A 135215-nucleotide genomic window follows, 5' to 3' on the forward strand; every position below is an offset into this window, starting at 1 on the left:
GTGCCTTAATTTTCCTCTCAGACCAATTTTTTCCTGGTCTATAGTGCGGGAAAAATGCCGACAAAATACACATAAATGTAGAGGATAACGGGGAAACGTTAGGCCACGCCCACTCGCACCAAAGATAGACGGAGGTGTCGGGATAGTCGGAAACGTCTGTTCTTTCTGGCGCAAACTCATTATAAATGATCCGCAACAGTTCTGCGCCAAAAAAATATTAAAAAACCAGCATTTGTTTGGTGCAGATGCGATAATACATGTGCCCCTATATGTTGCATGGTCCAACTATGCACCGGAACGCCCATTTCAATGACAAAATTTGTGTCGCGTGAAGAATAGTGCAGCCGCGCTACAAAAGGGTCGCGTGCAACACATTTATGGCACGCTTATTAAATACACCTGCAAGCAGTTCGCACTGAAAAGAACATGCAAAGTCCGACTGGCGCAAGAACCTTAGTAAATGTGGGCCTTAGGCTCTGTTCACACATAGAGGCACATTTACTAAGAATAGTGCAAACTGCACTAAATTCAGTTTGCCTGTGCATAGTGCAGAAGGTGCTAGATTCAGGATTTCTGGTGCCCCCTGCACTGCCCTGACAGAGTGCTCCACTTATTGCCCCTTAGAGAAGCAGGGACTCCTTGTATCATACATAACTATGATGCTTGGAGTCCCCGAAGCAGTGTTCGCTACACAAGATGACTTGTGGCCACCTTTTAGTTTCGCAGACTAAACTTGCTTGTGTGAATGGTCGGTAACCTGCAGTAATTTACAGCAGTAGCAGGTGAGTGGATGGGATTTATTATACCGCGACGTAAAATAGTTTACACTGAACCAATGGTGAGTATTATCAGACTATCATTAGGTAGATATTACCTGTGCTATGGCCTTGGTCAATGTGTAGAAGGAGAGTTACGTTTACGGGCAGAGGTTGTGCACTTACTATTAGTTTTTTGCCCCCTAACCCCACTCAGGTACCTTAATCGTGGGTCATTGTTGATTTATAACCCTGAATGTCCTGGGCCTCACTTGGTGCAACCCAGTTTCCATGACACATTAATTTACCTGAATAAGTAATTTTCCTGAACTGTGTAACATTTATGGGGACGGCCTGATTTCCTCTATGTCATTGGTTGGAAGATTATGGATAATTCAGTTTGACCCTTGACAAGGGGCCCTAAAATAAAACTACTACCCTGTTTCCCCGAAAATAAGACGGTGTCTTATATTAATTTTTGCCCCTAAAGAGGCACTAGGTCTTATTTTCAGGGGATGTCTTATTTTCCATGAACAAGAATTTACATTTATTGTTAAACAAAAAATCAACTTCTCTAACCTCCTTATGACTCTCCAAACTCTGAATTTCCAGCTGTGTTTTTTGTGACTCCATTTCTATTAGAATCATTGGCCCTAATCTCTCATGTTTAGTGAAAGCCCTTTCCATAAGTGGCCCCTTCTTATCCCGGTAGCTGCTGGTGTCACATTTGCAGCACAGCAGCCGGGATTTACTTCCATGAATTCTTCCCCATGTCACAACCTTCTGCAGCATCTAAAAGATTTCCTAATACTAATGTATGACATGGGGGGAGCCGCTGCAATGGCTGCTGCTAGGTCTTATTTTCAGGGGAGGCCTTATAGTTCTAAGCCTGAACAAAATTGTACTAGGTCTTATTTTCGGGGGATGTCTTATTTTAGGGGAAACAGGGTATATAAGCAGTCACAGTCAGTAAGAGGCTCCTTTATCCCTGCACAGTAAGAACACTTTGTAGTGACACCCAGTAGTAGGTAAGTATCTGTTAAATGGGACTGTAGGAGAATTATAGGAGAGACAGATGATAGGAGATAAATATGAAAGATGATAGAGATTTATAGATGCACAAATATAAAGTAGATTTTATATAGATAGGAGATAGATAGATATGAGATAGATGTGAGATAGATATGAGATAGATAGATAGATAGATAGATAGGAGATAGATAGATATGAGATAGATAGATAGATAGATAGATAGATAGATAGATAGGAGATAGATAGATATGAGGTAGTTAGATATGAGATAGATATGAGATAGATAGATAGATAGATAGATAGATAGATAGATATGAGATAGATACATAGATAGATAGATATGAGATAGATAGATAGATAGATAGATAGATAGATATGAGATAGATAGATAGATATGAGATAGATAGATAGATAGATATGAGATAGATAGATAGATAGATAGATATGAGATAGATAGATAGATATGAGATAGATAGATAGATATGAGATAGATAGATAGATAGATAGTAGATAGGAGATAGGAGATAGATAGATAGGAGATAGGTAGATAGATAGGAGATAGATAGATAGATATGAGATAGATAGATATGAGTTAGATAGATAGGAGATAGATAGATAGATAGATATGAGATAGATAGATAGATAGATAGATAGATAGATAGATAGATAGATAGATAGATATAGATAGATAGGAGATAGATAGATAGATAGATAGATAGATATGAGATAGATGTGAGATAGATATGAGATAGATAGATAGATAGATAGATAGATAGATAGATAGGAGATAGATAGATATGAGATAGATAGATAGATAGATAGATAGGAGATAGATAGATATGAGGTAGTTAGATATGAGATAGATAGATATGAGATAGATAGATAGATAGATAGATATGAGATAGATACATAGATAGATAGATATGAGATAGATAGATAGATAGATAGATAGATAGATAGATAGATATGAGATAGATAGATAGATAGATAGATAGATAGATATGAGATAGATAGATAGATATGAGATAGATAGATAGATAGATATGAGATAGATAGATAGATATGAGATAGATAGATAGATAGATAGATAGATAGATAGATAGATAGATAGATAGATAGTAGATAGGAGATAGGAGATAGATAGATAGGAGATAGGTAGATAGATAGGAGATAGATAGATAGATATGAGATAGATAGATATGAGTTAGATAGATAGGAGATAGATAGATAGATAGATATGAGATAGATAGATAGATAGATAGATATAGATAGATAGGAGATAGATAGATATAGATAGATATGAGATAGATAGATAGATATGAGATAGATGGATAGAAGATAGATAGATAGATAGATAGATAGATAGATAGATAGATAGATAGGATATAGATAATAGATAGGTAGATAGAAGATAGATACTGTAGATAAATAGACAAAAGCTGGACAGATAAATTGTTAGACAGATATATAGATAGGAAAAAGACAAATTATAGGAGATAGATAACTAGATAGTTAGATGATAGCTATATAGACATGAGATAGATGATCTGGACCCGGCCATTGAACTAAGGGGTATTAAAGGAGCAATACATCCTCTGCCCACAAAAGTCCACATGCAGGGGGCCCCTTTAGGACAGGGGGCACTGGGGAAATGCCCAGTTTGCCACCCCCTAACGCTGACCCTGACTTTCCTGTACACTGGTGGACCCCAACCTTTTTTTCCCCTTGGACCATTGGAGCACCTGTTATTTTCCCAGGACTAAATGATCTTCCCACCACCCCCGATATTGGGCCATGGGTCAGTGGAGGGGGAACACTGATGTCCTCAAATGATGATGTATATTAATTACAATACGTCTTTCATATCAGCGGCATATCAAGGGCTGCTTGTATCATACATGACTATGATGCTCGGAGAGGTTTCCTCTGCACTGGGTTTGGTTAGTGAAATGTGCGCACCACGCAACCCAAGATTCACGGACAGACCATGGTAGTCTGAATGAGCCCTTATCATGTTTTCACTACAGGACCCTAGACCCTCCAGGGGGATGTCTTACAGCATCGCAGATGAGGATAATGTTTTGTGCGCTGCTTTTAGAGCGATGGTTCCTTTATTTTACAGGTGAGAAATATTTATAAAAGGACGTCTCTTCTGTGAAATCAAAAACTAAATGTGGAATCTCCTAACTGCACAGTGTGAACGCACCTCTGGCTGGCATTGGACATGATTTTACAACTCTTTACAACTTTATATAGGTAGAGTGTGATCCAAACGAAAGCATGGAATAATACAAAAATAAATGCATGTTCAATAAAGTTTATTTTAATAAGACAATTCACTGGTTAAAAAGTTTGGCCCCACGACAGGGGGAGCACAAGGCAAAAAACAGTTTGAAAACCAGGCAAACAGATCAGGTAATTTGGACAATGTAAGTTAGTGATGTTGCGCAGCAGCCGAAACGCGCGTCGGGGCGTTTGACTTCCAGGCAGCGATCAGGTTTGTTATGGGTAAGCCGCTCTCATACTGTTGACAATCACATTTGTTACTTTTTGCTTACATGTTATTTCCTTGTGCTTCCCATTTCCTTACTATGTATGTACTTCTATGGCTATTATAGCAACATCACTAACTTACATTGTCCAAATTACCTGATCTGTTTGCCTGGTTTTCAAACTGTTTTTTGCCTTGTGCTCCCCCTGTCGTGGGGCCAAACTTTTTAACCAGTGAATTGTCTTATTAAAATAAACTTTATTGAACATGCATTTATTTTTGTATTATTCCATGCTTTCGTTTGGATCACACTCTTCCTAGATGTTAGGAGGTACAATTGGCTGCTAGTATCAATTACCAACATAGCTACATGGTGCCTATTTATATAGGGTTATAACATTTAACACAGAACAGCTATATGCTACAATACAATATATTGCACAATATATTACATTTTACTTTACCCTATATTTCTGGCTTGTTCTAAACTCTTTTGTCAACTTTATATAGGTGAAACATTTATTTGACAGTTTTACCTGGAAAACCCCACATCCAGACAGCAGTTTATTACATTATAAACATTCAAGGACCAAAAATAAGGTGAGGGTGGAAAGTGATTCAGAACATGTATAGAATATAAAAAAGTGATTCAGAACATGTATAGAATATAAAAAAGTGATTCAGAACATGTATAGAATATAAAAAAGTGATTCAGAACATGTATCAGATATATGAAAGTGATCTAGAACATGTATCAGATATATGTAAGTGATCTAGAACATGTATCAGATATATGAAAGTGATCTAGAACATGTATCAGATATATGAAAGTGATCTAGAACATGTATCGAACATATGACAGTGATTCAGAACATGTATCGGATATATGAAAGTGATCTAGAACATGTATCAGATATATGAAAGTGATCTAGAACATGTATCAGATATATGAAAGTGATCTAGAACATGTATCGAACATATGAAAGTGATTCAGAACATGTATCGGATATATGAAAGTGATTCAGAACATGTATCAGATATATGAAAGTGATCTAGAACATGTATCGGATATATGAAAGTAATCTAGAACATGTATCAGATATATGAAAGTGATTCAGAACATGTATCAGATATATGAAAGTGATCTAGAACATGTATCAGATATATGAAAGTGATTTAGAACATGTATAGAATATATGAAAGTGATTCAGAACATGTATCAGATATATGAAAGTGATTTAGAACATGTATCAGATATATGAAAGTGATTTAGAACATGTATCAGATATCTGAAAGTGATTTAGAATATGTATCAGATATATGAAAGTGATCTAGAACATGTATCAGATATATGAAAGTGATCTAGAACATGTATCAGATATCTGAAAGTGATCTAGAACATGTATCAGATATATGAAAGTGATTCAGAACATGTAGCAGATATATGAAAGTGATTTAGAACATGTATAGAATGGGGGATATTTATCATACGCTGGTGCTCGTGCGCCAGCGTATGATAGCCCCGCTGCTGCAAATTCGCAGCCCGATACTTGAAGAGGCTTCTGCCTCTTGATGTATCGGGCTGCCAGCTGCGCAGCGTTTATCCTACACTGCCTGGCGTAGAAAAAAAACGCAACCGGCGAGTGCGCAGGCACGGGGACAGTAACGCCCCGTACCGGCCCACTCCCGTCCGTCCGCGCCCCCCGCTCGGCCGTCCGCGCCCCCCCTTCACGCCCCTTCACGCCCCACTGGCGTGAAGGTGGCGGATTGGGGAAAATAATCGCAAAAGCTAGCATTTGCGATTATTTCAGGGCCTCTGCGCCACTGGCGGTGCGCAGAGGTCCTGATAAATATCCCCCAATATCTGAAAGTGATTTAGAACATGTATCGGATAAATGAAAGTGATTTAGAACATGTATCAGATATCTGACAGTGATTTAGAACATGTATCGGATAAATGAAAGTGATATAGAACATGTATCAGAATGTAACAGAGGTGGGGGGGGGGTGTTATAATTTTGCAGGGGGGATGTTGTGCTGGTAGTCGTACAAGGCAAGACTTCTCGCACAATCTTAGAAGCTGCCAGTTCTTACAGTGGTTGTTGGTTCCCGGTTGGGGGGGGGGGAGAGGTTGTGCTATTATTGTGCAGTGTGTGTATCACTCATGTGGCCTCTTCTTCTTACAAGGAGCTGCTCACACCCAGCGCAGGGGCCTCAGCGCCAACTAGGGAAAAGGTCGTCCGCTGCTGTTTACTGCCAGACACAATGAGAAGAGAACAGCGTGTGAACACAAAACACTGTATCATCATCAGTCATGAGCCCCATCCACAAGCGTCTTCCCAAAACCCTGCGCTCAATCAGACGTAAGAGATGTTCCCGGCTCCACTTAAGTGTTTACTTCTAAACTTTCCATTATGATGGGGGCCAGGGGCAGAGGGACACCTAATAAACAGATGGGGTCACTGAAGTGGAAAGAACGACTTCAGAGGTGACCAGGACAGGACACCGTGCGGACATAGCGAGTGCGCAGCTAAGGTTATGAATGACACAGTGGGAAGTGAAAAAACTTATTTGTTTCCAATACAATTGTGATTTTTTTTCACATATTTTCATAGCATTTTTTAATTACCCAAAAAAAACCCAATTTTTTCCCCAGTGTGGTTTCTGAGAGTTACAATCCGTGCTGACTGCACCCTGGGGGTGGTGTCACATGTGTCGTTTTGAACTTGTTTTAGGCCGTTTTTAAGCAATCCGTTAAAAAACGCATACATTTTTTACTGATATTGTCTGTTTTTCCCGAAAATAATTCTTTATATAGCGCACACAGATTACGCTGCGCTGCACAAAGCATGACAAATTGGTCCCTGTCCCCAATGGGGCTCACAATCTAATCAACCTACCAGTATGTTTTGGAGTGTGGGAGGAAACCGGGGGATATGGGGGAAACCCACGCAATTACAGAGAGAACATACAAACTCTTTGTTGACCTGGGTGGGACTTGAACCCAGGTCCCCAGCGCTGCAAGGCAGAAGTGCTACTCACTCAGCCACTGTTCTGCCCCACATTATCTGAATTGGGAAAAACTGTCAAAAATGGATGCGTTTTTTTAACGGACTGCTTAAAAGCGGCCTAAAAATGGGTTCAAAATGTCACGTGTGACACCACCCAAAACTAAAAGTGGGGCCCAAAAATAAAACTATTTTATGAGCAGTCATAGTCAGTAAGAGGCTCCTATATCCCTGCACAATAATAACACACAGTAGTAGGTAAGTATCTGTGATATGGGGCTATAGGAGAATTACAGATAGATATAGATAGATAGACAGATAAGAGGGAGATGGATGATAGAAGATAAATATGAAAGATGATATACTGTATATACCGGGGTAAGTCGACCCTAGTATAAGTCGAGGTCCCTAATTTTGCCACAAATAACTATTGACTCAAGTATAAGCCTAGGGTGGGAAATGCAGTGGTGACAACCTCCTCCAGTAATGAAATGCCTCCTGCAGCTCCTCAGCGTATAAATAAACTTACATACTCACCTTCTGATGCTCCCGTCCCTGAGGCTCCTCTTCTTTCTTCTCTCTGCTGTAATCAGCGGCATCATAGTGTGCGTCGCCTGGCAGAGCCGTGGGTTCACACATGGCATTTAGGATGCGACAAAACGCGTGCGTCGAAATGTTTTTAAATGTTACAATGCGTTTTGCTACTCTGGAAGCGTTTTTCTTCATTCACTTCAAGTGTAAGCAGCTGTGACAATGTTCACACAGCTGCTTACACTTACAGCAATGAATAAAAATGCATTGTAACGTTTAAAAAACGTACGCGTTCTGACGCACCCGAAAGCGCCGCTTATGGAACCACCCAGATGTAGATTTTGATGTCCAAACCAGGAGTGGTGTAAAAAATTAGGAGGATCAGCAGCTCTCAGTGATATGTTCTCACCCATTATCATCCACACCTGCTTTTGGCTTTAAAAACTACATCTGAAAAACTAAACGCATGACCGCGTCCTGAGGGTGGCGTCACACGTGGCGTTTTGAACCCGTTTTTAGTCACGCGTTTACAGTCCGTTAAAAAAAGAGCATATGGTTTTTTGAAAACGCATCAGTTTTTGTCCGTTTTTAATTAAGACAATTTGGAAAAACGGACAAAAGTAGATGCTTTTTCAAAAACGCATGCGTTTCTTAACGGACTGAAAGTGCTTGGCTCAAAAAGGACTAAAAACGGGTTCAAAGCGCCATGGGGAGGGGCTTGGGCCAATCGTAGGTGTGTCTCTACTGAAAAACAAGCACCATGTGTTTTGCATGTAAAAAATACAAAACACTGAGGGTGATGCCACGCGTGGCGTTTTGAATGCGTTTTTAAGCAGTCCGTCCGTTTTTCAGTAGAAACACACCTAACGTTGGCCCAAGCCCCTCCCCCCAGTCTTTAAATTGGGTCTCAAAATGCAGTTCAAATGCAACTTGTGAACGCGGACTTAAGACGTGTCACATGTTGCGTTTTGGGTGCGTTTTTGAAGGCATCCGAAAGGCAAGTGGGAGGGGCTTGACCCAAATGAACATGTGTTTCCACTGAAACGCATGAGCTTTGGAATAGGCAGCACATATTTTGCATTACTGACATGTTCACTTAGGGTCAAGCCCCTCCCACTTGCGTTTCGGATGCGTTCAAAAACGCATCTGAAACGCATCCAAAACGCAACGTGTGTGAACGCAGCCTTACACACAAGCCTAGAGTTGATGCAGAACACAGACGAGGGGGGTAGAGGCGCGGCTGCATTTGGTGTGGGCAGGTTGGGGCACATACAGCGTCAGCTGTTGTTTTCCTCTGTGTGTGTCACGTCTGCAGTCTGCAGATCTCGGCTCCCGCGCTCACTACTCTGTTACATGTTATTGTAGGAGGCCGGCAGCTCGGGACAAGTTCATTGTCACTAGAGGACAAAAAGCAATCCTGTGTACGGCTATATTCACACGCTACACTCCATGACATAATGACCACTGTACATTTCTGTCACTTTATTATCCACCTTTAGCATTGACTTGTTTACTAAATAACTTTACCAATAGATACATTCCGGCCGCATTCACACCTTGCATTTCAATGCCAATCAAACGCAATAGGGAGGGGCTTGTCCCAATCGCAGATGGGTTTCCACTGAAACAATCGGCGAGCACATTGCTTTGTGTACATGCAAAACATGTGGTACTCATTCCCGTTTGTCTGCGTTTCACTAGGAACAAACATGGTGCAAGCTCCTCCCCAGTGTCGGACTGGCCCACCAGAGTCCCAGAGGATCCTCCGGTGGGCACTGGCTCAACCCAATAGTGAACCCCAGAGGTCCATCAGAAAACACCACAATTTGGAGGCTGCTCCAGGATATTTCCTGGGGGATAATGAAGAGTGGGCCCCCAGATTGATTTTCTCGGGTCGACCAAAGGAAACCCAGTCTGACACTGCCCCTCCCTATGCATTTGGTTTGTGTTTCCAAATGCAATAAAAATGCAATGTGTGAATGCAGCCTCTATCCAACTCAAAGACACCAGCCATGATAGGGATTGGACTTCAGAAAATCTCATTACCCAATAGTGGGTTGGACTCCAAATGATTTGCTACTATGGGGGGTCAGCCCCAGGGGTGCGCCAGCCATGAGGGTATAGTTGAGCCTCTTGCCTCAGGCAGCATCACCTGCAGTAAGATGGGGGGCAGCACCAGGAACACAAACACTGACCTGACACCTAAAATGAGTGTCTCTTCATACTCACTGTCAGCATTCTGAGTTGCTAAAAAATAACCTGATATATTACTACTGGGGTGACAGGGGGGATGTAGAGCTCCCCCATGATCTGACAATTATCCTGTGTATAGGGGATCAATGTCATTAGTGGGAAAGCCCCTGTACACGTTCTGTTTATCCTGAGCGGAGGAGCGCTCATGACTGGAGGCTGTTTCTGTGTGCGGAGGGGAATGTGTTTTCTGTACTTTGGAAAGACACCGGAGCCCTGGACCGTGAACTTCAAGGTCAAGGCTTCCACTTGTACACACACACGTATCTATCTTCTGCTACTAGAGGTACAAAGAGCAGGTTACCCCTCATAATATTGATTTAAAGGGGAACTCCATCCCTTATTCCATGCATCTAATGTTATTTTTGTTACTTTTTGTTGTTACTGTTACTTTTCTGCATGAGGTTATTATATTCTATCTCTGCGCTGACCCTTCCCTGACCTGCACAGGAAGTCCTTGTTTATTTCCTTCTCCATGTCTATTATCTAGGACCCTTGGCCCAATTCCCAACCTCAGTGATCTGTACAGCTGACACCCCCTGCTGCTGACTTGTGTTATATTACGGCATCTTATTTGTAGCCAGATGTTGCTATGAATATTGCTGATGAGGCCGGTGACTCCGCGCCTTAGTTCCTACACACAATATCTGAGCTGGAAATGGATGTGAACTTGTTTATGGGGCCGCACGTTATTGGGATCCATGCACAGGAACTCGTGGTTACCCTACAGAAGTAGGTGAGAGGTCACAAGGCTTTACTGCATGGATCCGAAATTCCACCATGGAGCCCCCTACTGGAGACAGACAGTAGTGTCCCCAGCTAACACTCACATGCTATATACCTGCTACATAGGGAGATGCTCCCCGGCCATATGCTCATTGTCTGCCTTCATTAGCATCTCAAAGGTCAGGAGAAAAAAAACCATAAAGCAGGTGGGGGAAACAGTTGCGGGGGAAGGGCTAGGTCCAATTGTGGAGTCTATGGCTGCGTTCACACAGCGACACATTGGGGTCATTTATGACAAGACCAACTCCTTGTGACGGTTCTAGATCTATGGAGCTCTGGTGCCGTCACATTCATTTACAGGGTTCTGACCCTATTCATAATAATCTATATTTATATATATCGCCATCATATTCCGTGGCGCATTACAGATCATAGGGGACATATACAAATATAATATGACATTACAGAGTGCAAGAGGGGGGAGACCCAAGAGCTTACAGTCTATGAGGATGAGGGGGTGACACAAGAGCTTGCAGTCTATGAGGATGAGGGGTGACACAAGAGCTTACAGTCTATGAGGATGAGGGGGTGACACAAGAGCTTACAGTCTATGAGGATGAGGAGGTGACACAAGAGCTTACAGTCTATGAGGAGGAGGGGGTGACACAAGAGCTTACAGTCTATGAGGATGAGGAGGTGACACAAGAGCTTACAGTCTATGAGGATGAGGGGGTGACACAAGAGCTTACAGTCTATGAGGATGAGGGGGTGACACAAGAGCTTACAGTCTATGAGGATGAGGGGGTGACACAAGAGCTTACAGTCTATGTGAGGATGAAGGGGGTGACACAAGAGCTTACAGTCTATGAGGATGAGGGGTGACACAAGAGCTTACAGTCTATGAGGATGAGGGGGTGACACAAGAGCTTACAGTCTATGAGGATGAGGGAGTGACACAAGAGCTTACAGTCTATGAGGATGAGGAGGTGACACAAGAGCTTACAGTCTATGAGGAGGAGGGGGTGACACAAGAGCTTACAATCTATGAGGATGAGGGGGTGACACAAGAGCTTACAGTCTATGAGGATGAGGAGGTGACACAAGAGCTTACAGTCTATGAGGATGAGGGGTGACACAAGAGCTTACAGCCTATGAGGATGAGGGGGACACAAGAGCTTACAGTCTATGAGGATGAGGGGGTGACACAAGAGCTTACAGTCTATGAGGATGAGGAGGTGACACAAGAGCTTACAGTCTATGAGGATGAGGGGGTGACACAAGAGCTTACAGTCTATGAGGATGAGGGGGTGACACAAGAGCTTGCAGTCTATGAGGATGAGGGGTGACACAAGAGCTTACAGTCTATGAGGATGAGAAGGTGACACAAGAGCTTACAGTCTATGAGGATGAGGGGTGACACGAGAGCTTACAGTCTATGAGGATGAGGGGGGACACAAGAGCTTACAGTCTATGAGGATGAGGGGGTGACACAAGAGCTTACAGTCTATGAGGATGAGGAGGTGACACAAGAGCTTACAGTCTATGAGGATGAGGGGTGACACAAGAGCTTACAGTCTATGAGGATGAGGGGTAACACAAGAGCTTACAGTCTATGAGGATGAGGAGGTGACACAAGAGCTTACAGTCTATGAGGATGAGGAGGTGACACAAGAGCTTACAGACTATGAGGATGAGGGGTGACACAAGAGCTTACAGTCTATGAGGGGGTGACACAAGAGCTTACAGTCTATGAGGATGAGGGGGTGACACAAGAGCTTAAAGTCTATGAGGATGAGGAGGTGACTCAAGAGCTTACAGTCTATGAGGATGAGGGGGGACACAAGAGCTTACAGCCTATGAGGATGAAGGGGTGACACAAGAGCTTACAGTCCATGAGGATGAGGGGTGACACTAGAGCTTACAGTCTATGAGGATGGGGGGGGGGGATACAAGAGCTTACAGTCTATGAGGATGAGGGGGTGACACAAGAGCTTACAGTCTATGAGGATGAGGAGGTGACACAAGAGCTTACAGTCTATGAGGATGAGGGGGGACACAAGAGCTTACAGCCTATGAGGATGAAGGGGTGACACAAGAGCTTACAGTCCATGAGCATGAGGGGTGACACTAGAGCTTACAGTCTATGACCCATGATTAATTTGGCGCAATGGAAAACCGCAAAGCAGCATTCATATCACAACTGCGCCAAAACAATACCAATTTTAGACAAAAAAAACCACTATGTAATTAGGCAAATTTCTGCTGCCTCATGGCTCACTCAACCTCGAGGCCCGATCGTGGCTACAAGGTCAGACCGTGTTTATTAGACCCAGTATGCCAGTCTGAAAGGGGTCTAACCTGTAAACATTGCAAATATACAATTACATTTTATATATATTATATTACAATATAATTGTGTGTTATAACATACTTTGCACCCTGATAGAATCCTCTGTGTAGTCCCAGGGGTTGGGCTTTGGTTTGGATGCATTTCAAAAAGCAACATGTGACTTGTCTGTGCTGCAGACTCCTCAGCTCTCAGCCCCCACCTTTGTATTCTTGTACAGCTGCTCCCTCCTGCCCCCTCACAGAGCTCACAGCCTGGTGAGCTGCCATCAGTGGGGGAACCCTAAAATAGTTATCCCACCGCAGACAATTCAACCCCAAAAGAAAGAGGTTCAGAAGCCACAACCAGGGACAACTCACTGCATTCATATTTATACAGCCACAATATTATTCATTAATATGATACAATGTGAGCTCCACCTAGTGGTGGCTTCTCAAACTTTAAATCATGGCACATGATAATGCACATGAGCCTCAGGTGAACCCATGAATCTTCCTGTGCACCCCTTGATCACCTACTCTGAGTAGCATACTACACACTGCCTCCATAGGATCTGCCCCCACTGTGGGCACTTTTCTTTCCATATTTATAGCTGTTGAACCACCACTCACTCACTAAAGTCCCATTGTTCAATAGCCATGGTCTGTAACTCCCTATCACCTGGGGCAGGCAGTGTTCTTCTGATGGAGGACCCATTCAGTATGCACTATAACTCCCAGCATGTCCTGACAAGTGCAGGTCTCGTGGACCTATGGAGCTTTCCATTTGGAAATTTCCTGAAGAAACAGTCCAGCTATTTGTTTCTCTGCACCATTATAGAGGCGGAGAGTGTGATAGTCATTCCCTCTTCTCTGCTTTGATTAGACACCATCTTGGCTGTAAGATATCTCTTCCTTTGTGGTGTTTATTATCGATGCCATGATGCTTTGGCACAGCATCACATGGGCAGTTTGACACTTCACCAACGTTACCTGCTGGGAGGACAGTGTGATTATCTTTCTAATAATCTAAGACTCCATAAGTAAACAGTCAGGGAGGCTGCACTGCAATCTCCATGCTTGTTACAGGGACTTGTCTAATCATCAGCAATGACTGTAATAGGAGTTTGTGCTCCCCCCTGTGGCGAGTCTGTGTGGTACAGTCCATTAGCATCATCCATGGAACTTGTTCCCCTGATTTGTTACTTTCACATCCTCCATTATTGAAACATTCTTACACGTGTATACAGCCATCATTCTATTAAGCACCATAGCGGGTGTGACAGCTCGAGTTTCCAGAACAGGGGGCCAGGTTACATTTGCAGGTGGTTGGACCCCTACAATTTATTTTACTGGTGGGGCCATGGAACAAGACATTCTATAATCTCTACACTATAAACACACAAGACAATAAAGGACAATAACAATAGAAAAAGTTATTGTTCTCTTAGAACTCATTTTACAGAAGAAATGGTGTCACATCAACAACGCTGACATATTATGAAGGGAACGGGGCAAAGCGAGTGTTACATGTCTATAGGACACAAAGTACAAGAGACACAGAGATACAAGGAACAAACAATCGCACATCTCACAATAGAGGAGGTCAGGCCGCGCCCGTCACGTACTGTAGGAGCTTTGTATTGGAGAACTCATGAGGCCACAGCTGCTCAATAAAAGTGCTCAATGGCCGGGCTGCAGGACAGAATGGGGGTCATTTACTAAGGGCCCGATTTGCGTTTTCCCGACATGTTACCAGAATACTTCTGATTTGCGCCGATTTTCCCTGAATGGCCCCGGGATTTTGGCGCACGTGATCGGATTGTGGCGCATCGGCGCTGGCATGCATGTGACGGAAATCGGGGGGCGTGGCCGAACGAAAACCCGACGGATTCGGAAAAACCGCCGCATATAAAAATAAAAAGTGTCGTGAGACTTGCACTTACCTTCACCAGGAATAGGCCGATGTACTGCCTTAATGAATCCCGGCCAGACACGAATCCACCGCTGGATCGCGAATGGACCGTGTAAGTAAATCTGCCCCAATGTGTGGAAAAAAGACTTAAAGGGGTTGTCCGCCATTTGCAACAATAAGTTTGTAAAACAAAGTAAAATTGATAATAATAATTCCTTTATATAGTGCACACAGATTACGCAGCACTGAAAATTACCTAATCAGTCCCTGTCCCCATGGGGCTCACAATCTAATCAACCTACCAGTATGTTTTAGAGTGTGAGAGGAAACCCAGGCAAACACGGAGAGAACATACACACTCTTTGCAGATGTTGACCCCAGGTCCCCAGCACTGCAAGGCTCTAGTACTAACCACTGAGCCACCGTGCCGCCCTACTCACTTTCTGAAATTTCTCCATTCCTGTGCTGCAGGTCTCTGGTCCTTTAGGTAATGACTTTATGCGCTCAGTTCACCTGGCTGGTAATCAGTGGTCACTTGTATATAGATGACCTTTGACCGCTGAGGTCAACGGCGAAAAATGAGAAGCATCAGTGATGAGAAGTGCAGCACTGGAATAGAGTTATGGAATAGAGTCAATGAATGGGAAGACTGTTACGGTACTTACATCTAGATGATGAGAATATTGTTATGCATCAAACATACAAAGTGTATAAGATATGACAAGATGCTTCTATGTGTAAAATATAAATTACAACCAGTTACCGTTTTCCTCCTTGGAGAGGTCACTGTAATCAGGAAAATTAGCTCCTTGGATTTTATCTGTACAGTGGAAAGTGATTGTGCGAATACAATACAGGACAGCACACAGCAACATTGAAAGGCAATGAGCGCCACCTGGTGGTCACACAAAGAAATGCTGTATCTTAGTGAGGTCAGTCATGTACACTCACCGGCCACTTTATTAGGTCCACCTGTCCAACTGCTCGTTAACACTTAATTTCTAATCAGCCAATCACATGGTGGCAACTCAGTGCATGTAGGCATGTAGACATGGTCAAGACAATCTCCTGCAGTTCTCTCGAGCATCAGTATGGGGAAGAAAGGTGATTTGTGGCCTTTGAACGTGGCATGGTTGTTGGTGCCAGAAGGGCTGGTCTGAGTATTTCAGAAACTGCTGATCTACTGGGATTTTCACACACAACCATCTCTAGGGTTTACAGAGAATGGTCCAAAAAAGGAAAAACATCGAGTGAGCGGCAGTTCTGTGGGCGGAAATGCATTGTTGATGCCAGAGGTCAGAGGAGAATGGGCAGACTGGTTCGAGCTGATAGAAAGGCAACAGTGACTCAAATCGCCACCCGTTACAACCAAGGTAGGCAGAAGAGCATCTCTGAATGCACAGTACGTCGAACTTTGAGGCAGATGGGCTACAGCAGCAGAAGACCACACCGGGTGCCACTCCTTTCAGCTAAGAACAGGAAACTGAGGCTACAATTTGCACAAGCTCATCGAAAATGGACAGTAGAAGATTGGAAAAACGTTGCCTGGTCTGATGAGTCTCGATTTCTGCTGCGACATTCGGATGGTAGGGTCAGAATTTGGCGTCAACAACATGAAAGCATGGATCCATCCTGCCTTGTATCAGCGGCTCAGGCTGGTGGTGGTGGTGTCATGGATCCATCCTGCCTTGTATCAGCGGCTCAGGCTGGTGGTGGTGGTGTCATGGTGTCTTTGGGCCCCTTGGTACAACGCCACAGCCTACCTGAGTATTGTTGCTGACCATGTCCATCCCTTTATGAGCACAATGTACCCTGTAACATCTGATGGCTACTTTCAGCAGGATAATGCGCCATGTCATAAAGCTGGAATCATCTCAGACTGGTTTCTTGAACATGACAATGAGGTCACTGGACACAAATGGCCTCCACAGTCACCAATCCGTTACTAGCATGGTGTACCTAATAAAGTGGCCGGTGAGTGTATATACATCACAATTTTCAGAATGCAGAAAGAGGGACAGAAATTCTGACCCTCACCTCTAAAACCAGTGCAATACCCCTTAATTGCCCCTACATTGTATAATATTCCCTTTAGTTGAACCCAAATAAGTAACACTCTTTTCCTATGACTCTCCACCCTGTACAATGCCAACTTCTTATGTCCCCAAGCTGTATAGTGACACACAGTACAGGAATAATACACACAGTGATGTCACAGTACAGGGATAATACACACAGTGATGTCACAGTACAGGGATAATACACACAGTGATGTCAGAGTACAGGGGATAATACACACAGTGATGTCACAGTACAGGGATAAAACACACAGTGATGTCACAGTACAGGAATAATACACACAGTGATGTCATAGCGCAGAGATAATGCACACAGTGATGTCACAGTGCAGGGATAATACACACAGTGATGCCACAGTACAGGGATAAAACACACAGTGATGTCACAGTACAGGGATAATACACACAGTGATGTCACAGTACAGGGATAATACACACAGTGATGTCACAGTACAGGGATAATACACAGTGATGTCACAGTACAGGGATAATACACATCGTGATGTCACAGTACCGGGATAAAACACACAGTGATGTCACAGTACAGGGATAATACACACAGTGATGTCACAGTACAGGGATAATACACACAGTGATGTCACAGTGCAGGGATAATACAGTGATGTCACAGTACAGAGATAATACACACAGTGATGTCACAGCACAGGGATAATACACACAGTGATGTCACAGTACAGGGATAATACACACAGTGATGTCACAGTACAGAGATAATACACACAGTGATGACACAGCACAGGGATAATACACACAGTAATGTCACAGTACAGGGATAATACACACAGTGATGTCACAGTACAGGGATAATACACACAGTGATGTCACAGTACAGAGATAATACACACAGTGATGTCACAGTACAGGGATAATACACACAGTGATGTCACAGTACAGAGATAATACACACAGTGATGTCACAGTACAGGGATAATACACACAGTGATGTCACAGTACAGAGATGATACACATAGTAATGTCACAGTACAGAGATAATACACACAGTGATGTCACAGTACAGAGATGATACACACAGTGATGTCACAGTACAGGGATAATACACACAGTGATGTCACAGTACAGGGATAATACACACAGTGATGTCACAGTACAGAGATGATACACATAGTAATGTCACAGTACAGGGATATTATACACACTTGGTTGCTCTCACTTCCCATTGATATGCTTGTAGTTGTGTGACATTCATCATTCGGTTTGGGGATTGTTCACATTGAAGAGATGATCACTGTGGGGTGCGGCCACTTCTCTGGTCTCTCAGTATCTCTGGTATAACCTGCTGAGGACTCTCTGTGATCCTCTAAGCTCAGTGGTCACTTCCTGCTGCTTGAAGCCTCTCAATGACGCTGTAAAATGTTCATCTTTTGTATCTGACATTCTATGGGGGCTTATTTTGTGTAGTAAGGGCTTTATTTTCCAGGGGATTCAAGTTCGCTGTAAAAATAATGTTGTGATAAAAACGCATTTGATTACATGTGCAAGGATGTTTTATTAGCTTTTGTTTATTGCAGGATAATATAACAGATTGGTAATACTTTGGGGTACATCCCACTTGTCCTGGTGCCTCCACCCTAGTCGTGTGCAGAATTAGTGGAAATGTCAGAGATTTGTTATTGATGATAATTTGTTGTGTCCTAAGGATTAGAGGAAACTTCTTGTAACCAGCAGGTGGCAGCGTTACTACAGAGAATCCCATTATCCCGGGAATTCTCCGGAATTTCTCCTGTGGGGAATGATCTCCATGCGGAGAAAGTTGTGTCTGCAGAATGTGCATGTATGGGGAGATGTGGGGGCTGTCGGTGCTTATTGAGGGGGGCTCAAATTGGGGTGTAATAGTGACGGGATATTTACACAGGGATTTTGGCTTATACAGAAGTATAAAGAGATTCATGATGTTTGGGGTCTGACAATATATGTGTGCAAGGACCATGATAGGGGTAGACACAGAATGGGGCTTATTTACTAAGGGTTGCGGATCGCACTTTTGTTGGACTGCTCGCTGGTTTTCGGGATTTGCACGGCTGTGACAGGTATTTAACAGGTGTCTGTGCCGGGATTGTGTTGCACGGATTTTGGTGCAGCTGCGCTGCTTTCATGGGACATAAATCGGGGGGCGACCGTCGGACGATCCGACTAATTCGGACCGAGTGCTGGATTTAAGATTCAAATTGTGTCGCAAGACAAAGAACTTACATGCACCAGGAAGAAGAAGGTGAACTCCAGGGACCTGAGCGGGGAAGCGACACATGCAGGATATCGGGCACACGATCTTAGTGACTCCCCGCACAGCGCATTATACACGGACAATGCACTTACATGCACCAGGAAGAAAAAGGTGAACTCCGGGGACCTGAGCGGGGAAGCGACACATGCAGGATATCGGGCGCAGGATCTTAGTGACTCCCCTCACAGCACATTATACACGGACAATGCACTTACATGCACTAGGAAGAAGAAGGTGAACTCTGGGGACCTGAGTGGGGAAGCGACACATGCAGGATATCGGGCGCAGGATCTTAGTGACTCCCTGCACAGCGCATTATACACGGACAATGCACTTACATGCACCAGGAAGAAGAAGGTGAACTCCGGGGACCTGAGCGGGGAAGCGACACATGCAGGATATCGGGCGCAGGATCTTAGTGACTCCCCGCACAGCGCATTATACACAGACAATGCACTTACATGCACCAGGAAGAAGAAGGTGAACTCGGGGACCTGAGCGGGGAAGCAACACATGCAGGATATTGGCTGCAGGATCTTAGTGACTCCCCGCACAGCACATTATACACGGACAATGCACTTACATGCACCAGGAAGAAGAAGGTGAACTCCGGGGACCTGAGTGGGGAAGCGACACATGCAGGATATCGGGCGCACGATCTTAGTGACTCCCCGCACAGCGCATTATACACGGACAATGCACTTACATGCACCAGGAAGAAGAAGGTGAACTCCGGGGACCTGAGCGGGGAAGCGACACATGCAGGATATCGGGCGCACGATCTTAGTGACTCCCCGCACAGCGCATTATACACAGACAATGCACTTACATGCACCAGGAAGAAGAAGGTGAACTCCGGGGACCTGAGCGGGGAAGCAACACATGCAGGATATTGGCTGCAGGATCTTAGTGACTCCCCGCACAGCACATTATACACGGACAATGCACTTACATGCACCAGGAAGAAGAAGGTGAACTCCGGGGACCTGAGTGGGGAAGCGACACATGCAGGATATCGGGCGCACGATCTTAGTGACTCCCCGCACAGCGCATTATACACGGACAATGCACTTACATGCACCAGGAAGAAGAAGGTGAACTCCGGGGACCTGAGCGGGGAAGCAACACATGCAGGATATTGGCTGCAGGATCTTAGTGACTCCCCGCACAGCACATTATACACGGACAATGCACTTACATGCACCAGGAAGAAGAAGGTGAACTCCGGGGACCTGAGTGGGGAAGCGACACATGCAGGATATCGGGCGCACGATCTTAGTGACTCCCCGCACAGCGCATTATACACGGACAATGCACTTTCTGTGAACTCTGGGGTAAGTAAATGTGCCCCAATATGTCTTAAATGTTATTGGGGTCTTTTAGAAACTGAAGAGAGGGGGTCACAGTTATTGGGGGTGTCTGTATCTGTTCGCAGTGAAGGGTCTATGTATAGACCCTTCACTGAGAACAGATGTCTCCATCATGTACAGATGTGTTACAGCACCACATAGAGGGGCACAGGAAAGCAGCATGGCGGACCTCTCCTCAGCCTCGCTGAATTGGGTCATGAATTCCGGCCCAACCAGAGGCGCTTGTTTTTCTTATACTGGTATGAAATGGATAATCAGGTTTTCGTCTGCATTGTAAACCGTAGTAAGTGGCCTGGACTCCTATGAGTAGGTTGTAAAATATGTGCATCATTGTTACTAGGAGTAAAGTCAATGTAAATGGCTCCAGGGTCCACAGATGACGTTGGCTCGTCCAGTACTCAGTGACAGGGTCATGATGTATCGTTGGGTTTTTGTGTTGGAACATATGTGGTACAGATGCTGTTTTGCAACTTTCCATTGTGCCAAAAGAACATAGGACAAAGTCACTGGGACATAGATTCTGAAGTCCTGTCCCCACCCGGGTCCATGTGCTGCCACTTTTGATAACTGTCACAAACAGCCCCCATAGCACAAGACGCTGCAAACAGATGTACCCAAAGACATGGAGCCGACCTCAGGGGGCAGCAAACTGGGCATTTGCCAAGGGTCCCCTGTCCTAAAGGGGCCCCCTACATGTGAACTTTTGCGGGCAGACAATTTATTGCTTCCCTTAGTTGAATTTCTGGGTGAAGATGCTTCTCATCTATCTCTTGTCTATATATCTATCATCTATCTGTCTAGTTATCTATCTTCTATTATTCGTCCATTTCCATCTCCTATCTATCTCATATCTATCTATCTATCTATCTAGAAGAAGTAAAATCCAAGTCAGCACAATCTTATGGACTCCTAATAAGGAGGGGTGCAGCGCCCACAAAGGTTCTGGCTTGATCCTCTTGTAGCTAAATAAAGTAAAAAGCGGGCAGCACTCCATGGTTCAAAATTTCAAAATAAAAGGTGAACTTTATTGAACAAGTGGCGACGTTTCGGTGTGTAACACCTTCATCAAGCTTGATGAAGGTGTTACACACCGAAACGTCGCCACTTGTTCAATAAAGTTCACCTTTTATTTTGAAATTTTGAACCATGGAGTGCTGCCCGCTTTTTACTTTATTTATCTATCTATCTATCTCCTATCTATCTATCTCCTATCTATCTATCTCATATCTATCTATCTATCTATCTATCTCATATCTATCTATCTATCTATCTATCTCATATCTATCTATCTATCTATCTATCTCATATCTATCTATCTATCTATCTCATATCTATCTATATCTATCTCATATCTATCTATATCTATCTATCTATCTATCTCATATCTATCTCATATCTATATAGTGTCTCTAGGCTGGTCCTGATGATACAGATACTGGTCCAGTAATGGGGTTTGGCAGGTCCTGCAGCCTCTGTGACTGGTAAAGATGTTACACATTTTTTGTTGCTGAAGTGAAATAAAAATATTTATATTTAAAAATTTTTGATTTCTAAATATACACAATAATTATATTTCCAGGAAAGGGAGTTTTTCCTCCCTGCAATGTATTATTTGTGGTTTCATTCTTTCTTCTTCTGCTTTGGTCTTTAGCATGTTCTTCACTGCCCAAGGACGATACTTTTCTGCCCAAATCCAGGAGTAACAACCGGAAGCTGGATTAACTCTTTGTGTGCCATTCACTCCCCCTTGTAAGGTTTGTCATTCTGCACCTCCACAGTATAGGGGCCAACCTGCTGATCGGCCAGGGTCTTAGTAATAGGATACCACAGATCACGAGAATGGGGTTCTGTTGTACCCCCATTATACCCCAGATTAACAGAGCTACCAGTCCTGCATGCACCAGCTGCTCTAGTCATCTCTGTGGTCAGTGCTTGGCTGAGTTACATCATGTATTATACTCCAGAGCTGCACTCACTATCCTGCTGCTGGTGCAGTCACTGTGTACATACATGACATTACTTATCCTGTAAATCTTTTATTTTATATATAAAAATGAAAAACATTACAACAATAAACATAAATAAAGCCATAACTTCTGGCAAAACAAAACAATAATACAAACTAAAAGAGACTTACGAAAATCTCCTGGCCCAGCCACACACACACCACACAATCAGCATTATAAAACAAAACCTTCACCCAATCCCACCACCTAATTTTTTTTTTTTTTTTTTTATACAATTTTTCTTTTTTTTTTTTCTTTTTTCCCCATAAATAACTAAAGAACACACAGCAAAAAAAAAAAAAAAAAAAAAAAAAAAAAGACAAACAGGAAATAAAAACATTAAATATAACTAAACTAAATCCCACGCCCATCACCCTCCCACCCAGACACTGGTCTAACGTCCAAAGTTCGCGCTATATAGTCCAGACCAGTGCCCAGGATCATATTGTCCAAATCCCGTCCACCCCCCTCCCAACCTAACACCCTAACACCAACACCCCAAAACCAACCAAGCTATATACACATTAACTATAACTACATAAATACACACTGTACACAAAATACAAACACATTAAACATATCAACATAACAAACCAACCACATAAAGCCCAGGTTCGGCGCCTGCAAGCCGCTACATCACTATAACCTCAGATACAAAACAAAAATCTACAGTGTCAGCTTCAGCCCAACACCAGGAGCGGAGATGACAGACTAAGGGACACTAAAGGAGAACCCCCTCCAAAGGAGAGAGGCCCTCCCCGTGCCCAGCCTCTCATACTCCAGAGAGCGCACCTTCACCAGGTCACCCAGAATGTTCCTAACCACCTCATCCACCGGGAGGATTTTACGCTGCGTCGATACTAAACACCGTGCGTTCCACGTGTGGTACCTAACCACTAGGCTAACTAGGAATAACGTGCAGCGGTCCCGGCCACCCAGGCCTCTGAATGCTCCATAGGCCCACTCCGCATAGGAGAGACCGGCCAACCCGGGCCAATGGATGGAAGCGCCCACCCGGTTGTACACCTCTGTGTTAAAGGGGCACTGAAGCAGGAAGTGGTCCATGCTCTCCAGCAGGCCACCGCACTCCTCCCGGGGACAACCCCTTTCCTCAGAGCTCCTACACTTCAGATTGTCCCTCACACACAGCTTTCCATGGAAGCAGCGCCAAGTCAAGTCCCAAAACTTCAGGGGGATCCTGATGGAATTCAAAAGACCTAAACCCACCCCCAGATCCCGACTTGGGCAATCCCTGAGGGCCAGAGGCTTCTGGAAATGGGTCAACAGAACCCTTTTGTCAAGGAGTTTCCTCGACATGGTCCTGATCTCCCACATTCCCAGACCCCACCGGCGAATCACCTTCAGAACCGGGGTAGCGTAAGCCGGAAGATGCCCATGTGGTGTACGGAGATCCTTCACTCGCCCTCCTGTCTCCCATTCCTGGAAGAAAGGCCGAAACCATCCCCTGCAGGAGTATACCCACGGAGGAGCCCTCTCTTTCCAGAGGTTTGCTACATTGATCTTAAGAAAGGTATTCACTAGGAACACCACAGGGTTGACCATACACAACCCTCCTTGTCTCCTCGTGCGGTAAGTAACCTCCCTCTTGATTAGGTTCAGCCTATTCCCCCATAACAGCTGGAAGAACAGACTGTAGACCCGAGTCCAGAGGGGTTCTGGCAACATGCACACACTGCCCAGATATATCAGCAATGGGAGCAGGTAAGTTTTAATCAAGTTCACCCTTTCCCTGAGGGTCAAAGACCAACCCTTCCACTGGTCCACCCTCTGAGCGGCAATCTTAAGCCTGCCATCCCAGTTTTGCATGGGGTAATCCCCCTGGCCAAATTCGATGCCAAGAACTTTGGCAGAGTCTTGGGGCACTGGAAGAGTGTCCGGGAGATCAAAGCCTGGATCCCCCTCTCCCAGCCAGAGACTCTCACACTTATCCCGGTTGATCTTGGACCCAGAAGCCTCTGAGTAGCGGTCAACCTCTGACATCACCCATTGCGCCTCCCCTCTCGAGGACACAAAAATGGTGACATCATCAGCGTACGCTACCACCCTTAGAGTGGCTTCCGGTGCCGCCTGGTCCATCCCGACTCCCACCAACGGCCCACGATCAACCCTCCTAAGGAATGGGTCAATCGCGAACACGTATAAAAGTGGGCTCAGAGGACAACCCTGGCGAACACCAGACCCGACCTCAAAAGAGCGGCCAATCCAACCGTTCACAAGCGGGAAACTCTCTGCCCCTGCATACAAAACTTTCAGCCAATTGACAAACTCCCCCGGCAGGCCATACCTCAGAAGGACAGACCAGAGGTACTCGTGGTCAACCCGATCAAACGCTTTTGCCTGATCCAAGGACAGCAAGTACCCCTTCCAGTTACCAGCCCTGCCCTGCTCCACTGCCTCCCGGACACAAAGCACAGCACTAAATGTACTGCGGCCTGGAACAGAGCAGTGCTGGGTCCCCGAAAGGAGCCGGGGCGCAAACTGCACCAGCCGATTAAACAGCACCTTTGCCAAAACCTTTCTGTCCGTATTGAGAAGCGCTATGGGCCGCCAGTTCTCAATACGAGATCGGTCCTTACCCTTTGACAGGATGATCAGGGCTGACCTCCTCATTGACTTCGGCAGAGCGCCCGAGGAAAGACACTCATTGAATACCTCAGTCAAGAGGGGAACCAAGGCGTCCTTAAAGGTCTTATAGAACTCAGATGTTAAGCCATCCGGACCTGGCGATTTCTTGAGGGCGAGCCCTTCAATCGCCAGGCTGACTTCCTCTTCCCTGATCATCTCTGTCAAAACATCAAGAGAGGGGTCTACTCCTGGCTCAGGGACAGTTTCAGCCAGAAAAGCCGACATCACATCCCGATCTAGATCCTTCCTGCCCAAGAGGTGCGAGTAGAAGGATCTGACGACCTCCAGGATCCCTGATCTGGACCTTTTCAGGGATCCCGTACTGTCAACCAGTCCCGTGACAACTTTACCATTCACTGACATCTTGCAGTTTCTGTAAGGGTCGGGCGAGCGGTATTTCCCGTAATCCCTCTCAAAAACCAAAGATGCGTGTCTATCGTACTGACACCTCTTCAGCAAGGATTTCACTCTGGAGATGTCCTCACGACTATCTCCAGTCGAGACGAGATGCTCGAGTTTCCTCCTCAGGCCCTGATACAGGCGGTACCTGTCCAGGCTCCTGAGGCTCGAGAGCTGGCGGAAGAATCTCGCCACCCTTTTCTTGAGCATCTCCCACCACTCTGACTTACTGCTACAAAGGCCCAGCAATGGTACCTGGCTCTGAAGAAAGTCCTCAAAGGATTGTCTTATCTCTGCTTCTTCCAGGAGAGACGAATTGAGCTTCCAGTAGCCTCTTCCCATCCGGGGGGTCTCTGTAACATTCAGAGAAAACAAAATTAGACAGTGGTCGGAGAACTCCACCTCAACAACGGACACTGCTGAAGAAATGGCTTCCTCCTTTAAATAAAACCTGTCTATTCTAGACCTGCAGCTACCCCTATAATAGGTGAACCCCGCGTGGCCTGGGGTGTGCCGGATGTGGACATCCACCAGGCGAGCCTCACTAGCTATGCTATTAAGAGCGACGCAATCATAAGTCAGCTTGTCTCTGGAACCTCCCCTATCCTGGGACCTCGTGACAGTATTGAAGTCCCCTCCAAAGACCACCTGCCGACTTGTAAAAAGGTAGGGCTTGATCCTCATAAAGAGACACTTCCTGTCCCACTTGGACTGGGGACCATAGATGTTAATTAGGCGAAGTTCTTGTCCCTTCATGAGGACATCCAGCATCAGGCACCTCCCCATTTCTAACTCAATAACTCGTCGGCATTCTACCGGCGCGGTAAAAAGGACCGCCACTCCGCTATACGGCTCGGCCGCAAGAGACCAATAGGAAGGCCCGTGTCTCCATTCCCTCTTAGCTTTAAACACGGCAGCCAAATCTGGCAGCCTGGTCTCCTGCAAAAATAAAATGTCGGCTTCAACACGTCCGAGAAAATCAAAGGCCGCAAATCTAGCCGCATCAGACTTAATGCTGGCGACATTAATGGACGCCAGCGTCAACGGAGTGGGTGCCGCCATCATGAGTGATTGAGTTAGACGGCTTTTTTCTTACTATTTCCCTTCCCCCGACTCTCCTCTGAAGATGATGCCTTTTCCCTTTTCCCTCCAGAATTGGGGCAACTTCTTTTTAACGAAATTGAGGTGTCCATGTTATTACTGGCCCCCAAGGACCCACCCGGACCACCCTCTCCTTCGTCCTTGTCTCCTGACTCTGAGTCAGTCTCCCACTCTGAGGACCCGGCTTCCCCAGAGGATAGAGACTCGGCGCCCCCTGCAGGCTGCTCCGCCGCCACCTCCAGATTCCCACCCTCAGCCTCTCCTTCCGAGGAGGCGATCTCATCGAGGGTGAGGAACCGGTTGGAAAGCTCAACCAGAGGGGAGGAAGTTTTCCCTTCCTTAGGTACCTTAGATACGCCGCGTTTTTTCTTTTTCTGCTTGCGCTTATTTTCTAGCCAAATCCTGTTATCCTCATCCATACTCTCATAATGGGAGGACGTGGAGGACATGGCACCTTTCTCGCGCTCCATCCTCCTGACCTCCTCATCCAACTCATCATCCCTCAGGGCCTCAGTAGCATGACCAGCCTCTGAGGAAGGACCAAGGGTCACCCCAGCAACCTGAGGCTTCCCCAGTTCTCTCCCTTTTTGTCTGGCTTCAAGCCGCCTCAACTGAGAAGGTGACTTATTCTTACTTTTCTTCACAGGCCCCTCAGCTCCTCCACCTCTGCTGGTACCTTCCCCAGCAGAAGCAACCTCATGGCTCTCCTCCACTGGGGTCACAACCGCATTGGCAAAGGAGCGAGGACAACGGCTGAAAGGGTGACCGAGCTCACCACACAGGTTACACCTAATGTCCTTACAGGATGCAGCGAGATGACCTAGCCCACCACACAAAGCGCACTTCTGCACTTGGCAGCTGGCGCTAAAGTGTGTGGGGTCACCGCACCTGTGACAGACCTTCGGCTGCCCCTGGTAGAAAATCAGGATTCTGTCCCGCCCAAGAAAGGCTGAAGAGGGAATGTGGGCGACTGTGCCGCCTGAACACTTCAACTTCATCATGAAGGTCCAGGCCCCAGACCAAATGCCAAATTCATCGCGGTTTTTCTGAGGTACCTGTACAACCTCACCATAACGACTGAGCCACGTCATGATGTCCATACAAGAAAGTGACTCGTTACGGGTCAAAACGGTCACCTTCTTGACTGCGTTTTGGCGAGACACTGCTTGCACAGCAAAGTCTCGCCATGCGGGCTCGTTCTTTGCCAGCTCATAATTCGACCAGAAGAGCTCTAAGCCCTCCGGCCGGACAAAGCTGACATCGAACTCCGGAGTACCATAAGGATGTATCAAGGCAAAGATGTCACTAGCCCTGAAGTTCATCTTCAGGAGGAGCTCCACCACCCTTGACCTGGGTGGGCATGCGTCACTGCCCCTCCAGCGAAGACGAACCACATTCCTACGGGAAGCTCCGGGCCCGGTTGTGGGTAAAGACCATACAGTCTCTCCCCCCCTTTTCTCTTGGAAGGCTGCCAGGCCATGCCTGTCTGTCCAGAAGGACAGATCAACCTCTCTCCCCTCTACATTGATTGACTTTTCCCCTCTCCTGAGAGCCTCCAGAAGACGCCTTTGCAAAACGCTGTTCCCAGAGCCAGGAGACAAGGAGTTAACCCCACTTGCCCCAGCGGTGACACTCGCATAGCTCCTTATGGGAGCGGCCACCACTGGGGGTGCAGATGGATCAGCACAAACCACATGATTAACCCCCTCAGCACCATCCACCACTCCCACACTCACCACACTATGTACATTACTGTCTCGCTTCCCTCGCTTCCTTGCATCACTCACACCAGCTGGGCCAGGAGGACCTGGGGTTGCCTCAGCGTCACTGGGCACTGGGGGTAGAGCCACCTCCATAGCTGATTCAGCCTGAGAAGAGGCAGCTCCAACCCCGATCTTACTTGTGCCCTCTGCCTCATTGGCATTAACCCCTTGTTGTCCCGCAGTTTTTATAAGGTTGGAGCATCGCTGCTCGCTGGATGAAAGAGGCCTCCTGTCTTTATTTACTCCGGACAGTCTCTTTGTGCCATCTCCAGGGTCAGATGAGCCAATACAAAATAAAACCTTTCCTGCGCCCTTTCCCGCAGGCTGCACAGGACGCTTGGGAGGCGCCGCACCACAAGCCCCAGCAGCCCCATCACACTGCCGCTGCTCACCGGACCTAGCAGCAGCCACAGTGCTAGGGACTACAGGAGCCACCGCCACTGCCCCTGGCACCGGGCCACCCCCCCCTCCCACTGGGGGGCAGCGCACAGTACCAGGACCTGCCGGATCGCCCTCACTGTCCGGCCTTTCGGCCGATGCCTTTCCTGCACCATCCTTGCTACTACAAACAAGGCTGGTGCTCTGCGCCATGATGGAACGTGGCTTTGCAATCTCCCCGCACCCTGGCACCGAGTCCACTGCAGGATTCGTGCTGGGCTGGGTAACGGGGCCTACACGACAGGCTGGCACTGCTGCCCGCCTGGAGGAAACAGGGAGGGGACAAAACACCAAGCTCACCTCCTGAGACGCCTTGGTCTTCCTGGCTCTCTTCTTTCTCTTTGGGTCGTCATCTGGCATATCATCGCCGAAGGAAAAGTTCTGGAGGTGAACTGGGGACTCGAGCTGACGGATCTGAGCCATTAGCGCCCCCCCCTGGCCGCTGTCATCACTTTCCTCCTCCAGGTTGGCAGAGCCGCAGCCTGATGGTAATGGCGCTTGCTCCGCAGGCAGCCTGTCGTGCGAGGCCTGCTGGTGTTGGTGCAGGCCACCAGACGGACACGGCTGATCTTCCTCATCCTCCTCATCATCGCCATCATCCGCCTGGATCTCAAGCCCCTTTTGCTTTCTTAACTGCTCCTGGCGCATTTCCTCAAACCGGGCGTCGTTTTCCAACTTTTCGCGGAACGGACCGCTGTGCTCGCGGATTAGATGTCGCTTCTCCTGCAGAGCGGTGACCTCGGCTTTTAGTCTGTCTATGGTGGTAAGAAGATCAGACTTTTTCTTCTTAGTAGCCACCCCCGCTAGGGCCAAGGTCTCCCTTATCTCCTCCTGGAGCCTCCTCAGCGCTTTTCCGGCTTCCTCGTACTCACGGAGGTGCTCAGCAATCCGGGAGCCATAGATGGTAGCAGACTCCCGGGCCTTAAGATCACCCCATGCCTTTTGCACACCTCCGTGAGCACCCAGCTTTTCAGCTGAACCACCCAGCTTTCCCGCACAGTCACTCAGCTTTCCAGGAGGAGCACTCAGGCTGATGTTACTTGCCTTGATCTTCTGTGATCTGGAGACCTTGCGGCTTCCCTGGGTCTTGGGGGTGGCAGCCGAGGTCACATCGCTGCGTCCTTGGCTCCGGGCAGATCTTCTTACCCCCTCCGCTTTGGCCGGCAACTGGCTTCTCCTGCCCCCCGCCGGCCTGGTCCGGGAGGCAGAAGCCTGGGATTTTCCTGGCTCACTCATCCCAGAAACCTACTCCCTCCCTGGGGAGGAGAGAGCAGGCCTGGGTGGATTGGTCTTCCACCAGGTGGTGCAGGAGCTCAGTCACAGACAACCACACCCACAGCAGTTCACAGCAGAATGATCCAGCACGAGCTATTCTGCTGCTGGTGCAGTCACTGTGTACATACATGACATTACTGATCCTGTACTGATCCTGAGTTACATCCTGCATTATACCCCAGAGCTGCACTCACTATTCTGCTGCTGGTGCAGTCACTGTGTACATACATGACATTACTTATCCTGTACTGATCCTGAGTTACATCCTGTATTATACTCCAGAGCTGTACTCACTATTCTGCTGCTGGTGCAGTCACTATGTACATACATGACATTACTTATCCTGTACTGATCCTGAGTTACATCCTGTATTATACCCCAGAGCTGCAGTCACTATTCTGCTGCTGGTGCAGTCACTGTGTTCATACATGACATTACTTATCCTGTACTGATCCTGAGTTACATCCTGTATTATACTCCAGAGCTGCACTCACTATTCTGCTGCTGGTGCAGTCACTGTGTTCATACATGACATTACTTATCCTGTACTGATCCTGAGTTACATCCTGTATTATACCCCAGAGCTGCACTCACTATTCTGCTGCTGGTGCAGTCACTGTGTACATACATGACATTACTTATCCTGTACTGATCCTGGGTTACATCCTGTATTATACTCCAGAGCTGCACTCACTATTCTGCTGCTGGTGCAGTCACTGTGTACATACATGACATTACTTATCCTGTACTGATCCTGAGTTACATCCAGTATTATACTCCAGAGCTGCACTCACTATTCTGCAGCTGGTGCAGTCACTGTGTACATACATGACATTACTTATCCTGTACTGATCCTGAGTTACATCCTGTATTATACACCAGAGCTGCACTCACTATTCTGCTGCTGGTGTAGTCACTGTGTACATACATGATATTACTTATCCTGCACTGATCCTGAGTTACATCCTGTATTATACCCCAGAGCTGCACTCACTATTCTGCTGCTGGTGTAGTCACTGTGTACATACATGACATTACTTATCCTGAGTTACATCCTGTATTATACCCCAGAGCTGCACTCACTATTCTGCAGCTGGTGCAGTCACTGTGTACATACATGACATTACTTATCCTGTACTGATCCTGAGTTACATCCTGTATTATACACCAGAGCTGCACTCACTATTCTGCTGCTGGTGCAGTCACTGTGTACATACATGACATTACTTATCCTGTACTGATCCTGAGTTATATCATGTATTATACTCCAGAGCTGCACTCACTATTCTGCTGCTGGTGCAGTCACTGTGTACATACATGACATTACTTATCCTGTACTGATCCTGAGTTACATCCTGTATTATACCCCAGAGCTGCACTCACTATTCTGCTGCTGGTGCAGTCACTGTGTACATACATGACATTACTTATCCTGTACTGATCCCGAGTTACATCCTGTATTATACTCCAGAGCTGCACTCACTATTCTGCTGCTGGTGCAGTCACTGTGTACATACATGACATTACTTCTCCTGTACTGATCCTGAGTTACATCCTGTATTATACTCCAGAGCTGCACTCACTATTCTGCTGCTGGTGCAGTCACTGTGTACATACATGACATTACTTATCCTGTACTGATCCTGAGTTACATCCTGTATTATACACCAGAGCTGCACTCACCATTCTCTAGTCTTAGGGGAAACATAGACAGTTGTATATTTCTTTTCATCCACTTCCGAAAACTGAGTTTTAAAACTCAGTAGAAGGTTTTGCTCTTCTATAAAATGACAGGGTTAAGTATAACATTACATAATGTTTACAGAAACTTGTAGTAAATCGTATCCTATTAGTGACTTCAGACGTCTGTACAGGAAGAGCTGAATGATGATTCTGCTTTTCCGTGTGAAGAATAAATAAGGAGCAGGATGGGAAAAACCTTTGCCCATCCTACGGCCATTTATAATGAAGTGACAAGCAGCAGGTGACACTTCCCATAAGTATTTGCTGACATGTTGGGTCATAATAAACCCATTTCCATAATAAATAAGTGCCCCCCATGTCATGAGGCTATAATGAATAGTAAAAATTTTAAAAATTCCTCTAGTCGTCTGTTCTATTTATGACCTTCGGATTTAGACCAAGGGTCAGCAACATTTTTTGCTCCATGGGTCGCACTGTCACACTGCTCAACTGTAAGGGGCCACATTTGTAACCAGAACCCCAGATGGACCAGCAACCACAGTACAACACAAAGTACCACCCCAGCAATCACATACAGAATTTAGAGCAGATAATAATAATCCTGGAGACCCCAGAGCATAAAACTACTAATACCGGAGACCCCAGAGCAGAGGTCCTTTCCGGGACCCTCTTCTCCTCTCCTCCATGTTCCGCTCTGAGTCCCGCGCTGGTTGAATGGGCCAGCATCAGGACCTGGAGCAGAGCAGAGCACTTACCTCTCCTGGGTCCTCTCTGCTCTGCTTTGGGACCTTATGTTGGTGTCAGGAGTCAGGACACAGAGCGGAGTGGCAGGAGAGGACGTCACAGCTGCACTCACCGCTACCCGGCCTACGGCACCAATGCACAATTGTGGAGGTGCTCATTGGACTCTAGGGGGCAGATTTATCAAACTGTCTAAAAGTAAGAATGTTCTTAGCTGCCCATGACAACCACTTACTGCTCAGCTTTCTTTTTACCAGAGCTCATGAATATTTTAAAGCGGAGCTGTAATTGGTTGCCATGGGCAGCTAAGTACATTTTTACTTTTAGACAGCTTGATAAATCTGCCCTTAAGTGCCACCATGGTGTAGACTGATACGGAGGCATGACAGATCACATGTGGCCTATCACCAGGGTTGTGCATCGTCTTTTTGTTGAGATGAATATGTGTTGCACTTTATGTACATGCTCAGTAGTGAAGCTCCTCTGCTATAGTTGATTGGTAGCACGTGCAGGACCCCATGGGGGATGAGCATCAACACTCAGCAAATGTGCAGGATTTGAGGGTGCAGATGGGCAGGACCTGAGTCGGCTGAATTTCAACCACCAAGAGGTGTGCAGGACCTGCAGGGGTAGAGCATCAATAACTAGAAGATGTGCAGGACCTGGGGGTGGAGCATAAACACACAGGAAATATGCAGGACCTCAAGGAGGTAGAGCTTCAATACTCAGGACATGTGCAGGACCTCAGGAGGTGGATCATCAATACTCAGGACATGTGCAGGACCTCAGGAGGTGGAGCATCAATACTCCGGACATGTGCAGGAGGTGGAGCATCAATACTCCGGACATGTGCAGGAGGTGGAGCATCAATACTCCGGACATGTGCAGGAGGTGGAGCATCAATACTCCGGACATGTGCAGGAGGTGGAGCATCAATACTCCGGACATGTGCAGGAGGTGGAGCATCAATACTCCGGACATGTGCAGGAGGTGGAGCATCAATACTCCGGACATGTGCAGGAGGTGGAGCATCAATACTCCGGACATGTGCAGGAGGTGGAGCATCAATACTCCGGACATGTGCAGGAGGTGGAGCATCAATACTCCGGACATGTGCAGGAGGTGGAGCATCAATACTCCGGACATGTGCAGGAGGTGGAGCATCAATACTCCGGACATGTGCAGGAGGTGGAGCATCAATACTCCGGACATGTGCAGGAGGTGGAGCATCAATACTCCGGACATGTGCAGGAGGTGGAGCATCAATACTCCGGACATGTGCAGGAGGTGGAGCATCAATACTCCGGACATGTGCAGGAGGTGGAGCATCAATACTCCGGACATGTGCAGGAGGTGGAGCATCAATACTCCGGACATGTGCAGGAGGTGGAGCATCAATACTCCGGACATGTGCAGGAGGTGGAGCATCAATACTCCGGACATGTGCAGGAGGTGGAGCATCAATACTCCGGACATGTGCAGGAGGTGGAGCATCAATACTCCGGACATGTGCAGGAGGTGGAGCATCAATACTCCGGACATGTGCAGGAGGTGGAGCATCAATACTTAGGACATGTGCAGGAGGTGGAGCAGCAATACTCAGGACATGTGCAGGAGGTGGAGCAGCAATACTCAGGACATGTGCAGGAGGTGGAGCAGCAATACTCAGGACATGTGCAGGAGGTGGAGCAGCAATACTCAGGACCTGCAGGACGTGGAGCAGCAATACTCAGGACATGTGCAGGACCTCAGGAGGTGGAGCAGCAATATTCAGGACATGTGCAGGAGGTGGAGCAGCAATACTCAGGACATGTGCAGGAGGTGGAGCAGCAATACTCAGGACCTGCAGGACGTGGAGCAGCAATACTCAGGACATGTGCAGGACCTCAGGAGGTGGAGCAGCAATATTCAGGACATGTGCAGGAGGTGGAGCAGCAATACTCAGGACATGTGCAGGAGGTGGAGCAGCAATACTCAGGACATGTGCAGGAGGTGGAGCAGCAATACTCAGGACATGTGCAGGAGGTGGAGCAGCAATACTCAGGACCTGCAGGAGGTGGAGAATCACTAGCCAGAAGATATGCAGGACCTGCAGCATCACTAGCCAGAAGATATGCAGGACCTGCAGGGGGTAGAGCATCACTAAACAGAAGATGTGCAGGACCTGCAGGGGTGGAGCATCACTAGCCAGAAGATATGCAGGACCTGCAGGGGGTGGAGCATCACTAAACAGAAGATGTACAGGACCTGCAGGGGTGGAGCTTCGAGAACACATACAAATAAAGAAGACTCACAGGACGTGGAGAATTGATAAGTCACAGGTTTTATTGATATTGTAAGTTATTACAATCAACTATGAAATCAATCCAAAAAAAATCAAAAGGCTTCGATATAAACAGATATAAAAATATAGATTTCCCCCCGCCTTCGGCTGTGCTCTCCTCGCTGGGGCCCATGGGATATCAATGGCCGACCTTTGGCCAAAGCTAATGATTAACTCTAGAGGGGAAAGTGCAGTCACTGCTTCTGTGGGAACGTCTGTCTGTAAGGAGTCAGGATTACAGCAGCATCTCTCATCACCTCCGTGTATGGAGAGCGTGCTGCAAACACTCCCTTATTTACCCTGGAATGTAACATATTGTAACGCAGCTTTGGAAGTGAATACAAGTTAACTACTTTTTGGCCGCCACCCGGAATCTGACAAACATGCCCCGAATTTCCTGCTCCGTACGTGGAGAGAACCCTATGTGTGCCTTATGTATGGAGAGTAAACTGTCAGTGTATGGAAGATTAAAGGATCCTGCTCAATCCTCATGTTCCAGGGAGAGATAATCCACCATTCATTGTGGCAGCAGTTTACTCCCGGGTCATGTGACAGCCCAGAGTGCATGTCTATGGAGGAGAAGCAAGGAATAGCTGTTTAATAACCAAGTGTTCAGCCCATTCCTGTGCCGTGTCTGGTCAGCTGGATTACAGGAGGTGCAGTGACCGATATCATCTGCAGGTTAACAACCAGATGCCGTCTTTGTAGACTTGATATGTTTTTTTAAAAAATACTTTAAAAAGGGATCTGTCAGCAGGAGTCACCATACAGGCTGCAGCCAGATTTAGGTGCTTTTCAACTTTGTCTATATTGTTAGTAGCAGCAGGACTGTGAAATATCGATTTGTATTCTATGCACTGGGTCTGTGTCCTCACACTGCTGTGCTCTGTGCTATCCTGCAATGAACTGATCCACGGTCCCTCCCCCCTGCTGGGACAGCCTCCAGTTGCAGCCTATAACAGCTTAGGTCTAAAAATGTAGCTCAATGCAGAGAGCACAGCAGTGTGAGGACACACACCATGTATTCCAGTTACAATCCTGGAATATAAATCCATATAACACAGTCCTGCTGCTACTAACAACATACGCAAAGGTCTGATTACACATCTCTGCAGGGACAATACCTAACACTGGCTGCAGTCTATATGGTCACATCTGCTGACAGGTTCCCTTCGTTCACACGTGACATATACGCAGTCCTGGCGACTACACAGAAACTTTACCAGGGTAAGTACGATATGGGTGACCATGTTAGGGTCTTGTACTTACCCTTTTTAGTCACTGCACTGTGATAGGTTCCCTCCATCCTCTCCAGCAGATATGAAGAGTTATGACATGGGGAGGCACTTTGTGATATGACACTTATTTCTCTACACACGGGGTCAGTCACTAAGTGCAGAACTCGAGGGACAGGTCAGAGGTCGTAGGCTCACATAGCATCATTGTCCATGACTGGTGCTGGCGCCGATCCGGAGATATAATCACCGGTACCTACATATGATGTGCAACCGTCCCCTTATATCTCATGTGTACAGGTTCAGAGATTTGTCAGAGAGGCCCCATAACGCCTAGAGAAGGGGGGGCACCTGTACCCGTTTTGGCACTCGATATGTACTTAGTTTAATTGATCCAAACTGATAAATCAATCAATGATAAACCAGGGACATTACTCATAGATCCCCAACACTGGGACTGTGGTGATATATCCATGGCCTCCTTCCTTCTACTATCAAATTATGCTAACGATTCAGAAGGGTCCTGGGGATGTTACCAGAGCCCCTCCGTGCTCTGGCTTCACAGGCTGTAACACTGTCTCCCCATCCCCCTGCTCCCTTAGCACTTCCCACCTCCCCCCTTACCTCTGCCTGGTGAAATCCCACATAATGGGGGAGCGCTCTAGCTCTGTGCAACAGCCTGTGAAGCTACAGCATGGAGGGGCTCTGGAAACACCCCCAGAGCTCTTTTGGCTTATTATATTTTGGATCTGGTTTATCCAGATGGGATATGTAGCTAGTGTCTGGGTCCTAGAAATCTGGAGAACAGGAAAGGCGACAGTCAGATATAACGCAATTGACTATCCTTTCCATGGTGTGACCACCTCTCAGTTTCGGTCTGGAAGACACAACCCCCGTTCAAACTATTCAGGGGTCCACCCTTCGGTCCCCAAGTAATCAGGCAGATCATTTATCCCGAAAAAAAAAATATTCCGCAACAGCCCCTTTATATACTGGTAACATTCTAACCCCCCAATAGGATTGCCACGTTCTTCACCAAACAGCGCCCCACCCATTCACAGGTTGTGTGTGGTATTGCAACTTGGTCTCATTCATTTTAAAGGGGGCTGAGCTGCAATCCCAGGCAGGTAGGGTGGTGTTCTTCCCAAAAATTAAAGCGGCAGCGTTTTTCTAATCCCCTCTAAGGAATCCGTCTGCCCTGTACAGAATTTACATTTCATCTCAATATCAGAAAAATATTACAAAAATGTCATTTCCTAGACTCTACAACACCCCCCGTCCCTTGTCAGCCCCTAGTACAGAAGTGAAAGGCGAAAGCGCTGCCCCCTGGTGTTAGAAATATTAGTCCGCAGGCACAATAAATAGAGGAAGGAATAAATAACGATGGATTATAGGGGGCGCCCTCGCTCCACGGCCACAAATCCATCAACGGGGGCTTCACCCAGGGTCAAGGATATCCCTTACCTACCACAAAGCATCATGGGGCAACAGTACAAAACTCTTACTCTTTGGTTCAAATGATTCAGTCCCTAAAAGTGGTGTCGGGGGGAGGAGGAGGGTAGAGGGGTATAAACTGGGGCAACTCCCGTCTGTGATGCCCTATGACCAAGAGCGGATGGCAGACAGGGAGATCCATTATAAAAATCCACTGCGTTGCCTTCAAACCCTTTAACATATCCACTACTATATCATTTTTACACCTTCATGCAACTTTTACTAATTAATTACAAACTTTATGGGTTTTTTTTTTTAAATCATTGAACGATCGTTTAATACGGTGGCTCAGTGGGTAGCACTTCTGCCTTGCAGCGCTGGGGACCGGGGTTCAAGTCCCAGAGTCAACATCTGCAAAGAGTTTGTATGTTTTCTCTGTGTTTACGTGGGTTTCCTCCGGGTCCTCCGGTTTCCTCCCACACTCCAAAACATACTGGTAGGTTGATTAGATTATGAGCCCCATTGGGGACAGGGACTAATTTGGCAAATTCTGTGCAGCGCTGTGTAATCTGTGTGCGCTATATAAATAAAAGAATTATTAATAATCAAAGTTTCCAAACTATTTCAGTAAAGATTGTAAAAGTTGCAGGAAGGCGAACAACATTGTGTTATTTATAGTAGCTTGTAGCTGGACTCTTAAAGATGCAGCCCAGGGATCTGTAAGGACCCCAACCCCAAAAGTACTGGAAGTAGTAGAAGGGAAGGAACACGCTTCTATACCTGGTCATGCATGTTACATGCGTGTTATGCCGATTTTGGCCTCTTTGGATGATGGGGGCGCTCAAAGCCAAATTTTTAGAAAAGATAAGGATCATCTCACTGGGTTTTTAACTCTCAGCTGAGCTGAGGATGCATGTGTGTGGGAGGGCTGCACACGACAGACCTGATATCAGAATGTGATTCAGGTCACGTCCAATCCCGGAAATATGGACCGTATGTGGACCAAATTCTCAGGACAATGGACCAGGACAGGGGGGGGGGGCGGGGAACAGATAAATTTGATTGTCTCCACTTCATCCCAAGCTACAGACTACGCCGAGTCCCGATAGCTGCAGGTATACAGCGAGGAAAGGGTTACAGGGAATACCGCCCTCCGGATAATGCAGGATACACAGTGCCGGCGGCTCAGCCTTAAAGGCAATTTCTAGTCTTTACATCTACTTCCATAAAATTTGGCGACAGCAAAGGGTCCTGCAGCTTCAACCCTTAATGGTCCCCTGAAATCTGCAAGGGAACCCGGCAGCAAGTGTCCGAGCTCCCTGCAGCGCCACCACAGGGGAATAAAAGCATTACACAGGGTGAGGAGGCCACTGGCTGCTGCCCAGGGTAATAAGCAATAGATTAACATAAAAACCTGCTCTGAAGAGGGAACCTGTCACGAGAATGGGGGGGGGGAGGGGAGGCTGATATAAAAGGTAACATTTAAAAGGGAATCTATCATCAGAATCCATCCTGATAAACCAGGGACATTAGATCCAAGCACCGGGTCTGTGGTATCTTCTTATATTTCTTATCCATGGCCTCCTCCCTTCTAAAATCAACTTTTATAACTATGCTAATGAACCAGAAGCGCTCTAGGGGTTTTACCAGAGCACCTCCATGCTGCCGATTCACAGGAGCACCCCCCTCCCTCCAAGAGGAAAGTGCTAAGAGAGTAAGGAGAAAGGGGAGACAGTGTAACAGCCTTTGAAGCTGCAGCACTCCCCTACTCCTGGGCCCTTTTGACTCTTCCCTCCTGCCTGCTTAGCAAGTCTCTTCCTGACTTGTAATTCACGCCAAACCCGACGCTCGGGAGGCCGCGGACACAACGAATTATACCAACATTTCCAGTCCAATGGGATTCAGTCAGACTGGAGAGGGTCAGCCACCCGCCACCCCCATTTCGTAAACCTTGCAACTAGGCCGGAAGGGTCAGGGGTTATAGGACCCTATGCAGGCACATTGTGGTGAGGCCATCGTAGCTGATCCTGCAACCCCAACAGTTCCGGACCAAGTCCCCAGGAAACGAGTGCTGGAAGCGGGAGCCCGGGTAGGGCAAGACCCTAACTTCTATGCTTACCCCTGCCCTTGTGGGGGTCTCCCAGTATCCTAGAAGACAACTTTAAGCAACTCTTGCAGTATTATCGCGAAGGGACCTCGGCTGTCGGATACATCCAACCTGCTTCAGCCTTGTTAGTACTCAGCAGCGCAGGACAGGGTCTCCTCAGCAGCGCAGGACAGGGTCTCCTCAGCAGCGCAGGACAGGGTCTCCTCAGCAGCGCAGGACAGGGTCTCCTCAGCAGCGCAGGACAGGGTCTCCTCAGCAGCGCAGGACAGGGTCTCCTCAGCAGCGCAGGACAGGGTCTCCTCAGCAGCGCAGGACAGGGTCTCCTCAGCAGCGCAGGACAGGGTCTCCTCAGCAGCGCAGGACAGGGTCTCCTCAGCAGCGCAGGACAGGGTCTCCTCAGCAGCGCAGGACAGGGTCTCCTCAGCAGCGCAGGACAGGGTCTCCTCAGCAGCGCAGGAGGTCTCCTCCCCCCGGATCGTTCAATGCTTCCCTTTACCACCGGAAAATGTACAAAATGAATTCCGAAAAATATCTTCTGGCTGAATATAATAGGCCAGACTATATGATTGTCAGTACAAGGCTCAGGGGAGTCCATGCGAGCTCCGGAACGGATCTTCAATATCACCAAAATAAAAAAATCCCTCAAAACAGCTTCATAACATTGCACCGATCCGAATCTCGCGGCGATGACGTGACCTTCCAGCAAGGTCCTAGAGAAGGGTCACCAGGTTTTCTGAATCCCATTGTTTGCATTATTCGGCTTTCACACCTTTCTCCTCCTTGTCCTTCCCATTGTTCTGTTCTACATCGTTCCTGGAGCCAGGATTGTACCTGTACTTGTATCCGTAGGGGCGGAGGTGGTGCACCAGGTACTCTAACTGGTACATAGTCGTAGAGTCCACATAGTGGAAGGAGACGGCCAGGTCAGAGCAGCAGCCGGGACCCTGCAATACAAAGACAGTGCAAGTCATGGCCTGGTGATACGTCACAACCCACCTCACTAGGGGGCAGGTTACTAGTGCCCCTCCCTGTGCACCCGCAAGACACCAAGGGAACCAGCGCCTCTGCGCTCAGGATCTGCGTGTATTCATCCCAGGAAGAATTCACTCAAATGCAAAACTCCATAGACACAGATAGTACTGCCTCCTTGCCTCTCCCTGTACATGATGCAGATAGTACTGCCTTCGTGCCTCTCCCTGTACATGATGCAGATAGTACTGCCTGCTTGCCTCTCCCTGTACATGATGCAGATAGTACTGCCTGCTTGCCTCTCCCTGTACATGATGCGGATAGTACTGCCTCCGTGCCTCTCCCTGTACATGATGCAGATAGTACTGCCTCCGTGCCTCTCCCTGTACATGATGCAGATAGTACTGCCTCCTTGCCTCTCCCTGTACATGATGCAGATAGTACTGCCTCCTTGCCTCTCCCTGTACATGATGCAGATAGTACTGCCTCCTTGCCTCTCCCTGTACATGATGCAGATAGTACTGCCTCCTTGCCTCTCCCTGTACATGATGCAGATAGTACTGCCTGCTTGCCTCTCCCTGTACATGATGCAGATAGTACTGCCTCCTTGCCTCTCCCTGTACATGATGCGGATAGTACTGCCTCCGTGCCTCTCCCTGTACATGATGCAGATAGTACTGCCTGCTTGCCTCTCCCTGTACATGATGCAGATAGTACTGCCTCCTTGCCTCTCCCTGTACATGATGCAGATAGTACTGCCTCCGTGCCTCTCTCTGTACATGATGCAGATAGTACTGCCTCCGTGCCTCTCTCTGTACATGATGCAGATAGTACTGCCTCCGTGCCTCTACCTGTACATGATGCAGATAGTACTGCCTCCGTGCCTCTACCTGTACATGATGTAGATAGTACTGCCTTCGTGCCTCTCCCTGTACATGATGCAGATAGTACTGCCTCCTTGCCTCTCCCTGTACATGATGCAGATAGTACTGCCTCCTTGCCTCTCCCTGTACATGATGCAGATAGTACTGCCTCCTTGCCTCTCCCTGTACATGATGCAGATAGTACTGCCTCCTTGCCTCTCCCTGTACATGATGCAGATAGTACTGCCTCCGTGCCTCTCCCTGTACATGATGCAGATAGTACTGCCTCCGTGCCTCTCTCTGTACATGATGCAGATAGTACTGCCTCCGTGCCTCTCTCTGTACATGATGCAGATAGTACTGCCTCCGTGCCTCTACCTGTACATGATGTAGATAGTACTGCCTCCTTGCCTCTCCCTGTACATGATGCAGATAGTACTGCCTCCTTGCCTCTCCCTGTACATGATGCAGATAGTACTGCCTCCTTGCCTCTCCCTGTACATGATGCAGATAGTACTGCCTCCTTGCCTCTCCCTGTACATGATGAAGATAGTGCTGCCTCCTTGCCTCTCCCTGTACATGATGAAGATAGTGCTGCCTCCTTGCCTCTCCCTGTACATGATGCAGATAGTACTGCCTCCTTGCTTCTCTCTATACACAATGCAGATAGTGCTGCCTCCTTGCCTCTCCCTGTACACGATGCAGATAGTACTGCCTCCTTGTCTCTCCCTGTACATGTGCCGATTTTCCTCTGTAAATGAGTTGGCTTCTTACTTTTGCATGTTTTCAATTTTAGGGGGATCTTCCTCCGTTAAAGTGAAGACCCATCCCATTATATAAATCAAGGAACGTATATAGTAACTTTTCCCCTATATAGGTCACTATGTCAGTCTCGAGGAGCATCCTGGTTACTTGCTACAGGTCACTCTATGCCAAGGAGCAGAGTACAAGGTGTGCCGGGTCTTTCATACAGAGGAACTTCCTATAAAAGCTCCGCCTGATTGTAAGAATGAACCGGAAAGACCGGTTCATAATGAAAAGACGACAATGAATGGCGCAAGGCGACACCCTGAGCGGCTAAACACCGGGTGTAGTCACCTCCGTCATCAAATACCGGGATCGGACAGAGCGTATCCTATGGATGTGTCATAGGGGGCAACGCTGGGAACACCTCTTATAACTGGGTTATTCTGGGAATGACCTCGCTGGATGGGGTCTTAGAGGAACCACTAAACCCCATGACCTTACATGACCCCTCTGTCCATGCTGGGGGTCTGCGGTGTGGACGGTGCCCCTCTAAAGCTACACCCAGGCTCTGCAGGGGGGTGTATGCAGAACCTTAGGCGGCACCGGGGACCTGCTTTGTTGTAGTGTCGTTTCTGGATGTTCCCTTTGACCCTTGTGTTATCTGTAGAATACAAATCCATGTACACAAGGATCTGCCTGACATCTGCTCCTGACAGTGCGATAAGAAAGCTCCACGTCAGGAGTTACATCATACAGCAGCTACCCCCAGCATGCACTGCCATTCATTACTATCAGGGCTGCTCTGTAACCCCTACCCACAGCACAGGGGCTAAACCTCCGATCTCCAGCGCTCCCATAGAAGAGAATGTGCTCTATTAACAGGAGGTCCCAATCATCAGACACTTACCCTCATCCCTTTAAAGATGAATTCTAGTTTCAGTAAAATAGGATATTTCCATATTGTATAAACTACCTCCTGTATCAATTCCTCATGGCCTTCAAGATCTCTGCTTGCTGTCATTCAATAGGATACATAATCTATCCCGTCCCCCTCAGTCTTATCCACTGTTTTGCTCCACAGCCTCTGCTCTGAGTAAAAGATGTAGCAGCAGTCACTAAAAGGGGCCGTGGGCTGTCTAATGCAGAGAGCTAAGTGCACAGCAGTGTCAGGAGATGCACTGGAGTGCATTCTGGGAGGCTACAATCCTGCAATATTACCGTAATTTGTATTCCACAGTCCTGCAGCTACAAACAACATGCATTAGGTGTATGATTACACATCTCTCCAGGGACAATACCAAACACTGGCTGCAGAGAGCACAGAGCACAGCAGTGTGAGGTCTGATTACACATCTCTCCAGAGACAATACCCAACACTGGCTGCAGAGAGCACAGAGCACAGCAGTGTGAGGTCTGATTACACATCTCTCCAGAGACAATACCCAACACTGGCTGCAGAGAGCACAGAGCACAGCAGTGTGAGGTCTGATTACACATCTCTCCAGGGACAATACATAACACTGGCTGCAGAGAGCACAGAGCACAGCAGTGTGAGGTCTGATTACACATCTCTCCAGGGACAATACATAACACTGGCTGCAGAGAGCACAGAGCACAGCAGTGTGAGGACACGCCTCCACAACAATCCTGGAATATAAATCCATACACCACAAGCCTGATGCTACTAACAACATGCACATGGATGACTGTGATTACACCGACCTCTATGGACAAAACACTAACGGCAAATCAGGACTGTTTTCCTATCAGGCACAAATCTGCAATGTGTGAACAGAGCCCAGACCTGCTGTGCACCTGCCGGTAACCTATAAAGGTTTCTACTGAGTGACAGCAACCAGAGATCTACGAGGAACTGATCCAGAAAGTATACAGTGACACTAAGTCCTGGGCCAGAGCCAGCGCCGCACAGTACATGAAGGCCTTGCTAGACGAGCCCAGATGGCTCCATTCCATACGGATTAGTTCCGCTTATTTAAAGGTGAATCTCATGTGCAGCAACCCTTATCCACAAAGCCTGGAGTATCTCACATGACACACAGCGACACCCGAGCCTCACCTCGATGGCCGGATAGTAGTTGTAATTCCAATACCAGAACGTTTTGGGCAAATATCCCTGGATAAGGTGATGCTCGGGGACGAAGGGGTGGAAGGTCTCCTTCCCGCTGGTGTCTCTGGAGTCTCCGGCCTTGACGTTGATGTTCTCCATGCACTTCCCGAGCGCCAGGTCCTCCACCGACGAGCTGTGCGTGCACTTCTCCTCCTTGAAGGCGTTCACAAACCTGACGAGGGCCTCCTTACTGAGGACGTAGCCGGCCCCTCCGCTCATGTAGCCCTGCTTCACGTAAGGCTTGAACCTCCGCCCAAAATAAATGGGGTCCTGGGGGTTGTGCTTGGACAGAAGCCACCGCAGGTTGTCCACCACCACGTAGGTGTCGTCGTCCGCCTTCATGAACCAGTCGGCCTCGTCCAGGTGGTGGTCGTGCACGTACTGGAAGGCCTTGATGGTTTTCCAGTACAGCTGGTCCCGACCCTCCTTGGTGTCCAACCCAACGGTGGGGAAGTCCTTGTTCTCCTCAGAACTCATGTACAGGACCTTATTGCACCTCTGAGCCCACGTGGCCTTCACGTGTTTCGTCTTCTTGTCCAGGTTTTGTGGACCGGTCATGACCCAGCACAGGATCCGCACCTTCTTGTGGAGGTCTTCAGATACGTGGACGTCCTCATCTGAGGGAGACAGACAGACATGTTTATAGACCACCCTGTGATTGAGGGCTCAACTACATCTCTCAGCTATGGCCGGCAGGGGATATTGGGAGTTGTAGTTGTGTAACAGGTGGAGGTCAGAGGTTATGCCCCACAGATAAAGACGATCCCATTCACCATCATACAATGCGGCTCTGTAGTATCCAACCAGAAGCCCGATACAGATTATACTTAGACCACAGGGGAAGGGCTACGGAGCAATTTAATTCAGAGCACAGCAGTGTGAGGAGGACACACCCCCAGTGCACTTTTAGAAGCTACAAATTTGGAATATAAATCCATATTTCACAGTCAGTCCGGCTGCTACTAACAACATAGACAAAGTAATGATTACACATCTCTCCAAGGACAATGCCTAACACTGCCTACAGGGGAGCACAGAGCACAGCAGTGTGAGGACACACCCCCAGTGCACTTTTAGAAGCTACAAATTTGCAATACAAATCCATATTTCACAGTTCCGCTGCTACTAACAACATACACAAAGGAATGATTACACATCTCTCCAAGGACAGGGCCTAACACTGTCTACAGAGAGCACAGAGCACAGCAGTGTGAGGACACCCCCCCAGTGCACTTTTAGAAGCTACAAATTTGGAATATAAATCCATATTTCACAGTCCGGCTGCTACTAACAACATAGACAAAGGAATGATTACACACCTCTCCAAGGACAATGCCTAACACTGCCTACAGGGGAGCACAGAGCACAGCAGTGTGAGGAAACATCCCAATATATTTATATAAACTACAATATAGGATTGTAAATCCATGTATCACAGTCTTTCTGCTATTACACAAAGGTCTGATTACACATCTCTCCAGGGACAATACCCAACACTGTCTACAGAGAGTAAAGAGCGCAGCAGTGTGACGACACAACGCACTGAATTTGGAAAAACTACAATCCTAGGTTATAAATCCATATTTCACAGTCCTGCTTCTACTACCAACATGTAGAAAAGAATTATTACACGTCTCCAGGGACAATATCTTACATTGTCTACAGAGAGCCAGAACACAGCAGTGTGAGGACACACCCCGAGTGCACTTGGAGCAGCTACAATCATGGAAGATAAATCCATATATCACAGTCCTGCTGCTACTAACAACATCATATACAGTGGTGCTATTACACATCTCTCCAGGGACATTACCTAAAATGACCTGCACGAGCTAGAAGCACAGCAGTGTGAGGACACACCTCCAGTGAACTTGAATAAAAAACTACAATCCGAGGTAATAAATCCATATACCACAGTCCTGCTGCTACTAACAACATACACAGTAGTACGATTAGACATCCCTCCAGGGGCTATACATGACAGTGCTGGTGTCTGCATTCAGACAGATCCCTTTAAGAGCCCATAAAGCAGCAGATCCCGTGAGTCGGATCTCACACTTGGTCGTAACATGAAGTTTTGGATATAATAGCCGGGGGGTGTGTGCTCTGCGCCCGCAGATACTTGTCACCATTGTTCCTGCTCTGTGCAAACATCCGAGGACAACAAATTACAGCTCATCCCTCCTGATCATTGTCTACCAAATCCTCTGTTTGCTGTCAGTGAATGGGACAAAGAACTGAATAAAGTAGCAAAACTTATCATATGGTAACTATGGGGGTCGCCCCAAAGACACCTGAGGGAGTCAGCGAGACCCCCAGCCCCTTTACAGAGGCGCTGTGGAACGGCGGGGGTCATGAAGGGGTTAAAGTCAGGGATCAGGGAAGAAAACACGGAAAAAAAGTTAAACTCCCGTGATAAACAGAGACGTCACATCAGCTTCTACATGTTACAGGGGGCTGGGTGGATAAGGACCTATCGACCTATTATCGGGACCTATCGAGGGGGGGGGGTCAGGACCCTGATCCACAGATGGGTCCTGGACGCCCCCCTGATTCACAAATTAGGACCCATCTATGGATCATGGGCCGGTTGGGACCCATCTATCAATTATGCAGGAGGCGCCTGGGACCTGGGGAAGCAGGGGGGTGCCCGGGACCTGGGGAAATCTGGGGGGCAGTCAGGACCTGGGGAAATCAGGGGGTCAGTTGGGACCTGTAGGGCGGTAGTCGGGTGTCGTCGGGGCTGTTACCATGGTGCTGCTTGGCATCGGCATTGAAGTCCATGATGTGGCCGGGCAGCTCGGGGCGGTGGTCGTGCTGCTCCATGTGCCGCCCATGGGGGTCGTTGTGCAGGACGTCTGCCGGGCGCTCGTCCCTCTCCTGCAGGGCGATGCTGACGATCACGTAGCAGAAGATGAAGCCGATGGCCAGGCCGAACAGGAAGGTGGCCAGGCTCAGCACGGACTTGCTGGGGGCCATGTCCTGTGTCACCCGGCGGAGGCTCCGTCACATCGCGCCAGTCACCCGGGAGCTGCCGAGCGCCTCCGCTGCCCACGCCCCGCCCACTGACGCCGCTCCACACCCGGGGAGGAAGGGGTTACCGCGCTATCAGCTGAGCCGCTTCCTGGCGCGTGACGTCACCGCGCTCCCGCCCCTCTCCCGCCAGCGGTCACGTGACGCCGGGCCTGTCAATCATTGGCAGCGGAGGGTGGGGGGAGAACTACAAGTCCCAGCAGCAAGTCGTGGCAGCAGCAACAACAACCTGGAGCAACCCGCTAATCCGGACTGTGTAACCCCCTATAGAGCCAGAACCCGCGCCTGGTCTTTTACTGTCACCAACTTTTTATTTTTGGGGCTAAAAGATATTATTTTTTGGGGGTTTTTTTGTCTGTAATTCAGCATCACCCAAAACAGACGTTATAAAGGTTTCGGGGATTTTATGCTGCATATTTTTATATCACCTTCTTTTTTAAGGGTAACAGGGTGTCATGTAGGGGGAGGAGGGTCTGCGGGGGGGGGGGGGGCAAACACATATTTGGGAAATATTTTTTTGTGTTTTTTTTAAATTTTTGATTCTTTTGTTTTTTAACCTTCAAATGTCAGAATAGAAGTTTGAGAAGTTTTTTCATCTAGTTTATTTTTGTCCATTAGCCGCCGCCTCAGTCGCGTCTTCTGGATTTTCAGCCCTGGGGCCTCGTGTTCTGGACGCTGAATATGAGACTGAAGGGGTGAGTATGTCCCCGTCCTGTCCCCTGGGTCCCCTGCAGCTGCCTGTAGTGCAGGACCCAACATTCAGCATCCACCCAAAGCTCACACCATAAATGGCGCAGGATTTAGGGACCCGGAATGTCGCTAATATACAGCGGGGAGAGCGGATGGAGGGGATCAGGGGAATGGCCCTGCAGTACGGAGGAGGCACAAAAATCACATGAAATGGGGACAAAAGGGGGAAAACCTACAAATATTAGTACTTGTGGTCTGGGGTGCGGACATTAACTCCCGCACTGCCCTAGACTACAGGGGTGCTGACATTAACCCATGCACTCCCCTAGACCACCAGGGATGCAGACGTTAACCCCTGCAGGATCCTAGACCACCAGAGGTGCGGGCATTAACCCCTGCACAGCCCTAGACTACAGGGATGCTGACATTAACCCCTGCACTGCCTTATACCACCAGTGATGCCTGAATTTACCCCTACAACACAGGAATGCTATAAATAACCCCTTCACTGCCTTAGACCAATAGCCATGCTTAAATTAACCCCTGCACTACAGTAGACCACAAGGGCTTCTTGACCAAATTGATGTCATTAGAAACTCCCTCACCAAAATATATACTTAAAGTAGCCCCAGCACTACTCAAAAGCCCCAGGGGGGCCTTTAATAACCAATTACTACCCTAGACCACAAGGGATTCTTAGATTAACCTGTAAACCACAGGGATGCTTAAATTAACCCCTTCACTACCCTAAACCACCAGGGATGCTGAAACACCTCTACACTACCCAGACCACTTGGAATGTCTACATTTACCACTGCACTGCCCTCGACCGTCAGGAGAACTGATTATAGCCCCTGTGACAGCACTTTATTTGCCAAGGTATCAACTCCTTCACTGCTCTTGGCCACCAGGAACCCCTTCCCCAAAATGTAAGCCAACCAGTTAATTTCCCAAAACCCTAGGTCGCCAATAACGCTCATAGTAACACCCTTACTGCCCTAGGCCACCAGGGATATTAGATAATAAATCCCCTATATTCCTGGAGACCTCAGTATTGACCTTGCAGCCTCTCTGAATTGTTCTTCTATAGAAGCTGAGCACACTCTGACACTTTTATTCAGGAATCTACAAGAAATAGCGGAGATGCCAGAAATCAGTAAAGAATTCGGATAATCCCCCCGGGCGGGAGCGGACGGCGGCCACACGTCAGGCGCCATGTGCTGGTGCACGAGAGAAGCCAAATATTTACCAGGCACTGCTGACAGTGTGCACACAGACCTCGGGTCAGCGCCAGGGTTAGGATTCCCCCTCTTTCCCCAGAGCGGGAGGCCGCCGACTGTCAGCGCACAAGTAGTTTTACTATAAAGCCGCCATATGGTGCAACATAGCCTGTCACATAGCGGCTGTGCCCAAGTGTCTGCTGCCGGTACAACTGACCCCCATTATGATTGGAACAGGTACAGGCGGATCCCAACTTAAGGACACTCGACTTGCAGACGACTCCTAGTTACAGCCCGACCTCTGTGACCTCTGGTGAAGCTGGAAGCTTATCATTTACTGAACTTTGGCCCCAGCCTGCAATGGTCACCATGAGAGTTGCAATCCCGCGGCGCTTTGTCCGACGCTGATTCGGGTTCTGCCGGGATTCGCTAAGGTCGTGCGCCCGATATCCAGCAGGTGTTGCTGCTGTGCCGAGGTCCGCCGGAGTTCACCTTCTTCTTCCTGGTGCATGTGAGTGCTGATCTTGCGACACAAATTCTTTTTTAAATTCCGCGGATTTTCCAAATCCATCTGGTTGTCCGATGGTCACACCATCAATTTCTGTTGCGTGAAAGCCGGCGCCGATGCGACACAATCCGATCCCGTGCGCCAAATTCCCGGGCCAATTTGGTGTAAATCGGAACTTTTCGGGAAACCCGCCGAAAGTGCAGCGTTTGGACCCTTAGTAAATGAGCCCCAATGTCTCCAATGAAGTTTTGTTGTTAATCCTCGTTCCCATGACAGCCCAAAATTATGAAAATAATACTCAGTGTGGAGTTACACTTACAAAATATAGCAATTCCCACTTACATACAAATTCAAGTTAAGAACAAACCTACAGAACCTATCCTATACGTAACCCTTGGCTCGTGTCTGGAATTACAGCTCAGCTATGTATCGAAATGAAAGTGCTAATGATGTGTTGCACCTCAGCAGGGCTCAATCCAGAGAGCTAAGAGCGCAGCAGTGTGAGGACACGCCCCCAGGGTGCTGCAATCCTGGAATATAAATCCATGTTTCACAGTCCCGCTGCTACTAACAACATACGCAAAGGCCTGATTACAGGTTCCCTTTAACACAATAACATTCTGTGTACACAGCTTCTATGCAGAGTTATGTGCAGTCTGTGTGTGCAGCTCTATGATCACATCATCAGACAGATCCTCAACCTGGGATGATCAATACAACTCCGGACCCCAAGGGAAAATACACAGGTCATGATTTCACATCCACAACTATTGATAATAAGCATACGACTGGAACAGCATGAGAGCACAGGGCCACCAGGGATAATATACCGGCCAACTGCAATGTTTACAAAGCGGCAAGTGAAAAGTCCAGCACGGGTCCATGAACACGTTAACTCCCTTATGGTCCAGGGCAGTGGACCTTTCATTAGGATTGTTCCTGATGGTCCAGGGCAGTGACTGTGTTATTAGTATAATCCCTGGTGGTCCTGGACAGTGACTGTGTTATTAGTATAATCCCTGGTGGTCCTGGATAGTGACTGTGTTATTAGTATAATCCCTGATGGTCCTGGGCAGTGACTGTGTTATTAGTATAATCCCTGATGGTCCTGGGCAGTGACTGTGTTATTAGTATAATCCCTGATGGTCCTGGGCAGTGACTGTGTTATTAGTATCATCCATGGTGGTCCTGGGCAGCGAACCTCTTATTAGTGTAGTCCCTGGTGGTCCAGAGCAGGAACCTCTTATTAGTATAGTCCCTGGTGGTCTGGGGCATTGAATATTTTAATAATAAACTCCCTGAAATTAAAAGCCCAAATGCCCTCCATCCTCATGGTGCTTCTAGGGGTCTGGTCCCTGGGGGGCACAGGGGACTGAGGGCTTGTACCACTCAGTGAATCTTCTTCAGCCATAGGGCTTTATATCTAGTGACCTCTAGCCTCACCTGGCCCTTAGCTCGCCTCTCGTAGCCTCACATCTTGGCTTTGTCTGCTAATACCAGTATTGGGCACAGCTGAGCGGAGGAGATAAGTGAGATTACGAGAGTTTCCCGGATAAAGTGTAATAAGGACCGGCATTACGGAGCCGAGATCTGGAGATAATTCCCATGTACACAACATTCTCCTACGTGTCCCGTGTAATTATAGACGAGGATCATCCCAGAAGCTGCAGGAATGCAAATCCTCAGTGTAATCCAAGCACACACGACCATGGCACCCAAATTTAGGGCTCAGACACATTGGCACGGAAATGCAGCTCTGTGGAAGCCCTGGAAGGTTTGCATGGCCACCTGCAGCGTTATAGCCAAAGTGGGAACTGCACATAGTGACCTGAGCCGACCTCACCCTAAACCATACTGTGGTGGGATGACTCTGTCTTCCTTTGAACCTGTCTATGGCCCCTGGTGGTCTAGGGGCTTTGTTATTCATGGTGGCTTTTAGGACCCTCAGTGGTAGTGAGAATGGGGAAGCAAATAAAGTGAACCCATGTCATCTGTGTTCCATGCACTTTCAGGGATGAACCTAAGCTCTCTGCCGCCTGAGGCGAGCTATAGAACGGCGCCCCCTTTCCCCATCCAGATGTAATATATCAAATTATTTTTTTTAGTAAGTGGGTTCTCTATGCAGAGTCACACATTTTTGGGTGTGAGTCTTGCTCTTTAGCAGGTGTCAGCACCCCTGATCTTGCTGCAGGTGGTGCTGCCTGAGGCAAAAGGCTCAACTCCCCTGCTGGATGGTAGAGTGGTAAACTGCACTACTGAGCACAACCACTATATAATATCTAGCAGTGTTCTTGGTGAGACCTCCGCTGATCTCTTATAGATCACCTATCCCATAGATATCCATGTCCTGGAGAAGCCCTTTAAGGATTTTCTGTTCCGTTTGCTTGATCCCCTCCCTGGAGGATTGGAGTGAAGCTGCTGATAGACGGCGGCTTGTACTTGGCTCCTGATAGGGATCGCAGGTGTATGGCCAGATAAGGGAGGTGTCTATACACGTGGGGGCTCAAACAGGATTTGGCAGCGGCTGACGTGGATCCTGTTTGCTCATTATGTGGACGCCATTGTTCTTGCCTGTGTGTGAATATGTGTCTTAAATCAGATTGTGTAACTTGGTCGTCATCCAACGAGCAAATATCTTGTAATTACCTGGAGAAGAACGGACGGTGTTGGTTCACCCTGGAGTCCTGTGGTCCCTGTACCATGTGATGAGTGTATGGGGGTCTCCATGCGCCCCCCTATAGTCAGTGTCATCATGTGTGTGCACATTGCCCCAGATCTATTATTTTGGCTGCGTTTTCTGTCCGACATAGTTAATTTAATACAGCGACTCTACAGTATTGTGTCTATGTTAGGGCAACCATCAGGGGAGGGTATATTGTGATTGTGTTCAGGGGTCCCCAAGGAGGAGAAGGGGCCCTAAGTAACAGAAAACCCTCCCCCCTTTCCAGGTGCAAGGAACTTACTGGGGCAGATTTACTTACCCGGCCCATTCGCCATCCAGCGGCACATTCTATGCGGTGGATTCGGGTCTTCTGGCGATTCACTAAGGTAGTTCCTCCGTCGTCCACCAGGTGGCGCTACTGCGCTGAAGTTCCCCGAGGCCTGCTGGAATGCACTGAAGTTCACCGGCCTATTCCTAGTGAAGGTAAGCGCGAGTCCCGCAACACTTTTTTTTTTTTTAAAAGCAGCGGTTTTTCCGAATCCGTTGGGTCTTCGTTCGGCCACGCCCCCCGATTTCCATCGTGTGCATGCCAGCACCGATGCGCCACAATCCTATCGCGTGTGCCAAAATCCCAGGGCAATTCAGGGAAAATCGGCGCAAATATTCGGGTAACACGTCGGGAAAACGCGAATCGAGCCCTTAGTAAATGACCCCCACTGTGCGGCCTTTGATTTTCTCGGCCGTGTTGAAGCCGACATTTTATTTTTGCAGGAGACCAGGCTGCCAGATTTGGCGGCCGTGTTTAAAGCTAAGAGGGAATGGAGACACGGCCTTCCTATTGGTATCTTGCGGCCGAGCCGTATAGCGGAGTGGCGGTCCTTTTTACCGCACCGGTAGAATGCCGACGAGTTATTGAGTTAGAAATGGGGAGGTGCCTGATCCTGGATGTCCTCATGAAGGGACAAGAACTTCGCCTAATTAATATCTATGGTCCCCAGTCCAAGTGGGACAGGAAGTGTCTCTTTATGAGGATCAAGCCCTACCTTTTTACAAGTCGGCAGGTGGTCTTTGGAGGGGACTTCAATGCTGTCACGAGGTCCCAGGATAGGGGGGGTTCCAGAGACAAGCTGACTTATGATAGCGTCGCTCTTAATAGCATAGCTAGTGAGGCTCGCCTGGTGGATGTCCACATCCGGCACACCCCAGGTCACACGGGGTTCACCTATTATAGGGGTAGCTGCAGGTCTAGAATAGACAGGTTTTATTTAAAGGAGGAAGCCATCTCTTCAGCAGTGTCCGTTGTTGAGGTGGAGTTCTCCGACCACTGTTTAATTTTGTTTTCTCTGAATGTTACAGAGACCCCCCGGATGGGAAGAGGCTACTGGAAGCTCAATTCGTCTCTCCTGGAAGAAGCGGAGATCAGACAATCCTTTGAGGACTTTCTTCAGAGCCAGGTACCATTGCTGGGCCTTTGTAGCAGTAAGTCAGAGTGGTGGGAGATGCTCAAGAAAAGGGTGACGAGATTCTTCCGCCAGCTCTCGAGCCTCAGGAGCCTGGACAGGTACCGCCTGTATCAGGGCCTGAGGAGGAAACTCGAGCATCTCGTCTCGACTGGAGGTAGTCGTGAGGACATCTCCAGAGTGAAATCCTTGCTGAAGAGGTGTCAGTACGATAGACACGCATCTTTGGTTTTTGAGAGGGATTACGGGAAATACCGCTCGCCCAACCCTTACAGAAACTGTAGGATGTCAGTGAATAGTAAAGTTGTCACGGGACTGGTTGACAGTACGGGATCCCTGAAAAGCTCCAGATCAGGGATTCTGGAGGTCGTCAGATCCTTCTACTCGCACCTCTTGGGCAGGAAGGATCTAGATCGGGATGTGATGTCGGCTTTCCTGGCTGAAACTGTCCCTGAGCCAGGAGTAGACCCCTCTCTTGATATTTTGACAGAGATGATCAGGAAAGGGGAAGTCAGCCGGGCGATTGAAGGGCTCGCCCTCAAGAAATCTCCAGGTTCCCCTCTTGACTGAGGTATTCAATGAGTGTCTTTCCTCGGGCGCTCTGCCGAAGTCAATGAGGAGGTCTACCCTGATCATCCTGTCACAGGGTAAGGACCGAACTCGTATTGAGAACTGGCGTCCCATAGCGCTTCTCAATGTGGACAGAAAGGTTTTGGCAAAGGTGCTGTTTAATCGGCTGGTGCAGTTTGCGCCCCGGCTCCTTTCGGGGACCCAGCACTGCTCTGTTCCAGGCCGCAGTACATTTAGTGCTGTGCTTTGTGTCCGGGAGGCAGTGGAGCAGGGCAGGGCTGGTAACTGGAAGGGGTACTTGCTGTCCTTGGATCAGGCAAAAGCGTTTGATCGGGTTAACCACGAGTACCTCTGGTCTGTCCTTCTGAGGTATGGCCTGCCGGGGGAGTTTGTCAATTGGCTGAAAGTTTTGTACGCAGGGGCAGAGAGTTTCCCGCTTGTGAACGGTTGGATTGGCCGCTCTTTTGAGGTCGGGTCTGGTGTTCGCCAGGGTTGTCCTCTGAGCCCACTACTTACGTGTTCGCGTTCGTCCCATTCCTTAGGAGGGTTGATCGTGGGCCGTTGGTGGGAGTCGGGATGGATCGGGCAGCACCGGAAGCCGCTCTAAGGGTGGTAGCGTATGCCGATGATGTCACCACTTTTGTGTCCTCGGGAGGGGAGGCGCAATGGGTGATGTCAGAGGTTGACCGCTACTCAGAGGCTTCTGGGTCCAAGATCAACCGGGATAAGTGTGAGAGTCTCTGGCTGGGGGAGGGAGGTCCAGGCTTTGATCTCCCGGACACTCTTCCAGGGCCCCAGGACTCTGCCAAAGTTCTCAGCATCTAATTTGGCCAGGGGGATTACCCCATGCAAAACTGGGACGGCAGGCTTAAGATCGCCGCTCAGAGGGTGGACCAGTGGAAGGGTTGGTCTTTGACCCTCAGGGAAAGGGTTAATCTGATTAAAACTTACCTGCTCCCATTGCTGATTTATCTGGGCAGTGTGTGCATGTTGCCAGAACCCCTCTGGACTCGAGTGTACAGTCTGTTCTTCCAACTGTTATGGGGGAATAGGCTGAACCTAATCAAGAGGGAGGTTACTTACCGCACGAGGAGACAAGGAGGGTTGTGTATGGTCAACCCTGTGGTGTTCCTAGTGAATACCTTTCTTAAGATCAATGTAGCAAACCTCTGGAAAGAGAGGGCTCCTCCGTGGGTATACTCCTGCAGGGGATGGTTTCGGCCTTTCTTCCAGGAATGGGAGACAGGAGGGCGAGTGAAGGATCTCCGTACACCGCATGGGCATCTTCCGGCTTACGCTACCCCGGTTCTGAAGGTGATTCGCCGGTGGGGTCTGGGAATGTGGGAGATCAGGACGTTGTCGAGGAAACTCCTTGACAAGAGGGTTCTGTTTGCCCGTTTCCAGAAGCCTCTGGCCCTCAGGGATTGCCCAAGTCGGGATCTGGGGGTGGGTTTGAGTTTATTGAATTCCATCAGGATCCCCTTGAAGTTTTGGGACGTGACTTGGCGCTGCTTCCATGGAAAGCTGTGTGTGAGGGACAATCTGAAGTGTAGGAGCTCTGAGGAAAGGGGTTGTCCCCGGGAGGAGTGCGGTGGTCTGCTGGAGAGCATGGACCACTTCCTGCTTCAGTGCCCCTATAACACAGAGGTGTACAACCGGGTGGGCGCTTCCATCCATTGGCCCGGGTTGGCCGGTCTCTCCTATGCGGAGTGGGCCTATGGAGCATTCAGAGGCCTGGGTGGCCGGGACCGCTGCACGTTATTCCTAGTCAGTCTAGTGGTTAGGTACCACACGTGGAACGCACGGTGTTTAGTATCGACGCAGCGTAAAACCCTCCCGGTGGATGAGGTGGTTAGGAACATTCTTGGTGACCTGGTGAAGGTGCGCTCTCTGGAGTATGAGGGGCTGGGCACGGGGAGGGCCTCTCTCCTTTGGAGGGGCTTCTCCTTTAGTGTCACTTAGTCTGTCATCTCCTCTCCTGGTGTTGGGCTGATGCTGCACAGTAGATTTTTGTTTTGTATCTGAGGTTATAGTGATGTTGGGCTTGCAGGCGCCGAACCTGGGCTTTATGTGGTTTGGATTGATGTTGTTTAGATTTTATTTGTATTATGTTTTCTTTATGTTATGTTGTAAATACTGTATATATATTGTATATATTGTATATAGTGGGGTTTGGGACATAGCGTTAGGTTGGGAGGGGGGTGATGGTGGTTGGATTTTGGGATTTACGAACTGACCTTGGACACTGGTCTGGACTACTTAATGCAAACTTTGGACGTTAGACCAGTGTCTGGGGGAAGGGGAGGGTGCGGGCGAGGGATTTAGTTTAGTGTAGTGTTGTGTGTATTATGTGTTTGTTATTATATATTTTAAAAAAAAAAATGGGTGTGGGGTGGTTTGTTAGAGGGTGTGGGGTGGGTTTATGTATATTTATGGTCATTTATTTTTATTTGTGGGTGTGGCTTGTCTTTGTTTATTGGTTTAGGATGTGATAATCGGTTGGGTGGGGGTTGTGGTATTTGGTGTTTATTCATTTTGGTGTATTTTAAGTTATTGTTTTGGCTAGGTGTGAATGTGGCTGGACCAGCAGGTAAGATATTGTATATATTTTGTATATATTATGTTTGGTTTGTATTGTTATGTTTTTTTTCAATTTTATATAAAATAAAAGATCTACAGGATGTAACTCAGGATCAGTACAGGATAAGTAATATTTACACGGAGCCCCATATTTACTATCCGGCAGAGTGCGGTTCAGGAATCTGGCGCACCCTGCGGGTGTCCAAAATGCTTAGGCTGAGTGCACCCTTTTTTCTGGTACATTAGTGTAATGGGCATGTGGCATATGTTTGTCGGGCTTCTGACATAAATATGGTGGCCGGTGTGAATACGCCCAGGAGCTCCCCTTTCTGTGCACAGGATTGTCCTGCAGGATAGTACATAGTGTAGACGTGACATAACACCAGCGCAGACACTTCATAATTACACGTACGAGCAGTTTGCGCAGGCTACCCCACATTCTGGCACACACTGCTTAGTAAACCTGGGCCAGAGTCTATTAATGTGGATTATATAAACTGTAACCTGTACTTCTAGTATTTGCTTTGTATTTACACTTCATTAATTTTATTTCATTCTGTTCCTATAAAAATGTCACCTGGATCTTCCTCTATGGAGTCATTAACTCCACAACGCCCATACACAATGCACCATGCCCGGGTGCTCTGTGCCAGGCTGCCACACACCCACCTGCCCTACATACCTGTCTTACGTGGCAACACAAAATCTACCAGTGTAATGACAGAATCCATAGTGATAATAATAACTTTATAAATATGTAACGTGTATATATATATACTTAATGAAGGTCAGTAAGGAGCAGCGTAAAGCTCTAACAAACTTGTAATTGTATATTTGGATGTATCTATAGGGGACGCAGGAAAAGTAGTTGCTTTGGGGTCTTATACTGCTACGTCACATATAGACAGTAATATTAGACTGAAAATGAAATAAACTTGTAGTAAAAAAACAAAAAATAAATAAAAACATACAAAATGGGGCACATGGGATTTGGCGCACACAATCGGTTTTCGGTGCAATTGCGCCGGCTTTCACGTGACAGATATCGGGGGCGTGGCCATCAGAAAGCCGGACAGATTCGAAAAAAATGCGGAATTTAAAAAACGAATTGTGTAGCAAAATCAATCACATGCACCAGGAATAGGCTGGTGAACTCCGGTGGACCTCGGCGCAGCAGCGACACCTGGTGGACATCGGGCGCACAACCTTAGTGAAGCGCCGGAAGACCCGAATCCTCGTCGGAGAACACGCCACTGGATCGCGACAGGACCGGGTAAGTAAATGACCCCCAATATCTCCACTGTGGGAATATTTAGAGACTTACCTCTGATGGAAGGAAGAACATCAATGTGAACAGCGACTTATTACAACTGTTATTCCTCCCTGATCCTAAGGTGGGAGAATACGGAATTATTCTTTTAAAGGGGAATTGGCGCCACCGTGTGTAGAAGGTGGGTATTGCATCTATACAATTTATAGACTGAGGAAGGGAATAGTGAAATAATGAAACAAAGCGACGCCTCGCAGTAACGGCACGTGCAACCGATCTATTAGAAGGTAATGCATGTCCTAGTCAGAACTGTTTTCACAGATTACAAATAGACCACTCATAGACAACTCATGGATCACTTATAGATCACTCATAGACCACTCATGGATCACTTATAGACCACTTATAGACTATTCATGGATCACTCATAGACAACTCATGGATCACTTATAGACCACTCATAGATCACTTATAGACCACTCATAGATCACTTATAGACCACTCATAGATCACTTATAGACCACTCATAGATCACTTATAGACCACTCATAGATCACTTATAGACTACTCATGGATCACTCATAGACCACTCATGGATCACTTATAGACCACTTATAGACTACTCATGGATCTCTCATAGACCACTCATAGATCACTTATAGACTACTCATGGATCTCTCATAGACCACTCATAGATCACTTATAGACTACTCATGGATCTCTCATAGACCACTCATAGATCTCTCATAGACCACTCATAGATCTCTCACAGACCACTCATAGATCACTTATAGACCACTCATAGATCTCTCACAGACCACTCATAGATCTCTCATAGACCACTCATAGATCACTTATAGACCACTCATAGATCTCTCACAGACCACTCATAGATCTCTCATAGACCACTCATAGATCTCTTATAGACCACTCATAGATCTCTCATAGACCACTCATAGATCTCTCATAGACCACTCATAGATCTCTCATAGACCACTCATAGATCTCTCATAGACCACTCATAGATCTCTCATAGACCATTCATAGATCTCTCATAGACCATTCATAGACCACTCATAGATCTCTCATAGACCACTCATAGATCTCTCATAGACCACTCATAGATCTCACATAGACCACTCATAGATCTCTCATAGACCATTCATAGATCTCTCATAGACCACTCATAGATCTCTCACAGACCACTCATAGATCTCTCACAGACCACTCATAGATCTCTCACAGACCACTCATAGATCTCTCACAGACCACTCATAGACCACTCATGGATCTCTCATAGACCACTCATAGATCTCTCATAGATCTCTCACAGACCACTCATAGATCTCTCACAGACCACTCATAGATCTCTCACAGACCACTCATAGATCTCTCATAGACCACTCATAGATCTCTCATAGACCACTCATAGATCTCTCATAGACCACTCATAGATCTCTCACAGACCACTCATAGATCTCTCATAGACCATTCATAGATCTCTTAGAGACCACTCATAGATCTCTCATAGACCATTCATAGATCTCTCATAGACCATTCATAGATCTCTCATAGACCACTCATAGATCTCTCATAGACCACTCATAGATCTCTCACAGACCACTCATAGATCTCTCATAGACCATTCATAGATCTCTTAGAGACCACTCATAGATCTCTCATAGACCACTCATAGATCTCTCATAGACCATTCATAGATCTCTCATAGACCACTCATAGACCTCTCATAGATCTCTCATAGACCACTCATAGATCTCTCATAGACCACTCATAGATCTCTTAGAGACCACTCATAGATCTCTCATAGACCACTCATAGATCTCTCATAGACCACTCATAGATCTCTCATAGACCACTCATAGATCTCTCATAGACCACTCATAGATCTCTCATAGACCATTCATAGATCTCTCATAGACCATTCATAGACCACTCATAGATCTCTCATAGACCACTCATAGATCTCTCATAGACCACTCATAGATCTCACATAGACCACTCATAGATCTCTCATAGACCATTCATAGATCTCTCATAGACCACTCATAGATCTCTCACAGACCACTCATAGATCTCTCACAGACCACTCATAGATCTCTCACAGACCACTCATAGATCTCTCACAGACCACTCATAGACCACTCATGGATCTCTCATAGACCACTCATAGATCTCTCATAGATCTCTCACAGACCACTCATAGATCTCTCACAGACCACTCATAGATCTCTCATAGACCATTCATAGATCTCTTAGAGACCACTCATAGATCTCTCATAGACCATTCATAGATCTCTCATAGACCATTCATAGATCTCTCATAGACCACTCATAGATCTCTCATAGACCACTCATAGATCTCTCACAGACCACTCATAGATCTCTCATAGACCATTCATAGATCTCTTAGAGACCACTCATAGATCTCTCATAGACCACTCATAGATCTCTCATAGACCATTCATAGATCTCTCATAGACCACTCATAGACCTCTCATAGATCTCTCATAGACCACTCATAGATCTCTCATAGACCACTCATAGATCTCTTAGAGACCACTCATAGATCTCTCATAGACCACTCATAGATCTCTCATAGACCACTCATAGATCTCTCATAGACCACTCATAGATCTCTCATAGACCACTCATAGATCTCTCATAGACCATTCATAGATCTCTCATAGACCACTCATAGATCTCTCATAGACCACTCATAGATCTCTCATAGACCACTCATAGATCTCTCATAGACCACTCATAGATCTCTCATAGACCACTCATAGATCTCTCATAGACCACTCATAGATCTCTCATAGACCACTCATAGACCACTCATAGACCACTCATAGATCTCTCATAGACCACTCATAGACCACTCATAGACCACTCATAGATCTCTCATAGACCACTCATAGATCTCTCATAGACCACTCATAGATCTCTCATAGACCACTCATAGATCTCTCATAGACCACTCATAGATCTCTCATAGACCACTCATAGATCTCTCATAGACCACTCATAGACCACTCATAGACCACTCATAGATCTCTCATAGACCACTCATAGACCACTCATAGACCACTCATAGATCTCTCATAGACCACTCATAGATCTCTCATAGACCACTCATAGATCTCTCATAGACCATTCATAGATCTCTCATAGACCACTCATAGATCTCTCCTAGACCACTCATAGATCTCTCCTAGACCACTCATAGATCTCTCATAGACCACTCATAGATCTCTCATAGACCATTCATGGATCTGTCATAGACCACTCATAGATCTGTCATAGATCTCTCATAGACCACTCATGGATCTCTCATAGACCACTCATTGATCTCTCATAGACCACTCATAGATCTCTCACAGACCATTCATAGATCTCTCATAGACCACTCATAGATCTCTCATAGACCACTCATAGATCTCTCATAGACCATTCATAGATCTCTCATAGACCACTCATAGATCTCTCATAGACCATTCATGGATCTCTCATAGACCATTCATAGATCTGTCATAGACCACTCATAGATCTCTCATAGACCACTCATAGATCTCTCATAGACCACTCATAGATCTCTCATAGACCACTCATAGATCTCTCATAGACCACTCATAGATCTCTCATAGACCACTCATAGATCTCTCATAGACCACTCATAGATCTCTCATAGACCACTCATAGATCTCTCATAGACCACTCATAGATCTCTCATAGACCACTCATAGATCTCTCATAGACCATTCATGGATCTGTCATAGACCACTCATAGATCTGTCATAGACCACTCATAGACCACTCATAGACCACTCATAGACCACTCATAGATCTCTCATAGACCACTCATAGATCTCTCATAGACCACTCATAGATCTCTCATAGACCATTCATAGATCTCTCATAGACCACTCATAGATCTCTCATAGACCACTCATAGATCTCTCATAGACCATTCATAGATCTCTCATAGACCACTCATAGATCTCTCATAGACCACTCATAGATCTCTCATAGACCACTCATAGATCTCTCATAGACCACTCATAGATCTCTCATAGACCACTCATAGATCTCTCATAGACCACTCATAGATCTCTCATAGACCACTCATAGACCACTCATAGACCACTCATAGATCTCTCATAGACCACTCATAGACCACTCATAGACCACTCATAGATCTCTCATAGACCACTCATAGATCTCTCATAGACCACTCATAGATCTCTCATAGACCATTCATAGATCTCTCATAGACCACTCATAGATCTCTCCTAGACCACTCATAGATCTCTCCTAGACCACTCATAGATCTCTCATAGACCACTCATAGATCTCTCATAGACCATTCATGGATCTGTCATAGACCACTCATAGATCTGTCATAGATCTCTCATAGACCACTCATGGATCTCTCATAGACCACTCATTGATCTCTCATAGACCACTCATAGATCTCTCACAGACCATTCATAGATCTCTCATAGACCACTCATAGATCTCTCATAGACCACTCATAGATCTCTCATAGACCATTCATAGATCTCTCATAGACCACTCATAGATCTCTCATAGACCATTCATGGATCTCTCATAGACCATTCATAGATCTGTCATAGACCACTCATAGATCTCTCATAGACCACTCATAGATCTCTCATAGACCACTCATAGATCTCTCATAGACCACTCATAGATCTCTCATAGACCACTCATAGATCTCTCATAGACCACTCATAGATCTCTCATAGACCACTCATAGATCTCTCATAGACCACTCATAGATCTCTCATAGACCACTCATAGATCTCTCATAGACCATTCATGGATCTGTCATAGACCACTCATAGATCTGTCATAGACCACTCATAGACCACTCATAGACCACTCATAGACCACTCATAGATCTCTCATAGACCACTCATAGATCTCTCATAGACCACTCATAGATCTCTCATAGACCATTCATAGATCTCTCATAGACCACTCATAGATCTCTCATAGACCACTCATAGATCTCTCATAGACCACTCATAGATCTCTCATAGACCACTCATAGATCTCTCATAGACCACTCATAGACCACTCATAGATCTCTCATAGACCACTCATAGACCACTCATAGACCACTCATAGATCTCTCATAGACCACTCATAGATCTCTCATAGATCTCTCATAGACCACTCATAGACCACTCATAGACCACTCATAGACCACTCATAGATCTCTCATAGACCACTCATAGATCTCTCATAGACCACTCATAGATCTCTCATAGACCATTCATAGATCTCTCATAGACCACTCATGGATCTCTCATAGACCATTCATAGATCACTCATAGACCACTCATAGATCTCTCCTAGACCACTCATAGATCTCTCATAGACCACTCATAGATCTCTCATAGACCATTCATGGATCTGTCATAGACCACTCATAGATCTGTCATAGATCTCTCATAGACCACTCATGGATCTCTCATAGACCACTCATAGATCTCTCATAGACCACTCATAGATCTCTCACAGACCATTCATAGATCTCTCATAGACCACTCATAGATCTCTCATAGACCACTCATAGATCTCTCATAGACCATTCATGGATCTCTCATAGACCACTCATAGATCTGTCATAGACCACTCATAGATCTCTCATAGACCACTCATAGATCTCTCATAGACCACTCATAGATCTCTCATAGACCACTCATAGATCTCTCATAGACCACTCATAGATCTCTCATAGACCACTCATAGATCTCTCATAGACCACTCATAGATCTCTCATAGACCACTCATAGATCTCTCATAGACCATTCATGGATCTGTCATAGACCACTCATAGATCTGTCATAGACCACTCATAGATCTCTCATAGACCACTCATAGACCACTCATAGACCACTCATAGACCACTCATAGATCTCTGAGACCACTCATAGCTAACGCATAGATGGCAATCAGCCATAAAAGTTGTTTTGACAAAGACAAGATTCTTAAATATACTCAGTATAACAAAATGACACATTCTCTAATTCACTATTATTAACAAAAATACAGGCAGTCCCCGGGTTCCATAGGTCTGTTCTTAAGTTGAATTTGTATATAAGTTTAAACTGTGTATTTAGTTTCAAGATTTTTTGCTGTAATGGGACCAAGGATTATGAATAAAGCCTCATTACAGACACATTACAGCTGATCAGTGCAGCCTGGGACTATATTGCCAGCAAACAGCAGCGTGAGTAGAGTAAAGTTACAAGCAGCTACAGATAAGATCTTTATCCAGGACATAGCAGTGCTGACAGTGTATATTATGGCTGAGATAGCAGAGCTGACAGTGTATATTATGGCTGAGATAGCAGAGTTGACAGTGTATATTATGGCTGTGATAGCAGAGCTGACAGTGTATATTATGGCTGTGATAGCAGAGCTGACAGTGTATATTATGGCTGTGATAGCAGAGCTGAGAATGTCATTGTGTGTTATATCCATCTCATGGATCTCATCATCTCTGATCTGTCTCATCTCTCTATCTATATTAGTACAGATACTAGTAGAATTTTTAGAAGCTAAAGACAAGTGTAGATAAACCCTGTAACCTGATAATCTAAGCACATTGTCAGCACACAGCATCTCACAGCACAGAGGGATCATGAAGTGTTTACTTCACAATCTGGAATCTTACACCGACCATCACTGAGTGATAGGAGCTAAAACTGCAGATCTTTATTGTGTAAACATCACTAGGGGATTAAAATTTGAGAATTTTCTTTCATGGGCAAATCCCTATAACGTCTGTTATTGTGAGGAGTGGGATCAGCACAGAACAGATGCATAACCTCATCCCTGCGTCATCCATTCCCGGTCGTGGCTCTTCACAATCACTGATGTAAACCTCTGATATGTGAACAAGGCCTTAGGCTGCTCATGTGACATGTAACAATTTGTTGTGCGGTGATTTATGGGAGATAGTTCAATGGCTGCAGGGGGGATTAGACACGTGGGGGAGATTTATCAGAAGTCTCTTAGAGCAGGACTGTTCTAGTTGCCCATGGCAACCAATCAGAGCTCAGCTTTCACTTTCCCATAGATGTTTATAAAATGTAAGCTGAGCTCTGATTGGTTTCTATGGGCAACTAGATGAGTTTTAACTCAGAAACTTCATGATAAGTCTCCCCCTTGGTGTACAAGTGCTCCCTGCTGCCCTACAACTAAATTATCAGGGGCTACTATTGGGAAGTGTTCTTCTTGGCAGAGACTTATTTTCCACAAGGCACCATGGACACGGTGCCTATGGCACCTTAGAAGTGACAGGAGGACACTGCCCCCTGCTGGTGTGATGATGTGGGTGGTCATGGTGTAGGACAGTCACCCCTAGTGGTGATAGGAGGACACACTGCCCTCTGCTGGTGTGATAATGTGAATAGCCATGGAATAGGACAGTCACCCCTAGAAGTGATAGGAGGACACACTGCCCCCTGCTGGTGTGATGATGTGGGGGCCATGACATAGAACAGTCGCCCCTAGAAGTGATAGGAGGACACACTGCCCCCTGCTGGTGTGATGATGTGGGGAGCCATGGAATAGGACAGTCACCCCTAGAAATGATAGGAGGACACACTGCCCCCTGCTGGTGTGATGATGTGGGGAGCCATGGAATAGGACAGTCACCCCTAGAAATGATAGGAGGACACACTGCCCTCTGCTGGTGTGATAATGTGAATAGCCATGGAATAGGACAGTCACCCCTAGAAGTGATAGGAGGACACACTGCCCCCTGCTGGTGTGATGATGTGGGGGCCATGACATAGGACAGTCACCCCTAGAAGTGATAGGAGGACACACTGCCCCCTGCTGGTGTGATGATGTGGGGAGCCATGGCTCAGGATGGGAGGACACCCCTTGTAGTGATAGGAGGACACACTGCCCTCTGCTGGTGTGATAATGTGAATAGCCATGGTATAGGACAGTGATGGCGAACCTTTTAACGGCCGAGTGCCCAAACTGCAAGCCAAAACCCCCCTTATTTATCGCAAGGTGCCAACCAAAAATGAAAGCAGTAACTTATTGCTTCCTGTTCCTCAACAACGTTCAATCCTACTGGCCTCCTGAGGACAAGCTGGAAAATGTGCATCATTTTAGCTTCTTTCCAGTGTCCCTCTGTACACAGAGACTCGTGGGGCCAGCAGGAGGTCCTCCAAAGATAATTTGTCCCTTCTCCCTCTTCCTATAGTCCCAAGCAGTGAAGTAAGTATCACTTAAATATATGATGGAAAGCAGCATCTTTTAAGTTGCTTGGAACTGGTGTCTGGTGTGCTGGGGTGATGGCTCGGGTGCCCTCAAAAAGGGTTCTGAGTGCCACCTCTGGTATAGGATAATCAGTCATCCCCTAGACTTGATAGGAGGACACACTGCCCCCTGCTAGTGGGATGATGAGGGGGCCATGGTATAGGACAGTCACCCCTAGAAGTGATAGAAGGACACACTTCCCCCTGCTGGTGTGATGATGTGGGGGGCCATGGTATAGGACAGTCACCCCTAGTAGTGATAGGAGGACACACTGCCCCCTGCTGGTGTGATGATGTGGGGGCCATAGTATAGGACAGTCACCCCTAGTAGTGATAGGAGGACACACTGCCCTCTGCTGGTGTGATGATGTGGGGAGCCATGGTATAGGACAGTCACCCCTAGAAATGATAGGAGAACACACTGCCCCCTGCTGGTGTGATGATGTGGGGAGCCATGGTATAGGGCAGTTATCCCTAGTAGTGATAGGAGGACACATTGCCCCCTGCTGCTGTGATGATGTGGGGGCCATGGTATAGGACAGTCACCCCTAGTAGTGATAGGAGGACACACTGCCCCCTGCTGGTGTAATAATGTGGGGGCCATGGTATAGGACAGTTATCCCTGGTAGTGATAGGAGGACACACTGCCCCCTGCTGGTGTGATGATGTGGGGAGCCATGGTATAGGACAGTCACCCCTAGAAGTGATATGAGGACACACTGCCCCCTGCTGGTGTGATGATGTGGGGAGCCATGGTATAGGACAGTCACCCCTAGAAGTGATAGGAGGACACACTGCCCCCTGCTGGTGTGATGATGTGGAGAGCCATGGTATAGGACAGTTACCCCTAGTAGTGATAGGAGGACACACTGCCCCCTGCTGGTATGATGATGTTGGGGGACATGGTATAGGACAGTCACCCCTAGGAGTGATAGGAGGACACACTGCCCCCTGCTGGTGTAATAATGTGGGGGCCATGGTATGGGACAGTTATCCCTAGTAGTGATAGGAGGACACACTGCCCCCTGCTGGTGTGATGATGTGGGTGGTCATGGTATAGGACAGTCACCCCTAGAAGTGATAGGACACACTGCCCCCTGCTGGTGTGATGATGTGGGTGGTCATGGTATAGGACAGTCACCCCTAAAAGTGATAGGAGGACACACTGCCCCCTGCTGGTGTGATGATGTGGAGGCCATGGTATAGCACAGTCACCCCTAAAAGTGATAGGAGGACACACTGCCCCCTGCTGGTGTGATGATGTGGAGGCCATGGTATAGCACAGTCACCCCTAAAAGTGATAGGAGGACACACTGCCCCCTGCTGGTGTGATGATGTGGGTGGTCATGGTATAGGACAGTCCGTCACCACTAGTAGTGATAGGAGGACACACTGCCCCCTGCTGGTGTGATCATGTGGGAGCCATGGTATAGGACAGTGATGGCGAACCTTTTTGAGACCGAGTGCCCAGACTACAACCAAAACCCACACATTTTTCACAAAGTGCCAATATAAGCAGTAATTTATTTATTTGTTAAACTGTTCTCCTAACAGTGTCCTCCTAACGACACTGATACAATTGAAAGCAGGAGGGCAAATCCAGACCATGAGATACTTCCTTGGCGATTAAAGGGTTAAAATAGCACTGAGATTAGTAAATCTTGACTTGTGTGGAACTGCAGTTAGATTCTTTGAGTCCTATCTGGTGAACTCTGTGCTGAGCTTAAGTGCCACAAGAGAGCACTCCGAGTGCCACCTCTGGCACCCGTGCCATAGGTTCGCCACCACTGGTATAGGATAATCAGTCATCCCCTAGAAGAAATTATATTACAAAAAACTAAAAATTCTAATCACTCCCCTTTCCCTAGAAGTCATATAAATATAAATAAACAGTAAAAACATCAGCACATTAGGTATCGCCCGATCTATCAAAATATAATAACAGTTTTTCACTGCGTTTAACCCCCACGTAACGGAAAATAGCGCCCAAAGTTGAAAATGGCATTTTTGCCATTTTGAAAAATATAAAAAATTCTATAAAAAGTGATCAAAAGGTCGCACAGTCCTAAAAATAGAAGCAATGAAAATGTCATCAAAAGTTGCAAAAAATGACACCACCCACAGCTCCGTACACCGAAGTATGAAAAAGTTATTAGCGCCAGAAGATGGCAAAATATAAAATATTTTTTTGTACAGGAGGTTTTAATTTTTGTAAATGTAAGAAAACATAATAAAACATAATAAATCGTGCTGACCCAAAGAATAGAGTACACATGTTATTTGTGGTGCACAGTGAAAGTGAACACGTAAAATCCAAGCCCACAAGAAAACAGCGCAAATGCGTTTTTTCACCAATTTCACTGCATTTGGAATTTTTTTCCCGCTTCCCAGTACACGGCATGGTATATTCAATACCGTCACTATGAAGGGCAATTTGTTACGCAGAAAACAATCCATCACACAGCTCTTTACATGGAAAAGTAAAAAAGTGATAGACTTTTGAAGGAGGTGGAGTGAAAAAATGAAATGCAAAAACATCGACGGGAAGGGGTTAAATCATTAACAGATGATGTATCATAATGTAAAAGATACATAGGAAAAGAGATTGGAGTTCTAGTATCCCATAATCTAGAATTCTTCTAGAGGATGCGATGTATGGACAGTCAGGGGGAAGGATCTGGGGGCAGGATGTTACATTTAGTTGTATCGTTATCAGAATATCAGGAGGGGGGGTAGTGGTGGGTGCAGACGTCTCCATCCATCTGGTAATTACCCCCCACCCCGCCATGTGCCGCTGCCGCTGCCGCTGCCTCTGCATGATGAAACTCCGGGCTGCCGTGTCGTGGGGCTCCGGCTCTGCTCATGTAACGGCCGCTGCTATTGGGCCGTGTAATATGACAGCTCCTGGGAGGAGCCTCGTTATCCCGCCCTCCATGTTTACTGTTACCATGTGAGGAAGCAGGAAATGTACTGTATCACACATGGAAGGATTAGATACAGCGACGCACAACTACACTGACTGCAGGCAGTATCACACATGTAGGATTAGATACAGCGGCTTTGAAGACAGTATCACACATGATAGGATGAGATACAGCGACGCACAACTACACTGACTGCAGGCAGTATCACACACGACAGGATGAGATACAGACTGTATCACAAATGTAGGATTTGATACGCTGCCTCTGCAGACAGTACCACACATGATAGGATTAGATACAGCCGCTCTGCAGACAGTATCACACATGATAGGAACAAAACAGATCCACTGACTGCAGACTATTGCGCACATGATAGGATGAGATCCATTGACTGCAGACTATTGCACACATGATAGGATTAGATACAGCCGCTCTGCAGACAGTATCACACATGATAGGAACAAAACAGATCCACTGACTGCAGACTATTGCGCACATGATAGGATGAGATCCATTGACTGCAGACTATTGCACACATGATAGGATTAGATACAGCTGCTCTGCAGACAGTATCACACATGATAGGATGAGATCCACTGACTGCAGACTATTGCACACGTGATAGGATGAAACATCCTTCGAACTGCATCACACATCTTATTATGCTGATTGATGCAATATGCATCACACAGGCTTAGATACAATGGGGCACATTTACTTACCAGGTCCCGTCGTGATCCCGCGGTGCCAGGATTCGGGTCCGGCGCGATTCACTAAGATCGTGCGCCCGATATAAAGCAGGTGTTACTGCTGTGCCGAGCTCCGCCGGAGTTCACCTTTTTCTTCCTGGTGCATGTGAGTGCTTGATCCTGCTACACATTTGGTTTTTTAAATTCCGCGGTTTGTCCTAATCCATTGGGTTGTCCGACGGCCAGGCCCCATGATTTCTGTCGCGTGCAAGCCGGCGCCGATGCGCCACAATCCGATCGTGTGCGCCAAAAACCCGGGGTAATGCGGCGCAAAATGGAAATCGTCAGGAAACCCGACAAAAATGCGCTCCACGGGCCCTTAGTGAATGATCCCCAATGAGTTGCCATGTCCTGTGTCTCCTGACACCTTTCTATCATAGCCAGCAGTAGTCAGGAGTCAGCATGGGCGCTCTGACCCCTCTGTGACTCCAACCCCCCCATACAAAACGGAAATATTTGTGAAAACCTGACAGAATCGCAGTCCGTGGACCCGTGGGCACATTTACTTACCCTGTTCGCGGAGTTCACAGAAAGTGCATTGTCCGTGTATAATGCGCTGTGCCGCGATTCACTTAGATCGTGCGCCCGATATCCTGCATGTGTCGCTTCCCCGCTCAGGTCCGCCGGAGTTCACCTTCTTCTTCCTGGTGCATGTAAGTGCATTGTCCGTGTATAATGCCCTGTGCCGCAATTCACTTAGATCGTGCGCCCGATATCCTGCATGTGTCGCTTCCCCGCTCAGGTCCCCGGAGTTCACCTTCTTCTTCCTGGTGCATGTAAGTGCTTGATCTTTTTGAATTTGAATTTGAAAGTTAAATCCCGCGCTCAGTCCGAATCCGTCGGATCGTCCGACGACACGCCCCACGATTTCTGTCGTATGAAAGCAGCGCAGCTGTGCCACAATCAGATCGCGTGCGACACAATCCCAGCGCGGACGCCTGTTAAATACCTGTCACAGCCGCCCCAAACCCAAAAACGTTGGAAAGTCCGACAAAAGTGCGTCCGCGGACCCTTAGTAAATAAGCCCCAGTATTTGCAGGCAGTATCACATGCTACATTGGTTCTGCAGCAGATAAGCTGACATGCACTGGCTTTGCAGACTGTATCACACAGCATTGGTTTAGATACACTGACCCAGCAGATAGTATCATACGCAATAAACTTAGATACTCTATCTGAGAAGAGAGTATCACACATGATAAGCTTAGATACACTATTGTAACAGAGGTGGAAAGTAAAAGTATCTGCGGCTGCACCCAATGAGCACAGGGAGGCTGCACCCACCAATGGGAGAGCTCTGCCTGCAGTCAATGGGAGAGATCCTTACAGTGGGTGATTTGCATTGACATAGTGAATCAGAGCAGAGAAGAGCTGCTGCTGCCGGGTCCCTCCTGATCATCCAGTAATCCCAGCGTCTGCTACCGGAGAAGGTGATGGCTATTACACCATTATAACTGCTGCCAGCAACATATGTCACGTCACTGATACAACTGATACATTGTATCTTATTATTTACTATAATGTATTCTGAATGATATGTATCAGATGTTTTTTATTCTCTCTGACTTTTTTACCATTTCTTTCTCTCTTTGGATAGTCTAATATTTCAGTATTTATCATGTAATTTTATATTATTATCTTTCACATTTAGAGGACAGTCTTTCAGATGATGCAAGACTTTTTATAGTGAATTGTCATTCTCTCCTGGCATTGGCGGGGGTATAGATGCCCACAGAGCAGCTGGTGAGGCATGCTGGGAGTTGTAGTACAACCAGCAATGCAGGTAGTAGGGAAGTTCTATTAGGTGAAGCTTAGTCTCATAGTTGAAATGATAGTAAAGTAGTTGTAGGAGTTGTAGTCTGACCTATAATCCTACCCTGATCCAGAGAATGGCACAACCCCGTAAGGCTGATACCAGCGTCCCACAGTGGAGAATATCTCCTTCCTACAAATATGGCAGCTGGAAGAAATCCTTGGATCAACGTCCCATTCCAAGGATCTAGTTCCCATAACACGTGATGTATTTTGGTTCAAGAAAGTCACCAAGGACCCCCCTGACCTGGTACAATGTATCAGCCATCCATAGTCACTGCCCGTACGGTAAAGAATCCTGTCTGTGACAGCAGCAATGTCATACCCAGAGAGAGTAATACCGCATCCAGTGCTCATGTATTGTCATAATACTGCATCCAGTGCTCATGTATTGTCATAATACTGCATCCAGTGCTCATGTCTTGTCATAATACTGCATCCAGTGCTCATGTATTGTCATAATACTGCATCCAGTGCTCATGTATTGTCATAATACTGCATCCAGTGCTCATGTCTTGTCATAATACTGCATCCAGTGCTCATGTATTGTCATAATACCGCATCCAGTGCTCATGTATTGTCATAATACTGCATCCAGTGCTCAGGTAGTGCCATAATACTGCATCCAGTGCTCATGTATTGCCATAATACTGCATCCAGTGCTCAGGTAGTGCCGTACTGCATCCAGTGCTCAGGTAGTGCCTTAATACTGCATCCAGTGCTCAGGTAGTGCCATAATACTGCATCCAGTGCTCAGGTAGTGCCATAATACTGTATCCAGTGCTCAGGTAGTTCCATAATACTGCATCCAGTGCTCATGTATTGCCATAATACTGCATCCAGTGCTCAGGTAGTGCCTTAATACTGCATCCAGTGCTCAGGTAGTGCCTTAATACTGCATCCAGTGCTCAGGTAGTGCCACCATACTGCATCCAGTGCTCTGGTAGTGCCATAATACTGTATCCAGTGCTCAGGTAGTGCTGTACTGCATCTAGTGCTCAGGTAGTGGCATAATACTGCATCCAGTGCTCAGGTAGTGCCATAATACTGCATCCAGTGCTAAGGTAGTGCCTTAATACTGTATCCAGTGCTCAGGTAGTGCCGTACTGCATCCAGTGCTTGGGTAGTGCTACCATACTGCATCCAGTGCTTGGGTAGTGCTACCATACTGCATCCAGTGCTTGGGTAGTGCCATCATACTGCATCTAGTGCTCAGTGTTTGACCTGATGAAGACGCCATTACGGCGTTGAAACGCATAGTCACATTTCCAATAAAAATAATCAATAATACACCTCGGATGTAGCGCGTCTAACTCTTTGACCCCGTTTTTTCTCTATTTCTACACAACACATCTGGATCCACATCCAGCCCCGGGGTTTGACGCTGCAACTCCACTCCAACATCTCTCTTCCCCATTTTGTGCATACTTTTGGCGCCTGGCTCTAGACAAATCCCTCACAATTTTTTCCTCTCTTCCTCATAGCCAGCAGTGGTCAGGGGTCAGCATGGGTGCTCTAACCATTTTTGAGAAGCTCTGGTCCCTCCATTGCCATTATTAAAGTCTCAGATCCTTATATTTGCTCATGTTTCCTGCTTCTACCATATCAACTTCCAGAACTTTCAGCTTTTGCTCACACATTCAGCAACCAGACAGGTTCCAGTCTAGAAGTCAAATATTTTTACCTCTGACATAAATCACTTGTCCTCTGACCTCACGTGCATCTGTGTGATACATTCCCTGACAGGGATCCAGGGGCCAAATTCCAGGTCGGAGCCTATTACTAAGCAAATATTTCCCAAAAAAACTGCAAAAAAACATGGTGGCCAATTAGTGTTCAAATACTATTACACTCTGTCTGTGCCCAGGGTTCCACATACAGTTACCGTATATAGTGACCATATTTAAGTACCATACATATAGCCATAGTACCCACATAGTGCCTGGAAGTGACATCATTATAAAAGGTGGCACTGAGGGGGAAGTGACCCTTTAAGTGAGCTGACCATAGGCATGATAGGAGCCGGACCCCTACTCATCTGATATTAAAAGGATTTTACCAGGACAGAAATATATAAATGTCTGAATCATGAAGGTCCAAATACTGGGACCTCCACAATCATGAGAAGCCTCGTTCTGTTGACTACATGTATTTAATGAAAAACCCCTTTAAGGCGGCATCCATCCTGACCAGTTTGTCTCCCTGCAGCTCCAGCATGTGTGGTATATGGGCGCTGTTTGGCAGCGATGAATGTCTTTCGGTGCAGTGTCTCAGCGCTATGAAAATCGCACATCGCGGACCTGACGCGTTTCGGTTCGAAAATGTGAACGGATTCACCAACTGCTGCTTCGGATTCCACCGCCTGGCGATCGTGGACCAGTTATACGGCATGCAGCCCCTACGCATCAAGAAGTTCCCCTATCTGTGGCTGTGTTACAATGGGGAGATCTACAATTACAAGCAGGTAACCCCTGTCATTGTTCTATCTATTATCTATCTATCTATCTATCTATCTATCTATCTATCTATCTCATGTCTATCTATCTCATATCTATCTATCTCATATCTATCTCCTATCCATCTATCTCCTATCTATCAATCATGTATTCGTTAACTTGGCACATTTATGCGCCATTTTCTGGCGCACGGCACAGTTCGGCACTTAGTGGTTCTGAGTCCCTGCGCCTTATCTGACATAGTGAGAGCCTCCTATACAGATGTTTGCACGGGATCTATCACTAATTAAATGCCCCTCCTCTGAGCAGCTGCACTTCCAAAAAAAAAGTCACTTTTCATTACTAAAAACATAAATTTTAGGCTCCAAAATGAAGAATTCCCTCTATGCAACATGGAAAATACTTCGGAGCAGTTATAAAATGTAAAATTTCTCCAGTAACGACTCCATCATTGTCTATGGGATCATCTCTGGGAGTGATTATTGTCTTATTGTACAGATCTGAGAATATTATCAGTCTCCATTTACTGTAAATTATAATAACAAAGGAAAAGACTCATTTCAGCAAGAATTTTTTTTTTTTCCATCTCTGTAACTTTTAGTCCCTGCAGTTACATCACAATGATAGTTTATGTGCAGAGATGAAGCCCTGAACATTCTGTCACATTCTCTCAGTCTCCTTTCATTATTGCTCACAAATGAGATCTAACAATTAGAGACAAATTTGGCGCTGATTTAGGTGCAAATGAATGGGACATGCGACAAATCCAAAGTGCATTTACTAAGGCAGAACCAGATCCATCATAGATCAGGAGCCAAAAAGAAGAGCAAACCAGGCGCAAAAATAGGCAAAGCTGAGACCCCCCTATGATTAATGTCCCCCTTTATGTGTTGCTTGTTCTCTCTCAGATACAGAAGCATTTTGGCTTTGAGTACCAGACCCTGGTGGATGGGGAGGTGATCCTGCACCTGTACAGTACACAGGGCATAGAGCAGACTGCGGCATTACTGGACGGGGTATTCGCCTTCATCCTCCTGGATACAGCCAATAGGAAGGTCTATCTGGGGAGAGACTCTTACGGGGTGCGGCCCCTCTTTAGGCTGCTGACTGATGATGGCTTTTTGGGAGTTTGCTCTGAAGCTAAAGGTACTGTACCCCAAATCACCCCAAATTTAAAGAGATTTATCAGTTTTATTTTACTGACTTGTGAAGGGATCGTCCACTTTCTTTCTGTTTAAATCTGGAAGTGTCCAGTCCCCCCGCAGCGCCCCTATGGTTCCTGGAGATGTGGAAGGAAATGTAGCAATTATGTTTTGGGAATAATGGGGCAGATTTACTTACCCGGCCCATTCGCGATCCAGCGGCGCGTTCTCTGCGGTGGATTCGGGTCTTCCGGCGATTCACTAAGGCAGTTCCTCCGACGTCCACCAGGTGTCGCTGCTGCGCTGATGTTCCCCGGAATGCACTGATCTTCACCAAGCCGGACCAAGTGAAGGTAAGCGCGAGTACCGCAACACTTTTTTTTTTTTAAATGCGGCGGTTTTTCCAAATCCGTCAGGTTTTTGTTCGGCCACGCCCCCTGATTTCCGTCGCGTGCATGCCGGCGCCAATGCAACACAATCCGATCGCATGCGCCAAAATCCCAGGGTAATACAGGGAAAATCGGTGCAAATCGGAAATATCCGGGTAACACGTTGGGAAAACGCGAATCGGGCCCTTAGTAAATGACCCCCAATGTGTGAACCAATAGAGATTGTGCAATGCAGAACCAGGAGCGACTAACACCTCATGTCCTAAAGGAAATCTCTCGCCTGATACCACACTACTGACTGAATCCACTTCACACCTTGATGCAGGATCCGGCCTTGGAACAGTTTTTTATGGCCTCCTTGTCCTAAAAATGATGTTTAAAAATTATGCTAATGAGCTGCAAGTGCATCAGGGTGCAAAGTGGATTCAGTCAATGACGCTGCTTTATAGGGGCTCAATCAGACGGGATTATATTCCCAAGAAATAAAATGCTTCCAAGGACAATTTTACAAATTTTTAACCACATGATTCACATGTGACCCAAAGGGCACATTTATCAAACAGTGGCACCAAGTGCCAAACCCCAGCGGGCATCAGCGCTGCGCTGCCAGGGCACTGGTCTGACCTGCCATAGGGTAGCACCATATCCGCCTGCGCCTGAACGGGTGCAGGATATATGCAGAGCACAGGCGCATTACAGGAAGGCCCGCCCACTGCAGGCCTGGCACCGCCCCTTCCCCGCCCAGGTGTACAAGCTGTGATAAATCCCACCTATCTATCTCAGACTGGCCGCCATGATAATAAAAAGCTCACCGCTAGGGGGGGGGACACCTTTATAAATAACATTGTAACTAATAAATAGACACAGGAGAACTCCTCCTTTCTGGGTAGTAAATGGGTCACAGCTTTATTTTTTTCACCATACCCGTAAACATGAACATAAGGCACTTGAATGAGTGCACCAGAAATCACTAGCTCAGCCACTGTATACCAGCTCCACTCCCAGCTGGAAAGTCGGCCAGCTGAGCATCAGCATCTTCAATGTTCTCTTTCCACCAGCTGTGACTCAATAAAGAATTACAACAGTATGAAAAACAGATGTATAGGGAGGGAGGGAGGGCAGCACTGCTTCTGCATGATGAAGCCGGAAGTGCCACTTAAATACCCCTAACGTACCGCAACTATGAGGGGGCAATGCGATGACGTCACAAAACAGGGGTCACCATTAAAGTGTCAAAACACCCTCTTCGGAGATTAACCCTTGATGACCTAACCATAAAGCCACCAGTCTAGGGGCACCTTCCCTACTTGGTCAGGCGTTCCCCACTATCTTTATCTATCTCGTATCTTCCTACCAATGCATTGGGGTTAATTAGATTTTGAGGGGGCATTTATCACTGGTTGAACACCTGAAAACAGGGGTACAAGGCGTAATTTAGTTGCAATTCCCGGAACAGAGATGGGAATAGCTTCTCCTCTTCCCTCTATGCCGGCTGTCGGGAGGGGGGGGGGGGGGGGGGGGTTGCTGGGCCGTGCAGTGAGCCGGCACAGGGTGTTTCTGCCCCACGCCTGCACACTGCCTATAGCTTGCGCCCATTCAGGGTCAGGCTAGGGTGCAAGATCACGTCAGGTCAGACCTGGTTTGTACCATAAAACCGTGAAAAAGTAAAAAATTTAATTTTTAAGTCCTCACCCAGAGAACAAAGTAAGTTATTTGTACCTCCTGCAAAAAAAAAAAAAAAAACGAGCCCCCATAAAGTTACATTAACCAGAGATTCAAAGAGTTTTGGCAGGTGGAAGAAAATCAATATCTTCATTAACTGTGAATAAATGTCATGTCATCAACTCTAGGTCTAATTAACCTAAAACATTCCATGACATCAAGTCCGAAGATCGACCCCTTCCCCCCTGGACACTGTGAAGTTTTTGACTTGAAGCCCAGTGGAAAAGTTGCTTCAGTGGAATTGATAAAGTTTCACAATTTCAGGGATGAACCTCAACACGCGGCCTACGACTCTCCGGGAAAACTGCCAGCAGGTAAGAGGGAGGGCCAGACTACAAGCTACTTGTTTGTAGTCTGTTACCATGGACACTGATGATTGTGCATATAAGCTGCAAACATAGAAGTCAAAGTTTCAAGACTAAATTTTGTTCCCCATTAATCTATTAGACCCCCTCAGTTCGGGTATGAAATGTCCTTTCTAGAATTCCCTTTTTTAATGTGAAATATCATATGTTTGCCTATAAAAAAAAAAAGTCTCCTCGTTCAGTCTCCAAATTCACTTCACATTGAGCGGAAAAAAAGTCATATTTACCTGAGAAGAGTCAAGTTTAGAGGCTGCAGGGGGAGATTGCTTCATCTACATTTCTATAGCACCTAGAAACATACTGCTGGTGTCATTATACAGATAAGAATCTCCTCTTTCAGATCACACCATCTACAGAATTAGGAACACAAGCAGTTTAATACATAGTTGCAATGGTGAGTTCTTTTTAAGATCCTGTTTCGGTTTATTTATTTAACTGCCAGAATTTCTGCTTTATTCGCTCCAGAACCATAAGCCTAATGGGATCTGAAAGAGGAGATGCTTATCTTTAATATGACACCAGCGAAATGTTTCTAGGTGCTATAAAATGAAGATAGAGGAATCTGAAGTAATCCTCCCCCTGCAGTTTCTAAACTTGACTCATCTCAGGCAAAATATGACTCTTCTCTGCTCATTGTCACATGACTTTGGAGATTTTTTTTATAGGTAAACGAGTGAGATTTCACATAAGAGAGGGAAATCTAAAAAGGACGTTTATTCTCCTACTTGAGGGGTAAAATCTGGTGACAGGTTCCCTTTAATTTAGCAACATAGTTGCTATAAAATGTTGCCAAAAGTTTCCCGACCCTCAAAGGAGGCCTCTCCAACAATACTCCAAACATAACTATTTCTTTTTTACTGAAACAGCCTCACACCTGACCACAGGTTTTGCAGTTTGGCTCCGTTAAAGTGAATGGCGCTAGGCTGTAATACCGCACACAACCTGGCGATAGGGGGTGTCGCTGTTGCAACTTCTTTGTGGACATTTTCCACATATTTGTAAATTTTCCAGAACCAAGAGAAAACTTGAGATGTGTCTTTTTTATTGCGACCAGGGACGGATCGGGACACAATTAAAGGAAATATTCGCCTCCTGTTTGAGAACGCGGTGAGGAAGCGGTTAATGGCGCACAGGAGGATCGGATGCCTCTTGTCAGGTACAAGGTCTTGTGTCTCATTCATCATGTAGTCAGCGGCAGGACCTCATCTGTTATATGGTTATAATGGGGCTCATTTGCTAAGGGTCCGAATGCCGCACTTTCGCTGGGTTTCCCGAATATTTCCGGATTTTGGCGCACGGGATCGGATTGTGGCGCATCGGCACCAGATTCACGTGACAGAAATGGGGGGCGTGGTCGTCTGACAACCCGACGGATTCGGAAAAACCGCGGAATTTTAAAAAATATTTGTGTCGCAAGATCAAGCACTCACATGCACCGGGGAGAAGCAGGTGAACTCCGGCGGACCTCGGCGCAGCAGCGACACCTGCTGGATATCGGGCGCATGACCCTAGTGAATCCCGGCAGACCCCAATCCTGGTCGGACAACGCGCCGGGGGATCGCGACTGGACCGGGTAAGTAAATGTGCCCCAATGTGTGTAAGTGAGTGCACCATGACATATGCAGCAGAGCGAGGGGAGGGTGACCAGGATAGACTGATATAACATACATGGGGTGTGCAATGCATCTGCCCCCAGCCAGTGATGCCCCATTGCCCCATGTTCCCAGACTGAGGCTGTGTTACAGGGGCTTCCCACCTCTAGGATGGGCCGTCATCTGGCACGGTCTAAAATAATCCGATCGCGTGCGCCAAAATCCCGGGGCAATTCGGCGCAAAACAGAAATATTCGGGAAACCTGACGAAAGTGCGGCGTTCGGACCCTTAGTAAATGAGCCCCAATGGGTCAGACTGCAGTTCCCTGAACGACCAGTTGGGTAGAGGGGGCTCCGTTGTGCCTGGAAAACATATCAGGGGCTTTATTGTGGAATTGGATGGAGTAAAGAGCGAACTAGTAAAGAATAGACCACGTCCTGCAAAAAACAAGCCCCCCTGTAAGTATAACGTGTGGTGAGACATAAATAACATGCACCCAATCAGGAGATATTTCTTCTGTTCTGGAGGACTCAAGTCTAGAGGGGGAGGGGTAATCCCAGGTAATCACCCCCGGATCACATGGGACCGCCCCTTTATGATCAGGATGGTTTTGGTCCTTATGGGTCAGGTATAGGCAGAGCTCCGGCTCGGTACCAGATACTTTGTTGTATCCTCAGGGGGACTCGACTCCAGTTTGGTTGCTGCAACTTTGCGCAAGTTGATGAAGGAAAACAACCTGCCTTACCCCCTGCAGACATTTGCAATCGGAATGGAGGATAGTCCGGATCTACAGGCGGCGAGAAAGGTAACACGAGATGTACCTGATGTCACACAGCACGAATAATACCGTATAATAAGTGTAATATACATTATTCACATAGAATCTCCCTACATGTCCCACATAATACCGCCATATACCTCCCACATAATACCGTCATACACCTCCCACATAATACCGCCATACACCTCCCATATAATACCGTCATACACCTCCCATATAATACCGTCATACACCTCCCACATATCCTCATACACCTCCCACATAATACCGTCATACACCTCCCACATAATACCGTCATACACCTCCCACATAATACCGTCATACACCTCCCATATAATACCGTCATACACCTCCCACATAATACCGCCATATACCTCCCACATAATACCACCATACACCTCCCACATAATACCGTCATACACCTCCCACATAATACCGTCATACACCTCCCACATAATACCGCCATACACCTCCCACATAATACCGCCATACACCTCCCACATAATACCGCCATACACCTCCCAGATAATACAGCCATACACCTCCCACATAATACCGCCATACACCTCCCACATAATACCGTCATACACCTCCCACATAACACCGTCATACACCTCCCAGATAATACAGCCATACACCTCCCAGATAATACCGTCATACACCTCCCACATAATACCGTCATACACCTCCCACATAATACCGCCATACACCTCCCATATAATACCGTCATACACCTCCCAGATAATACAGCCATACACCTCCCACATAATACCGTCATACACCTCCCACATAATACCGCCATACACCTCCCACATAATACCGCCATACACCTCCCACATAATACCGCCATACACCTCCCACATAATACCGCCATACACCTCCCACATAATACCGCCATACACCTCCCACATAATACCGCCATACACCTCCCACATAATACCGTCATACACCTCCCACATAATACCGCCATACACCTCCCACATAATACCGCCATACACCTCCCACATAATACCGCCATACACCTCCCACATAATACCACCATATACCTCCCACATAATACCACCATACACCTCCCACATAATACCTCTAATTACATGCGTCATAATGCTGCCATGCACCTCCCCTATTATTCAGCTATATACATCCATATGATACTACCATATATGTCTAAAGTAATACCATTATATAAGCTCCACAAAATTCCTCCATATATGTCCCATATAATACCTCCAAATACATGTCCCACTTAATACCGCCATAGATGTGTCCCATATAATACCGTCATATATACACTCACCGGCCACTTTATTAGGTCCACCATGCTAGTAACGGGTTGGACCCCCTTTTGCCTTCAGAACTGCCTCAATTCTTCGTGGCATAGATACAACAAGGTGCTGGAAGCTCCTCAGAGATTTTGGTCCATATTGACATGATGGCATCACACAGTTGCCGCAGATTTGTCGGCTGCACATCCATGATGCGAATCTCCCGTTCCACCACATCCCAAAGATGCTCTATTGGATTGAGATCTGGTGACTGTGGAGGCCATTTGTGTCCAGTGACCTCATTGTCATGTTCAAGAAACCAGTCTGAGATGATTCCAGCTTTATGACATGGCGCATTATCCTGCTGAAAGTAGCCATCAGATGTTACAGGGTACATTGTGCTCATAAAGGGATGGACATGGTCAGCAACAATACTCAGGTAGGCTGTGGCGTTGTACCAAGGGGCCCAAAGACACCATGACACCACCACCACCAGCCTGAGCCGCTGATACAAGGCAGGATGGATCCATGACACCACCACCACCAGCCTGACCCGCTGATACAAGGCAGGATGGATCCATGACACCACCACCACCAGCCTGAGCCGCTGATACAAGGCAGGATGGATCCATGGCACCACCACCAGCCTGAGCCGCTGATACAAGGCAGGATGGATCCATGACACCACCACCACCAGCCTGACCCGCTGATACAAGGCAGGATGGATCCATGACACCACCACCACCAGCCTGACCCGCTGATACAAGGCAGGATGGATCCATGACACCACCACCACCAGCCTGAGCCGCTGATACAAGGCAGGATGGATCCATGACACCACCACCACCAGCCTGACCCGCTGATACAAGGCAGGATGGATCCATGACACCACCACCACCAGCCTGAGCCGCTGATACAAGGCAGGATGGATCCATGACACCACCACCACCAGCCTGACCCGCTGATACAAGGCAGGATGGATCCATGCTTTCATGTTGTTGACGCCAAATTCTGACCCTACCATCCGAATGTCGCAGCAGAAATCGAGACTCATCAGACCAGGCAACGTTTTTCCAATCTTCTACTGTCCAATTTCGATGAGCTTGTGCAAATTGTAGCCTCAGTTTCCTGTTCTTAGCTGAAAGGAGTGGCACCCGGTGTGGTCTTCTGCTGCTGTAGCCCATCTGCCTCAGAGTTGGACGTACTGTGCGTTCAGAGATGCTCTTCTGCCTACCTTGGTTGTAACGGGTGGCGATTTGAGTCACTGTTGCCTTTCTATCAGCTCGAACCAGTCTGCCCATTCTCCTCTGACCTCTGGCATCAACAAGGCATTTCCGCCCACAGAACTGCCGCTCACTGTATGTTTTTTCTTTTTCGGACCATTCTCTGTAAACCCTAGAGATGGTTGTGCGTGAAAATCCCAGTAGATCAGCAGTTTCTGAAATACTCAGACCAGCCCTTCTGGCACCAACAACCATGCCACGTTCAAAGGCCACAAATCACCTTTCTTCCCCATACTGATGCTCGGTGTGAACTGCAGGAGATTGTCTTGACCATGTCTACATGCCTAAATGCACTGAGTTGCTGCCATGTGATTGGCTGATTAGAAATTAAGTGTTAACGAGCAGTTGGACAGGTGTACCTAATAAAGTGGCCGGTGAGTGTATATATATATATATATATATATATGTGTCCTACATAATACCAGCGCCATATATACATCCCACATAATACTGCTATTGAGTTACCACAAGAACATAATAAGAAAGTCCCTCTGGCGGGGAGCCTGGTGCCACCCGCCGGCTCCTCGTAATATTCCCCTGCGAGGGATCCCTTGGTACTGCCAGGAATAGTCTTCACATTCTGCAAAACAAGATGTCACCAGAGATTATACTGAGATGATAAAGTGCTGCAGGTGCAATGTGCCGGGGCCTAACAGGTATCAGGGAGCTTCGGTCCAGGAGGAAAGTGGTCCTGATGCTGAGGCACAGAGATAGCAAACCACCAGCATCAGGGGTGATATCTGATTGTAAGTCATTTCCTGGTGTACAGTTATTACAGATGGCAGGGTGATTGTTACATGGCTGTGCCGTACTATATATAAATACAGATGGCAGGGCGATTGTTATATGGCTATGCTGTACTATATATAAATACAGATGGCAGGGCGATTGTTATACGGCTATGCCATACTATATCTATATATATATAAACTCCAAGGAACCTATTCTACCTATTTATTATATATATATATATATATACAGATGGCAGGACGATTGTTACATGGCTGTGCTGTACTTTAACTATATATATATATATACAGACGGCAGGGCGATTGTTACATGGCTGTGCCGCACTATATATATATATACACATGCCGCTCTTTATCACCATTGCAGGTCGCTGATCACATCGGCAGTGAACACTATGAGATCATTTTTACTGCTGAAGAGGGGATCCAGGCGGTGGATGAGGTCGTCTTCTCCCTAGAAACCTACGACATCACAACCGTCAGAGCGTCTGTAGGTAAGAATTACAGAGCTTTACTCTACTCTCCAGCTCTGAAAATCCCCTTTAATAGTGACTATTTGTCAGTAAATGTCAAATCAGAAATACAAACTGGTTTGTCTGGTGGAGGTGGAGATCCTTCTACCCTCGATTTGACCACTGCCACTTCCTGTTCTGTAGAGATCACTTCTTAGTAGGCAATCCATTATCATCATAGACAGACAGGAAGCCTCTACATACAGATAACACAGGATCCCACCATTCCCAATAGGTGATTTCACAGCTCAGCTTCTCCCCCTCCCTGTACATTGACCTCTGAACAGGTCACAGAGCACAGAGCCCACAACAGTCTCCTCCAGAATACTGGTTACTATGGTTCATGTGATCTCTGTAAAGAAATTCTCTCAATGGTGACCCCTTAGGTGTAGAGTGACCCCTTAGCTGTAGAGTGACCCCTTAGCTGTAGAGTGACCCCTTAGCTGTAGAGTGACCCCTTAGCTGTAGAGTGACCCCTTAGCTGTAGTATGACCCCTTAGCTGTAGAGTGACCCCTTAGGTGTAGTATGACCCCTTAGCTGTAGAGTAACCCCTTAGCTGTAGTATGACCCTTAGCTGCGGGTTGTCCCCTTAGCTGTAGAGTGATCCCTTAGCTGTAGTATGACCCTTAGCTGCGGAGTGTCCCCTTAGCTGTAGAGTGATCCCATGGCTATATAGTGTCCCCTTAGCTGTAGAGTGACCCCTTAGCTGTAGAGTGACCCCTTAGCTGTAGTATGACCCCTTAGGTGTAGTGTGACCCCTTAGCTGTAGAGTGACCCTTTAGCTGTACAGTGACCCCTTAGCTGTACAGTGACCCCTTAGCTGTACAGTGACCCCTTAGCTGTAGAGTGACCCTTTAGCTGTAGAGTGACCCTTTAGCTGCAGAATGACCCCTTAGCTGTAGAGTGACCCCTTAGCTGTAGAGTGACCCCTTAGCTGTAGAGTGACCCTTTAGCTGCAGAGTGACCCCTTAGCTGCAGAGTGACCCTTTAGCTGTAGACTGACCCTTTAGCTGTAGAGTGACCCTTTAGCTGTCGAGTGACCCCTTAGCTGTAGACTGACCCCTTAGCTGTAGACTGACCCCTTAGCTGTAGACTGACCCTTTAGCTGTAGAGTGACCCCTTAGCGGTAGACTGACCCCTTAGCTGTAGAATGACCCCTTACCTGCAGAGTGACCCCTTAGCTGTAGACTGACCCCTTAGCTGTAGACTGACCCCTTAGCTGTAGAGTGACCCCTTACCTGCAGAGTGACCCCTTAGCTGTAGACTGACCCCTTAGCTGTAGACTGACCCCTTAGCTGTAGAGTGACCCCTTAGCGGTAGACTGACCCCTTAGCTGTAGAATGACCCCTTACCTGCAGAGTGACCCCTTAGCTGTAGACTGACCCCTTAGCTGTAGACTGACCCCTTAGCTGTAGACTGACCCCTTAGCTGTAGACTGACCCCTTAGCTGTAGACTGACCCTTTAGCTGTAGAGTGACCCCTTAGCCGTAGACTGACCCCTTAGCCGTAGAGTGACCCCTTACCTGCAGAGTGACCCCTTAGCTGTAGACTGACCCCTTAGCTGTAGACTGACCCCTTAGCTGTAGACTGACCCCTTAGCTGTAGACTGACCCCTTAGCTGTAGACTGACCCTTTAGCTGTAGACTGACCCTTTAGCTGTAGAGTGATCCCTTAGCTGTAGAGTGACTCCTTAGCTGTAGAGTGACCCCTTAGCTGTAGAGTGACTCCTTAGCGGTAGACTGACCCCTTAGCTGTAGAGTGACCCCTTAGCTGTAGAGTGACTCCTTAGCTGTAGAGTGACCCCTTATCTGCAGAGTGACCCCTTATCTGCAGAGTGACCCCTTAGCTGTAGAGTGTCCCCTTAGCTGTAGAGTGACCCCTTAGCTGTAGAGTGTCCCCTTAGCTGTAGAGTGTCCCCTTAGCTGTAGAGTGTCCCCTTAGCTGTAGAGTGTCCCCTTAGCTGTAGAGTGACCCCTTAGCTGTAGAGTGACCCCTTAGCTGTAGTGTGACCCTTTAGCTGTAGAATGACCCCTTAGCTGTAGAGTGACTCCTTAGCAGTAGAATGACCCCTTAGCTGTAGTGTGACCCCTTAGCTGTAGTGTGACCCCTTAGCTGTAGAGTGTCCCCTTAGCTGTAGAGTGACCCCTTAGCTGTAGAGTGACCCCTTAGCTGTAGAGTGACCCCTTAGCTGTAGTGTGACCCTTTAGCTGTAGAGTGACCCCTTAGCTGTAGAGTGACTCCTTAGCTGTAGAGTGACCCCTTAGCTGTAGGTTTGGGTCTTTCCTCTCCTTCTGTTCTTCAGACTATACAAAGAACATTATTTCATCCTTCTTAAGAAATCAAGGACCCGCGACTTACAAACCAAATCTTTAGCTTTTGCTTCCAAACATCTTTTTGATTTCATCTTTGAAAAACTAAAAATATTCTCCCAGTGACCCCCTGGGGGGTGAGCACCAACACAGAACATCCAAATACGTCTCATACTTTTATCTCCGCTTTATACTATTTTGCTTTGATAAAGATCTGGGGCCAAAATCACGAAAAAAAAAGTGGAAACATTTATATACATTGAGGTTCTGGGTTCTTTCATGTGGAGATCAGTCAGTGAGGTGCAGGACGTGTACGTGCAGGGGTGCAAAGAATACGACTACAATGACAGCGCCCCAATAATACACAGGGGCAAAATGATACTACCGTATTGTATCCAAAATGATACTAAAATCTTTCAGTTCCAAAATAATGCCACCATATAGTGCCCAAATAATACTATCACACAGAGCCCTACTAAAACTAACATACAGCGCCGAGAGGGTACAACGTAGAGCCACAAAAATGATAAGGGGTGTAGAGGGTCTCAGTTATGAGGAAAGATTAAAACAACTAGATTTATTTAGTCTGGAAAAGAGATGACTACGAGGGGACATGATTAATGTATAGAAAATATATGAATGGTCCATACAAAAAATATGGGGGAAAGTCGTTCCAGATTGAATCAAATCAGAAGACGAGGGGGCACTGTCTCCATCTGGAGAAAACAAGGTTTAATCACCGGAGGTGACAAGGCTTATTTACTGTGAGAACTGCCAATCTGTACAATAGCCAAGCTCAGGAGCAGAGCACAGCAGGGAGACAAGAGAGATCAGGACCACTTTCAGGACCGAAGCTCCCTGATACCTGTTAGGCCCCGGCACATGGCACCTGCAGCAGTTTATCACCTCAGTATAATCTCTGGTGACATCTTGTTTTGCAGAATGTGAAGGGCTGGTATCCACAACAAGGAGAGGAGAGATATCAGGAGCAGAGCACAGCAGGAAGAGGAGAGAGATCAGGAGAAGAGAACAGCAAGGAGAGGAGATGGCTCAGGAGCAGAGGACAGCAGGGAGAGGAGAGAGAGATCAGGAGCAGAGCACCGCAGGAAGAGGAGAGAGATCAGGAGCAGAGCACAGCAGGGAGAGGAGGGTGATCAGGAACAGAGCACAGCAGGGAGAGGAGAGAGCTCAGAAGAAGAGCACAGCAGGAAGAGGGGAGAGCTCAGGGGCAGAGCACAACAGGGAGAGGAGAGAGCTCAAAAGAAGAGCACAGCAGGAAGAGGGGAGAGCTCAGGGGCAGAGCACAACAGGGAGAGGAGAGAGCTCAAAAGAAGAGCACAGCAGGAAGAGGGGAGAGCTCAGGGGCAGAGCACAACAGGGAGAGGAGAGAGATCAGGAGCAGAGCACAGCAGGGAGAGGAGAGAGATCAGGAGTAGAGCACAGCTGTGAGAGAAAAGAGATCAGGAGCAGAGCACAGCAGGGAGAGGAGAGAGATCAGGAGCAGAGCACAGCAGGGAGAGGAGAGAGATCAGGAGCAGAGCACAGCAGGGAGAGGAGAGAGATCAGGAGCAGAGCACAGCAGGGAGAGGAGAGAGCTCAGGAGCAGAGCACAGCAGAGAGAGGAGAGAGCTCAGGAGCAGAGCACAGCAGGGAGAGGAGAGAGCTCAGGAGCAGAGGACAGCAGGGAGAGGAGAGAGCTTCAAGAATGGCCTAGATGCCTTTTTACAGCAATATAACATTATTGGTTACATTATTGTATATAATTGTTACATACCTTCTTCATCTTATCCCTTCCCTTCCTTGGTTACACTTGATGGACTTGTGTCTTTTCTCAAACGTATAAACTTTGTAACTAAATACTAATTAAATGTATTTTTCAGGGATGTATTTGATTTCCAAATACATCAGAAAGAATTCAGACAGTGTGGTGATATTTTCTGGCGAAGGCTCTGATGAGCTCACCCAGGGCTACATCTACTTCCACAAGGTGAGGATTCTTCCTGGCCATTTCAGTCAGGTGACTTCATGAGATCCCAGCCAATCAGATTCTAGCTCCAGATTTTTTGAAAAAAATAAAGCTAAAACTTGATTGGTTGGGCGTAGTTTAAAGTTTCGGGATTCGGTTACTAAACTGGACTAGTAAGGATTTGTAAAAGAACACCCCATCCAGGGTCCTCCTGCAGCAGGGTGTTGTGGGTAAATGGGGGTATTATAAACAACAAAATTTGACAATTGGTTGCCACTAGGGGGTAGAGTTTCATCCATGTAGAGGTAACTATCCATGTGTATATGCTAACACCCCTCAACAACACTTTCCAAAAAAATCTGACTTTTTGCCAGATAATAAAGTTGATTTTATGGGGATGTGAGGGAAACAATTTTTAGCTAAAAGAAAGGAGGCATTTAGTTAATGTGAACCTGCCTCTAGCTGTACTTGTGAAAAATCTGGTGACAGGTTCCCTTTAGGGCCCCTAAGGCTCCTGGACAAGGGTACGCCACATCTGGTTACACCTAAGGACAGACCATCAATGTTAAGTCCTGCAGAATTTTGCCAAAATTTCATCAATGTGTAACAAATATCCTTTGATGATCACATGACGAAGAGAACTAGTATTCATAATCACATATACTGTTATCCTCAAAATGGTATCGCCTGATTTCTTCACTCTTCTTCTAGTGAAAGATTAGGAATTATTCCCCAAAGTCTGAGATCTGAGCCTTCAGAAGGTGATGATTTAGATTTCTCAGCTAACGAATCATTGATACATTGGGGCTCATTTACTAAGGGTCCGAATCGCGCACTTTTGTCAGGTTTCCCGACGATTTCCGATTTGCCCTGAATTGGCCCGGGATTTTGGCGCACACGATCGGATTGTGGTGCATCGGCGCCGGCTTTCACGAGACAGAAATTGGGAGGCGTGGCCGACGGACAACCCGATGGATTCGGAAAAACTGCAGAATTTAAAAAAGAATTTGTGTCGCAAGATCAGCACTTACATACACTGGGAAGAAGAAGGTGAACTCCGGCGGACCTCGGTGCAGCAGTGACACCTGCTGGATATCGGGTGCAGAACCCGAATCCACGTCGGACAAGGCACCGCGGGATTGCGACTGGACCGGGTAAGTAAATGTGCCCCAATGTGGGCTCTTCTCCTCTCTATTGGGTCTATACACAGAGGAGGTGAAGCTTGAGGAGCAGCCGTGACCTCACACCCAGGAGATCGGAGAAGGTCCTAGTAGATGTTCCGAGATCCTAGAATAAGCTTCTAAATCCTTATATCTTCTCCTTACAGGCTCCTTCTCCTGAAGAGGCAAAAGAAGACAGCGAGCGCTTACTCCGAGAGCTGTACATGTTCGATGTTCTCCGTGCCGACAGGACAACAGCCGCACATGGGTGAGGAATTGCTAGAGAAGCAGCACCCCTGACACTGAGCTTCAGTGGACACTCACAATCAACTAGTGAAAGCAATTCCAAAAATTGTTGCTACAGTTCCCATATTAGCCCCAGCAGTGCCCCACAAATACCAGAAAGATCATATAAGCGGATCCAGTACAGTTCAATCCATCATTCACTTTCCCTTTTCTCCTCCATCTTGCTCAGAGCACCATGACAGCTCCTTCCAGCCACAACTTACAGGACATCTTGGGCCCCTGACTCTTCCCACCGCACTCTCTAACTAATCACTCATACTGCAAAGTGATTTATAGGGCGCTTATATAAGGATTATTATGATAGTGCCCCCTATATGATCCCTCAGTTATAGCGCCCCCCACCCCTCACGCAGTCTTCCTCTTAAATCCTTTCTTTTTGTCCCCTTAACCGCTCCTTACATGGTACCATCTCCCAATATGCCAATTCACTATAGGAGTGTTCTCCGTTGTAGAAATTGTATCCCAAAATAGTAGTAGTGTCCTCTTGTTGTGCCCCCAATACAGTTGTAGATCCTCAACACCAAGATAGTTCTGTGTGTGTACTTTGACTCCTTTAAGCAGAGTAGATGAGATGAGACTACTTTGTCTCCACCCTCTATAAGATTTGCCCCTCTATGTAGTACCTCAGTATGACCTGCAGAGGGAAGTGCAGGGATCAGCAGGAGGGAAGTGCAGGGATCAGCAGGAGGGAAGTGCAGGGATCAGCAGGAGGGAAGTGCAGGGATCAGCAGGAGGGAAGTGCAGGGATCAGCAGGAGGGAAGTGCAGGGATCAGCAGGAGGGAGGTGCAGGGATCAGCAGGAGGGAAGTGCAGGGATCAGCAGGAGGGAAGTGCAGGGATCAGCGGGAGGGAAGTGCAGGGATCAGCGGGAGGGAAGTGCAGGGATCAGCAGGAGGGAAGTGCAGGGATCAGCAGGAGGGAAGTGCAGGGATCAGCAGGAGGGAAGTGCAGGGATCAGCAGGAGGGAAGTGCAGGGATCAGCAGGAGGGAAGTGCAGGGATCAGCAGGAGGGAAGTGCAGGAATCAGCAGGAGGGAAGGGCAGGGATCAGCAGGAGGGAAGTGCAGGGATCAGCAGGAGGGAAGTGCAGGGATCAGCAGGGGGGAAGTGCAGGGATCAGCAGGAGGGAAGTGCAGGAATCAGCAGGAGGGAAGGGCAGGGATCAGCAGGAGGGAAGGGCAGGGATCAGCAGGAGGGAAGTGCAGGGATCAGCAGGAGGCAAGTGCAGGAATCAGCAGGGGGGAAGTGCAGGGATCAGCAGGAGGGAAGTGCAAAAATCAGCAGGACGATGCTGTTTCTTTAAGGAGAAATAACTGTTACATATCAGATACATAGAGGTGTCGTGTCACTTCATGTGGACTGAATCTATATGAGATATTTGCATATTGTAGATTTGCCGGTGATAACGATTATGAAGGTCGGGTATAAGCTCCATGTAACCTTCATTCAATAGTCTAAATTGTTTGTTTTATGTTAAAGACTTGAGCTGCGAGTGCCTTTCCTGGATCATCGCTTTACGGCGTATTACCTCTCCTTACCCCCTGACCTGCGGATGCCCAAGGTGCAGTATTCACCTTAATCTATACATTATACCTGCCTATATAGAGGGGCAGTACTGATCTTTCATGTATACATTGTATCTGCTGGTATAGAGGGGCAGTACTGATCTCTGATCTATACATTGTATCTGCTGGTATAGAGGGGCAGTACTGATCTCTGATCTATACATTGTACCTGCTGGTATAGAGGGGCAGTACTGATCTCTGATCTATACATTGTATCTGCAGGTATAGAGGGGCAGTACTGATCTCTGATCTATACATTGTACCTGCTGGTATAGAGGGGCAGTACTGATCTCTGATCTATACATTATACCTGCCTATATAGAGGGGCAGTACTGATCTCTGATCTATACATTGTACCTGCTGGTATAGAAGGGCAGTACTGATCTCTGATCTATACATTGTATCTGCTGGTATAGAGGGGCAGTGCTGATCTCTGATCTATACATTGTATCTGCTGGTATAGAGGGGCAGTACTGATCTCTGATCTATACATTGTATCTGCTGGTATAGAGGGACAGTACTGATCTCTGATCTATACATTGTATCTGCTGGTATAGAGGGGCAGTACTGATCTCTGATCTATACATTGTATCTGCTGGTATACAGGGGCAGTACTGATCTCTGATCTATACATTGTACCTGCTGGTATAGAGGGGCAGTACTGATCTCTGATCTATACATTGTATCTGCTGGTATAGAGGGGCAGTACTGATCTCTGATCTATACATTGTATCTGATGGTATAGAGGGGCAGTACTGATCTCTGATCTATACATTGTATCTGCTGGTATAGAGGGGCAGTACTGATCTCTGATCTATACATTGTATCTGCTGGTATAAAGGGGCAGCACTGATCTCTGATCTATACATTGTATCTGCTGGAATAGAGGGGCAGTACTGATCTCTGATCTATACATTGTATCTGCTGGTATAGAGGGGCAGTACTGATCTCTGATCTATACATTGTATCTGCTGGTATAGAGGGGCAGTACTGATCTCTGATCTATACATTGTATCTGCTGGTATACAGGGGCAGTACTGATCTCTGATCTATACATTGTATCTGCTGGTATAGAGGGGCAGTACTGATCTCTGATCTATACATTGTATCTGATGGTATAGAGGGGCAGTACTGATCTCTGATCTATACATTGTATCTGCTGGTATAGAGGGGCAGTACTGATCTCTGATCTATACATTGTATCTGCTGGTATAGAGGGGCAGTATTGATCTCTGATCTATACATTGTATCTGCTGGTATAGAGGGGCAGTACTGATCTCTGATCTATACATTGTATCTGCTGGTATAGAGGGGCAGTACTGATCTCTGATCTACACATTGTATCTGCTAGTATAGAGGGGCAGTACTGATCTCTGATCTATACATTGTACCTGCTGGTATAGAGGGGCAGTACTGATCTCTGATCTATACATTGTATCTGATGGTATAGAGGGGCAGTACTGATCTCTGATCTATACATTGTATCTGCTGGTATAGAGGGGCAGTACTGATCTCTGATCTATACATTGTACCTGCTGGTATAGAGGGGCAGTACTGATCTCTGATCTATACATTGTACCTGCTGGTATAAAGGGGCAGTGCTGATCTCTGATCTATACATTGTATCTGCTGGTATAGAGGGGCAGTACTGATCTCTGATCTATACATTGTATCTGATGGTATAGAGGGGCAGTACTGATCTCTGATCTATACATTGTATCTGCTGGTATAGAGGGGCAGTACTGATCTCTGATCTATACATTGTATCTGCTGGTATACAGGGGCAGTACTGATCTCTGATCTATACATTGTATCTGCTGGTATAGAGGGGCAGTACTGATCTCTGATCTATACATTGTATCTGCTAGTATAGAGGGGCAGTACTGATCTCTGATCTATACATTGTATCTGCTGGTATAAAGGGGCAGTGCTGATCTCTGATCTATACATTGTATCTGCTGGTATAGAGGGGCAGTGCTGATCTCTGATCTATACATTGTATCTGCTGGTATAGAGGGGCAGTACTGATCTTTGATCTATACATTGTATCTGATGGTATAGAGGGGCAGTACTGATCTCTGATCTATACATTGTATCTGCTGGTATAGAGGGGCAGTACTGATCTCTGATCTATACATTGTATCTGCTGGTATAAAGGGGCAGTGCTGATCTCTGATCTATACAATGTATCTGCTGGTATAGAGGGGCAGTACTGATCTCTGATCTATACATTGTATCTGCTGGTATAGAGGGGCAGTACTGATCTCTGATCTATACATTGTATCTGCTGGTATAGAGGGGAAGTACTGATCTCTGATCTATACATTGTATCTGCTGGTATAGATGGGCAGTACTGATCTCTGATCTATACATTGTATCTGCTGGTATAGAGGGGCAGTACTGATCTCTGATCTATACATTGTATCTGCTGGTATAGAGGGGCAGTACTGATCTCTGATCTATACATTGTATCTGCTGGTATAGAGGGGCAGTACTGATCTCTGATCTATACATTGTATCTGATGGTATAGAGGGGCAGTACTGATCTCTGATCTATACATTGTATCTGCTGGTATAGAGGGACAGTACTGATCTCTGATCTATACATTGTATCTGCTGGTATAGAGGGGCAGTGCTGATCTCTGATCTATACATTGTATCTGCTGGTATAGAGGGGCAGTACTGATCTCTGATCTATACATTGTACCTGCTGGTATAGAGGGCAGTACTGATCTCTGATCTATACATTGTACCTGCTGGTATAGAGGGGCAGTACTGATCTCTGATCTATACATTGTATCTGATGGTATAGAGGGGCAGTACTGATCTCTGATCTATACATTGTATCTGCTGGAATAGAGGGGCAGTACTGATCTCCGATCTATACATTGTATCTGCTGGTATAGAGGGGCAGTACTGATCTCTGATCTATACATTTTACCTGCCTATATAGAGGGGCAGTACTGATCTCTGATCTATACATTGTATCTGCTGGTATAGAGGGACAGTACTGATCTCTGATCTATACATTGTACCTGCCTATATAGAGGGGCAGTACTGATCTCTGATCTATACATTGTATCTGCTGGTATAGAGGGGCAGTACTGATCTCTGATCTATACATTGTACCTGCCTATATAGAGGGGCAGTACTGATCTCTGATCTATACATTGTATCTGCTGGTATAGAGGGACAGTACTGATCTCTGATCTATACATTGTATCTGCTGGTATAGAGGGGCAGTACTGATCTCTGATCTATACATTGTATCTGCTGGTATACAGGGGCAGTACTGATCTCTGATCTATACATTGTACCTGCTGGTATAGAGGGGCAGTACTGATCTCTGATCTATACATTGTATCTGCTGGTATAGAGGGGCAGTACTGATCTCTGATCTATACATTGTATCTGCTGGTATAAAGGGGCAGTGCTGATCTCTGATCTATACATTGTATCTGCTGGTATAGAGGGGCAGTGCTGATCTCTGATCTATACATTGTATCTGCTGGTATAGAGGGGCAGTACTGATCTCTGATCTATACATTGTATCTGATGGTATAGAGGGGCAGTACTGATCTCTGATCTATACATTGTATCTGCTGGTATAGAGGGGCAGTACTGATCTCTGATCTATACATTGTATCTGCTGGTATAAAGGGGCAGTGCTGATCTATGATCTATACATTGTATCTGCTGGTATAGAGGGGCAGTGCTGATCTCTGATCTATACATTGTATCTGCTGGTATAGAGGGGCAGTACTGATCTCTGATCTATACATTGTATTTGCTGGTATAGAGGGGCAGTACTGATCTCTGATCTATACAATGTATCTGCTGGTATAGAGGGGCAGTACTGATCTCTGATCTATACATTGTATCTGCTGGTATAGAGGGGCAGTACTGATCTCTGATCTATACATTGTATCTGCTGGTATAGAGGGGCAGTACTGATCTCTGATCTATACAATGTATCTGCTGGTATAGAGGGGCAGTACTGATCTCTGATCTATACATTGTATCTGATGGTATAGAGGGGCAGTACTGATCTCTGATCTATACATTGTATCTGCAGGTATAGAGGGGCAGTACTGATCTCTGATCTATACATTGTATCTGCTGGTATAGAGGGGCAGTACTGATCTCTGATCTATACATTGTATCTGCTGGTATAGAGGGGCAGTACTGATCTCTGATCTATACAATGTATCTGCTGGTATAGAGGGGCAGTACTGATCTCTGATCTATACATTGTATCTGATGGTATAGAGGGGCAGTACTGATCTCTGATCTATACATTGTATCTGCTGGTATAGAGGGACAGTACTGATCTCTGATCTATACATTGTATCTGCTGGTATAGAGGGGCAGTGCTGATCTCTGATCTATACATTGTATCTGCTGGTATAGAGGGGCAGTACTGATCTCTGATCTATACATTGTACCTGCTGGTATAGAGGGGCAGTGCTGATCTCTGATCTATACATTGTACCTGCCTATATAGAGGGGCAGTACTGATCTCTGATCTATACATTGTATCTGCTGGTATAGAGGGGCAGTACTGATCTCTGATCTATACAATGTATCTGCTGGTATAGAGGGGCAGTACTGATCTCTGATCTATACATTGTATCTGATGGTATAGAGGGGCAGTACTGATCTCTGATCTATACATTGTATCTGCTGGTATACAGGGGCAGTACTGATCTCTGATCTATACATTGTATCTGCTGGTATAGAGGGGCAGTGCTGATCTCTGATCTATACATTGTATCTGCAGGTATAGAGGGGCAGTACTGATCTCTGATCTATACATTGTACCTGCTGGTATAGAGGGGCAGTACTGATCTCTGATCTATACATTGTATCTGCTGGTATAGAGGGGCAGTACTGATCTCTGATCTATACATTGTATCTGCTGGTATAGAGGGGCAGTACTGATCTCTGATCTATACATTGTATCTGCTGGTATAGAGGGGCAGTACTGATCTCTGATCTATACATTGTATCTGCAGGTATAGAGGGGCGGTACTGATCTCTGATCTATACATTGTATCTGCTGGTATAGAGGGGCAGTACTGATCTCTGATCTATACATTGTATCTGCTGGTATAGAGGGGCAGTACTGATCTCTGATCTATACATTGTATCTGCTGGTATAGAGGGGCAGTACTGATCTCTGATCTATACATTGTATCTGATGGTATAGAGGGGCAGTACTGATCTCTGATCTATACATTGTATCTGATGGTATAGAGGGGCAGTACTGATCTCTGATCTATACATTGTATCTGCTGGTATAGAGGGGCAGTACTGATCTCTGATCTATACATTGTATCTGCTGGTATAGAGGGGCAGTACTGATCTCTGATCTATACATTGTATCTGCTGGTATAGAGGGGCAGTACTGATCTCTGATCTATACATTGTATCTGCTGGTATAGAGGGGCAGTACTGATCTCTGATCTATACATTGTACCTGCTGGTATAGAGGGGCAGTACTGATCTCTGATCTATACATTGTATCTGCTGGTATAGAGGGGCAGTACTGATCTCTGATCTATACATTGTATCTGCTGGTATAGAGGGGCAGTACTGATCTCTGATCTATACATTGTACCTGCTGGTATAGAGGGGCAGTACTGATCTCTGATCTATACATTGTACCTGCCTATATAGAGGGGCAGTACTGATCTCTGATCTATACATTGTATCTGCTGGTATAGAGGGGCAGTACTGATCTCTGATCTATACATTGTATCTGCTGGTATAGAGGGGCAGTGCTGATCTCTGATCTATACATTGTATCTGCTGGTATAGAGGGGCAGTACTGATCTCTGATCTATACATTGTATTTGCTGGTATAGAGGGGCAGTACTGATCTCTGATCTATACATTGTATCTGCTGGAATAGAGGGGCAGTACTGATCTCCGATCTATACATTGTATCTGCTGGTATAGAGGGGCAGTACTGATCTCTGATCTATACATTGTATCTGCTGGTATAGAGGGGCAGTACTGATCTCTGATCTATACATTGTACCTGCTGGTATAGAGGGGCAGTACTGATCTCTGATCTATACATTGTATCTGCTGGTATAGAGGGGCAGTACTGATCTCTGATCTATACATTGTGTCTGCAGGTATAGAGGGGCAGTACTGATCTCTGATCTATACATTGTATCTGCTGGTATAGAGGGGCAGTACTGATCTCTGATCTATACATTGTGTCTGCTGGTATACAGGGGCAGTACTGATCTCTGATCTATACATTGTATCTGCTGGTATAGAGGGGCAGTACTGATCTCTGATCTATACATTGTATCTGCTGGTATAGAGGGGCAGTACTGATCTCTGATCTATACATTGTATCTGCAGGTATAGAGGGGCAGTACTGATCTCTGATCTATACATTGTATCTGCTGGTATAGAGGGGCAGTACTGATCTCTGATCTATACATTGTATCTGCAGGTATAGAGGGGCAGTACTGATCTCTGATCTATACAATGTATCTGCTGGTATAGAGGGGCAGTACTGATCTCTGATCTATACATTGTATCTGCTGGTATAGAGGGGCAGTACTGATCTCTGATCTATACATTGTATCTGCTAGTATAGAGGGGCAGTACTGATCTCTGATCTATACATTGTATCTGATGGTATAGAGGGGCAGTACTGATCTCTGATCTATACATTGTATCTGCTGGTATAGAGGGGCAGTACTGATCTCTGATCTATACATTGTATCTGCTGGTATAGAGGGGCAGTACTGATCTCTGATCTATACATTGTATCTGCTGGTATAAAGGGGCAGTGCTGATCTCTGATCTATACATTGTATCTGCTGGTATAGAGGGGCAGTACTGATCTCTGATCTATACATTGTATCTGCTGGTATAGAGGGGCAGTACTGATCTCTGATCTATACATTGTATCTGCTGGTATAGAGGGGCAGTACTGATCTCTGATCTATACAATGTATCTGCTGGTATAGAGGGGCAGTACTGATCTCTGATCTATACATTGTATCTGCTGGTATAGAGGGGCAGTACTTATCTCTGATCTATACATTGTATCTGCTGGTATAGAGGGGCAGTACTGATCTCTGATCTATACATTGTATCTGCTGGTATACAGGGGCAGTACTGATCTCTGATCTATACATTGTACCTGCTGGTATAGAGGGGCAGTACTGATCTCTGATCTATACATTGTACCTGCTTGTATAGAGGGGCAGTACTGATCTCTGATCTATACATTGTATCTGCTGGTATAGAGGGGCAGTACTGATCTCTGATCTATACATTGTATCTGCTGGTATAGAGGGGCAGTACTGATCTCTGATCTATACAATGTATCTGATGGTATAGAGGGGCAGTACTGATCTCTGATCTATACATTGTATCTGCTGGTATAGAGGGGCAGCACTGATCTCTGATCTATACATTGTACCTGCTGGTATAGAGGGGCAGCACTGATCTCTGATCTATACATTGTATCTGCTGGTATACAGGGGCAGTACTGATCTCTGATCTATACATTGTATCTGCTGGTATCGAGGGGCAGTACTGATCTCTGATCTATACATTGTATCTGCTGGTATAGAGGGGCAGTACTGATCTCTGATCTATACATTGTACCTGCTGGTATAGAGGGGCAGCACTGATCTCTGATCTATACATTGTACCTGCTGGTATAGAGGGGCAGTACTGATCTCTGATCTATACATTGTATCTGCTGGTATAGAGGGGCAGTACTGATCTCTGATCTATACATTGTATCTGCAGGTATAGAGGGACAGTACTGATCTCTGATCTATACATTGTATCTGCAGGTATAGAGGGGCAGTACTGATCTCTGATCTATACATTGTATCTGCTGGTATAGAGGGGCAGTACTGATCTCTGATCTATACATTGTATCTGCTGGTATAGAGGGGCAGTACTGATCTCTGATCTATACATTGTATCTGCTGGTATAGAGGGGCAGTACTGATCTCTGATCTATACATTGTACCTGCTGGTATAGAGGGGCAGTACTGATCTCTGATCTATACATTGTATCTGCTGGTATAGAGGGGCAGTACTGATCTCTGATCTATACATTGTATCTGCAGGTATAGAGGGACAGTACTGATCTCTGATCTATACATTGTATCTGCAGGTATAGAGGGGCAGTACTGATCTCTGATCTATACATTGTATCTGCTGGTATAGAGGGGCAGTACTGATCTCTGATCTATACATTGTATCTGCTGGTATAGAGGGGCAGTACTGATCTCTGATCTATACATTGTATCTGCTGGTATAGAGGGGCAGTACTGATCTCTGATCTATACATTGTACCTGCTGGTATAGAGGGACAGTACTGATCTCTGATCTATACATTGTACCTGCTGGTATAGAGGGGCAGTACTGATCTCTGATCTATACATTATACCTGCCTATATAGAGGGGCAGTACTGATCTCTGATCTATACATTGTACCTGCTGGTATAGAGGGGCAGTACTGATCTCTGATCTATACATTGTATCTGCTGGTATAGAGGGGCAGTACTGATCTCTGATCTATACATTGTACCTGCTGGTATAGAGGGGCAGTACTGATCTCTGATCTATACATTGTACCTGCTGGTATAGAGGGGCAGTACTGATCTCTGATCTATACATTGTATCTGCTGGTATAGAGGGGCAGTACTGATCTCTGATCTATACATTGTACCTGCTGGTATAGAGGGGCAGTACTGATCTTTCATGTATACATTGTATCTGCTGGTATAGAGGGGAAGTACTCATCTCTGATCTATACATTGTATCTGCTGGTATAGAGGGGCAGTACTGATCTTTCATTTATACATTGTATCTGCTGGTATAGAGGGGCAGTACTGATCTTTCATGTATACATTGTATTTGCTGGTATAGAGGGGCAGTACTGATCTTTCATGTATACATTGTATTTGCTGGTATAGAGGGGCAGTACTGATCTCTGATCTATACATTGTATCTGCTGGTATAGAGGGGCAGTACTGATCTCTGATCTATACATTGTATCTGCTGGTATTGTCTTGTGACTCTGATTTATCCTGCACAGAACGGGGTTGAGAAATACCTCCTGAGAGAAGCCTTTGAGGACTCTGAGCTTATACCCAAAGACATTCTATGGAGACCCAAGGAGGCTTTTAGTGACGGACTGACGTCTATAAAGAAATCCTGGTTTTCCATTCTGCAAGACCATACAGAACAGCAGGTATGGGGGGGTTCCGAGGGTGAACATGTAAACAGGCCGCACAGGAGTCCAGAGGGCGGAGCTCTTCTTGGCCACCTATGTCTTTGGTTAATCTGGTGTAACATACAGTCATGGCCATAAGTTTTGAGAATGACACTAATCTTATATTGTCACATGATGTGTTGCCCTCTGGTTTGTCAGATGTTTATCACATACAGAAATACAAGTGTAATCATATTATGGGTAACAAAAGCTTTTATTGTCAGTGAGAAGGAGTTACTGCAGCGAGTCAGTATCTGCAGGACCTCTCCTTCTTCTTCAGGACCTCTGCAATTCTCCCTGGCAGCTCTCAATCACCTCCTGCACCAAATCCTGACTGATCGCCGTCCATTCCTGCACAATCACTGCTGTGTCTGTGTCTTGTTCCCGGAGCCATTTAGTTCTCACCTTTGCTTTATGGCAGGTGCTCCATCATGCTGGAGAAGGCATTGCTCATCACCATCTGCTCCTGGAGGGTTGGGAGAAGTGGCTCCTGGAGGACATTCTGGTCCCATTCTTTATTCATGGATGTGTTTTTAGGCAAGACTGTGAGAGAACCGATTCCCTTGGCTGAGAAGCCGCCCCACACATGAATGGCTGCAGGAGGCTTTACAGGTGGCATGAGACAAGACTGGTGGTATCGCTCACCTTGTCTTCTCCCAACAAGATGTTTTCCAGATGTTCCAAACAATCGGAAAGGGGATTCATCAGAGACAATGACTTTCCCCCGTCCTCAGCGTCCACTCCCTGCACCTCCTGCAGAATATCTGTCTGTCCCTGATGGTTCCTGGAGAGAAGTGGCTTCTTTGCTGCCCTCCTGGACACCAGGCCTTGCTCCAGGAGTCTCCGCAATGTCGCAGTGCGTGCAGATGCCCTCACACCTGCTGCTGCCATTCCTGAGCTCTGCGATGCTGGGAGCCCCATCCCCAAGCTGAGACACTTGTAAGAGACGGTCCTGGCGCGTGCTGTTCCTTCTTAGGCGCCTGGAGCCTTTTTGGTAACAATGGAACCTCTCTCCTTGAATTCCTTGATGATGCGATAGATTGGTGACTGAGGTGCAATCTTTCTAGCTGCGATACTCTTCCCTGTTAGGCCAGTTTTGTGCAGTGCAATGATGACTGCACGTGTTTCTTTAGAGATAACCATGGTTAACAGAAGAGAAACAATGATGCCAAGCACCAGCCTCCTATTAAAGTGTCCAGTGGTGTGATTCTTACTTATTCATGACAGATTGATCTCCAGCCCTGTCCTCATCAGCCCCCGCACCTGTGTTACTGGAGACATCACTGACACCATGGCAGCTGCTCCGCCTAAGGTGCCTGCAATGAAGGTGAAATGTGTTTTGGGGGGAAAAGTTCATTTTCTAGGCAAATATTGAGGTGATCCCTCTTTATAACATTCGGGAGTATATGCAAATTATCATTATAAAATCTGATGGCGGAGACTTTGTAAAAATTAGCATTTGTATCATTCTCAAAATTTTTGGCCATGACTGTAGTCTGTAGTCTGTGAAATGAGGAGGTGCTGCCCAATCCTTGCACCGTGCTTTACACTGCATCACTGCTCACCCGCATGTGCAAAGCAAGTTTACAATCCAGTAACTAGAATGACAAATGTGTCCCTACACATAAGGTAATGTAAGTGAGCAGTGCTGCAGGGTAAAGCAAAGGTTTTCTGGGAATACACATGACCTATTCACCTATTCTTAGGAGAGATTGCAAATACCTGATAGGTGGGGGTCTGTGTAAGCTACATTCATCCTATCACACTGCCATGCACAGAGCTGTGGCTGTGACTGATATAGGTGTCGGGGGTACATCATGTGCTGAAGTTATGTGACTTTTTTATATTCAGGTTAAATATTCAATGCTAAATTCTCTCTCTCTTTCTATATATACACTCACCGGCCACTTTATTAGGTACACCTGTCCAACTGCTCGTTAACACTTAATTTCTAATCAGCCAATCACATGGCGGCAACTCAGTGCATTTAGGCATGTAGACATGGTCAAGACAATCTCCTGCAGTTCAAACCGAGCATCAGTATGGGGAAGAAAGGTGATTTGTGGCCTTTGAACGTGGCATGGTTGTTGGTGCCAGAAGGGCTGGTCTGAGTATTTCAGAAACTGCTGATCTACTGGGATTTTCACGCACAACCATCTCTAGGGTTTACAGAGAATGGTCCGAAAAAGAAAAAACATCCAGTGAGCGGCAGTTCTGTGGGCGGAAATGCCTTGTTGATGCCAGAGGTCAGAGGAGAATGGGCACACTGGTTCGAGCTGATAGAAAGGCAACAGTGACTCAAATCGCCACCCGTTACAACCAAGGTAGGCAGAAGAGCATCTCTGAACGCACAGTACGTCCAACTTTGAGGCAGATGGGCTACAGCAGCAGAAGACCACACCGGGTGCCACTCCTTTCAGCTAAGAACAGGAAACTGAGGCTACAATTTGCACAAGCTCATCGAAATTGGACAGTAGAAGATTGGAAAAACGTTGCCTGGTCTGATGAGTCTCGATTTCTGCTGCGACATTCGGATGGTAGGGTCAGAATTTGGCGTCAACAACATGAAAGCATGGATCCATCCTGCCTTGTATCAGCGGCTCAGGCTGGTGGTGGTGGTGTCATGGATCCATCCTGCCTTGTATCAGCGGGTCAGGCTGGTGGTGGTGGTGTCATGGATCCATCCTGCCTTGTATCAGCGGCTCAGGCTGGTGGTGGTGGTGTCATGGATCCATCCTGCCTTGTATCAGCGGGTCAGGCTGGTGGTGGTGGTGTCATGGATCCATCCTGCCTTGTATCAGCGGGTCAGGCTGGTGGTGCTGGTGTCATGGTGTCTTTGGGCCCCTTGATACAACGCCACAGCCTACCTGAGTATTGTTGCTGAGCATGTCCATCCCTTTATGAGCACAATGTCCCCTGTAACATCTGATGGCTACTTTCAGCAGGATAATGCGCCATGTCATAAAGCTGGAATCATCTCAGACTGGTTTCTTGAACATGACAATGAGGTCACTGGACTCAAATGGCCTCCACAGTCACCAGATCTCAATCCAATAGAGCATCTTTGGGATGTGGTGGAACGGGAGATTCGCATCATGGATGTGCAGCCGACAAATCTGCGGCAACTGTGTGATGCCATCATGTCAATATGGAGCAAAATCTCTGAGGAGCTTCCAGCACCTTGTTGTATCTATGCCACGAAGAATTGAGGCAGTTCTGAAGGCAAAAGGGGGTCCAACCCATTTACTAGCATGGTGTACCTAATAAAGTGGCCGGTGAGTGTAGATATATATAGACAATATACGTAGATTTTAGTAAAATGCTTATAAATCATATGGAGAGGAGGATCTGATGTGGATTCTAAGTGCATGAGTTGCTGAGATGTAGTAGCCCAAATATTCACAAGGGGGCGCTGCTGCACTGCTCTTCCACCAATGTTATTAGGTCATTCCTCTAGCAACATCCTCTCATTACTTCCCATACTGGTGTTTGTTGCTTTGTGCCTTATCCATGCAATGACTCAGATGTGCGAGCATGTCCCTAGGAGGGAGAGCACCCAAAATAATCTCTCTTTCAAATGTGAAAACAAACTTTTGTTACATGGATAAACACTTTGGAAAGTTGGAAATGTTTTGTCATAAAGCCTCAAGGGCTTCTGGTGTATCAGAAACAGACACTGTAATGTAATATAACTACTATAATACTGCCCCTATGTACAAGAATATAACTACTAAAATACTGTCCCCTATGTACAAGAATATAACTACTATAATACTGCCCCCTATGTACAGGAATATAACTACTATAATACTGCCCCCTATGTACAGGAATATAACTACTATAATACTGCCCCCTATGTACAAGAATATAACTACTATAATACTGCCCCCTATGTACAAGAATATAACTACTATAATACTGCCCCCTATGTACAAGAATATAACTACTATAGTACTGCCCCCTATGTACAAGAATATAACTACTATAATACTGTCCCCTATGTACAAGAATATAACTACTATAATACTGCCCCCTATGTACAAGAATATAACTACTATAATACTGCCCCCCATGTACAAGAATATAACTACTATAATACTGCCCCCTATGTACAAGAATATAACTACTATAATACTGCCCCCTATGTACAAGAATATAACTACAATAATACTGCCCCTATGTACAAGAATATAACTACTATAATACTGCCCCCTATGTACAAGAATATAACTACTATAATACTGTCCCCTATGTACAAGAATATAACTACTATAATACTGCCCCCTATGTACAAGAATATAACGACTATAATACTGCCCCCTATGTACAAGAATATAACTACTATAATACTGCCCCCTATGTATAGGAATATTACTACTATAATACTGCCCCCTATGTACAAGAATATAACTACTATAATACTGCCCCCTATGTATAGGAATATTACTACTATAATACTGCCCCCTATGTACAAGAATATAACTACTATAATACTGCCCCCTATGTACAGGAATATAACTACTATAATACTGCCCCCTATGTACAAGAATATAACTACTATAATACTACCCCCTATGTACAGGAATATAACTACTATAATACTGCCCCCTATGTACAAGAATATAACTACTATAATACTGCTCCCTATGTACAAGAATATTACTACTATAATCCTGCCCCCTATGTACAAGAATATAACTACTATAATACTGCCCCATATGTACAGGAATATAACTACTATAATACTGCCCCCTATGTACAAGAATATAACTACTATAATACTGCTCCCTATGTACAAGAATATAACTACTATAATACTGCCCCCTATGTACAGGAATATAACTACTATAATACTGCCCCCTATGTACAGGAATATAACTACTATAATACTGCCCCCTATGTACAAGAATATAACTACAATAATACTACTACCCCCTATGTACAGGAATTTAACTACTATAATACTGCCCCCTATGTTCAAGAATATAACTACTATAATACTGCCCCCTATGTACAGGAATATAACTACTATAATACTGCCCCCTATGTACAAGAATATAACTACTATAATACTGCTCCCTATGTACAAGAATATAACTACTATATTACTGCCCCCTATGTACAGGAATATAACTACTATAATACTGCCCCCTATGTACAAGAATATAACTACTATAATACTGCTCCCTATGTACAAGAATATAACTACTATATTACTGCCCCCTATGTACAGGAATATAACTACTATAATACTGCCCCCTATGTACAAGAATATAACTACTATAATACTGCCCCCTATGTACAAGAATATAACTACTATAATACTGCCCCTAAGTACAAGAATATAACTACTATAATACTGGCCCCTATGTACAAGAATATAACTATTATAATACTGCCCCCTATGTACAAGAATATAACTACTATAATACTGCCCCCTATGTACAGGAATATAACTACTATAATACTGCCTCCTATGTACACTAATATAACTACTATAATACTGCCCTCTATGTACAAGAATATAACTACTATAATACTGCCTCCTATGTACAAGAATGTAACTACTATAATACTGCCCCCTATGTATAGGAATATAACTACTATAATACTGGCCCCTATGTACAAGAATATAACTATTATAATACTGCCCCCTATGTACAAGAATATAACTACTATAATACTGCCCCTATGTACAGGAATATAACTACTATAATACTGCCTCCTATGTACACTAATATAACTATTATAATACTGCCCCCTATGTACAAGAATATAACTACTATAATACTGCTCCCTATGAACAAGAATATAACTACTATAATACTGCCCCCTATGTACAGGAATATAACTACTATAATACTGCCCCCTATGTACAGGAATATAACTACTATAATACTGCCTCCTAAGTACAAGAATATAACTACTATAATACTGCCCCCTATGTACAAGAATATAACTACTATAATACTGCCCCCTATGTACAGGAATATAACTACTATAATACTGCTCCCTATGTACAGGAATATAACTACTATAATACTGCCCCCTATGTACAGGAATAAAACTACTATAATACTGCCTCCTATGTACAAGAATATAACTACTATAATACTGCCCCCTATGTACAGGAATATAACTACTATAATACTGCCCCCTATGTACAGGAATATAACTACTCTAATACTGCCCCCTATGTACAAGAATATAACTACTATAATACTGCCCCCTATGTACAAGAATATAACTACTATAATACTGCCCCCTATGTACAAGAATATAACTACTATAATTCTGCCCCCTATGTACAGGAATATAACTACTATAATACTGCCCCCTATGTACAGGAATATAACTACTATAATACTGCCCCCTATGTACAGGAATATAACTACTATAATACTGCCCCCTATGTACAGGAATATAACTACTATAATACTGCCCCTATGTACAGGAATATAACTACTATAATACTGCTCCCTATGTACAAGAATATAACTACTATAATACTGCCCCCTATGTACAGGAATATAACTACTATAATACTGCCCCCTACGTACAAGAATATAAATACTATAATACTGCCCCCTATGTACAAGAATATAACTACTATAATACTGCCCCCTATGTACAGGAATATAACTACTTTAATACTGCTCCCTATGTACAGGAATATAACTACTATAATACTGCCCCCTATGTACAAGAATATAACTACTATAGTACTGCCCCCTATGTACAGGAATATAACTACTATAATACTGCCTCCTATGTACAAGAATATAACTACTATAATACTGCCCCCTATGTACAGGAATATAACTACTATAATACTGCCCCCTATGTACAGGAATATAACTACTATAATACTGCCCCCTATGTACAAGAATATAACTACTATAATACTGCCCCCTATGTACAAGAATATAACTACTCTAATACTGCCCCCTATGTACAAGAATATAACTACTATAATACTGCCCCCTATGTACAAGAATATAACTACTATAATACTGCCCCCTATGTACAAGAATATAACTACTATAATACTGCCCCCTATGTACAAGAATATAACTACTCTAATACTGCCCCCTATGTACAAGAATATAACTACTATAATACTGCCCCCTATGTACAAGAATATAACTACTATAATACTGCCCCCTATGTACAAGAATATAACTACTATAATTCTGCCCCCTATGTACAGGAATATAACTACTATAATACTGCCCCCTATGTACAGGAATATAACTACTATAATACTGCCCCCTATGTACAGGAATATAACTACTATAATACTGCTCCCTATGTACAAGAATATAACTACTATAATACTGTCCCCTATGTACAGGAATATAACTACTATAATACTGCCCCCTATGTACAATAATATAACTACTATAATACTGCCTCCTATGTACACTAATATAACTACTATAATACTGCCCTCTATGTACAAGAATATAACTACTATAATACTGCCTCCTATGTACACTAATATAACTACTATAATACTGCCTCCTATGTACAAGAATATAACTACTATAATACTGCCTCCTATGTACACTAATATAACTACTATAATACTGCCCCCTATGTACAAGAATATAACTACTATAATACTGCCTCCTATGTACAAGAATATAACTACTATAATACTGGCCCCTATGTACAAGAATATAACTATTATAATACTGCCCCCTATGTACAAGAATATAACTACTATAATACTGCCCCTATGTACAGGAATATAACTACTATAATACTGCCTCCTATGTACACTAATATAATTATTATAATACTGCCCCCTATGTACAAGAATATAACTACTATAATACTGCTCCCTATGTACAAGAATATAACTACTATAATACTGCCCCCTATGTACAAGAATATAACTGCTATAATACTGCCCCCTATGTATAGGAATATTACTACTATAATACTGCCCCCTATGTATAGGAATATTACTACTATAATACTGCCCCTATGTACAAGAATATAACTACTATAATACTGCTCCCTATGTACAAGAATATAACTACTATAATACTGCCCCCTATGTACAGGAATATAACTGCTATAATACTGCCCCCTATGTACAGGAATATAACTACTATAATACTGCCCCCTATGTACAGGAATATAACTACTATAATACTGCCCCCTATGTACAAGAATATAACTACAATAATACTACTACCCCCTATGTACAGGGATATAACTACTATAATACTGCCCCCTATGTTCAAGAATATAACTACTATAATACTGCCCCCTATGTACAGGAATATAACTACTATAATACTGCCCCCTATGTACAAGAATATAACTACTATAATACTGCTCCCTATGTACAAGAATATAACTACTATATTACTGCCCCCTATGTACAGGAATATAACTACTATAATACTGCCCCCTATGTACAAGAATATAACTACTATAATACTGCTCCCTATGTACAAGAATATAACTACTATATTACTGCCCCCTATGTACAGGAATATAACTACTATAATACTGCCCCCTATGTACAAGAATATAACTACTATAATACTGCCCCCTATGTACAAGAATATAACTACTATAATACTGCCCCTAAGTACAAGAATATAACTACTATAATACTGCCCCCTATGTACAAGAATATAACTACTATAATTCTGCCCCCTATGTACAGGAATATAACTACTATAATACTGCCCCCTATGTACAGGAATATAACTACTATAATACTGCCTCCTATGTACAAGAATATAACTACTATAATACTGCCCCCTATGTACAGGAATATAACTACTATAATACTGCCCCCTATGTACAGGAATATAACTTCTATAATACTGCCCCCTATGTACAGGAATATAACTACTATAATACTGCCCCCTATGTACAAGAATATAACTACTATAATACTGCCCCCTATGTACAAGAATATAACTACTATAATACTGCCCCCTATGTACAGGAATATAACTACTATAATACTGCTCCCTATGTACAGGAATATAACTACTATAATACTTCCCCCTATGTACAAGAATATAACTACTATAGTACTGCCCCCTATGTACAGGAATATAACTACTATAATACTGCCTCCTATGTACAGGAATATAACTACTATAATACTGCTCCCTATGTACAGGAATATAACTACTATAATACTGCCTCCTATGTACAAGAATATAACTACTATAATACTGCCCCCTATGTACAGGAATATAACTACTATAATACTGCCCCCTATGTACAGGAATATAACTACTCTAATACTGCCCCCTATGTACAAGAATATAACTACTATAATACTGCCCCCTATGTACAAGAATATAACTACTATAACACTGTCCCCTATGTACAAGAATATAACTACTATAATACTGCCCCCTATGTGCAAGAATATAACTACTATAATACTTCCCCCTATGTACAAGAATATAACTACTATAATACTGCCCCCTATGTACAAGAATATAACTACTATAATACTGCCCCCTATGTACAAGAATATAACTACTATAATACTGCCCCCTATGTACAAGAATATAACTACTATAATCCTGCCTCCTATGTACAGGAATATAACTACTATAATACTGCCCCCTATGTACAGGAATATAACTACTATAATACTGCCCCCTATGTACAAGAATATAACTACTATAATACTGCCCCCTATGTACAAGAATATAACTACTCTAATACTGCCCCCTATGTACAAGAATATAACTACTATAATACTGCCCCCTATGTACAAGAATATGCTATGATACTGCCCACCAAAAGTAATAGTTACAAGACCAAGTGGGTCATGTTGTGCTGTTCCTCTCTGGGTGGGAGAAGCCATTGTACATGTGGAGCTGCTGTATCCTCCCTCCATACATAGTTGTGGGTTGATTGACCATTGTGTTCTGTGTCTTTATCTCCAGGTTGATGACCTGATGCTAGAGAAGTCGGCTGAAAAGTTTCCCTTTAACTCTCCCAAGACAAAGGAAGGTTACTTCTACCGGCAGATCTTTGAGAAGTATTACCCGGGGCGCGGTGACTGGCTGACTCATTACTGGATGCCTCGCTGGATCCAGGCCGCTGACCCGTCCGCCCGAACACTCACACATTACAAATCTGATGTATAACGTTCCTCCAACCTTCAGTAGGAAATCATCAATCCCCACAATTTCCATAAATTCTCCCTTTTTAAGATGACGATTTACAATAAAAACCCAGCGGAGAGGATTACACATAAGTGTTTCTGAGGATGATGGGTGGTTTCCCTCTGACACTTCATCCTCTGGAGGACTTAATGCATTCACCTTCACCTACTGATTGACAGATCCGGTTATTAGAGGGAATTTTACAGGTTCTTTTCTTAGGGGGGTCCACCACATTGTGTATCACACAAACATGTCAACGAGCTGGAGCCAGAGTCTATAAATAGACCTCATACTGGGAATATAGAACATACACAGTATGGAGGAAGACCCTCCGAGGGATTAGACTAGTGGAGACAGGAACCAAACTTAGACCTTACCATGGATGATGTAGACTAGTCAAGATAGTCGTGGACCAAACCTGGTAGACTCTATAGTTATACTGGATCAGTAGACACAGGAACCAAACTTAGACCTTACCATGGATGATGTAGACTAGTCAAGATAGTCGTGGACCAAACCTGGTAGACTCTATAGTTATACTGGATCAGTAGACACAGGAACCAAACTTAGATGGACCTTACCATGGATGATGTAGACTAGTCAAGATAATCATGGACCAAGCCTGGTAGACTCTATGGTTACACTGGATCAGTAGACACAGGAACCAAACGTAGATAGACCTTACCATGGGTGATGCAGACTTGTGAAGATAATCGGGGACCAAGCCTTTCCGACTCTTTAGTTACACTGGATCAGTAAACACAGGAACCAAACTTAGATAGACCTTACGATGGATGATGTAGACTAGTCAAGATAAACCAAGCCTGGCAGACTCTATAGCTACACTGGATCAGTAGACACAGGAACCAAACTTAGATAGACCTTACCATGGATGATGTAGACTAGTCAAGATAATGGTGGACCAAGCCTGGCAGAGTCTATGGTTACACTGGATCAGTAGACACAGGAACCAAACTTAGACCTTACCATGGGTGATGTAGACTAGTCAAGATAATGGTGGACCAAGCCTGGTAGACTCTATAGTTACACTGGATCAGTAGACACAGGAACCAAACTTATATAGACCTTCTCAAGTACTAGCCAAGGTTCTCCTCTTCATAGGAACTATGGGCCAAGTTATAATCATGATTCTTCCCAAAGGTTGAGTAGCTTCCTCTTCGGCTGCTATGGTCCAGTAGAAAGAAGAACTCCAAGTCATATAGACCTTCCCATGGCTGATAAAAACAGTTAAGAATATCAGACTCTATAGATACATTGGGCCATTAGACAAGGGACCTTGGTTAAGTAGACCTTCTCATGGTTTAAGTAGACTACGCAAGGTTCTATTCTTCAAAGGAACTATGGACCAAGTCATAATTATGATTCTTACTAAAGTTTGAGTCGCTTACTCTGTGTCTTCTATGGACCAGTAGAAAGGGTAGCCCCAGCTCCTATAGACCTTTCCATGGCTGATAAAGACCAGTTAAGAACTAAGATTAGCAGATTCTATAGATACATTGGACTAGTAGACACAGGACCTTCCTTATGCAGACCTGCCTAGGGGTGATGTGGACTAGCAAAGGTTCTTCTTTTCACAGGAGCTATGGACCTAGTCATGATCAAACAAGAGGGGACCAGTGGAAACTGGAAACCCAGCTTAGATAGACCTTTCCATGGGTTATGTAGACTAGTCAAGATAAATATGGACCCAGCCTGGCAGACTCTATAGTTTGGACCAGTAGACTCAGGAGCCAATCTTACATAGACCTTCTTATGGTATAAGTACTAGCCAAGGTTCTCCTCTTCAGAGGAACTATGGACGGAGTCATAATCATTCATGATGTGGGCTTCTTCTTGGGGAGTTGAACCATCTGGACGGTCATGATGTACTTCTTTCCTAAATGCTTAGATGGATAAAATCCAGGTTCAGTGTTGATGCGCCAAACAATGAGCTGATGTACAGAAGTTTCTAGAACGGTAAAGTTTATTGGTAACGTAAGGACAGCGCGTTTTGGGACGGCACCGTTCCCTTCTTCAGGTCCAAATATACAAACACTGTGGAGGATAAGTGAAGGGGCAATAAAACTTAGATATATAGAACATATACAATAAATAAGTGACATGTAGTAACATATCGTAGTATCAGAATATGTATAACAATACATCACTTATATATCTATTTTATCTGTTTTTGTTGTACCTTCAACTTGTTTTGGGCTGGTATAATGCACTTTTCCTGTAAAAATTGTAAGTCCCAGTCGATGAAACAGCAGCAAAACATCTGTTTGTCAAAAGTAGTGCGGTGCAAGTGTGGAGTTCAGGCGTTAAATAGATGCAAAAATATAACAAAGTATAGACAATAGAAAAAAATGTTACATCTCCCCCATTGTCTTATATTGATACATTGTCAGGCTTAGAAGTTGTGGATCCTCTGAACCACCGCAGACGATGACACAAGCCACTACCTGGGACCGGAGTCTAAGTGGCACCCGGTTTTCACCAGAGCCCGCCGCAAAGCGGGTTGGACTTGCTGCGGTGTGGTACCACCAGGTCGTTCCACAGGCGTGACTTGTCTGCAGTGTCGCCAAGGTCGAGGTACGGGAACGGCAGACAATCTCGTAGTCAGGGAGAGGCAGGAGGTCAGGATGGGTGGCACAGGAGTCGGAGACGTGGCACCTGGTCAAGGCAGGCGGCAAAGTAGCGAAGTCAGAAACGGAACCGAGGTCACAACGGGAATTCACAGAAACAGCACAAGGCATAAACACAGCTTTCTCTAGGGCTCTAGGCACAAAGATCCGGCAGGGTGTAATGGGAGAGGCAGGTTGCAGGGTGTGATGGGAGAGGCAGGTGGTTGGGTGTGATGGGAGAGGCAGGTGGCTGGGTGTGATGGGAGAGGCAGGTGGCAGGGTGTGATGGGAGAGGCAGGTTGCAGGGTGTGATGATAGAGGCAGGTGGCAGGGTGTGATGAGAGAGGCAGGTGGCAGGGTGTGATGGGAGAGGCAGGTGGCTGGGTGTGATGGGAGAGGCAGGTGGCTGGGTGTGATGGGAGAGGCAGGTGACTGGGTGTGATGGGAGAGGCAGGTGGCAGGGTGTGATGGGAGAGGCAGGTTGCAGGGTGTGATGATAGAGGCAGGTGGCAGGGTGTGATGGGAGAGGCAGGTGGCAGGGTGTGATGAGAGAGGCAGGTGGCAGGGTGTGATGGGAGAGGCAGGTGGTAGGGTGTGATGGGAGAGGCAGGTGGCAGGGTGTGATGGGAGAGGCAGGTGGCAGGGTGTGATGGGAGAGGCAGGTGGCTGGGTGTGATGAGAGAGGCAGGTGGCTGGGTGTGATGAGAGAGGCAGGTGGCAGGGTGTGATGGGAGAGGCAGGTGGCAGGGTGTGATGGGAGAGGCAGGTGACTGGGTGTGATGGGAGAGGCAGGTGGCAGGGTGTGATGAGAGAGGCAGGTGGCTGGGTGTGATGGGAGAGGCAGGTGGCAGGGTGTGATGGGAGAGGCAGGTGGCTGGGTGTGATGGGAGAGGCAGGTGGCTGGGTGTGATGGGAGAGGCAGGTGGCTGGGTGTGATGGGAGAGGCAGGTGGCTGGGTGTGAAGGGAGAGGCAGGTGGCTGGGTGTGATGGTGGCTGGGTGTGATGGGAGAGGCAGGTGGCTGGGTGTGATGAGAGAGGCAGGTGGCTGGGTGTGATGAGAGAGGCAGGTGGCAGGGTGTGATGGGAGAGGCAGGTGGCAGGGTGTGATGGGAGAGGCAGGTGACTGGGTGTGATGGGAGAGGCAGGTGGCAGGGTGTGATGAGAGAGGCAGGTGGCTGGGTGTGATGGGAGAGGCAGGTGGCAGGGTGTGATGGGAGAGGCAGGTGGCTGGGTGTGATGGGAGAGGCAGGTGGCTGGGTGTGATGGGAGAGGCAGGTGGCTGGGTGTGATGGGAGAGGCAGGTGGCTGGGTGTGAAGGGAGAGGCAGGTGGCTGGGTGTGATGGTGGCTGGGTGTGATGGGAGAGGCAGGTGACTGGGTGTGATGGGAGAGGCAGGTTGCAGGGTGTGATGATAGAGGCAGGTGGCAGGGTGTGATGAGAGAGGCAGGTGGCAGGGTGTGATGGGAGAGGCAGGTGGCTGGGTGTGATGAGAGAGGCAGGTGGCTGGGTGTGATGGGAGAGGCAGGTGGCTGGGTGTGATGGGAGAGGCAGGTGGCAGGGTGTGATGGGAGAGGCAGGTGGCTGGGTGTGATGGGAGAGGCAGGTGGCTGGGTGTGATGGGAGAGGCAGGTGGCTAGGTGTGATGGGAGAGGCAGGTTGCAGGGTGTGATGATAGAGGCAGGTGGCTGGGTGTGATGAGAGAGGCAGGTGGCAGGGTGTGATGGGAGAGGCAGGTGGCTGGGTGTGATGGGAGAGGCAGGTGGCTGGGTGTGATGGGAGAGGCAGGTGGCTGGGTGTGATGGGAGAGGCAGGTGACTGGGTGTGATGGGAAAGGCAGGTGGCAGGGTGTGATGGGAGAGGCAGGTTGCAGGGTGTGATGATAGAGGCAGGTGGCAGGGTGTGATGGGAGAGGCAGGTGGCAGGGTGTGATGAGAGAGGCAGGTGGCAGGGTGTGATGGGAGAGGCAGGTGGTAGGGTGTGATGGGAGAGGCAGGTGGCAGGGTGTGATGGGAGAGGCAGGTGGCTGGGTGTGATGGGAGAGGCAGGTGGCAGGGTGTGATGGGAGAGGCAGGTGGCTGGGTGTGATGGGAGAGGCAGGTGGCTGGGTGTGATGGGAGAGGCAGGTGGCTGGGTGTGGTGGGAGAGGCAGGTGGCAGGGTGTGATGGGAGAGGCAGGTGGCAGGGTGTGATGGGAGAGGCAGGTGGCTGGGTGTGATGAGAGAGGCAGGTGGCTGGGTGTGATGAGAGAGGCAGGTGGCAGGGTGTGATGGGAGAGGCAGGTGGCAGGGTGTGATGGGAGAGGCAGGTGACTGGGTGTGATGGGAGAGGCAGGTGGCAGGGTGTGATGAGAGAGGCAGGTGGCTGGGTGTGATGGGAGAGGCAGGTGGCAGGGTGTGATGGGAGAGGCAGGTGGCTGGGTGTGATGGGAGAGGCAGGTGGCTGGGTGTGATGGGAGAGGCAGGTGGCTGGGTGTGATGGGAGAGGCAGGTGGCTGGGTGTGAAGGGAGAGGCAGGTGGCTGGGTGTGATGGTGGCTGGGTGTGATGGGAGAGGCAGGTGACTGGGTGTGATGGGAGAGGCAGGTGACTGGGTGTGATGGGAGAGGCAGGTGGCTGGGTGTGATGGGAGAGGCAGGTGGCTGGGTGTGATGGGAGAGGCAGGTGACTGGGTGTGATGGGAGAGGCAGGTGGCTGGGTGTGATGGGAGAGGCAGGTGGCTGGGTGTGATGGGAGAGGCAGGTGGCAGGGTGTGATGGGAGAGGCAGGTGGCTGGGTGTGATGGGAGAGGCAGGTGACTGGGTGTGATGGGAGAGGCAGGTGGCTGGGTGTGATGGGAGAGGCAGGTGGCTGGGTGCGATGGGAGAGGCAGGTGGCAGGGTGCGATGGGAGAGGCAGGTGGCAGGGTGCGATGGGAGAGGCAGGTGGCTGGGTGCGATGGGAGAGGCAGGTGGCTGGGTGCGATGGGAGAGGCAGGTGGCTGGGTGCGATGGGAGAGGCAGGTGGCTGGGTGCGATGGGAGAGGCAGGTGGCAGGGTGTGATGGGAGAGGCAGGTGGCAGGGTGTGATGGGAGAGGCAGGTGGCAGGGTGTGATGGGAGAGGCAGGTGGCTGGGTGCGATGGGAGAGGCAGGTGGCAGGGTGCGATGGGAGAGGCAGGTGGCAGGGTGCGATGGGAGAGGCAGGTGGCTGGGTGCGATGGGAGAGGCAGGTGGCTGGGTGCGATGGGAGAGGCAGGTGGCAGGGTGTGATGGGAGAGGCAGGTGGCTGGGTGTGATGGGAGAGGCAGGTGGCTGGGTGTGATGGGAGAGGCAGGTGACTGGGTGTGATGGGAGAGGCAGGTGGCTGGGTGTGATGGGAGAGGCAGGTGACTGGGTGTGATGGGAGAGGCAGGTGGCTGGGTGCGATGGGAGAGGCAGATGGCTGGGTGCGATGGGAGAGGCAGGTGGCTGGGTGCGATGGGAGAGGCAGGTGACTGGGTGCGATGGGAGAGGCAGGTGGCTGGGTGTGATGGGAGAGGCAGGTTGCAGGGTGTGATGGTAGAGGCAGGTGGCAGGGTGCGATGGGAGAGGCAGGTGGCAGGGTGCGATGGGAGAGGCAGGTGGCTGGGTGCGATGGGAGAGGCAGGTGGCAGGGTGCGATGGGAGAGGCAGGTGGCAGGGTGCGATGGGAGAGGCAGGTGGCAGGGTGCGATGGGAGAGGCAGGTGGCTGGGTGTGATGGGAGAGGCAGGTGGCTGGGTGTGATGGGAGAGGCAGGTGGCAGGGTGTGATGGGAGAGGCAGGTGGCTGGGTGTGATGGGAGAGGCAGGTGGCTGGGTGTGATGGGAGAGGCAGGTGGCAGGGTGCGATGGGAGAGGCAGGTGGCAGGGTGCGATGGGAGAGGCAGGTGGCAGGGTGTGATGGGAGAGGCAGGTGGCAGGGTGTGATGGGAGAGGCAGGTGGCTGGGTGTGATGGGAGAGGCAGGTGGCTGGGTGTGATGGGAGAGGCAGGTGGCTGGGTGTGATGGGAGAGGCAGGTGGCTGGGTGTGATGGGAGAGGCAGGTGGCTGGGTGTGATGGGAGAGGCAGGTGGCAGGGTGCGATGGGAGAGGCAGGTGGCTGGGTGTGATGGGAGAGGCAGGTGGCTGGGTGTGATGGGAGAGGCAGGTGACTGGGTGTGATGGGAGAGGCAGGTGGCTGGGTGTGATGGGAGAGGCAGGTGGCTGGGTGTGATGGGAGAGGCAGGTGGCTGGGTGTGATGGGAGAGGCAGGTGGCTGGGTGTGATGGGAGAGGCAGGTGACTGGGTGTGATGGGAGAGGCAGGTGGCTGGGTGTGATGGGAGAGGCAGGTGGCTGGGTGTGATGGGAGAGGCAGGTGGCTGGGTGTGATGGGAGAGGCAGGTGGCTGGGTGTGATGAGAGAGGCAGGTGACTGGGTGTGATGGGAGAGGCAGGTGGCTGGGTGTGATGGGAGAGGCAGGTGGCTGGGTGTGATGGGAGAGGCAGGTGGCTGGGTGTGATGGGAGAGGCAGGTGGCTGGGTGTGATGGGAGAGGCAGGTGGCTGGGTGTGATGGGAGAGGCAGGTGGCTGGGTGTGATGGGAGAGGCAGGTGGCTGGGTGTGATGGGAGAGGCAGGTGGCTGGGTGTGATGGGAGAGGCAGGTGACTGGGTGTGATGGGAGAGGCAGGTGGCTGGGTGTGATGGGAGAGGCAGGTGGCAGGGTGTGATGGGAGAGGCAGGTTTAAATAGCCTTATGGGAAAATGGCCAGCGCCAATTAATGGTGCGCTGGCCCTTTAAATTCCCTGAGGCCGGCGCGCGCACCCTAGGGCATGGAGCGAGCCCGGGATTCGGGAGCAGGGACAGATACGTGGCCTGCGGGTAGCGAGGGGCACAGGTGAGCCCGCAGCCCGCAATATGGGTCGCGGGAACTGCCGTGATATACAGGCATTTATTACATTCCATAATCGCACTGCTCCATATATATGTACACCAGGGGTCTCAAACTCAATTTACCTGGGGGCCGCTGGAGGTAGATTCTGGGTAAAGCTGGGCCGCATCAAGTTTTCCGCACAAAATGCGCTTACAAAATATCATTATTCAGATTCAAATGTCATGGCGTCTCCCAGCGCAAGGAAAGCCCCGAGCGGGGAGACGTGTTTTCTCTATGAACGCGTCCTGTGCACCGAGGGGTCCCAAGCTCCTACCGCACTGAGCCCAGTCAGGGACACTCCATCCCCCCCTCCCCCCCGGTACTTGCCTCCCATCAAAGAAGATGAAGTCGCCGCTCTGACCTGCACCAAGTGCGTTCAGAGCGGCGACTTCATCTTCTTCAAGTACCGGAGGGAAGGGGATTAACCGGTTACGGGCCCTTTCCTGTTTTTTCATGTCCATTTTTCACTCCCCACCTTCAAAAATCTATAACTTTTTTATTTTTACACGTAAAGAGCTGTGTGACGGCTTGTTTTCTGCGTAACAAATTGCACTTCATAGTGATGGTATTTAATATTCGATGCCGTGTACTGGGAAGCGGGAAAAAAATTCCAAATGCAATGAAAATGGTGAAAAACCGCATTTGCGCCTTTTTCTTGTGGGCTTGGATATTACGTCTTTCACTGAGCGCCCCAAATGACATGTCTACTTTATTCTTTGGGTCGGTGCGATTAAGGGGATACCAAATTTGTTATAGGTTTATAATGTTTTTTACAAAAATTAAAACCTCCTGTACAACAATTATTTTTTTGATTTTGCCAACTTCTGGCGCTAATAACTTTTTTATACTTTGGTGTACGGAGCTGTGGGTGGTGTCATTTTTTGCGAAATTTGATAATATTTTCAATGATATCATTTTTAGGACTGTACGACCTTTTGATCACTTTTGATAGATTTTTTATATTTTTCAAAATGGCAAAAAAGTGCCATTTTCGACTTTGGGCGCTATTTTCAGTTACGGGGTTAAACGCATTGAAAAACCGTTATCATATTTTGATAGATCGGGCATTTTCGGACGCGTCGATACCTGATGTGTTTATGATTTTTACTGTTTATTTATATTTATGTCAGTTCTAGGGAAAGGGGGGTGATTTGAAATTTTAAGTTTTTTTATTATAATTTTTTTTTTTTTTAACTTTTTTGTATTTTTATTTATACTATTTTTCAGACTCCCTAGGGTACTTTAACCCTAGGTTGTCTGATCGATCCTATCATATACTGCTATACTACAGTATGGCAATATATGGGGATTTTCCTCCTCATTCATTACAATGTGCTATCAGCACATTGTAATGAAGGGGTTAAAACGAAATAGCCTCGGGTCTACGGAAGACCCGAGGCTACCATGGAGACGGATCGCCGTCCCCCGATGACGTCACGGGGAGCGGCGATCCCAGGTAAGATGGCGGCGCCCATGCGCTGCTATCTTTTTGAGGTGCCGGCAGCTTTGCCGGCAGCCATCGCTGTCAAAACACCCGCGATCGGTGCTAGCAATATGCAGCAAAGACTTACCGGCTATGGAGAGGGCTCGGCCCGTGAGCCCTCTCCATGCAGCGCGACCTGCCCTCTCCATGCAGGTGGGGGCCGCAAAATATTGTCCCGCGGGCCGCAGTTGGCCCGCGGGCCGCGAGTTTGAGACCCCTGCTGTACACAAAGATGCCAGTCTGGATTTACACAGACCATGGATATTACATTGTCACCTCATTAGGTTTTACTCATATAATATGAATCTCCTTTTCTATATTGTATTTATAAGTATATTTTGATTTGTTTTACGTGTAGCTTAAAGGGGTTTTCCAATGAAGACAAGTTAGGCCCTATCCACGGAGCTGTCGGAAATTGCTGAGCGCAGCGCTCACTGATCTCCGTCAGCTACATAGAGATTAATGGAGCAGAACGGTCATACGCGGCCGTCAGCTCCATTAGTCTGAGGATTGGCGAAATATGTATAGTATTTAGTGGATCCATATCGCAAGGTTCTAGTCTACTCCGGACATAGCGGGTTCTACACCAATGACCCGAAGCTGTTTGGGCTTCGGGTTTGTATTCTGGAAAACGTGGAAAGCTTGTTAACTGAATGCTGGAAAGGCAATCAACCAACTTTTGGCCTCTTAGTAAGCACAGCCAAGCCCCACATTTAGTATGGTTCTTAACACGTGTGGAGATGAGGCTGCTGTGAAATTGCCCTTTTCAGGGCACTCTTAAGAATTTGTGATCTTTCTGCAACTTTTTAACTGAAAAGTTGCAAGTTCCCTCCAGAGCTCTGCACCTCATGTGTCACATTTATGAAGCCGCTAGGTTACATCTGATGTGCAAAAGATAACAAACCATTCAAAGACACTCTAAAAAAGTTGGAGTAAAATCCGGACTAATGATAAATCTGCCCGCTCTGGTTACCTGCCCACCATCTGCCCCTCCCCCCACCTCCTATGACATAATACAATCTATCAGACCTGGAACAATGGAGAATGGATTAAAATATCTAAAGAATTCGGTGAAAATGAGAGGATTCATTTACCGCAGATTGCTGGAGAAGAGGAACAAAGTGACACGGTAACAATGCCACCTGACAACGCCGCCAATCACAGCTTAATGACGACTACTTATCCCGCGCGGCGGCAATTTATGGGTAAATTGTACTATATGTACTCAGCTAATGAAGCAAGTGACAGGAGCGAGGAGGAGACGCCGGATGGGACAGACTGGGAATATGTCCCAAGTGCCACGGATTAAGGATTAATGAGGGAACGGCTCCGGCTCTATGTGGTCACTGTACACTCTAATGGTGTAGTGTGCGCAGATGTAGCAGTGCTGATCCCTGACGGCTCCCCGTGTCATATAGAAAGGCGTCACACACAATAGAAAGATCTGAAAGTTTCAGCTCCTCACAATCTAACAGTGAATGTGACTTGTCCTGCGGAAACTTCTACCTTTCTATTATCAGAACTTGTTAATGATGTATTCAGTCTAGGAAAGTCTTCATTAGATACATGCAATCTAATATACAAAGCTGAGTGTATATGTGTGTATGTAATGTATGTATGTAATGTATGTGTGTATGTATGTAATGTATGTATGTAATGTATGTGTGTGTATGTAATGTATGTATGTAATGTATGTAATGTATGTATGTAATGTATGTGTGTATGTATGTAATGTATGTATGTAATGTATGTGTGTGTATGTAATGTATGTATGTAATGTATGTAATGTATGTATTTATGTGTGTGTACGTATGTAATGTATGTGTGTAATGTATGTATGTATGTATGTTTGCGTATGTAATGTATGTATGTATGTGTGTGTATGTATGTAATGTATGTGTGTAATGTATGTTTGAATGTATGTAAGTGTGTGTATGTAATGTATCTATTTATGTCAGGGGTCTCAAACTCAATTTACCTGGGGGCCGCTGGAGGTAGATTCTGGGTAAGGCTGGGCCGCATCAAGTTTTCCACACAAAATGCACTTACAAAATATCATTATTCAGATTCAAATGTCATGGCGTCTCCCAGCGCAAGGAAAGCCCCGAGCGGGGAGACGTGTTCTCTCTATGAACGCGTCCTGTGCACCGAGGGGTCCCAAGCTCCTACCGCACTGAGCCCAGGACACTCCATCCCCCCCTCCCCCCCGGTACTTGCCTCCCCGTGTCCCTCCCATCGAAGAAGATGAAGTCGCCGCTCTGACCTGCACCAAGTGCGTTCAGAGCGGCGACTTCATCTTTTTCAAGTACCGGAGGGAAGGGGATTAACCGGTTACGGGCCCTTTACTGTTTTTTCATGTCCATTTTTCACTCCCCACCTTCAAAAATCTATAACTTTTTTATTTTTACACGTAAAGAGCTCTATAATGGCTTGTTTTCTGCGTAACAAATTGCACTTCATAGTGATGGTATTTAATATTCGATGCCGTGTACTGGGAAGCGGGAAAAAAATTCCAAATGCAATGAAAATGGTGAAAAACCGCATTTGCGCCATTTTCTTGTGGGCTTGGATATTACGTCTTTCACCAAGCGCCCCAAATGACAGGTCTACTTTATTCTTTGGGTCGGTGCGATTAAGGGGATACCAAATTTGTTATAGGTTTATAATGTTTTCATACATTTACAAAAATTAAACCCTCCTGTACAAAACTTATTTTTTTGATTTTGCCAAATTCTGGCGCTAATAACTTTTTTATACTTTGGTGTACGGAGCTGTGGGTGGTGTATTTTTTTGCGAAATTTGATAATATTTTCAATGATATCATTTTTAGGACTGTACGACCTTTTGTACTGATCACTTTTTATAGATTTTTTATATTTTTCAAAATGGCGCTATTTTCCGTTACGGGGTTAAAAGCAGTGAAAAACCGTTATCATATTTTGATCGGGCATTTTCGGACGCGTCGATACCTAATGTGTTTATGCTTTTTACTGTTTATTTATATTTATGTCAGTTCTAGGGAAAGGGGGGTGATTTGAAATTTTAGGTTTTTTATTATAATTTTTTTTTTTTAAACTTTTTTGTATTTTTATTTATACTATTTTTCAGACTCCCTAGGGTACTTTAACCCTAGGTTGTCTGATCGATCCTATCATATACTGCCATACTACAGTATGGCAGTATATGGGGATTTTCCTCCTCATTCATTACAATGTGCTATCAGCACATTGTAATGAAGGGGTTAAAACGAAATAGCCTCGGGTCTTCCGAAGACCCGAGGCTATGGAGACGGATCGCCGCCCCCCGATGACATCACGGGGAGCGCGATCCCAGGTAAGATGACGGCGCCCATGCGCCGCTATCTTTTTGAGGCTGCTGGCAGCTTTGCCGGCAGCTATCGCTGTGCAAACACCCGCGATCGGTGCTAGCACCGATCGCGGGTGTTACCGGTAAGCCTTTGCTGCAATATGCAGCAAAGACTTACCGGCTATGGAGAGGGCTCAGCCCGTGAGCCCTCTCCATGCAGCGTGACCCGACCGCCGCCGTGAATACACGGCGGGCGGTGCTTTTCCAGGTGGGGGCCGCAAAATATTGTCCCGCGGGCCGCGAGTTTGAGACCCCTGATTTATGTAATGAATGTGTGTAATGTATGTATGTGTGTATGTAATGTTTGTATGTAATGTATGTTTAAATGTATGTTTGTGTATGTAATGTATGTGTGTAATGTATGTAATGTATGTATGTAATGTATGTGTGTAGTGTATGTATGTTTGTGTGTGTATGTAATGTATGTGTGTAGTGTATGTATGTTTGTGTGTGTATGTAATGTATGTGTGTAGTGTATGTATGTGTGTGTATGTAATGTATGTGTGTAATGCAATTATGTAATGTATGTGTGTATATTTGTCATTACCTTGCGTCTTTTTACGGATGTTTGCGCCTTACTAAACATTGATTTGCGCCAATATGACCACAAATAATTGCGCAGTAACACGCCAATCCTGACCATGCGCCTTTTTTAAATTTGCGCCTAATAAGGCAATAAAAACTGTAATTAACAATGAGCCAAAATAAAAAGGCAAATGAGGGGCGAAAAATTGACTCAAGAATGGCACCAAATGAGCTCAGGAAAAGGGGAAAATAAGATAAATGACCTTGTGCCCTTATGATACCTCCACAGCAAACAGGTGTGGGGGGTGAAGGTGGTCATGGCTGGCACCTGTGCACTGTCTATACACCTGGTGTGGAGTGAAGCCTCCTGACAAAATCTTTTCAGCGCCAAAGGTTAGGGGCACAATCCGGCGCTGTTGCTGAGTGCTGATAAATGTGCCCGACTTTTTTTTTAAAGCTAAAAGATTCTTTTTACCGTGTTAGCTAGTTGAATAGATGAAAGTTGAGACTCCTCAGATGTTGATATCTTTTATTGGCTAAGTATGAGAGGTGGGGACTTACATTACACCAACCCCTGATGTGTGAGAGGTGGGGGCTCACATTACACCCGCCCCCGATGTGTGAGAGGTGGGGACTCCCATTACACCCGCCCCCGATGTGTGAGAGGTGGGGACTCACATTACACCAGCCCTCGATGTGTGAGAGGTGGGGACTCACATTACACCAGCCCCCGATGTGTGAGAGGTGGGGGCTCACATTACACCAGCCCCCGATGTGTGAGAGGTGGGGGCTCACATTACACCTGCCCCCGATGTGTGAGAGGTGGGGACTCACATTACACCAACCCCCGATGTGTGAGAGGCGGGGACTCACATTACACCAGCCCCCGATGTGTGAGAAGCGGGGACTCACATTACACCAGCCCCCGATGTGTGAGAGGTGGGGACTCACATTACACCAGCCCTCGATGTGTGAGAGGCGGGGACTCACATTACACCAGCCCCTGATGTGTGAGAGGAGGGGACTCACATTACACCAGCCCCCGATGTGTGAGAGGTGGGGACTCACATTACACCAGCCCCTGATGTGTGAGAGGTGGGGACTCACATTACACCAGCCCCTGATGTGTGAGAGGTGGGGACTCACATTACACTAGCCCCCGATGTGTGAGAGGTGGGGACTCACATTACACCAGCCCCCGATGTGTGAGAGGAGGGGACTCACATTACACCAGCCCCTGATGTGTGAGAGGTGGGGACTCACATTACACCAACCCCCGATGTGTGAGAGGAGGGGACTCACATTACACCAGCCCCCGATGTGTGAGAGGTGGGGACTCACATTACACCAGCCCCTGATGTGTGAGAGGTGGGGACTCACATTACACCAGCCCCTGATGTGTGAGAGGTGGGGACTCACATTACACCAACCCCCGATGTGTGAGAGGAGGGGACTCACATTACACCTGCCCCCGATGTGTGAGAGGAGGGGACTCACATTACACCAGCCCCTGATGTGTGAGAGGTGGGGACTCACATTACACCAACCCCCGATGTGTGAGAGGAGGGGACTCACATTACACCTGCCCCCGATGTGTGAGAGGCGGGGACTCACATTACACCAGCCCCTGATGTGTGAGAGGAGGGGACTCACATTACACCAGCCCCCAATGTGTGAGAGGAGGGGACTCACATTACACCAGCCCCTGATGTGTGAGAGGCGGGACTCACATTACACCAGCCTCCGATGTGTGAGAGGCGGGGACTCACATTACATCGGCCCCTGATGTGTGAGAGGTGGGGACTCGCATTACACCGACCCCCGATGTGTGATAGGAGGGGACTCACATTACACCAGCCCCCGATGTGTGAGAAGTGGGGACTCACATTACACCAGCCCCTGATGTGTGAGAGGCGAGGACTCACATTACACCAGCCCCTGATGTGTGAGAGGCGGGGACTCACATTACACCAACCCCCGATGTGTGAGAGGTGGGGGCTCACATTACACCAACCCCCGATGTGTGAGAGGTGAGGGCTCACATTACACCAGCCCCCGATGTGTGAGAGGCGGGGACTCACATTACACCAGCCCCTGATGTGTGAGAGGTGGGGACTCACATTACACCAACCCCCGATGTGTGAGAGGAGGGGACTCACATTACACCAGCCCCTGATGTGTGAGAGGTGGGGACTCACATTACACCAACCCCCGATGTGTGAGAGGAGGGGACTCACATTACACCTGCCCCCGATGTGTGAGAGGCGGGGACTCACATTACACAAGCCCCTGATGTGTGAGAGGAGGGGACTCACATTACACCAGCCCCCAATGTGTGAGAGGAGGGGACTCACATTACACCAGCCCCTGATGTGTGAGAGGCGGGGACTCACATTACACCAACCCCCGATGTGTGAGAGGTGGGGGCTCACATTACACCAACCCCCGATGTGTGAGAGGTGGGGGCTCACATTACACCAGCCCCCGATGTGTGAGAGGCGGGGACTCACATTACACCAGCCCCTGATGTGTGAGAGGTGGGGACTCACATTACACCAACCCCCAATGTGTGAGAGGTGGGGACTTAGATTACACCAGCCCCCGATGTGTGAGAGGAGGGGACTCACATTACACCAGCCCCCGATGTGTGAGAGGAGGGGACTCACATTACACCAGCCCTCGATGTGTGAGAGGAGGGGACTCACATTACACCAGCCCCCGATGTGTGAGAGGCGGGGACTCACATTACACCTGCCCCTGATGTGTGAGAGAAGGGGACTAACATTACACCCACCCCCGATGTGTGAGAGGTGGGGACTCACATTACACCTGCCCCCGATGTGTGAGAGGCGTGGACTCACATTACACCAGCCCCCGATGTGTGAGAGGTGTGGACTCACATTACTCCAGCCCCCGATGTGTGAGAGGCGTGGACTCACATTACACCTGCCCCCGATGTGTGAGAGGCGTGGACTCACATTACACCTGCCCCCGATGTGTGAGAGGCGTGGACTCACATTACACCAGCCCCCGATGTGTGACAGGTGGGGACTCACATTACACCAACCCCCGATGTGTGAGAGGCGGGGACTCACAATACACCAGCCCCTGATGTGTGAGAGGCGGGGACTCACATTACACTTGCCCCTGATGTGTGAGAGGCGGGGACTCACATTACACCTGCCCCCGATGTGTGAGAGGCGGGGACTCACATTACACCTGCCCCTGATGTGTGAGAGGCGGGGACTCACATTACACCAGCCCCTGATGTGTGAGAAGTGAGGACTCACATTACACCTGCCCCCGATGTGTGAGAGGAGGGGACTCACATTACACCAGCCCCCGATGTGTGAGAGGTGGGGACTCACATTACACCAGCCCCCGATGTGTGAGAGGCGGAGACTCACATTACACCAGCCCCTGATGTGTGAGAGGCGGGACTCACATTACACCAGCCCCCGATGTGTGAGAGGCGGGGACTCACATTACATCAGCCCCCAATGTGTGAGAGGTGGGGACTCACATTACACCAGCCCCCAATGTGTGAGAGGTGGGGACTCACATTACACCAGCCCCCGATGTGTGAGAGGCGGGGACTCACATTACACCAGCCCCCGATGTGTGAGAGGCTGGGACTCACATTACACCAGCCCCCGATGTGTGAGAGGCGGGGACTCACATTACACCAGCCCCCGATGTGTGAGAGGCGGGGACTCACATTACACCGGCCCCCGATGTGTGAGAGGCGTGGACTAACATTACACCCGCCCCCGATGTGTGAGAGGTGGGGACTCACATTACACCTGCCCCCGATGTGTGAGAGGCGTGGACTCACATTACACCAGCCCCCGATGTGTGAGAGGTGGGGACTCACATTACAGCTGCCCCCGATGTGTGAGAGGCGTGGACTCACATTACACCAGCCCCCGATGTGTGAGAGGTGGGGACTCACATTACACCAACCCCCGATGTGTGAGAGGCGGGGACTCACATTACACCAGCCCCTGATGTGTGAGAGGCGGGGACTCACATTACACCTGCCCCCGATGTGTGAGAGGCGGGGACTCACATTACACCAGCCCCCGATGTGTGAGAGGCGGGGACTCACATTACACCTGCCCCCGATGTGTGAGAGGCAGGGACTCACATTACACCAGCCCCCGATGTGTGAGAGGCGGGGACTTACATTACACCCGCCCCCGATGTGTGAGAGGTGGGGACTCACATAACACCAGCCCCCGATGTGTGAGAGGCGTGGACTCACATTACACCAGCCCCCGATGTGTGAGAGGTGGGGACTCACATTACACCTGCCCCCGGTGTGTGAGAGGCAGGGACTCACATTACACCAACCCCCGATGTGTGAGAGGAGGGGAATCACATTACACCAACCCCCGATGTGTGAGAGGAGGGGAATCACATTACACCAGCCCCCGATGTGTGAGAGGCGGGGACTCACATTACACCAGCCCCCGATGTGTGAGAGGAGGGGAATCACATTACACCAACCCCCGATGTGTGAGAGGAGGGGAATCACATTACACCAGCCCCCGATGTGTGAGAGGTAAGAACTCACATTACACCAGCCCCCGATGTGTGAGAGGCGGGGACTCACATTACACCAGCCCCCGATGTGTAAGAGGCGGGGACTCATATTACACCAGCCCCCGATGTGTGAGAGGTGGGGACTCACATTACATCGGCCCCCGATGTATGAGAGGAGGGGACTCACATTACACCAGCCCCCAATGTGTGAGAGGAGGGGACTCACATTACACCAGCCCCCGATGTGTGAGAGGCGGGGACTCACATTACACCAGCCCCCGATGTGTGAGAGTCGGGGACTCACATTACACCAGCCCCCGATGTGTGAGAGGCGGGGACTCACATTACACCAGCCCCCGATGTGTGAGAGGCGGGGACTCACATTACACCAGCCCCCGATGTGTGAGAGGTGGGGACTCACATTACACCAGCCCCCGATGTGTGAGAGGTGGGGACTCACATTACACCAGCCCCCGATGTGTGAGAGGTGGGGACTCACATTACACCGGCCCCCGATGTGTGAGAGGAGGGGACTCACATTACACCAGCCCCCGATGTGTGAGAGGAGGGGACTCACATTACACCAGCCCCCGATGTGTGAGAGGCGGGGACTCACATTACACCCGCCCCCGATGTGTGAGAGGTGGGGACTCACATTACACCAGCCCCCGATGTGTGAGAGGCGTGGACTCACATTACACCGGCCCCCGATGTGTGAGAGGCGGGGACTCACATTACACCGGCCCCCGATGTGTGAGAGGAGGGGACTCACATTACACCAGCCCCCAATGTGTGAAAGGAGGGGACTCACATTACACCAGCCCCCGATGTGTGAGAGGAGGGGACTCACATTACACCAGCCCCCGATGTGTGAGAGGCGGGGACTCACATTACACCCACCCCCGATGTGTGAGAGGTGGGGACTCACATTACACCAGCCCCCGATGTGTGAGAGGCGGGGACTCACATTACACCAGCCCCCGATGTGTGAGAGGTGGGGACTCACATTACACCAGCCCCTGATGTGTGAGAGGTGGGGACTCACATTACAGTAGCCCCCGATGTGTGAGAGGTGGGGACTCACAATGCACCAGCCCCTGATGTGTGAGAGGCGGGGACTCACATTACACCAGCCTCCGATGTGTGAGAGGCGGAGACTCACATTACAGCAGCCCCCGATGTGTGAGAGGCGGGGACTTACATTACACCAGCCCTTGATGTGTGAGAGGCGGAGACTCACATTACACCAGCCCCCGATGTGTGAGAGGCAGGGACTCACATTACACCAGCCCCCGATGTATGAGAGGTGGGGACTCACATTACACCAGCCCCCGATGTGTGAGAGGTGGGGACTCACATTACACCAGCCCCCGATGTGTAAGAGGAGGGGACTCACATTACACCAGCCCCCGATGTGTGAGAGGAGGGGACTCACATTACACCAGCCCTCGATGTGTGAGAGGAGGGGCCTCACATTACACCAGACCCCGATGTGTGAGAGACGGGGACTCACATTATACCAGCCCCTGATGTGTGAGAGGAGGGGACTCACATTACACCAGCCCCTGATGTGTGAGAGGAGGGGACTCACATTACACCAGCCCCCGATGTGTGAGAGGAGGGGACTCACATTACCCCAGCCCTCGATGTGTGAGAGGAGGGGCCTCACATTACACCAGCCCCCGATGTGTGAGAGACGGGGACTCACATTATACCAGCCCCCGATGTGTGAGAGGCGTGGACTCACATTACACCAGCCCCCGATGTGTGAGAGGCGGAGACTCACATTACAGCAGCCCCCGATGTGTGAGAGGCGGGGACTTACATTACACCAGCCCTTGATGTGTGAGAGGCGGAGACTCACATTACACCAGCCCCCGATGTGTGAGAGGCAGGGACTCACATTACACCAGCCCCCGATGTATGAGAGGTGGGGACTCACATTACACCAGCCCCTGATGTGTGAGAGACGGGGACTCACATTACACCAGCCCCCGATGTGTGAGAGGCAGGGACTCACATTACACCAGCCCCTGATGTGTGAGAGGCGGGGACTCACATTACACCAGCCCCCGATGTGTGATAGGCGGGGACTCACATTACACCAGCCCCCGATGTGTGAGAGGAGGGGACTCACATTACACCAGCCCCCGATGTGTGATAGGCGGGGACTCACATTACACCAGCCCCCGATGTGTGAGAGGAGGGGACTCACATTACACCAGCCCCCGATGTGTGAGAGGAGGGGACTCACATTACACCAGCCACCGATGTGTGAGAGGAGGGGACTCACATTACACCAGCCACCGATGTGTGAGAGGCGGGGACTCACATTACACCAGTCCCCGATGTGTGAGAGGCGTGGACTCACATTACACCAGCCACCGATGTGTGAGAGGAGGGGACTCACATTACACCAGCCACCGATGTGTGAGAGGCGGGGACTCACATTACACCAGTCCCCGATGTGTGAGAGGAGGGGACTCACATTACACCAGCCCCCGATGTGTGAGAGGCGGGGACTCACATTACACCAGCCCCCGATGTGTGAGAGGTGGGGACTCACATTACACCAGCCCCCGATGTGTGAGAGGCGGGGACTCACATTACACCTGCCCCCGATGTGAGAGAGACGGGGACTCACATTACACCAGCCCCCGATGTGTGAGAGGAGGAGACTCACATTACACCAGCCCCTGATGTGTGAGAGGAGGAGACTCACATTACACCAGCCCCCGATGTGTGAGAGGCGGGGACTCACATTACACCAGCCCCCGATGTGTGAGAGGTGGGGACTCACATTACACCAGCCCCCGATGTGTGAGAGGCGGGGACTCACATTACACCTGCCCCCGATGTGAGAGAGACGGGGACTCACATTACACCAGCCCCCGATGTGTGAGAGGAGGGGACTCACATTACACCAGCCCCCGATGTGTGAGAGGCGTGGACTCACATTACACCAGCCCCCGATGTGTGAGAGGCGTGGACTCACATTACTGCAGCCCCAGATGTGTGAGAGGCGGAGACTCACATTACACCAGCCCCCGATGTGTGAGAGGAGGGGATTCACATTACACCAGCCCCAGATGTGTGAGAGGCGGGGACTCACATTACACCAGCCCCTGATGTGTGAGAGGAGGGGATTCACATTACACCTGCCCCCGATGTGTGAGAGGCGGGGACTCACATAACACCAGCCCCCGATGTGTGAGAGGAGTGGACTCACATTACACCAGCCCCTGATGTGTGAGAGGAGGGGACTCACATTACACCAGCCCCCGATGTGTGAGAGGAGGGGACTCACATTACACCAGCCCCCGATGTGTGAGAGGAGGGGACTCACATTACACCAGCCCCCGATGTGTGAGAGGAGGGGACTCACATTACACCAGCCCCCGATGTGTGAGAGGAGGGGACTCACATTACACCAGCCCCCGATGTGTGAGAGGTGGGGACTCACATTACACCAGCCCCCGATGTGTGAGAGGAGGGGACTCACATTACACCAGCCCCCGATGTGTGAGAGGAGGGGACTCACATTACACCAGCCCCCGATGTGTGAGAGGAGGGGACTCACATTACACCAGCCCCCGATGTGTGAGAGGAGGGGACTCACATTACACCAGCCCCCGATGTGTGAGAGGAGGGGACTCACATTACACCAGCCCCCGATGTGTGAGAGGAGCGGACTCACATTACACCAGCCCCCGATGTGTGAGAGGTGCGGACTCACATTACACCAGCCCCCGATGTGTGAGAGGTGGGGGCTCACATTACACCAGCCCCCGATGTGTGAGAGGCGGGGACTCACATTACACCAGCCCCCGATGTGTGAGAGGAGGGGACTCACATTACACCAGCCCCCGATGTGTGAGAGGTGCGGACTCACATTACACCAGCCTCCAAAGAGAACAGAAAACTACTATATCCACGTTGTTGTTACTGTGTAACTCTCTATGTAATTTCTATATAAAAAATAAGGTCAACTTTATTATCATTGGATAGATTTTTAAGAAATATTTGTCACATATTTTTTTTTGTTTTTCGAACCGATGTGTATTTTTTTCGAGATTTCAGCATCATTGAATAATTTATGATTTTTCATTTTGATTAGTGGTGATTACGGCGCCACCTATCAATGAAAATGACTGGAATCACAGATTGTATCAAGGTCATTACAATATTTTAAATATTTGCTCCTAAAAAGCAAAATCCCTGCAGCCATTAACACTTTGTGCACCAGATGTATTCCGCAGTCTACGCCCCTATGATGCATGTCCTCCCGGTGTTATCACCTCTGTGACAGATGGTCATCGTTATACCACAAGTCCCTTGTGCAGACATATTTGGGATATTATGGAGGATGTGGTTGGACACTGTCTTGTATCCGGGGGTCACTCCGGTGATTAATGCATTACAGTATTTATGAGCTGTGTGACAGCGGGGATGGAGGAGGGGAGCGCGGATTCCCCAGGAGGAGATATTGGGGCACATTTACTTACCCACTCCTGTTGTCTGACGAGGATTCGGGTTTGCCGCAATTCACTAAGATCGTGCGCCCGAGTTCCTGCATCCGTCGCTTCTTCCCGGTGCTTGTAAGTGCTTGTCTTGCGACGGCCCGCCCCTAGATTTCTGTCGCGTGCAAGCTGGCACTGATGCGCCAAAATCCGATTGCGTGCGCCAAAATCCCAGTGTAATTCGCCGCAAAACGGAAATCATTGGGAAACCCGTTGAAAATGCTTCCGACGGACCCTTAGTAAATGAGCCCCATTGTGTAATAAGAATATAACTCCCCCCTTCATTTCCCAGTTCTCTGAGGTCCCGGCAGGTCATTTGAGTTTGATCAGATCCGGGTCGGACTGTGAGATTTCTGTAATGGGTCTAATGTGTCTTGGCTGCTGCTCAGGATCTGATTAAAGGCACCATCATGTAACCGTCCCTTTAAGATGATAGAAAAATATAAAGGATTCTTCTACAAAAGGTCACAAAGAACATTCTGTCAGCAATTTACTAAATGTAATCATCCAGACGGAGTCTATAAGGGAAGAGACTAATGGAAACATAAAAGGTAGAAGACGGCAAGCGACAGGGAGGAGGATGGGGACACCCTGTGTAATATGGAAGGGTTACTTGCAATGCATCGGGTGTTTGTATCCCTGGAGCACTACATGTCCCAGCATAGTTACATTGTACACATGTCTGTGCTGCTTTTATCTACATTGCTCAAAAATTATATATCTACAGGAATTAGAGCTCCGGTTTACGGACACAAACTCAGTATTACATGATAATATGCCTCTAGGAAGATGATAAAATTCTGTCTTCTACCAGGAACCACTAGAGCAGTGGTTCTCAACCTGTGGGTCGGGACCCCAGCGGGGGTCGAACGACCAAAACCAGGGGTCGCCTAAAGCCATCGGAGCCGAAATTTTACTGTGTTTTTACTGCGAGTTGCATGGTTTGGGGTCACCACAGCATGAGGAACTGTATTGCGGGGTCACAGCATTAGAAAGGTTGAGAACCACTGCACTAGAGGGAGCTAAAGAGTAGGACATCTGACCCTGGAGACTGCAGCCAGTACTGGGGTCATTTATTCCCCCCCTTTTCTCTGGGCTCTTTTTGCACCTTATTTGTCTTTGTCGTCTTAGCTATATGTAAAATGCAGTTTTTTAAAATACTTTTAAGTGCAAATTTTTGCACAACCATTGTATTTCCTAAGCATGGTCAGGACTGGAGTGTTTTTGTGCAATTATTTGCCCGAAGATGTGTACTTAGTTAATTTTTTATGTGCTGGCTATCTATATATTGGGGAGGGGGAGGGGTTGCAGTCTGCTGGCTACCTATATATAGGGGGTAGATCAGGTTCACTCACCACCAGGTGCACAATCCAAAAGAGGGTCTTGCAATCCCATGAATAATGGCAAATCGTTGTGTAGCTTTATTCATCCGAAGGTGGGGACAATACAGACAAATGGCAGAGATTAGGATGCCATTCACATCTGACGCGTTTCACACCATCAGGTCCTTGACTAAGGACCTGCTCCTCTTACACATAGCTGCTTATATAGCTTAGAGGTGGCGCATGCAGCTGGTAATGGACACCTAGAAAGAGGGGACCTAGCGCTATTACTATGGGGTATGGAGACCTCTTTGCTATGACGCCCCCTATCTGCTGTACTCAGTACTGTCATCTTCAAGTTATAATAAGGACACTTAAAGGGACGTCTAATGCAAATGACCTTTAAGTGAATATTGTTGATGCAATTCAATTAAACTTTTTACAATTCTTAACAATTTCCACTTGTGCCCCAATTTGTGATGATTAATGCCCCGTTTCT

The 135215-nt window shown here is 47.1% G+C and overlaps 2 protein-coding genes across 3 annotated transcripts; one reads left to right on the plus strand and one right to left on the minus strand.

The window, feature by feature from the left end:
- Nucleotides 1–35119: 35119 nt before the first annotated feature.
- On the minus strand, nt 35120–47766 carry C1GALT1 (core 1 synthase, glycoprotein-N-acetylgalactosamine 3-beta-galactosyltransferase 1). Its single transcript, XM_072154346.1, has 3 exons — nt 47374–47766; nt 44573–45240; nt 35120–40860 (listed from the first exon to the last, which is right to left on the minus strand). The coding sequence occupies exons 1-3, from the start codon at nt 47600–47602 to the stop codon at nt 40669–40671; spliced, it is 1089 nt and encodes a 362-aa protein (XP_072010447.1). The 5' UTR covers nt 47603–47766; the 3' UTR covers nt 35120–40668.
- A 515-nt stretch (nt 47767–48281) lies between these two features.
- Nucleotides 48282–111504, plus strand: ASNS (asparagine synthetase (glutamine-hydrolyzing)). 2 transcript variants are annotated; one of them, XM_072154344.1, is made up of 12 exons: nt 48282–48351; nt 74640–74895; nt 75796–76033; nt 78269–78454; nt 79560–79661; nt 80776–80903; nt 84544–84670; nt 88879–88985; nt 90292–90392; nt 91909–91990; nt 101086–101241; nt 111201–111504. In XM_072154344.1, the coding sequence occupies exons 1-12, from the start codon at nt 48338–48340 to the stop codon at nt 111402–111404; spliced, it is 1701 nt and encodes a 566-aa protein (XP_072010445.1). In that variant the 5' UTR covers nt 48282–48337; the 3' UTR covers nt 111405–111504. The 2 variants fall into 2 exon arrangements, with proteins under 2 accessions (XP_072010445.1, XP_072010446.1); XM_072154345.1 differs by lacking the exon at nt 48282–48351 and adding an exon at nt 71924–72049.
- Nucleotides 111505–135215: the final 23711 nt, after the last annotated feature.

The sequence above is a fragment of the Engystomops pustulosus genome, chromosome 5, assembly GCF_040894005.1.
Source record: "Engystomops pustulosus chromosome 5, aEngPut4.maternal, whole genome shotgun sequence".
In the NCBI taxonomy this organism is placed as follows: Eukaryota; Metazoa; Chordata; class Amphibia; order Anura; family Leptodactylidae; genus Engystomops; species Engystomops pustulosus.

What these genes read in the sequence shown, in the direction of transcription:
- C1GALT1 (XM_072154346.1), bottom strand. Translation starts at nt 47,602, where the DNA reads ATGGCCCCCAGCAAGTCCGTGCTGAGCCTGGCCACCTTCCTGTTCGGC. An exon ending in CGATGCCAAGCAGCACCATG is followed by an intron (nt 45,241 to 47,373) that starts GTAACAGCCCCG and finishes TGTCTCCCTCAG; the next exon opens with ATGAGGACGTCCACGTATCT. An exon ending in ACTACTATCCGGCCATCGAG is followed by an intron (nt 40,861 to 44,572) that starts GTGAGGCTCGGG and finishes TTTGTATTGCAG; the next exon opens with GGTCCCGGCTGCTGCTCTGA.
- ASNS (XM_072154344.1), top strand. An exon ending in AGATCTACAATTACAAGCAG is followed by an intron (nt 74,896 to 75,795) that starts GTAACCCCTGTC and finishes GTTCTCTCTCAG; the next exon opens with ATACAGAAGCATTTTGGCTT. An exon ending in CTGACCTGCGGATGCCCAAG is followed by an intron (nt 91,991 to 101,085) that starts GTGCAGTATTCA and finishes TATCCTGCACAG; the next exon opens with AACGGGGTTGAGAAATACCT.